At 41.8% G+C, this 144,179-nt stretch overlaps 1 pseudogene; it reads left to right on the top strand.

Annotated features, from left to right (window-relative positions):
* The first annotated feature begins 45,893 nt into the window (after positions 1-45,893).
* LOC134361602 (protein FAM91A1-like) lies at positions 45,894-139,717 on the top strand (annotated as a pseudogene).
* Positions 139,718-144,179: the final 4,462 nt, after the last annotated feature.

Here is a 144,179-nt window from a genome sequence, read left to right as displayed (position 1 = left end):
ATACTTGCAGACCTGAACACTCCTCTCTCAGCATTGGACAGATCATCCAGGCAACAAATGAGCAGAAACACAGGATTTAAACTACATTTTAGACCAATTTAGAACACTTTAGACTTGGCAGGTATCTAGAGAACACTGCATCCAACAGCCACAGAATACACACTCTTCTTATCAGTACATGCAGCATTCTCAAGGAGAGAACATCTTAGGTCACAAATCAAGTCTCAACAAAGTTTTTTATATTGAAATCATTTCAAGTATCTTTCCAGACAACAATGGATTAAAATGATAAATCAATAACAAGCAAAACTCTGGAAACTATACAAACACATGAAAATTAAACAACATGCTCCTGAATGACATACTGGTCCAATAAGAAATTAAACGGGAAATCACAAAATGCCTTGAAACCAATCAAAATAAAGAGAAATCATATGAAACCTGTGGGATACTGCAAAAGCAGTGCAAAGAGGGAAGTTTATGGCAATAAACCCTTATATCAAAAGAATAGAAGGATTTCAAATAAAGCACCTAAAGCTACACCTCACAGAACTAGAGAAACAAGAACAGTCCAATCCCAAAATTAGTAGACAGAAAGAAATAATTAAAATCAGAGCAGAACTAAATGAAATAGAGACCCCAAAAAATGATACAAAAGATCAATGAAACAAAAAGTCATTTTTTAAGAAGATAAACAAAATAGATAAACCATTAGCAAGGCTAACTAAAAAATTAAGAGAGAAGAACCAATAACAAAAATCAGAAGTGAAAAAGGAGACATTACAAACAATACCATAAAAATACAAAGAATCATTACAGACTATTATAACCAGCTATACACCAATAAATTTGAAAACCTAAAGGAAATGGATAAGTTTCTGGACACATACAAACTACCAAGACTGAACCAAGAAGAGATAGAAAATCTGAACAGACTAGTAACAAGCAACAAGATGGGAGCAATATTCAGCAGTCTCCCAACAAAGAAAAGCCCAAGACTGGATGGCTATATTTCTAAATTCTACCAAACTTTTAAAAAGGAATTAATACCAATTCTCTTCAAACTATCGAAAAAAAATTCAAACAGAGCCCATTCTCCCAAACTCATTCTATGAGGCCAGCATCAGCCTGATGCTAAAATCAGACAAAGATACAACAACAAAGAAGAAAACTATAGGCAAATATCTTTAATGAACATAGATGCAAAAGTCCTCAATAAAATGTTAGCAAATAGAACACAGCAACACATCAAAAAAAATTATACACTATGATCAAGTGGGATTCATCCCAGGGATGTGAGGATGATTCAATATATGCAAGTCAATAAATGTGATACACCACATCAACAAAATCACAGACAAAAATCATATGATTATCTCATTAGAACCAGAAAAACCATTTGACAAAATTCAACATCTCTTCATGATAAAGACTCTCAGCAAATTAGGTATAGAAGGAAAGTTTCTCAACATAATAAAAGCCATATATGATACACCCACTGCCTATATCATCCTGAATGAATAGGAACAAGACAAGGGTGCCCACTCTCACCCCTCCTATTTAGCATAATATTGGAGGTACTAGCCAGACCAATCAGGCAAGAGAAAGAAACAAAGGGCATCCAGATTGGAAAAGATGAAAACAAATTGTATCTATTTGCAGTTAGCATGAGCCCATATATACAGAAAAGCCTAAAGACTCTATTAAAAACAAAAAACAAAACAAAACAAAAAACCTCAAGTTGATAAATGATTTCAGTAAAGTTGTAGGATACAAAATCAACATGCAAAAATCAGTAGCATTTCTATACTCCAACAATGAACTAGCAGAAAAAGAAATTGAGAAAGCTAGCCCATTTACAATAGTCACACAAAAAAATAAAATACCTAGGAATAAATTTAACCAAGAAGGTGAAAGATCTCTACAACAAGAACTACAAATCAGGGTTGAAAGAAATTAAAGAGGACACAAAAAAATGGAAAGACATTCCATGCACTTGGTTTGGAAGAATTAACATTGTGAAAATATCCATAGTACCCAAAGCAATCTGCAGATGTAACACAATCCCCATAAAAATGCCAATGACATTCTTCACAGAAATAGAAAATACAATCCTAACATTCATACAGACCAATGACCAAATAGCCAAAGCAATTCTGAGCAAAAAAAAAATAAAGCTGGAGGCATACCCTACCTGACTTCAAACTATACTACAAAGTTATAGTAACCAAAACAGCATGGTACTGGCATAAAAACAGACACTCAGAACAATGGAACAGAATAGAGAACCCGGAAATCAACCCATATAGTTATAGCCAACTGATCTTTGACAAAAGGACCAAGAACACACATTGGGGAAAAGACTGCCTCTTCAGTAAATGGTGTTGGACATCCATATGTAGAAGAATGAAACCAGACCCATACATCTTGCCATATACCAAAATCAATTTGAAATGGATTACAGACTTAGACGTAAGACCTGAAACTATAAAACCCCTCAAAGAAAACTTAGGGGAAACACTTCAGGAAGTAGGACTGGGCAAAGATTTTATGAATATGACCTCAAAAGCACAGGCAAAAAAAGGAAAAAGAAACAAATGAGATTATACCAAACTAAAAAACCTCTGCACAACACAAGTAACAATTAACAGAGCTTAAAAAAAAAAAAAAAACCTACAGAATGGGAGAAAATATTTGTAAATTATACATCTGACAAAGTATTCATATCCAGAATATACAAGGAACTCAAACAACTTAGTAAAAAAACAAATAACCCAATTAAAAAATGGGCAAAGGAGCTGAGTAGACATTTCTCAAAGGAAAGTACACAATTTGCCAGCAGACACATGAAAAAATACTCAACATCACTCAGCATCAGGGCAATGTTGATGGTGAAAAACCACACTGAGATATCATTTCACCTCAGCTATACTGGCTATTATCAAAAAGTCAGAGAATAACAAATGCTGGTGAGTACCCGGAGAAAGGGGAACACTCCTACACTGTTGGTGGGACTGTAAATTAGTACAGCCATTATGGAAAATGGTATGGAGGTTCCTCAAGCAACTACAGATAGAACTGCTACATGATCCAGCAACTCAACTGCTGGGTGTATACCCAAAGGAATGGAAATCAAGTCGAAGTGATACCTGCACTCCCGTGTTTATCACGGCTCTATTTACAATAGCCAACATTTGGAACCAACCTAGATGTCCATTGTCAGATAACTGGATAATGTGGAATGTTTACACAATGGCATACTCTTCTGCCATAAAAAAAGAATGGAATACTGCCATTCACAGCAACATGGATGCACCTAGAGAAAATTATATTAAGTGAAATAGGCCAGGCACAGAAAGAGAAACACCACATGTCCACATTCATAAGTAGGAGCTAAAAAAATAAACAAATAAATAAAAAAGAAAGAAAGATACAACAATCACAATAATATGTTGAACTTTCAAAAGGAGAAAACAGAACCGAGGTTACCAGAGATGGGAAAGGGGGTGGAGGGGTAAGGGAAAAATTGGCAAAAGGCCACGAAAAATGATTACATTGTATAATACTGAATATACTAATTGTCCTGATATGAGCATCACATATTTCACACAGGTATTAATATTCAATTTAATTCATTACTTTTTTTAAAAAAAGAAAGACAAGTTTCCTGGCTGCAGTTTCTCCCACCCCCACATCATGTGCTAAGGCAGCAGTGGCTAAACAGAAAAAGAAAACATTGACCTCCTAGGCCCCCAGAACAAGATGACAAAGGATCCAAATAACTGCTAGGTAAAGAGCAGAGTAGAACTCCACAGAAACTGTTTAGAACGAATAATCTCTAGGGTTGCAATGTCCCTATTCAAAGATGACCAACATGGTACCTAACCAATAATTCTGCAACTACAACTAAAAGAAAGAATGGAAAATAGCAGGTAATTAACTAAGAACAGTTTAGATGATTATTTTAGTCTAGGAAAGAAGTCTTGGAAAGAAGTTTTTTTTAGACAACAGCCGTTTTGCAGTTTCAAGATAATCAAAGAAATGAAATGAAAAAATGGTAGAATAAAATGTCATGAAAAGGGAATAAGAACAGTTAAGAATATTTGAGACAAATAATAGCATAGAATTTAAGTTGGCATAAGAAGCAGAATTAAATGTATAGAATTATGATGATGGTACAGAGCATAGGTTTGCAAAAATCACCCAGAATGAAAAGGAAAAGAATTTAAAAGATGCAATTGCATGTATAGCTGATGTGGTAGACCAATTATGGAGGTGTAATATATAAATAACTGCTATGCCTGAAGGAAATTTAAAAGTGTAGAGCTAGGGCTGGGTCTGAAGCTCACAGACCCCTCAAGCCCATTGTCTAGACTGGGTCACAAACCCTTCACACACAGGTCTACAAGCTAGGTAACCAGAAAAAAAGGTCCTTGGAGCCTTGGTTGAAGAAAGAATAGTCTTTATTCAGTACACACATGTCTATGAGTTAGGCAGTCCAAAGAGAAACTCAGAAATTCAACTGCTACCAGCAAAGTCCAAAGAAAAACTGAGCAGCTGCCAGCAAAGTAAACATTTCTATTTTTAGATGCAAGCTCTCTGCTGACCAGCAGTCCAGGCTGCTGCTCCAGGAACTCTGAAGAACACACAATAGCAACAAACTAAAAAGATAAATTGGTGCACATGCTCACTAACTCCACCCACACACAACTTGTTTACAAAGAATGTGCTGCACCACACCCAACCGGACCTGAGGCAAGGGGGCCTGACTAAACTACTCTATTTTCCTCACAAAAAGTAACAAACAATATTAAAATTTATGATAGAAGAAACATTCGTTATTTAGAGCTCAGAGGGCTCTTCTCATTCTATACCAGCAAAAATCACCATCATCATCATCATCATCATTTCACAGCAAACAAGATTCTGGCAAGTTGTTGAATTTCAAATATGAAGAAAGTATCCGTCAGGCATTCAGGCAGAAGTAATTAAGTTATTGACATAGGAAAGAAATTAGATGAATCTCAGATTTTTCCCTTGAGAAACATGGGATGGCCAAAAGTGGTGGGGCAAGGTCAACGGTGTGCAAGAAGAGGTGACCTGAACAAGTACATTAGCCAACCCAAGTGACTATACATAGGAGATCACAGAAAAAAAGAGTAGGCATTGCAAAACATGCAAGGATCAAGAAATGCTATCGCCTAAGCACCTTTCCTAAAATCTACCAGAAGTAAGTCACCAATTTAGAGAAATTGAAATAATACTAAAATCACTTCAACACATTGCTAAATCTAAGAAACTGGAGTTATTATGGCTCCAAAACAATGTAAATATTGTGATTCTTGAAAAACCTACATAATGCAGGACAAAAATCTTGGCACATCTTCCAAGGCGTGGAAGGGGAAGGAAGTAGAAAGAAGGGTAAGTGTACTAATTTCCCTACTATAGCTTCCAAAGTGTGTCAGTACTGCTTTGATTTTTAAGTGATAAATAGAGAAATATAAGTTCAAATATATTCTTTGAAAAAAGAAAAAAATTATAATAAAGTATATATACCTTTGAAATTACCAGGGAGAACAAAAATCAAGGAAGCTGAAAAAGAAGAAAACCTGAAATAAAATAGACATGTAATTACTCAACTTTTTTTTTTTTAACTTTGAATGAGTTTCTAATTTACAGAAAAGTTGAAATAATATAGGGAATTCTTATATACTCTTTTCCCAGACATCCCGTGGAAGCTTCGCAATTGTCTCAATAATGTCCTTTACAGCAAAAGATCAAATCCAGTACGACAAGGGAATAGAAAGGACGTTGTTGGGAGAGAGGGGGGACAGGGAAGAGGGAGGGAGGTTTCGGTAATTGGCCATAATAATCAACCACATTGTATATTGACAAAATAAAATAAAATTTGGAAGAAAAAAAATGTTAGCTAGTCTGGTGGATGTGTAAGAAAAAAAAAAGATCAAATCCAGGACCACATGTACCCATCCCCTGTCACCTTGAGTCCCTAGTTTCTTTCAATCTGGAAAAATTACTGTGTATTCTTAACTTTTGTGATCTTGACATTTTCTTTTAAGATTAAAGCCCAAGTTATTTTGTAGAATGTTTCTTACTTTGGATTTGTTCAATATTTCCTCACGTTTAGAGCCAGGTTTTGCATTTTGTCTGGAATATCACAGATAACATGTTATTTTTATTGCACCCTAGTGGGCGGCAAACAATATGCACTCGTGCTGTTACTAGCAGTGTTAACTCCAACGACTTCATTAAGGTGCTATATGCCATGTTTCTCCACTGCAAAGGCACTTTTCTCTTTTGTGATTAATAAATATTTTTCAAGGGTACTTTTAAACCCTGTAAAATTTTCTTCCTCCATACACTGTCGTGCAGTCGTTTTAGCACCCATTGGTGCTTCTTGCCTGAATTAATTATTACTATGAAAAATGCCAAATAGTGATTATCAGTTATCATTCTTTCTACTTTAAGGAAGAGCTATCTCTTCACCAATTAATTAATTAATGTACATCAGTGCAGACATAAAGATTCCTATTTTATTCACTGGATAACATCAGTTACTATCATTATTTAACTGGGACAGATTCTCAACTGTCCCAGAGGTGGCCCATGGGAGTCATTTTAAGCTGGCTTCTGTGTTCCCCATCATTCCTTGAGCATTTCCTTACATGCTGGCACAAGATGCTCCAGACTCATCTTATCCTTTCCCTGCCCCAGCCCTGGAGTCCTGGTAAAGGCACCAGCCCTGGTAGAGGAATAAGGGCTCCTGAGAGTATTTGGAAACCAAGATCTGGACACTAAATGTGCTCATAGCTACTAGTGTGTCATTGTCACCAAGCTCTTTGAGTAAACAGAGCTAGAAAACATATGTATGTATGCATCACACACACATGCACACACACACATCCCACACTTACATCTATATTTATTTCTATATTTACACATATATTAAAATCTATGAGTTCATGCAGGTACGTCCAATTGCAATCCAACACTACAGGGCTTATTTTATCTAAGGTTATCAGATAAAATACAGGATGCCCAGTTAAGTAAGAATTTCAGATAAACAAATGTTTTAGTATAAATCTGTCCCAAATGGTGACCTGTGTATTTATTTGCTAAACCTGCCACCCACAATTCTAGCTGTGGAATTCCATTTCCTTCTTTTCAATAGTAAGATACCTGACTCCCATTATCCTCACCATATTTCTCAGTCCTCCAGTACACTGCAAATTTCTTAGCCCTACTCAGCCCTTGTCCCCACCTTGCACACAGACCCTGATCCCCACTTGGCTTGCCTACTTCATTCTTGCCTGCTAGTGGCCTTTTCATGATGAATGAATGAAGGGAAAGAAGGAAGAAAATAGTTTAAAGAATGAATGGGGAAAGGGAAGGGAAACAGGGTAACCACGTGTTTTAGTCCGCTTTGTGTTGCTAGAACAGAAATACGTGAGACTGGATGATTTATAAAGAAGATAGGTTTATTTGGCTTACGATTCTGGGACAGTTGCATCTGGAGTGGGCCTCAGGCTGTTTCTACTCGTGGCAGAAAAGTGGCAGGCAGCCGGCAGGTACAAGCAGATCACATGGCGAGAGGAAGCAAGAGAGAAAGAGAGGAGGTGCCAGGGTCCTTTAAACAATCGTCTCTCGTGGGAACTAATAGAGCAAAAACTCACTCACCACCCCTCCTCCCTCAGGGAGAGCATTAATCCATTCATGAGGGATCCACCCCCATGACTCAATAAGTTTCCAACACTGCCACATTGGAGATCAGATTTCCACATGAGTTGGAGGGGACAACACATCCTAACTCCATCACCACAGTAATAAGCCACCACAAACGTCAATGGCTTACCACAACTAACGCTTGCTCTTGCTAACTGGTCTCCAGGTGGGCTGCAGCTCTGCTGGGCTTCTTGTCTCTTCTCACTCAATGTCCCAAGCTGAAGGGGCAGTCACTGTCTAGGGCTTCTAATGCCAAGGACAGAAGCTTAAGGGACAAGCCAAACTCATGGTGATTCTTAAAGCCTCATTCATAACTGGCCACTGTCCCTTCCATCTACACTGCATGGATCAAAGCAATTCCATGACAAAGCCTAAAGTCAAGAGGACAGGAAAGAAATGCACACTGTGCCCACTATAAAGTACAGCTAAGTAGGGGAGTGAATGAATAATTGAGAACAAATTATATCATCTGCCATTAATGCAAATGAAGCAGAACCAATATACCAATGATACATAAAGGATAAAGCCATCAATGGAAAAAAAAAAACTCTCAAATAAAAAAGCTAAACTTGCCCAAATGTCCATCATCAGATGAGTGGATACGGAAAATGTGGTACATCTACACAATGGAATACTACTCAGCTATAAAAACGAATGAAATACTGCCATTTGCAACAACATGGATGGACCTCGAGAGAATTATATTAAGTGAAACAGGTCAGGCACAGAAAGAGAAATACCACATGTTCTCACTTATTGGTGGGAGCTAAAAATTAATATATAAATTCACACACACACACACACACACACACACAAACCGGGGTGGGCGGGGAGAAGATATAACAACCACAACTACTTGAAGTTGATACGACAAGCAAACAGAAAGGACATTGTTGGGGGGGAGGGGAGGAGGGAGGGAGGTTTTGGTGATGGGGAGCAATAATCAGCCACAATGTATATCGACAAAATAAAACTTAAAATAAAAAAAAAAAGTTAAACTTAACCTTATTCTGTACAAAAGAGATATACCTAGGGGGAAAGCAGAAAAGCTTTTTCCTTAAGAACAGGAACAAGACGAGGATGCCCACTCTCACCACTCCTATTCAGTATAGTGTTGGAAACACTAGCCAGAGCAATTAGGGAAGAGAAGGAAATAAAGGGCATCCAGATTGAAAAAGATGAAGTCAAACTGTCCGTGTCTGCTGATGATCCTATATATAGAACAGCCTAAAGACTCTACAAAAAAACTCTTAGAGTTGATAAATGATTTCAGAAAAGTTTCAGGATACAAAATCAACACACAAAAATCAGTAGTATTTCTATACTCCAACAATGAACTAGCAGAAAAAGAAATCAAGAAAGCCCATTTATAATAGTCACCAAAAAAATAAAATACCTAGGAATAAAGTTAACCAAGGATGTGAAAAATCTCTATGATGAGAACTACAAACCACTGTTGAGAGAAATTAAAGAGGACACAAGAAAATGGAAAGATACCCCATGCTCTTGGACTGGGAGAATTAATGTTGTGAAAATGTCCATACTACCCAAAGTGATCTGCAGATTCAATGCAATCCCCATCAAAATTCCAATGACATTCTTTTCAGAAGATGAAAAAACAATCCTAACATTCATATGGAATAACAAAAGACCACTAATAGCCAAAGCAATCCTGCACCAAAAAAATAAAGCTGGAGGTATAACACTACCTGGCTTTAAACTATACTATAAAGCTGCAGTAACCAAAACAGCATGGTACTGGCATAAAAACAGACACACAGACCAATGGAACAGAATAGATAATCCAGAAATCAACCCATACACCTACAGCCATCTGATCCTCAACAAAGGCACCAAGTCTACACACTGAGGAAGAGACTGCCTCTTCAGTAAATGGTGCTGGGAAAATTGGACATTCATATGTAGGAGAATAAAAGTAGACCCATACCTCCCACCGTATACCAAAATCAACTCAAAATGGATTAAAGACTTAAATATACATCCTGAAACAATAAAACTCCTTAAAGAAAACATAGGGGAAACACTCCAGGAAGTAGGATTGGGTACAGATTTTATGAATATGACCCCAAACAGGCAACCAAAGAAAAATAAATAAATGGGATTGTATCAAACTAAAAAGCTTCTGCACAGCAAAAGAAACAATTAACAGAGCAAAAAAGCAACCAACAGAGTGAGAGAAAATATTTGCAAATTATACATCTGACAAAGGATTAATAGCTAGAATATACAAGGAATTCAAATAACTTAACAGCAAAAGAACAAGTAGCCCAATTAAAAAATGGGCAAAGGAACTGAATAGGCATTTATCAAAGTAAGATATATGAACGGCCAAAGAACACATGAAAAATTGCTCAACATTGCTCAGCATTCAGGAAATGCAAATCAAAACCACTTTGAGATACTATCTCACTCCAGTTAGGATGGCTAATATCCAAAAGACTGAGAATGATAAATGCTGACGAGGATGCAGAGAAAAAGGAACACTCCTACACTGCTGGTGGGACTGCAATATGGGGCAGCCCTTATGGAAAATGGTATGGAGGTTCCTCAAACAATTACAGATCGATCTACCATATGACCCAGCTATTCCATTGCTGGGTATCCAGAGGAATGGAAATCATCATGTTGAAGGGATACCTGTTCTCCAATGTTTATTGCAGCACTATTTACAATAGCAAAAAGTTGGAACCAGCCTAAATGCCCATCATCAGATGAGTGGATATGGAAAATGTGGCATATCTACACAATGGAATATTACTCTGCTATTAAAAAAAATGAAATACTACCATTCGCAGCAACATGGATGGACTTAGAGAAAATTATATTAAGTGAAATAAACCAAACAAATAAGCGGGTGGGGGAAGAAGACACAACAATCACAACAATTCCTTGATTTTGTTAAGACAAATGAATAGCTATGATGTTGATGCAGGGAAAGTGGGGAGAGGGGGTGGGGGAAAGGAGGAATTGGGAAAGGAACACGAAAATCAACTACATTGTATGTTGGTAAATTAAAATAAAAAGTACAATTAAATAAATAAATAAAAATAAAACAGATACACTTAAAATAAAATAACTCTGGATGCTTGAAAGGAAAAGAATAATTCTACAAAGAGCAAAGGAGCATGATATTATTATCTGAAAATATGACCCCAAAACCTTGTGCAGAACTCTCTAGTAAATTAAGCAATTACTTAACCAAAAAGTCAAAGGGGTCTCTTTCCGCAGTGAACTAAGTTCCAAACCTCAAATCCCTCTTTTTAAAAAGTTCGAAGCTACACTTATCAATAACAGAAATTACAGATAGGAGAGAGAGAAGACAGAATTCTGTACTATATAGAGATTGTATCTTCTTATCAACATTTACAAAATAGAACATTTACAAAACTTTAACCATATTACACTACAAAGAAAACTTCAAAAATTCCAAATAATAAATATTTTTTAGACCCTATTCACTGACTGCAGGGGGTGGAAAAAACAGATATAAATAAATTAATATCATAGAAATGAAATCCCACTCCTGAGGGATTAGACCATTCTAAATTTCACTGGTAAAAGTGAAAAAAAAAATCAAAACAGCAACTGTAGAATATTTTAGAGAATAATAGTAATGTGAACACTACATATTTATGCTAAAGCTGGCATTTCTCATTAAAGAGAAAAAGATGTTAAAACAATTAGCTAGCCTTCTGGGGGAAAAAAAAGTAAATTTGGATCCTTACTGTATAATTCCTTATACCAGATGAATTCCATATGGATTAAAAATTAAAATATAAAGAAGAGAATCCATACTGAGCGGTAGATTTTTTTTTATAGTTTAGCAGTGGCCGAGGCATTTCTTACATTAAAGCAAAGGCAGAAACTAAAAACATAATATTGGTATATTAGACTCCATTAAAATTTAAAGTTCCGAAGAGAAAAAAATTGGATAAAAGAAATTAAATTCTGAGAAAGATATTGCTAAAATTTTAAAACAAAATGTTTAATAGCCTTAATATGCTAAAATGATCGTATAAACTCATATGAAAAATTAAAACCCAACAAGAAAAAAATGTAAATTAAATGAACACTTCAGAAATGAAAAATTCAAATGGCCAGTAAGTATGTATAGAAGCTTCTCTAAAATATACTGCAACCATCTGCCAGGCCAGGTGGCTCAAGCGTGGCCTGGATCAGCCCCTAAGTACCTGCTATCAGCAAGCCATTGGATATGCTCCACTCTCCCGAAATAGACTCTGCCTTAGGGCTTCACGAAATCAGTTCTGTGGAACACCAGTCCCCAAAAAGAGATGCTGTGGCCATGAAAGGTTGGGCAAACCCAGTATGCTAGAGCCCACTGCCCTGGAGGGCCCTGGGAGCTCGCCTCTTGCCTGATATCCAGCAGCATTACTTGTCCTCATGGGAACTAGGTAGCAACAATACATTGTCACGGCTCTCTGATGGTTTTGATATGGGGGGCAATAAAAACCTGCATTCCTTTCCTGAAAACGTACTGTACCAGTCAGGGTCCAGCAAGAAATAGGATCTAACTCAGAAGGTTCCAGAAGTTTTGACAACTGGAAGGGACCATTTACATAGCTGTGGGCGGAGTGAAGAGAAAGCACAAGGAAAGGTTGGGGCACCCAGAGATGGGGAGCAGCAGGAGGAAGCTCTGGCTACTCCAGGTCTAAAGGGCAGGGGAGGAAAGAGTGTCACTGGAGGCCAGAGGGCTGGAGCCATGGGGAGAGGCTGCCCATGAGAGGTAGGGCGGTGGAGGGACTGGACTCTCCCAGAAACACAGCATCAAAGGGGGAGGAGAAGCAGAGAAAGGCCCCAACCTCTCCCCCACATGGGAAGTTACAGGAGAAGAGGGCAAAAGTGCAGCCATCTGTAGGCTGAGTCTCCTGGGGACAGAGCAAGGAGGAGCATGTCAGCGGGGCACTAGAAAGGCAAATGGAATAACCAGCACAGACACCAACAGCAAAGAACAAAACATGAAACACTTGCAATTTCCTTGTGAAAAGTCCCTCACTGTTTAGAAGTTACATTTGCTAGTGTCCTCAATGAGGTAAGAATGCTGTTGAGTTTTGCTGTCACCATTGGCCTGTGATTTCTGTCCTGGGGAAAGCGGTAAGAAGGATGAAGACCCCGTTTCCCTTTTTAGAATGGCTGCCCTTTCCTGCTGGCAGGGACACGGCAGCGGGCAGAAGGCACCTACTCTGTCATCTGCCTCTAGAGACAGAGGGAACTGAGTCAGCTTTCACCTTCAGGCAGAGGGCAAATAATACCCAGGTAGTATTTAGCGCCGCATTGTGTAGGAAATAAAAAGACAATCAAACCTCTTTTGGTCAGTCTCTACCTCTTGATGTCCTGAAATTTACACTTCATTGTCATAAAAAAGAAATCAAAGGAGGGCCTGACCCGGAGAGGAGAGCTATCCCTAACTCTGATGAACCAAAAAACACCCCTTCTTGGCGATCTGTAATGTGCATTATTAAAATCTCTAAGTAGTCCTCCAGAAAGGGGCCCACTTCACTCTGCTTAATCCAGGATTTCCCACTCTTACGTGAAAATAGAACCTTTTTTTTTTTTTTTAAATACAATCCCCTTTGGAAAATACAATGGTCTTCTGTAAGCCTCATTTCTTGGATGTGTGTTTAGCAGGAGACTCAGGTTAGCTGTGCAGTAATTCTTTCATGCAGCAGAAGAATGGAGCTAAAAGGGTTGTGCTCGATGGAGCAGGGAAAAGCCATCAGGAAGGGCTGGGAAAGGGGATAGTCCTCTCAAGCAAACCTAACAGAAGGGATAAGACTGGTCTCACAGCCTGCTGAAAAGAAAGGATATAGAACCTCCATTCAATCCACCACATATAAGGTGACAGAGACAAGTGCCACCCATGCTAGGAAGCAGCTTGCCTGATCCTAACAAGAAAGACCTCTACAAGAAAAGAAACTGAGGCACATGTGGGAAAAGGAAAGAGAAAGAGAAATGGCATTTTAGGAAGGAGTGGTGCTGGCAGCTTCTCAGATGAGGCCACCATCAGTCATGGGTGCAGCACGACAAGGCTGTTTACCAACAGGAGCAAAACCTGCATGGGCTGCAGCAGGTGACGAGGGCTTTTCAGGACAGCCTGAAAGTCCAGGGCTGGGACCTTTTTTTGATTTTTTATTTGATTCCAGGAGCAACTGGGAGCCATACAGATTGGAGGATCCTGAAAACAAAAATAGCATGCCCTGAAGTGCACAGGATAGCTGGGAAGAGAACCAGGTAAGAGTTCAGAGAGCCACTTACAAGGTCATCCTAGCCCTCATTAAAGAAGACAGGGACCAAGATGAGGACTGTGCCTCTGGAGCTATGGAGGCAGGGATGAGTCTGAGAAGTAACAAAGCTAGAAACTTTATGTCTTACTGGGAACTTGTCACAAGGGACTAAGGAGTCAAGGGGCTTGAAAATGGCCTAAGCTTATGAACCCAGGATGGAATTCTAGCCTTCAGACGACAATCCACCCCAGCTTGAATTTCTTGGTAATTCTTCATCTCCATCTTCCTGCTTCATCGCATTCTGGGGCAGCTGGCTTCCCTGCTTCTGCACCTTCTGTGCCCATCATCTCCAACGCCAGAAACAAAGGAAGCTGGATGAAGAAAATATAGCCAGAAATAATAGAAATCCAGTGAAAAAGAAAGGCTGCGATGCATTCTTTGGTGCTAAAAGAAAATTTAAAAAGGAGGCCTGAAGATAATCTTATAAAAACCAAACTGTAGATCAGTAATATCTCATGATCTGGGGCCCAGAATCCTTCCAGGACCTCAGAACAGAGCTTAACCCAACACTGTCTTCACCTTGGAAAAAGAAAACCTCAGCTGTTGTTCTAAATGACCCTGAAATACATTGGTGCCCAAATGGATGATGTCTAAATAATCTTCTGCACATGCCTGAAGAACATCTTATTCCATGCTAATGAGTCTTATCTTATGAGCACATTCTCATAGCTCCAAAACTCAATATTATCATAGGATCTAAGAAGCATTAACTAGAGTACAGCTTCATACTGAAAGAGATGGAGGCTGACCTCAGCTGGATGATGCGGGGGAAATACCTGTCCAGGTGCATCAATCATCATTGTACCAACACATCTTCATTTTTTTCCCAAAGCTCTTTCACCCACCGAAGGGTTGGCATTCATCTGGCCATCCTCCTGGTAACCCAAACTCAAAAGTTTGTGGTCATCTTTGACCTCTCCCTGTTCTTCATTCAAGATTTATCACTTCTGTCTCCACAATGTTACTGACAACTGTTCTTTCCTTTCTGTGTTCACAAAGCACAACCCGTAAGTTTAGCCCCCCCCTTCATTTTCATCATGTTCTATTGCTGCAGCACCCCAAAATGGTTTTTAAGACCTGCTTCTTGTTTCCCGAGTCACTATGCAGCCAGAGTAACTTCCTAAAGCACAGTTAAGGTCAAGCATGTCTGGCAGCTCGGTCATAATTGCCTGACTCAAAATGCCCCCAGCCGCCTTTGCACAAGACATATTTGCATGGCATTAAATGCTTCCATTTTACGTGCCAACACAGCACTCTCAATATATCACTGAGAGACATATATCCCCTTTATTTACTCTGACTACACTCCTCACCAAAATATGCCTCCATCATTGTTTATTTGCCTTGGTGACATTATGTACCATATAGCTTTATCTAGAATTTAAGAACTCACAAGTAAAAAATTATTTTTATGTTCACCTGTTCAAATCTTGCCAGTATGAAAATCAAAGCTCGTCTCAAATGCTACGTATTCTCAGACACCTCTGTTAAATCTCTTTTGCCAATAGTAATTCCTCCCTCTTTTGACCTCTTATTGAAGGTTTCAACACAATCTGCATTGTATGAGAGTTAATCACACTTGTATCTTAACTCCCCTATTTGAACATAAGCCCCCTGAGGACAAAAACAGCACCTTACTCCACCTCATAGCCTCACATCTCTCAGCTTAAGTGACCTGAACCACAAGTGTGTACTGTTTAGTTATCGGGTAAATAAACAGTCTTAGTTAGAACCCACATCCCCTTAGCAAACTGGAAATAAATGGAGAATATGGGGTATCAATGGGAGGCATTGCTCCAGCTGCTGCTGCAACACTGTTAATTACACAATACTTTTATTGAGCAATTCGGTGGTAATTCTTGCCACTATTCCTGCTTAATAAGATCCATTGTGCACCATAAAATAGTAACTGGGACGCAGTTTGTATTCCACATGCATCACATTTCTCTTTAGCAGGTTCTTCCATATCCATAATCTCATCATTATTACTATTACCCTCAGAAGGCAGTTGACTTGCATTAATCAGGCCTGCTGCCATTCCCTTGCCAGATTTTCTGCAGTTTTATTGTGCTTTTGGACATTTTAATTAACTTGAAAAATTAATTTTAAAATCTTACCTTATTAATGCTCTGCCCCCTTGGAAATCCCTTCTTCTTGTTTATTATCACTGACCATTTGAAGAGGAGGTCATTAGTGACTAAAGCTCCAGAGAACTTCGACTCCATCTTGCTACAGACTCTGTGCTATTTTTAAATGCGATGAGAATAACAACACAAAAATTTAAGTGGGGGTGGGGGGGTTCTGTTGCTTGGGGAGTAAAAAGACTTATAATTTCAACTATGCTATAACATTTACTCCTCTACGACCTGCTCTCTGCAGAAGCTCCACAGTGTTAGTTTATTAATGCCATATTCAGAGAGAAGCTTTGTTTTACCTACTTGACAAACTTAAATAAATAAGGTACCATATTTAGTGACTCAAGAACATTGACAAGTATGCAGGACACATCAGATAAAACTAACTTCTCCATCCTCAGTGCTCTATCCGGACCCTAGGAAATAGGACGGATGGCCGCTGAACGTGAGCTCTTCAGTTTTTAAACAAGAAATTGCACAGAACAGGTGAACTCCAGTTCTTTGGTAAGTGGCTTCTTGTTCATTATGAGACTGTGAGGCTGTATCAGAAACTTCCAGAAAGAGTGTCCTTATCAGTGAGAGCTGCCTCACTGTTGGCTTTGTGTCAATCAATGTTCCTGAGTAACCAAATCTAGTACCTTATTCATTTCAGCTTGTCAAGTGGGTAAAACAATCAATGTGTATAGGATAAATGAAAAACAGCATATCCGCCTTCTCCATTGTAAAGACTCAGCACTTTCTTGGTATAATTTCCAATAGTGACTCTCAACTTTTGGTTATGAGGATCTACTTTTTTTTTTTTTTTAATTTTATTTTGTCGATATACATTGTGGCTGATTATTGCTCCCCATCACCAAAACCTCCCTCCCTCCTCCCTGCCCCCCTCCCCCCCAACAATGTCCTTTCTGTTTGCTTGTCGTATCAACTTCAAGGAACTGTGCTTGTTATGACTTCTTCCCCTCCCCCGTTTTGTGTGTGTGTGTGTGTGTGTGTGTGTATGTGTGTGTGTGTGAATTTATATATTAATTTTTAGCTCCCTCCAATAAGTGAGAACATGTGGTATTTCTCTTTCTGTGCCTGACTTGTTTCACTTAATATAATTCTCTCAAGGTCCATCCATGTTGTTGCAAATGGCAGTATTTCATTCGTTTTTATAGCTGAGTAGTATTCCATTGTGTAGATGTACCACATTTTCCGTATCCACTCATCCGATGATGGGCATTTGGGCTGGTTCCAACTCTTGGCTATTGTAAAGAGTGCTGCGATGAACATTGGGGAACAGGTATACCTTCGACTTGATGATTTCCATTCCTCTGGGTATATTCCCAACAGTGGGATAGCTGGGTCGTATGGTAGATCTATCTGCAATTGTTTGAGGAACCTCCATACCATTTTCCATAGAGGCTGCACCATTTTGCAGTCCCACCAACAATGTATGAGAGTTCCTTTTTCTCCGCAACCTCGCCAGCATTTATCATTCAGGGTCTTTTGGATTTTAGCCATCCTAACTGGGGTTAGACGGTATCTCAGTGTGGTTTTGATTTGCATTTCCCGGATGCTGAGTGATGTTGAGCATTTTTTCATATGTCTGTTGGCCATTTGTATATCTTCCTTAGAGAAATGCCTACTTAGCTCTTTTGCCCATTTTTTAATTGGGTTGCTTAGGATCTACTTTTAATTTCACAAAAAGGGCAGACTCACATAATCTCGTAGGGTCTGTTGCTATAGAAAATTTATGACAAAAAGCTAGTATAAATTCAGTAACTACTTGATAGGAATCTGTATTTGATATTAACTACCTGTACATTTAGAATACATGATCCGTATGTTTGTCGTATATATTATGTACTCAATTTACAGACAATGCTCCATGAACGTATGTATTTGTGCACTCCTCATATTAACTCTGTCACCAGCTCCACCCCGCTCCTACTTCTCTGGCCAGGGCTCAGATCCTCACAAAGTGGGAACCATTCATTTTAGTCGTGCAACTCATGAAATGAATATTCAAACCAAAACAATTTTAAAACAACATGGATGTTTAACTTTGAACATTTTCAAGCAGGGGCTTACTTTGCTATGATTCTATTTTAAATGACTGCATTTTTATAGAATAATAGAAAGGCAGAGAACTACTCTACCCAGCTGCCTCTGGTCCGAGCTACATTAAGAAGCTATCTAAGGTATATGCAGATTGTAAGGAACAGACACCCAACAAAGCTAGTTTATCGCAAGGATGTTTTAAAGATGTAGAATGATATGATGGGACCCATTTGCATAGAGTACAGCCTAATTCAAGTTCCCGTTATGTTATTTACTAGCAGGTGTTCTTAAGTTACTCACCTACCATCTCACATTTCTTCACTTATAAAGTGAAGATAAAGTCAGTGTCTGGATCATAAGGTTACTGAGACTATTAAATGCACATCAAGACATTAGCCGAATGCTGGGAACATAGTAAATATAATTGTCCCTCGGTATCCATGGGGGATTGGTTCCTGGGCACCAGCAGATACCAAAATCTGCAGATGCTCAAGTCTCCTATAAAAAATGGCCTAGTATTTGCATATAACCAACATATATCCTTCTGTATACTTTAAATTGTCTCTAGATTACTTATAATACCTAACACAATGTAAATGCTACATAATTAGTTGTTATACTGTATTTTTTTATTTGATTAATTTTTATTGTTGTATTGTTATTTTTTATTGTTTTTTCTTTTCAAATATTTTTTTTATATATATATTTTTTTTATAATTTTATTTTGTCGATATACATTGTGGCTGATTATTGCTCCCCATCACCAAAACCTCCCTCCCTTCTCCCTCTCCCCCTCCCCCCCAACAATGTCCTTTCTGTTTGCTTGTCGTATCAACTTCAAATAATTGTGGTTGTTATATCTTCTCCCCCCCCCCCCGGTTTGTGTGTGTGTGTGTGTGTGTGTGTGTCTGTGTGTGTGTGTGTGTGTGTGTGTGAATTTATATATTAATTTTTAGCTCCCAACAATAAGTGAGAACATGTGGTATTTCTCTTTCTGTGCCTGACTTGTTTCACTTAATATAATTCTCTCATTTTGATCCATGGTTGGTTGGCTCCATGGATGCAGAACCCGTGTACTTAATAACTGTTAGCCAGTAATGGCAGCAACACAGCAATAGAGATAGCAACAGAAGAATAGCTGAGCCCTGTGGAAACTGTAGGAGCTCAGATCTCCAGATCTCCAAGTCTGTCTTTTCAGTGGCTGCATGGTCCCTTGCTGATCTGCTCAATTCTCTTTACTGTGGATTGTCTTTCTCTCAGCTTCCTAATTTCTACTCTTCTGTAATTCTGCCAGAATAAGGCTAAAGTAAGGATCCACGAGAGCAGGCATTTTGCTTGACTGTGTTTCCTATGGCCTCATAAAATGATGGGCCCATACTCATATTAAGCCGTCAAAATTTGCAGGATGTATGGGTTGTCATGGCACCCACTCTGGACACAACTCTACATGATCTTATTAGCACCCTCTGAATGACTTGGTCTCTGTTTTCAATTACATACATCAGGAAAGAGGATACGATTGGCCTGAACATGGGTCAGGTGTCCATTGTTGTCAACTCAGCAGGGCCAAAGAAGCAAAGTCACATATGGCTGCCCATTCTAGAAGGGAGTGAAAATGTGTGGAGCATTAGAGCATCTTTTGTTTATATAGGATAGACCTTCAAAGAAGAGACAGGACTGGCAAGAGGGATTAAGGATGGCTTCACGGACTAAGCAGCATTTCAGGTGGGTTTTGAAGGATGAGTAAGGGTTTGAAAGGAGATTGTTTTTGTATCTATAATGTTCATTAAATAAATTTTACTTAATATTTTACAGGTTGCAAAGGCACACTCTATCATTCCAGCACAATTTGCTTAATTTCCACTATGTGTGAAGCTCTGTAGTAAACGCTGTTAGATATGCATATAAGCAGGTCCTGCCTTCAGGATCTTTCTGTTGGTTGAGGACAGCAGATCTAGACATACGAAAACAAGCGCTCTGTAAGTTCAGAGGGTGAAGAGGGCCTTTCAGGCTGGAGCAGAAGTCGAGCTTGGGTCCTGGAGGAGGAGACACTTGTGCTAAGCATGGAGCTCAGCATGAGCAGGCAGAGAACGAGGAGGAGAGCATGGCTGGTACTCTTCATGGCTTACAGAAACCCCATCCCCAATCCCCTCTTCCTTCCCACCTCTATTATAGAGACTGGAAGAGCTGCACATTCACTTTCCAGCCTCCCTTGGAGCTCAGGGGGACACAGGACTTCTGGCCAATGAGATGTAAGTGGAAGGTGATGTGGATCTTGCTCTACTAATAAAGAGGCAGGCAGCACTGGCACCCTCCCAACCCAAACAAGGATGTGATTCCTAAGACAGCGATGATGTTCCTGCAGCCACAAGGGACTTAGTGTGAGAGAAGAGAGCTCCCTTAAACAGGCCCAGGCACACAAATTTGAACACCCCCCTGCCTACAGCTTTCTTTTGATATTTGTTCCAAACTTTCCATATGATCCTAAGTGTTTAGTTGTTTCATTTCCAAATTTAGATCCAGGTTTTTCTCTGTTTTCCTAAATAAATTGATACAATCCTTCAACAGTCACTTGGTATTTCATTCATCATTTACTAGAAATAGATTCAGTCCCTGACCATCAATGCACCTTCCCTAATTAGACTTAGTCTCAAGAGCTCTTTGGGGATGAGCTCTCAGCTCATGACTCATTACCTTTTTTTCTAAGTATGAAAGATTTTTAAGGAAGAAATGAATAGGCGGAAATGCCTTATTAACTTTGAGGAGAAGAGACAAGAATGTCTAAATCTGGCTCAATATATGCAAAATCAGCCATGGGTTCAGTATTCGATGACTACACATCACCTCGTCTGCAGATTCAATGAACTGAGGAAAGTGGGGATTTTAATTGAAACTGAAAGTAATCTCCACAGCTAGCAGCCCTACAGTTTTTGAGGGTCCTGACAGTATCTGTCTTTAGATGTTAAGTGTGCCAGAGCTGGTTTTCATGGGATAAGAATAAAGGGGGTGAGGGGTGGCCTTAGAAAATAAATGAACCTCATCTGGAAATTTTCACCAAGTCACTGCTACTTTCCAGTCAAATCAATTACCTACAATAGATTGAATGTTTGTATCCCCCCCAAATCCACATGTTGAAACCTAATTCCCAATGTGATTGGATTTGGAAGTGGGGCCTTTGGGAGGTGATTAGGTCATGAGGGTGGCGCTCTCATGAATGGGATTAGTGCCCTTGTAAAAGAGATTCCAAAGAGCTCCCTCACCCTTCCCCCATGTGAGGACGCAATGAGAAGTCAGCCATCTATGAACCAGGAAGCGAGACCTCAATAGACTCCAAGTTTGCCATGCCTTGATCTTGGACTTCTTAACCCCCAGGACCATGAGAAATAAATTTTTGTTGTTTATAAACCACTCGGCCTATGATATTCTGTTATAGCAGCTGCCTAAATGAGCTAAGACATCAACAAATATTTTTAAGTACATAATCAGGACTAGGACCCAGAGTCTGATGACCTCCCTAACTCAGAGCAGGCAGGAAGAGGAAAACAAAAGAATGCCTCGGGGTGCACACTTCCCCCCGGAACTTCACAGGCACTGGAGGAAGTGACTGCTGCTGAGGCTATGGCTGAGACCCAGCCAGGTGGGCCAGGCTCCACATCGAAAGGTCTTGGGCTTGTTTCGGGCAGTGAGTTGGTTCTATTCTTGTGTGTATACTGGTGTTGGACACCAACCCTTCCATGTCCTACTGTCTGACCTTGAGTCACATTGCTTAACCTCTGTGCATGTAATGAGGCTTCCCTGTATGTAACATGGAGTTATGAGGATAAATTGCTACAATGCATCTAAAATGGTTAGTGCAATGCCCAGCACATAATAAGAAGTCAACAAATGTTGGCTCATATATTGCTGTTATTGTTATTTTTATTATTATTACCACCAGTGGGTCCAGAATGTATCTCTAATGCCCAGAAGGCACTTGATAGATAATGAACGAATGAATGAATGAACAAAGGAACATACAATAGGAGAACTGTCACAAGGCAGTACATGATTAACTGTGGACTCACTGGGGTCTGGAGTAAATTGTTTTCCTTCAGCTTCATCTCTCTTTGAAAATATGTGTTCTTTCTCAAATCAGCCTCAATATTACAATTTGCAGATTTTTCTAATATACTTCTGGAATAAAACTCCTTTTAGTAGCCAAAATATTACCAATGTTCATGTTTAACAAATAAACAGTTACTTAGAAGTGGGAAGCAGCACTTATTAGTCCTCATTGTGAAGAAATCTATTTAAAATTCTAATTTGATTTGTTGCAGGCTGAGAACTCAGGTTGTCACAGTCACCAGAGAGGATACCTCTTATGGAGGAGGTTAGAAATTGGGTACACAGCTTCAGAGGGACTGTGTGTCCCTTTTAAATGTCTGTTGAGCCCTACTCAAATAAAAGAAGAAAGGGAAGGCTGCAGAGCTTGGCCATCTCCCAGCAGCTCGGTGTGGGAGGAGCTAATGGGAAGGGAGTCTACTAAGAACCATCAGGGAAGCCCAGAGTGAGTAAACAGGTATGAGGAAAAGGTAATTAACACCAGCGTTCTAAGTGGAAGTGAAGTCAAGCTGGTGGAAAGGATAGACAGTGACAAAAATGACCTGGGACAACCAACAGACAGGAGAACCATAGATATCCCAATGTCGGCCCATGAGAGCAAAGATTAAACAGGTGGCAAGGACTTAACTGTTCTCGTGTATTTTTTTAAACACATCACCCATGTATCACGCAGATTTTATGTTGAAAATGAAGCAACTAGATGTATGTGCTGTATCTAAGTAAAAGTACCTTAAGTTTCAATGGGGCACGCTTGTGGTTTTAGCCTGACATTATTTCTTGGGACCCAGATTTCCTTATTCAGCTAATCACTCCTGTATCCCAGTGAGCCCACCCTTAGGGGTTGGCTTTTAGCTTTTGACTCAAACCAATTCAGAGTGTATTTTCCAATAACTACAGACGTGGACTTCATTTTTGCCAAGACCATCTTTGAGGACGAAATGCATGGCGTCTTCAAGAAACGGCAGGTACGACAGGGAGAGTTGAGTGCAGAGTGCTCAGAAAGGGGGGCAGGTAGTGAGGCTGGAAGGGGAGGTTTGGTCCAGGTGGTGGAAGCTCGTGAAGCCATGCTAAGGAGCTCAACCATAGGCCATAGGCATGGCCGAGGTCTGGTCTCTGGAGCACTGGATGAACCCTGTACTAGATATTCCTTTCTAGAATTAACTTTGTGAAGCTATTGTTGGCATGCAAGACAATTTAAAGTTTGTGCTGTTTTGTTTTTAATAAATAAAATAATTATAATAATAAGTAAAATTTAATAAAATAGCCAAATGTCATTTTTACCTTGTATTATTAAATATTTTATAATAATGGTGTCCTTATACACATGCTTGTCTCCCAAGAAGGGCGCATTTTTAGTTTATACTATATTTGCTCACATAATTGACTCTTGATTTTACTGCCTTCCCTATTTCGACGAGAAACATTTTTTTTCTGTAAAATTCCACACTTCTCCCCTCTCACCCACACAGATCCTCCTCTGCTTCATTGCTAGCACTCTCCCTGGATCTCTACTGCCTGTTAACGAGCTCTCTCTTGTTCTGGTGAGTGAAGTATCATGGCTGTCCAGGTCCCTGAACCCCAAGACCTTCCTTTGCAGGGATCACCACTGACTGGGATATTTCTGAGTGTCATAGTTCAGTATTTTGAGAGAAAGAATCTGATTGGTTCAGCGTGAGTCAGGTGTCTACCCACCGTCCAATCAGGTTAGGAGAACTGGGCCACCTGGCACAACAGGCCACAAAGCCCACTCTTCCAGCCGGGACTGAGGGGTCACTTCTAAAGAACCAAGCACAGGCCAGTCACAAACCACAAATGTGCCTACTTTATATTCCTTTTTCAAATACAAATACTTCAGGCAGCATTTACTTGTGGGGGCAGTTTTGTGGGAGCTAAAGAACTAATAAAGAAAAAGAAACCCATTAGCACAATTTGATTCTAACTACATTGCTGTTGATTGCAGTTTAATTCTGAATGGGTTGTTATTCTTTAGTTAACGAGGAAGATGAGACATCATAATTTCAAGGGTAAATGAGAAGATGGACCATAATTCAGCTTATTGTCTGATTAAAGTCTCTAGGCCTGAATTAAAGTGACGATACCATGAAAAAAGAGTGTATTTTGAAAAGAAATTTTGTGTATTATATATGTAATCAAGAAATTGCTGACATTTCCATACTTTTTAAGATCTAGATGGGATGGCCTCAACTCCCATTTCACACTTGTACAAAATCCAGCGTCTTCCCCAAGATTTCTGCAGGTTCCTAGTCACCTATGTCCCCAAGCTCCTGCTTCCATCAATTAGTTCACTTTATGGATCAACCAACCACCTACATCAGTTGTTCATATCTCTGCCTTTCACGCAGCATTAAACTCAGATATGGGCTCTGCCTCTGTCTTTCGTCCAAATCAAACACAACTCGTGCAAGGAATGGTAGACTTCCATGAAGATGTGGCGTGACAGGGACTGGCATCCCACAGTGGGCCACTCCCAAGGCTGCCCCAGCAGGCAATCAGTCCAGAGAGTGTGGGCTCTATTTTGAGCTCATCAGCACCACCCAGAGAAGAAGAAGCTGGAAATGGAGAAGTAAAGGCTGGGAAATGGCCAGGCCTGGCGATGCCACACAGGAGAGGCCAGGAAGACAGGAAGTCTGATGGAGGGACCCCCAAAGTTGTTGGTATCATAAGTCTGGAAGGCAGAAGTGGAGCACAGCAACAGGAAACCCAGGCTAGGGTCAGACATGGTCGAAGCTATGACCATCCCACCTGGCTGACTTCTTCTCTAAGCGTTCTGACTGATACCCATGGTGTACTGAAGTCCAGGGGCCAAGAGGCTACATTCTAGAAGCTGAACGCCTAGCAAGAGTTAGTGTGTTTGTTCCTAAACCTGTTTATATCACGCAGATGTGCACCACGTGACTTATGCATGGGAAAAGAAGTACAATTGTTGTTTCTGTGAAGACTAAATTGAACACTTTGGAAAGACTTGGTAATACAAATAACTAAAACCTTGCTATCAAATTAGCATTAGAAAAGACATGTAAAAGACTTAGGGAAGATTATAAAAATTCAAAAGGATGTTGAGCTCAAAGTTCTTCTAAAGTCTTAAATTCTCTTTCCACTTAAAAACAAACAAAATAAAACAAAAAAACGTGGAATGTGCATATAAACTGCATTATAGTTGTGATTTATACACATAAACCTATGAAAAACTCAAAGAGCAGAACCGTAAAGAAGAAATTCATAAGAAATCTACATCAAAAGAATGTAGATTTATTGTGTTTGCTTTAAATTTTTTTTATTCCTTATTTTAACTGTATCTTTTACTTAATCCAACTACTTAATCATGTTAAACAAGAGGGTTTATGCTGAGCTTGGGAAAGCTGATGCTTTGTGCATCATGGAGAGTTCTCTATAGTCTACAGATTCTCCATCAGCAATTGCAAAATACAGGATCCAAGCCCACGAAGGAAACCAGAAAGGACTTAGGCAGAGAATTAAGGTCTATGTCAAGGGGACTAGGGCTCAGGATGGGGCTTTACTCTTCAAAAGGTATTTCAGCAGCAGACACAATGGACAGGAACTGGACAGAAGCTGAGACCTGCAGCTGGTATGGGAAGCAGAGATTAGTGCAACTGGGTGTCCCAGGCTTGCTTTAAAATCCAAATCTTGAGTTGGCAGCAAAGAGACGAGGGGCTAGGGCAGGAGTGATGATGGGGGGTAGAGGCTAGTGGAAGTGCACATGGAGGGGTCCGGCAGGTCTGGCTGAGCCAATAGGCACCGGAAGGTAACCTTTGTTCAAACCCCACTGGACAAGAATGGAGATGGTTGGGTCATAATGGTTATTGATTTATGTCTTGTCCTAGTTGGGAATGCCTTAGAAACTGGAGTGGAGAAATGATGAATTCAACTTTGAGAAGGTAGAAGAAGAGAAAGAGGAGACTCTATCTAGGGCTGCAGAACCCAGTTGTTGGGGCTTAGCTTGGAGAAATCCATCCCCTGCCACCAGCCTCAGGAGTCTCGGGACTCAGAAGACCTCTGTTGCTCAGAAAGGCTCTAGGACTCAGTTTTCACAAGAGCTCGGGATGACTTCGGGATTAAGGTGATGGACCCAGATTCAAAGCTCAGTGGCCTCAAGGTCCAGAGATGCTCAGTAGAGTCCACAGCTTTGTGAGCTTAGAGCAATTAGCCCTGTTTAGGGTGCATTTTAGCTATATAGACATCTGTGACCAGCCTAAGTTCCTTAGCATCATTTATGAAGATATTTCTATGAGAAAACTGTGTCTCCAAGTGAAAATGTCCCTCTCCCCCATGCACACACCCCCATGCACACACCCCCATGCATGCACCCCCATGCATGCACCCCCATGCACACCTTTTTTTTTTTAAACTCCTGAGGAGGAGAAAATAAATTATATTGAGCCTGGTTTGGCTCAACATGGATGTTTCACATATGGCATCATTTCACACTGAATAATCCAAGTCTGGGAAAATTGGTATCAGATTATCATGTGGTTGTCCTATTAGTGCTGTGGGACCAGACAATATCCCTGTGGCTGGCCATGTGACTCTACATAAGCAAAATGACCATTCATGTGAACAATTGCTTTAGGAAGGGGTCAATGTGAAGCTAAAAAATATGGAGAAACCAGGAAGTAAACCTATATAAGAAAGAAGGAAACATTCATTTCTCTGAATCTGGGGATCCATTTGGATTAATAATAATGTGTGGAGAGGTGGAAACATTCAGGGAGATGAAGACACACTTCTTTAGCTATGCAGGAGGCAGGCAGAGAGCTGACCCAGTACAGCACCCTACGATGGGTCTGGGTGTGGGTATCTGTTGTAAACAATTCTCTCTGTTGTGCATCCTTTTAGTGATAGTCAGAACTGTAGGTTGCTCAGAAAAGAACTCTAATCAAACTAGCTTAAAGCAAAAATATAATTTATTGGCTTATAGGATTCCAGGAAGGGCTGATAGGAATGGAGTGGAGACTAGGAATATCTGAACCCAGGGACCCAAATGTCTCCAAAACTCTTGTCTCTTGTTCCCATTTTTATGTGCAGATAACTTCATTTTCTCTCACCACTTATTTCTGCAGGTGGTGGTAAACATGGCCACCACCAGGTTTTGAATTTTACATTTGACAACCACCACTCTCAAAGAGACTGCCAGGATTTCTCTGTTAGCCCAAGGAAGGATTCTTACTGGCCCCGTTTAGATCACAGACATGTCTGTCCCTGGACCAGTCAGCTGAGGACAAGGGTGGTGGGTATATCTACTGTCACCCACCCCAGTCCATATAGTCACTCCTACTATTTTGTGGTCCCCATAGCATTCGTTATGTGCTGAATTAATTTTACTTACTATGTCTATTTTATCCTTATTAATTGACAAATAAATAAAGATGTATATATTTATGATGTACAACATGATGTGTTGACACATGTATACCTTGTGCAATGGCTATACCCAGCTAATTAGCATCTATATTACCTCACATGCTTTTTCTGTGGTTAGAGTATTTAAAACTTAGCATGTCTTTTATCTATCATTCTGAAAGGCATGTAAATCTACGATAGCAGGCACATTTCTGACTTGTTCACCACTGTATCCCTGGAACCAAAACAATACTTTTGGCATGTAAGAGCTACTCAGTAAGTACTTCTAAATCAACACGTAAGAAATCCAGTCAAAAACCAAGCCATACATAGTTCATTAGCCGTTAAAAATCATGTTTTGGAAAAAGTGACTATACTAAGTGAAAAAGAAGTGATATAAAACTCTATTTCCAATATAATCCTAATTTATAAAAAAGTGTAGCTTTTAAATGCTAATTTCGTAGGGGAGGGGTAAAATCAGCAGAAATGCTTCAGACTATAGAGCCCACCTACAGACCTTCATTCCATCCAAAGGTAATGAGGAGAGAAACCAAAAGCAGAGAGAAATGGTGTCCACTGTCCATTTGCCAAATAAAATACAGGATTCCTAGTTAAATTTTATTTTCTGATAAACAACAAATAATTTTTAGTATAAGTGTATCTGAAATATTAGATACCAAATAATACCAAAAAAAAAATTGTTGTTCATCTGAAATTCTAATTTAACTGGGCATCCTGTATTAGATGTCCCAGTGCCCCCCAAGGGAGTCATAGCAGTACTGAAATAGCAGTGTGGCATGTAGAGCAAGGGCAGGAGATAGGGCCTTATGTCTTCCTGGGCTTCAGGTTGGCAAGGAAGGAATGCTCCAGATGTTCCTGCATGTTTCCAGGGCAGGATGCAGATGGTGGCCAGCATACCCACCATGAGGAGCTGCAAGGTGACCCCAGAGTGGAGGTCGGGAATCAGAGGATCTGTAGCATGGCAGAGCTGAGGTGGGGCTGAGCCAGCAGGATATGACCACCTGACCCTGACCAAGCCCAAAGAGGCACCCCTGAGTTACGCCCGCTGGGACCCCATAGAGACCTCTAACAGCATGCCAGAAAAGACAACAGACATCTTTGAAGAAGCCAAAAGAGTTCCCAAGGAGATCACAAGGACCGACCCATGGATCCTTTCCAATCACCAAGAAGATTTAGACAGCATATTGTGGAGGACATAGAAGGGCAAATCTCTGAGAAGAGAGAAAGCCCTGGTTAGAAATTTAAAGCTCAATTTTCATGTATCCAAAACAGTGTTGCAGGCCAAGTTTGTTATCTTTCTGCCATAAGTGAAAATGCAAACATCAGAGAAAAATAAAAACCAATTTAAAAAATGAGGAATATCGCCTTATTTTTCATTCAGAGCTTCTATACACACATGTAAGGGAGTAGAGAAGCCTTCTTAGGGAAAGAACTGACCTTTTAAGATAACATTTTCCTGGGCCTTTCTTTGGATGTGAAAAATAAGGTACCCTGGACATGATCTGAAAAGATAAGATTAAGAGAATTAAAACGTTCCATATAACAAAGCAACCAGAATTTTAGAACTTTCTCCTAAGGAGCTAGAGGAGAAATGGCCTGAGGATAGGAATAAGGAATTGGCTTACACAGTCATAGAGATTGGCAAGTCCAAAATCTGCACGGTGAGCTGGCAGGCTGGAGACCCAGGAAAAAGCCAACGCTGCAGTTCAAGTCCAAAGGCTTTCTACTGGCAGAATTCCCTCTTGCTCAGGGAGATCAGTCTTTTGTTCTTTCAGGCCTTCAGCTGATTGGATGAAGCCATCCACATTACAGAGGGCAGTCTTGTTTACTCAAAGTTCACTGATTTAAATGTTCATCTCATCCCCAAACACCCTCACACAAATATCCAGAATGATGTTTGATCACACATCTGGGCACCATGGCCCAGCCAAGTTGACAAAAAAAATCAGAGGTAGAAATGGAATCGAAACTCAAACCACCTGATTTTTTTCAAAGCTCAGTCCACTTGATCATGTGGCCCAAATAAGAATCACATTTTTGAGACAGCTACATTCTGAAGTCTTAAAGTTTTCAAAGCAAGAAGCTGGGGGTAGTGAAATGTTACACTTAACAAATGTATTCCTTTATATGCTTTAAGTGATTCTTCCTAGCAATATGCCTACCTGGACACATTTCAAACCGAGAAAGAAACAAAACACAATTTAAAAAAACCAAATCTAACATCCCCAGTTCTATGAACCCCCACAGCATCCCAACCCCACCATAAAATAACATTAATGAAATACTTGGGAGGTTCTTTGAGAGCCACGGATATGAGATGCAGAATATTGCAAAATATAAAACATGAAGAGGTACGTGCACAAAATGTGAGCTCACTTCAGGTTCCTCAACCAGTTCTCATCATTAATCCTGAACGTTGGATGTGATTTCCTATTAGAAAAGGAGCACGCTAATATCCACAGTTTCCACTTCTCCTATATTTCAATTCCATCACTTTGAATTTTACCTCCTGCAGTCTTTTTCTCTTCATTAAAGGAAAAATGAAGAATGTAAGCTTTGAACTTAACACCTCATTGAGAAGACTATATTAGAGGAAGAGACATTCCCACCTTTACAGCTAATCTTCTGGAAGAATATTTTATTAGCTGAAGAAGTAAAACTATAACTATTTAAGACTCCCACCATACTTCTGCAATATCATCAACACCACAGCAAACTATGAATTTCTATTTCAGTCTCACCTTTTTCAGGACTTAGGTAGTTTCATCCGTTTGAAAACCCTACATGCATTGGGAAACATCTGGAGACTGCAGCTTTCAGTTAGAATCTAAACAGTTATCATAACGAGCAAGCCATTGTACTGTGTTCACCTGACGAAAGTCATCAGGTAGAGAGCAATTGCTGAGACAGACAGCCCAACAGCTGCACCGTGAATTGTATTACCGAAGTTCTATCTTCACAACAGCCAAAATAACAAGACCTCAGATTGAAACATCAATCCACCCTGTCCTTAGGACAAGGATTTGGTTAGGCAATGTATTAGTCAGCTGGGGCTGCCATAACAAGATACCACAGACTGGGGTGCTTAAACAACAGGTATTTATTTTCTCCAGTTCTAGAGGCTGCAAGTCCAAGATCAAGGAGCCAGCAGAGTTGGTTTCTGGTGAGGCCTCTCTTTCTTGCAGACATCCACCTTCTCACTGTGTCCTCACACAGACTTTTCCTCTGTGCACCTGCAGGGAGGGAGGGAGACAGAGAGAGAGAGAGAGAGAGCACGGACGTACATGCACGCTTCAGGGTCTCTTCCTCCCCCTATATTAGGACACCAGTCCTATCAGATTAGGGCCTCACCCTTACGATCTTACTTAACCTTTATTATCTCCTTAAAGGCCATAGCTCCAAATGCAGTCGTATTGGGGGTTAGGGCTTCAACATATGAACTGGCGCAGGGGGAGGAAACGACGCAATTCAGTTTGCAACAGGCAACATTAACCTACCTAAAACATATTTCTCCATTGTGTAAACTTTACATGGAGGGTTTTCTCTCTTCCTTCTCCTCCTCTTCCTCCTCTCCCTTCTTCTTTTTATTTTGTCTCCCTATTGCATACAGATTCTTTTTCATTCCAAATAAGTCTTCTGGTAAGTTAGAAAATGTTTTGTCCTGTTACTTTTCTTTTAATATATTACATGTCTGGGATCCTTTTTTTAATAAAAAGGGAATGATTCACAATTAACTGAAAAAAAATCTGAGACATGTTTTTTTAAATAGTCCCAGTAATTCACATTTGCCTTGACTGGATCCAACCCTACATGGCAATAAAAACACAGGTGGGAACACATCTGGCCTGACTTCAGAGGAGTAACTTCATACATGTATTTAACTTACGCAAACTCAACTACATACTCTTGGAAGTAGGGGAAACATACCCTTTGTACAATTTAAATCCTCAACACAAGCCATTCAGTGTATCTGGTATTCAGCCGAAGAAATAGCAAAGTGTTCTGACAAGTGAGAAAGATTTCACCACGAAGGGACTTACTGACAGAGACCATAAGATATGCTAATTCATCTGCGCCATATTTGATGGGCAACTTTTAATTTCCAAGGGAATTTTTGACTCTGTGGTTTTTGCCTAATGACTTTTCTTCAAAAACTAACTCCAAACTAAGGCTCAATTATAAAAGGTATCATGTTTTGAGGAAGAAAGTGAGAGTCCAGACGGACTTGTCTCAAAAAGATGAATAAAACTTGCCTAAGTGAAGGCAAGAAGGGACGTCATTCCAGGGGGAAGGAACAGCATAAATCAAAGGCTTAGAGACAAGAAAGAGGCCAGAAAGCACTGGGCAGGGCTTCTCCAACTAACACAAAATAACCTGGGAACTGGTAACAATGCAGATTTTCCTTCTACACCCGGACTGGGTGACTCCAAACATTCTGTATGTTAGCAAGCTCCCAGGTGGTACTGGTGCTGCTATCTGGAAACCTCACTTTGATTACAAAGCACCTAGAAGAAGAGAAAGGGGATAAACTGAAAAGATGTTTGTAGGAAGACAGCAAGAAAAAAAGCAGGGTCCTTTGTTGAGGTCAAGTTAAATAGAGCCTTGAAAACCAGACTCAGGAGTTGAACTCGTGATAAGTTATCACTCCTGAAATGATCCGCCAGCAGGAAAGTGTCAGGAATACTGTCTGGCAGAACAATGCAGGATCCAAGCTTGGGGAAAGAACATTTTGTGTTAATTAATATAGAACGTTGGAAGAATTTGCCTCTCAAGGAAAAAAATTCCACTACAGAGGGCAAATATTTAGAGAGTTAAGAACAGTAAAAGCATCCCAGTTAATGAGATTTCATTTGTTCAGAGGCCCTAAAATAAGTGGTAATCTGTGTCTTAATAAATGTATATGAATGAACAATTATAATAGTCTCTCTCCTAAATTTGAAAAAACATAGTATTTATATACTATAAAAATATTGAATTGCTATTCCAAAAAGCACTTCAAAGAACCTCCATAATGGGCCAATATTTATACACCAGTATAATATTAAGACCTAAAATCTCTCCTAAGGAAAAGACAACATTTACAAAATTAACCATAACGGCAGAGAAAATCCATGCCAAAGATAGACCTTTTGTCCTATGTTCTATAGCAAGAACAACATGGGTCAAAAGAAAACGTACAAAACTGAGATGCAGATCTTTGTCCTGATTTTGCTACCCATTGCTTGGCAAAACTGTTTTTTTTTTTTTTAAAAGCTGATCGGTATTTCAAAAGATGCGTTGTTTGGGCCCAGCCACAGATAAAGATAAACATTCAGGCTTCCAGGGACTAGAATCACAAGAGTGACTGGCAAAGTTCATAGAAACTGCAAGACCCTGGTGCCAATTAAAAACCATACATCCCATCACAGCAAGGAGGAAAGCTATTGAATAATTGAATAATCTCAAGCCATTCCAAAGGAGAAGAAACAGATGATGGCCCGATCCCGTGGAGACTGGCTGGAGCTGTGTGCATTAGAGTGCTCTACATTCTCTTAGTACTTTGATTAATTATCCAGCTGTGCAACTGTCATTAACAAGGATATCTCTGAATCATGTGGCTCCCACAGTAACCAAATCTGGCTGTTCCTTTCATTTTTTTTTTTTTTTTTTTTTCCACATGGGTAAGCTCCTTGAGGTTTGGAAGAGAGTTGCCTAGTGTGTCACTTGAAACAAGCAAACACTCCATTCACCATAGACAATGGGTCAGTCTTTAGATTGTTTTCCACAGCACCGATGATGGGCTTGTCACAGGAGTACACCTGGCAGATGAGACAAATGTGCCTTCCCACAGGTTGATCTTCCACTGGGAAAGGTTGGGAAACACCAGGCTTGAAATGAGAATGGCTGTCATTTTTTAATCTTATTTGCTTGCTTATTTATTTATTTATGCTAGAACGTACTACCCCCATCCCATCATTCTAAAAGGCGATTGAACCTGTGGTTCAGGCTTAATACAGTATTTCTCTAAAGACTCTTAATTTGGAAAACATCTAGTGCTTAAGCCAAAAGAAACCATTTGAAATTGTAGAATTTTCATCTCTTTCAACCAATCACGGGAAGAAATAAGGACATGGGGGTTGGGAGGAGGAGCTCTTGAAATAAGGTCATGTCGAAAGCTGTCTATTCCACCTGTACTTGGTAGCTATGACCAAGGTAACCATGTAATCTTGAGTCACTTAATCTTTCTGTACCAAAGTCTATCCACTGATTAAATCTGGAAAATAATGTATGTTTTCTCTACTTCCAGGGAGGCAGCACAATAGTAGAGAAGAGACAGCATGTTCACTAACATTCCATCTGTTCCCTGCACTTCCCGGCAGTCTTGCTGTTAATCAGGAACGTGTGACTAGTTCTGGCCAATGAAATGTGAGCAGAGGGATGAGCGTCACTTCCAGGCGAATCGTTCTCTCATGTTCCTGAGTGCACACCTATAAGACAGTGGCCCTTCAGCCTGGGCCCCTGAGTCAGTGTATGGAACCAGGAACCCCTGCCAGTTGATCTTCTAAACATATTATGAGCAAGAACTAAACCTATGTTTGTTTGGGGCTCCCTTTTCATTCCTTTTTATGAAATTTTACTCATCCTTCAAAGCAAATCTCAAATGCCATTTCCTTCATTTCCCCCTCAATATGAATTCCCCCTTCAAACCTCTATTTTTAACATTTACCTCATTTTGCCTAATATTACTGAAAGTCTGTAAAACATAGCTCAGGCTCTGTGGCCAAATGTACCAGGATCCAAATCTCAGTCCCAACATACACATGCTATTCAACTTCAGGCAAATTATTGGACCTCCCTAAACCTCAGTTTTCCCACCTGTAAAATGGGGTTAACAACAGATGTCATGAGATAAAATGTGAAAAGCTTGGCACAGAGTCTGATGTGCAGTGAAGATTCATTTCATTTATTTTGTAAATTAGTCCTACAATCTTACAAGACTGTAAGAGCCTTACATATGCAGATGATATGCTCATCTACTTTCTGTCTTCTAAAATGTCTGAAACAAAGTCTCACATGTAACAGGTATGCAGGAAATGTTTGAGAAATGAATGAACTAAAAAAAGAACAAACTAAATCACTGAAATGATAGAAGAAACAATAAAAATTCTCTGAGAAGTAAAAAAGGAAATAAGAGAGAAAGAAAAGAAAAATGAGATAAAAAGTAAAAACGAAAATGGACAATGGGCAAATTTTAAGGAAATCATGTTGATTTGAGCAATGTAGATGGTGTAATCTATATTTACAGGTGGCTATTTTTAGAGAGGGCCTCAGGTGCAGAAAGCAGAGGTAAATGCTGATCCTCTCTTCACAACACATGTCATGCTTGTTTCCCTGTATTTTATAATGTTTCAATGAAACATTTACATTTTAAAACTCTCTGAGGACACGTAAGACAATCCGACATAATGGTACTCTGAATTCTTCAGAAGATATCTCTAGGTAACACTAAGATATGTTTGATATTGTTGAGTAAAGATTTGATATTGCTGAGTAAAGTGAATTAAAAATAAAAATAAAAACAGTGGCCTTGAGGTATAGGCCACTTTTTGTTATGTTTAGAAATGTCATCTAAGTGTATAAAGGTGTACTTATTGGATGAACAGCTCTCCACTTTCCTGAAACTCCTTTCATAAACCAGTCCTCACAAAACCCAGGGGTTTGTTCCTCTACATTTTTAAGCAACAGTGACATCATGTGGCCACTCTGGTAGCTAACTAGTCTTCTCTCCCAAATACGAATTTCCCCAGGGAGATATCAATAATATCAAGTGCCACCTTCCCTTCACAATAAACTCATTCAAAAAACATTCAGTGAATCAAGTGTGGATTCCATGCTTAGGACAGTCTACACAATCTTATGCAGAGGATCGTCCCATCACCACTAAGCTCTTAAGTAACCAGACACAGCTTATTAGGATACTACACTCCTCACAGCAACCAAATCTACCTTGTATTTGACGAAACCTCATTCAGACTTTACTGAGGATGGACACTTCCGTAACTCTGATTCAGTAATGAAGACACAGTGTGTGCACAGATCTTTCCTACTATCGTCCAAGCCAAGACCCCTGTTTTGCACTCGGGTGGCCCCTGTCATGCCTTTCATAGGACTGATCACAAAAGTGTCGTTACCAATGTAAGGATCCCCTCTGCCTCTTGCCAGCAGATGCACATTTGTTTATCTCATAGTTATTTACTGAGCACCTGCTGTGTAGCAGGTCCTGTTGCAGATGCTGAAGATTTTGCAGTGAACAAAACAGAGTCCTTTCTCTCGTGAAGCTTACACTGCAGTTGGAGGAGTTGGGCAGTAAATATGTAAAATGGGAGATGGGAGAAGGTGACATGGAGAATGGGAATTCCTAAGAGTGAAGAATGCTAGTTTATGTTGGGTGCTCAGGGAAAGCAGAGACCTGAAGACAGGGAGGGAGCCAGTCATGTGGGTAGCAGGAGAAGCTCTCTGGAAATGTGTCCTGAACTTGGAGGAAGGAAGAACTCGTGTGCTACTAGACAAGGGGTGAGAAAAGTTCTTACCCTGACTCTTTCACTAACTAGTTGTGCAAACTCAGGCTTTCCTTCCCCTCTCTGAACCTCAGTTTTCTCCTCTGTAAAGTGAAAGATTTAGATTAGATCATCGCTAAAGTCCTAGACAATTTTAAGACTCTCTATTATGGAAATTCAGAGACTGTAACCTTTGATGGCATTGTGTGTGTGTGTGTGTGTGTGTGTGTGTGTGTGTGTGTGTGTGTGTGTGTGTGATTAATTTCCCAAAGCATTTGTGTTTCCTTCCAAAGTGTTTACTCAAAAAAACACTATCTGCTCATTGAAAAGAAATTGATCTGGAGGCTATTAGTTTAGAGACTGTTTGGTCTCACACTGAGATGCACACTTCTGGAGATTTCTCATTATGTGCCCAAACACAGCAATGCTAGAAGATCATGCACTGCAGTTTAGCCACAATCACCACTCAGGTGGAGGTAAAGGGAACAGTTATCTACAAGATGTCAGCAACTGGTAAGCATGTGACATTTTACCAAGAAATGAGCTCCCAGCTTGGTAATTCCCTTGTGTGATAGTGTCAGTTGTATTAATGAGGCTTAGGTCTAAGGATCTCCGGTAATACAGTGACAGGTAAATACACTACACACATACATACAATACAATAAATACAATGACAGAGAGAGTATAAAATCAGACTAAATCGGCTCCAGGCTTAAAATGGTTCCTTGGTAATACGTTTCTCCAAATTTCATCAACATTCTCACGCGTGGGTCCATGCACAGAAGACAGAACAGATCATAAGTTGGGGAAGCACCAATGAGCTCATCGTGAAGATTTCAGTAAACATCTGTTTTCCCACAAATATCTTCTTTACTGGACCATCATTTTGCCTTAAATGTTATCAGCAGGGATTCATTCTTTGAGCTGTTATTCTTTCTAGAAAATTCCTGTTAAAATGCAAAGATATTCCAAGAGGGAGCTACCCATTCCACTTTTAATTATCACAAATGCCTTAGGAGGAATAACCAAGATCAGGGGAGAGGCATGAGGACCAAGCCTTGGACAGAAATGCTAATGTGGAAAGAGATGGTCAAGGTCATGAAGCAACGTAGCAGGCAGGTCAAGGTCCAAAGTAAGTCTCACTGGATGAGTTTCCGCTGTGTATGCTGGGATCTATGGCTAGACTATACTTCCCATGCGTGGTAGCCCCCCTGGATTCTGTTTTGACAGATGAGGAGACTGAAGCTTGCCTGAAATGTCCTGGTTGGTTACAGAGCTGTGGTTCCATCCCAAACCCACAGACACCCCATTGTTTCAGGCTGTTTCTTTGCACGGGGGCACTGGACACCTCAAAGAGGAGGAAATATTAAGAACAAGGAGGGCAGTAAAAGGGGCAATAAGAAAATTTAAAATGACCAATTTGCCATTCTTTCCTGAACTAGCCCTGCTCCCCGCCCCGTGCCTAAGCAGTAGAGAATTACAGGTACCAGGGGACAACAGGTGCCTCTGTGGCAGCCAGAGGATGTGTTGAACAGGACGACTTGTTGCAGCACATTCTGCAAAGTGCTGTCCAGGGTGGTCAACCTGTAAATAAGAGGTTGAACAGTGTGGTAAACAATCAGCCCCATCACTTCTGGACTGCAAAACCTTTGGCAAGTCACTTACTCTCTCAGAGCCTCAGTTTCCTCCTCTGTAAAATGAGGATAAGAATATCTACGTAGGAGGCTTTTGTGAAGATGAAATTATATCAAGCCTAGCTCAGTGCCTGGCACACAGCGCCCATATCGATGCATGGGATCCAATCTTTTTTTCCCAGAGAGGAACAGTAAACCGGGGAAAGCCGAGCTCATTCTACCCACCCCGCTTCTGCTCTCCTTGGCCCCTGAGCTGGACCTGCCCCCACCCCCAGTTCACACACTGGCAGAAGATCTGCCTGTCACCTTATTTCCCAAAATTGTCATTCCATAAATGGATAGTTGTTCATGCAATTCCCCAGCCAGGCTCAGCTGAAGGTGAAGCTCGTCGTCAACCGCAGCATCTGTGCCTAGAACACACCCTGGCGCTGTGCGGGTTAAGATCCTAAGGACCCGTTTGAGTTTATACTAGACTGAGAGTGGAATTGGGTTGACAGCTGAAGATCTGAGAATCTAGGAAGACAAACTGTCCCTAATTAGTTAGAGCCAAGAAATGACAGGGCTGGCCTTGTAATATGTCACCTGGGACAAAGGTCATCATTTCTCATGTCACTGAAAAAAAGGTCAAGGATGCTTGACTTGGGGGAAGGAAGCAGGCTAGAAGATAGCTATGCTCCCAGATCTTTGCCCCATCTTCATCCCACTCCTTGGGTCTGTTTATTGAGTGTCTAGTACATAGCAGGCATGTAATAAATATTTGATGAATTAATGAATTACAAATAATGAAGGGAGGGAGGGAGGCAGGGATAGATGGATGGATCTTAATTTACATACTTACACTCTCAGCAACTTTGCCACAGATTGTTCTCAGTTGCGCTGCACACACTAACGGAGGGATTTGCGGCAGTGCTATGCCCTATCTGCTCATATTTGCTACACCAGTGGGAGGACATATCCCAACACCCAAGTTAATGCTCCTCATACCCTAATATCCTCTGAGCCTCATAGCTTGGCTGGATAACAGCCATGTTGAAAGATAGTATCCAATAGAGAAATAAGGTTAATTCAATATCCCTGAAAGAAGAAAGAATTAATTTCTTGTAGAGATGGGTACATGGGTGTTGGCTGTTTTATTGCTCTTTAAATTGTCCATATATGATTTATGTACTCTTATGTATGTATATTTCCAAACAATATTAATAAAAAAATTTTTTTTGTAATGATAGCAAGGCAAGGAGAGGGTTAACAACTGCCTTAAGCCTCTGCAGAAAAGAGTACATCTTTAACCTAAGCCTCACGCCTTCACTGTGGTGGGCAGCTCTGTGGTTGTAGGCAGAAGCACCGTGTGGCGCCCAGACGAACAAGCAGACAATGAAAGAAAGAGATCCTGTGATCTTTACATCCTTGGATAGTCTTGAATTCCACACAGCTGTTTCTGGACAAAGGGACATTCTGGAACTGGAGTCTTCTCCCTCGGGATTGATCTTCATGTCCTTTATTACCCGAGAGTGGCAGTCCTTTGGCTCCCATGATAAAAGCCCATTCACAGGCTGCGGGGACACAAAAGCTTTTGTGCTTTCTGAGCATGCAAGGAGGCAGGCAGGAGCAGGCGCCTGCACTGGCACTCCCCCACTCGGATCTCGGGGATGCTGTGGAGCTCCACTCCTCCCCACTGACCTGAGAAGGCCCCGACAAGCCACTTCAAGGAGATTACCTCTTTTCTATTTTGCAGCTTTTTCTGGGTTTCCACAAGGTGGTTGTCTGGACATAACACACACTGGCAGTTCATCTTAACAGAAAGCAGAATGAAAACAGCCTGATCAAATCCCCACCTAAAGGAATTCACAGTGGCTGCCTCCAGAGGCCCAGGGCTCCCTCCAGCCAGACATCCTGGGAAAGAATGCAGGGCTGGGTGCATTCGCTGGTGGGGAGGGAAAACCAAATACATGCAAAGCCCACCAAGAGGATGCCAGTTTATCCCCTTGGCATCTCTGCCCATGCTTTGTAAACTGCAATATTCTATCTGAATTTTTTTTTTTAAAGAATAAAACTAACCTCAATTCAGATTTAAGTTTGAGCTGATAATTGATATTTTTATATATGTGAAATAAACTGGACCCTCACTCCAATGACCTCATGCAGGACATGTCACCACTTATCCTACTCTACGCCCAAGCTGAGCCACTATCATATCCACATGAGATAATCTAACTCTCTCCAACTAATTTCTTTCTCCCTTTCTCCACCTTCCACCCTCTTACCTGGCACATATATGTCTTTCTGAATGGTGTATATTAGTTTCCAAGGGCTGCCCTAACAAAGTACCATAGACTGGGTGGCTTAAACAAAAGAATCTTAGTGCCTCTCAGCTCTAGAGGCTGGAAACTCAACGTCAAGGTGTCAGCAGGGTTGTGTCCTCCTAAGGCTGTGAAGGGAGGCCTCATGGTTAGAAAGCCAAGCCTCTCTCCTCAGCTTGCAGATGGCTATCCTCTCCCTGTGTCTCTTCATGTCATCTCCCCTCTATGCATGTCTGCATCCAAATTTTCTCTTCTTATAAGGACACCAGTCATAATGCATTGAGGCCCAACCTAAATGAATTCATTTTAACTTCATACCTCTGTAAAGACTCTTATCTCCAAATAAGGTCACGTTCTGAGGTCCTGAGGGTTAGGATTTCAACATCCGAATGGTGGGGGGTAGGGGGGCACACAATTCAACCTATAACATGCAGCTTTGCCAAAAATCCCCTTTGTAGGTGGTGACTCATGCATACAGGATACCTGGATGCTGTAGCAAATACAAAGAGTTCTGCAGTCAAAGCAGTCACACGCTCAAGTGAAGGTGTTCCATGAAACACCAAAAATAGATGTGAATTTGGTTGAAACCCCAAGAGAAATGGGAAAGGTCCTTTTCAAACAAGATATGAATTTGTTTTATACTGAGTGCAGTGGATTGAATGGCCCCCAAAGTCATGGAAGCTTGATCCCCAATGTAACTGCTGAGGGTGGGAAATCCTATTATGATCATTGAAACGTGGGGCCTTGAAGAGGTGATTAGATTGCAGGACCATGCCCTAGTTCGTGGGTGTGGTTCTAAGGGCTTTAAAAGCAGAGCATGTGAGATCTTCTCTCTGCTCCGCCATCTGCCATGTGAGACCCCTGCATCACCGTCACCACCAATAAGGCCTTCGCCAGATGTATTCCCTGGACTTAGAACTTCCCAATCTCCAAAAATGTAAGTAATAAATTTAGTTTTCTTATAAATTACCCAGTTCCAGGTATTTTATTACAAGCAGCAGAAACAGACTAATACACTGAGTATCAAACCACAGAGAGAGTGTACGTGCGCACACGTGTGTGTATGTGCATGTGTACGTGTGACAGCACATTCATTTCCTCACTGCATGCCCTTGAAACATGCTATTTTTCTTCTTTTCAATTATCTTTGTGTTTTATATTTTTCTTATTTATTCACAAATTCACACCTAGCAAAACCTACATTTAGTCCACACCATGATTATTTTGCAGTGCAAATGGCATATTCCATATGCATGAGATGTCCAGGGACTAATTGGTTACAACTCCCCATCTCATACCATCAAGAAGGGGGGGAATCAGGCACGGGGAATTTGATCACTTTAGGTCCTCTCTCAGTTTATCCTCCTTTTCCTACATATCTTCTTTAAATGGTGTAATAAATGTCTGGCTAATAAACAACCACAGAGAAGCAAGTGATAGAAGACTCTATGGTTTCAGGTCTACTGAGCATCCAAACAGCTCACGGGCACAATGCAGCCCCTGCCCCCAGAGGGATTTCCATGCAGCATAATGGACAAGGGGCTGCCCACACCTCCAGGTTGTCGCCTGTCCTGGCAGCACCAAGAGAAAGCAGGTGGACTTGTTTCCTTTTTTGGATACTCTTCTCACTTTTGGTTCCTTGCCACCTAAGAAAATCTAAAGTTGACCTGAACAAGGATAACCAGGGTGATTAAAAGTGAATACTGCATCATATGAGAAGGAGTTGAAGGATGAAGACTAAAGAGGAAATTTTCAAAACTATCAGAGACGAGGGATTGCTCTATAGCACCAGTAGAAGTTACAAAGAGCCCAAAGGTCAATATAAGGTCGCTGTTATAAACTTGTCTGTGTAGCCTACGCTATAAGGAGTGAACTTCCAGCACTGAAGTGTGGAAAGAAATGCCATTACACCCAAATATAGTGTCACTTCTAAGAGCACGTGGCTCACCTCTTTCAAACCATGGGGCCTCAGATAAATTCCTTAACCTCTCTGAGCCACAGCTGACTCATGTATAAAAAGGCAGCTACAAACTCTAGCAATAAATATTAACACACCCCCACAAGCTCCCCATGTTCCCTTAATCCTTTCCTTAGAGAGACAGGTACCAGAAACTCTAACCTCCATTCCTCTCATTGAACGAACCGGGAGAACCCAACATCTCAGCATGGTTGTTTGGCGTTGGGTATAGGGACACCACTCCACCCTAAAGTCTCTGGGTGACTGAGTGATAAACACAGGGCATGGGTTTACCACCACTGTTCCCACCAGCCTCGTTGAAGGGAACCAGGATTTGAGCACCAGTTATCACATAAAACATTCAACTCCATATTGCTAGCAGTTTTAACCATGTTTAAATATTTCATAGAGAACATTTTTCTTTGAAACACTCTCTTATCTCATTTTTTAAAAGAGAGTGACCTGAATTAATGCAGAGAGGCCAGAGTAAAGAGCAGAAATATAGGTGAATACAGGGAAAGCTCTAGTGCTGAAATAATTGAGCACTATCCAGGGTTTTTTGGTTGCTCGTCCATATGTGTCACGTGTGTGAGCTCTGAAGTCTCTCAGTGCTCCAGAGATTACTGACTGAGGGCTGTTAATGTGTTTAAAGAGGCAGGATATATACGCACACATATACAGCTTGCCCTCTGAGGTAGATTACACTGCTGGGCAAAAATATTTATTCCCTGCCTTCCTCCTCCAAACCGTAATACTTCCCCACCTCTGTGCCTGGAGTGTGGTCACGTGACTTGCTTCATCCAATGAAAGGGGGGCAGACAGGACAGGTACCAGTCCCAAGCCCAGCCCTGGAGGCAGCCTGTTTCCACGTGCTCTCTTGTCCCACTGGCATTGCCCTGAGAAGAGTGACTCCCATCAGCTCACTGCTACCTCCTCTACTGGAGCCCCAGAATGTATACTCATGAAGTAAACTTGAGCCCAGCTTGCATCCAAGAGCCAAGCCCAGCCAGACTCCGACTTCAAGTGGAAGCACCCAACAGAGCACATCCCGGATCAACTGGCCTGCAGACACATGAACAGAAAAATTATGCCTCCTCCCTGCTGAAGCAAGTCTTGTATTCTTTTAATAATTACTTGTACCACATGATGTAGATTTAACTGCATGACAGAATAACCTGTGTGGATGTCATTACTCCTGATCAGTATAATGTATACACATATGCATATGTGCGTGTGTTTGTAAATATGTCTGTCTGTCTATAAATATAATGAAGAAACCATCAAGCGGAGAACAATAGCCTAGAATAACAGCCACAGAAAAAAGCCAGCTTCCTGGGTCTTGGGTGACAGTGCCCCCAACATAGTACAGCAGGTATTCTGGCCCCTTCTTATTTCTCCTAGAAGAGTAGCATGTCGCTCTGAGAGCCCAGGACTGAGCCATGTGCAAAGCAGCCCTTGAACCAACCAACTTCTAAAATCCAACTTTTTTAGTGACCTTAGTGGTCCTATTGATTGGATCACTGTGCATCCATCTTAATACATGGTTTTTAAGTTTCACCCATACTGGGATTCACAGTTTTGGGGAGTCAAATCCTCGACCTGTCATCATCATAACACGAACTGAATGTCCACTGGGACTGGCATAGAAATCAGAGGCTGAGTCCTTGGGATTACATTGAGCAGTCACTTAACCCCAGTGCCTCAGGGCCGTGGGGTCCCCAATCTGAGCAAATGCTTTGATTTGATAACTCCCTCAAGCTGCCAGGCCCCTGGGTCTCTCTCACGCCCTTGGACTAAGCAGAAAATCAAACCTCTGCAGCTCTACTGCAGGGTCAAGAGGCCATTTAGTGAGATTGGGAACATGCAGGAACCACCTGGGGGCCCTAATGGGATAGAAAGCACAACTCTCACCTGTGCGGGAAGGGACAGTGCTCTGACTCAGGGGAGACGTGGTGAGCTGGTGGAATGGATGGCTCCACATCCAGGGGAGGGGGCTGCAGCGAGAAGCAGTGCGATGTTTGGAACCAGAGCAAGATACTGAGAAAAGGGCAATAATGGGCTGGCTGGTGAGCTCAGTTGGGTCAAGTGTGGTGCTGATAACACCAAAGGTTCAGAGTTTGATCCCTGCACTGGCCAGCTGCCAAAAAAGTGTGGCATCAATAGTGGAAGCTTAAAAATGTGCTAGTTAGTGCTACATCTGGCCTTTGTTCTAATATGCAGGAGTGCTGGAATCCCTATGGTACACAAACTAAGAGGAAAAGATCACCCCAGTCATATTTTATGACGTCAGAGCCTGTATGCACTGTTGGGGACAGGGGAAGGGGGAAAATGATGCCCCCACAACTCTGTTTCCTCAGCCCCAACATGTAAGGAACTTTTCTAATTAGCCGTCCTCTGACCTGTCTCATAAGGAGGAAAGTAATTCAATAGCAATCTGCACATCCAGAGAAACTGAGACATTTGTAGAATGTATTCATTTTCTAGTGCTGCATAACACATTACCACACATTTAGTGGCTTAAACACCTGCTCATTAGCTTGCAGTTCCATGGGTCAGGAGTCCTGCATGGCATGGCTGTATTCTCCATCCAGGGTCTCACAAGGCTGCAGTCGGCCTGGCTGAGTCCTTGTCTCAAAACTCTGGGGGAAAATCTACTTTCGAACTCCTCATTCTTGGTAGAATTCAGTTCCTTGTGGTTGAAGGATTGAGGTCCCCGTTTTCTCACTGGCTGTCAGCCAGGTTTCAGCTCTCAGCACTTACAGGCCTCCCACGTACCTTGCCAGGTGGCCCCTCCATGGTCAAGCCAGCTGGGTACATCAAATCTTCCCATGCTCTGAATTCCCATGCCTTACCCCATCTCTGACTTCATCTCTCATCTTCCCTCATCTCTGATCTCTAGACCCAAATATAAAGGGATCGTGTGATCAGGTCAGACCCAGCCAAATGATCTCCCTCTTAAGAGGTCAACTGATTCAGAAGCTTAATTACATCTGCAAAATCCCTTCTACCACGTAACATAGTCAAGGGAATGAAATCTCACCTTTCCACAGTATCCACACACACTCAAGGGGAGGAGATGGGTCATTGGGGTCAACTTAGAATTCTGCCTCCCACACAGACGCTGCCTTGAGCTTGCCAGGGCCCTCAGACTACACCCCATTTGGGTCCACTCAAACGCAACTCACTCCTTGTCCCACTCCAGTAGGCCTTCCCTACATTGCCAGTCAGCTCACCTGGTAAATAAACTAACAACTAAGTGTTACCATGTTCATGTGTCTCCCCCCCAGCCCCCAACCCTCACATCTGCCTTTTTAATAAGAGCACAGCCACCAGGTTGTTGAAAGGATGACAGGCAGGAGAGAGGGTGGACCCCATCCTGGATCTAAGACACCTATTGGTGGAAATTTTAAGCACTTGGCAAGCTGTTAAGGAATATATATTAGGTCTGAGAGGCTTTTTGGCATCCAGATTACATAGCCAAATCACATCTCAACCAGATTACATAGCCTCCCCACCACAATTCTGGGTGATACATGCCCTGCCTATATCAGAGTATCATCAGTAAGTAATGTATATAAAGACTTGAGTCTCCTTTACATCACCTACCCAGCCTGGGCAGCAGAGAGGCCACAGGTGTCTTTTAGGCAATATTGTTCCCCCCTCTGCTTCCCTCATTCAAATCCACACAAAGGTGAGAATGTTCTGGCCACTCCTCAAGTTTGCAGTATGACTGATCAGAAACTGGGGTAGGTGTTCTACCAGCAGATGATTTCATGTGCAACTCGGCCTGAGGAATCTGTTGTCAGGGACAAAATCTTCAGCTAGTGAACACACAGTTCTCAAGCACCTGCTTCCTGTGAAGTTCTGTGTGGCAGGTTTGAGAGAGCAGTACTTGGTATCCACGATCCAGCCACAGGCCAGGCCTACCCACTATGTCCAATAGAAGACAACCCCTAAAGGAAGGTGATCTCCTGGTTTCATAGTGAAAAGACCCAAAAGAAAAGGTTTGGGGCCAACTTAAATGTAGAGACTTTTAGGGATGTAGTTCATATAGAAAATGTGTACTTTTAATATCACATGTTCTCACTTATTGGTGGGAGCTAAAAATTAATATATAATTCACACACACACACACACACACACACACACAAAAAAAAGGGGGGGGGAGAAGATATAACAACCACAATTACTTGAAGTTGATACAACAAGCAAACAGAAAGGACATTGTTGGGGGGGAGGGGGGAAGGAGGAGGGAGGGAGGTTTTGGTGATGGGGAGCAATAATCAGCCACAATGGATATCGACATAATAAAATAAAATAAAATAAAAAAGAAAATGTGTACTTTTAATGTATAACTTATTGATTTATGTTCCCACACAGTCTTAAAAGTCCCATTATATGAAATAGATTGATTGGGGACCATGTCTTGCTTACACTCACACACCATAAAACGATTTTCTTCAGGCTCTTCACAGGTAGCTCCTATGTCAATGTCATCTCCATCAGAGTCATCTAACCTGGCTGAGCATTTTTAGTCCATGCTTCATGCAATCTCAGGAAATTTTAAGTTAAGTCACAAGTGTCCCTTGGGATAAAAATAGGCATAACACTTGGTAGGAATTTTCATGCATGTTGTAGATATTTGTGATCTCCACAACATAGCCATTGACAGTGTGGTCTTTTAAAGACTTGTACAAAATCATCCAAAACTTGCAATTGTGAAATCACATTATTCCTGTTTCTGCTCAAGTATCTTTTCTCAGTGTGACCTCCCTTGAGCGCTCTTTCTGCATAACGCCTTCTGCCATCAGCCACCCCTTATCTGCTTTATTTTTCTCTGTATTGCTTATCTTCAGAGACCTGTCTTCCCTAGGGGGACAGAAGTCTTGTGACTGTTGTCACCATTCTGTTCCCTTCTTAGAACAGTGTCTGGCATGTAGAGGAGTTGATTCTTATTTTTAAAAAAAAGAGTACTTCTAGGAAAGATCACTAAATTACATTATATTATATTAAATTTTTATATGTATTAAATCTTATTATCTTATATATAAACTTTATATTATACATTTTCTATATAAAATCATATAAATAAGAAATACATATCAATTACACATGTATATAGAATTCTATTAAATAATATCTACAAGCATGTAAAACTATATTAAGTTCATTTCAGGCTAAATAATGCCTTCTAAATAATGCTTTAGAAAGTATTATTAAAGCATTATTAAAACTATTATTAAAAGTACTTTAAGAGTACTTTAAAAATATTATTAAAGTATTAAACATGTTTTCCAAATAGCACTTTCTTGAAAAAAATATAGTTTTTAAAAGTAGGAAGAAACTTGGAGCTGCTGAGGTGTCCCAGCCACCGATCTCTGCTCCTGTGCCTGTGGCCAGGGCCACAATGAGCTGATGTTATGTTATGTTATGTTATATTATATTACTACATTTATATTATATTCTATAATATTATATCATATCACATCACATCACATCACATCACATCACATCACATATAATACATCATATTTGTAGAGCTCCAACTGTGGTGCAGCCCAGGACTTCCGCAGTGTGAAGCCTCCCGCTGGCTCCCCTGACAAGCCAAAGACAGGCGGGCGGGAGATGTTGTTTCAGTCACAGCTGCCACCACCGGCCCTGGCATCATAAACATAGACACAGAGTTCCACATCTGGAGCAAGTTGCCAGCCAATGTGACATAGTTAAACATTTCAAGAAAGATGGAAACAAACACTACGAGGAACTACTAAGGTACAGTCAGGATCATCTCATGCTGTACTCTTACCATTTATCAGATATCATAGTGAAGGGCCTGAGGATAACACCATTTTCATATCATACTGGGATTATGGAGGACACTATGAACTGTGAGAAAAGTTGTGATTCATTGGCTAATTTTACTGTTGCTGACTATCTAAGCCTTCTTGGCATAAGAAGAAACCAGTACATTCATCTTACGAATCAAAAATCTTTTTCAGAAGGAAAAAGGACCTTGTTCTCCACCAATAAAGCAGTGGAAATTGCCATAGAGGTGTGGTGGGTGGGCAGGCTGGATATATTACAGAAGATGACATCAAGGTATGCTCTTTACCTGAGAAATGCGTTATTGATAAGAGCATCGATTCAGGCCCTCAGCTCTTTGGATCACCAGATTACAATGTACTACATAGTTTATATAACAAAGGATTTATTTATCTGGATGTACTAATATCTGATGACAGTTGTATAGCAGTTCTTCCTCTTGAAGGTCTTGTAATGAATCGAGTGCAGGATGATTATTGTGAAACTCTATATTTGTTTCAATAGATGAGCACACTAATGTTGCAGGGCTTACAAATGTCCTTGAGATAGACTTACCTCTGGTTAAGAGTGCTGTTGCAATGTATCGTTGATTGGGCTTTGCCCATGAGAAGGGATAAGTAATAAATCTGGATCAACTTGATTCATCATGGAAGAATGTTCCATCTGTAAACAGATTAAAGAGTAATTTAGATCCACAAAAGCTCTTATCTGGGGATAGCAGAGAAAGTAGGAGTCCTGTGCAGGAAGCTTCGTTGGCCACTGACAATGATACAAATAATCAAGAAGATCCAGCTGACACAGCCAGTATGAGCAGTTTGACTCTGTCTACAGGATATACAAAGCGTATTGCATTCCTATTTGACTCGACTCTTACTGCGTTTTAATGATGGGAAATCTTTCACCAAACTTGAAAAGTCATGCAGTCACCATGTTTGAATTAGGCACACTCTCAGATGAGCCTCTGGACAAATTTCCTAGAGAACTAGAAAACATTCAGAGCACTGGTGAAGAAGAAGCATGGAGATACTTTGCTCCTGCACTTACTCTGAGAAACACAAGGCTGTTTCTGAGTCATAATAAAGATCTTGTTGCACAAACCACACAGCCAGACCAATCACGTTATGGTTTTCCTCTGGATCTCTTACACTGTGAAAGCCTTCTTGGTTTGGACCTTGCAACTTGCAGCTGAGTTCTAAACAAGCATTGCATGCTGATTGTTTCCATGGCTCCTCTCACCAATGAAATCCAGCTGGTCAGCAGCTGTACCCCTCATCATATTGGACCAGCTACCCCAGAAGTCACTTCCATCTGGTTTAAACTGTACATTTACCATATCACTGGGCAAAGACCACCATCTCTCTTACTGTCCAAAGGTACAACACTTTGAAAACTGACAGATACATTCCAGGGTTATGATCGATTACTAATAACATCTTGGGGTCATGATCCTGGGGTAGTTCCTAAGTCAAATGTGCATACAATGTTGAATGATGCTTTAACAAATTCTGTGGTTTTAATTCGGGGACATGGTTTGCATGGAATAGGAGAAAGCGTTCACATACCATTTCCATTTGATGTAACATAATTACAAGGAGAGTTTACTCGTGTCACTACGGGTGTTCATAAAACATTGCAAATACTAAGCAACAAGTGGACTTGTAGCATTTCTGTAGATATGTCACCATGCCAAATGCTTCCAGCCAACTTGCAAATAGAAAATTCAGTGATGCTTCTGAGAAGAGAGGAGAACCTGATTTAGCTTCTGGGTCAGATGTAAATGGGAGTACAGTCATTTGAAATGGTCATTAAGGAAGCAACCATAGATTTAATAGCAAAGCACAACTCTGGTGCCACCACAGAAGCAGACTGGGCTCCCCTCAAGGGGTGCTTTGGAATTCCGCTGGTTAGTTCCAACCTAAACTGGAAAGTCCGCAGGAAAATTGCTACGCATGGCTCTTGCAGAAAAGAGATCTTTCAAAATCTCTTACCTTCCAGCAGAAAACTCTCTCTGCAAGTCCTTAACTTTGGTCACTCGTTCCAGGAAGGTGCTTCAACACTGGATAGTCCACTCAGAGCCCAGTTTTTCATGTTTGCTTTCACAGGCATCCTACGCCAATATGGGAATTCCACTTCCTGCAAAAAACTTAACATTTAAAGATGGCATCTTGTCAGAATGGAGTGGGCGGTCACCCTCCTCACCTCTTACTGCTAATCTCCATCTGCAAGAATGCAGCTGCACCATTCGTTGCTCGCACTTTCTGCCTTTTCTTTCTTAATGTTAATAGTGTCAGCCACTAAAAAGCATCCTGCTGCTACAGTGCAATTCTTGCTTAATTGATATGAAAAGTTTGGGGAACATGTTCAAAAAAGTAAAATAAAATAAAAAGTAATCAAGAGAGCACCCTGTATATGAAAGATGAGTAAGAAGTCCATTTTTTGAAGTGCGGGGTCTCTTATTATTCGGGGACCCATATGCAGGTACGAAGAGGTCATTTGTACAAAATGGAAAACCCATTACCCAGTCCTGTCTCTTATCCAAAATTTCCGTTCCCTCAGCTTCCATAACAATATCTGCTTTCTTCTATTTCTATGAACATTCCTTTTATGATTTTTTTTCTACATTTGTTCCCTAACTATCAAAGCCTTCTGTTGACCTTTATCCAGTCTTGTGCTATTTTTAGTTTATGGCAGTCATTGCTCCTCCTTGGCCAGCCTTCCTAACCTCCTCCCAAAGACAGACTCCTGGTTTCCGTGCTACTACCAGCTACTTTCCTATCCTCCTGCCCACATGGGAACACCATCCTCGGCCTCCTAAGCTTATTCCATCACCGATCCCATCCCACGCCCACCGCCGGGTAACAGTATTATTTAGATGCATTGCCTGGTGCCACCAACTTGCATGAATTCAGATCCTTTAATCGACTAAACACAGTGATGTGCTGACACAAGGAAAAGGTGGGAGAGACAGACATGCAGAGATGGGCTGCTAACTGTCACACAACACATGGGTCATGTTGCAAAGGAGAAATCTTAAAGAACCAGCAGGAGGGGTGACAGCTATCAGCACAGATCACCACCAACAACAGCTCCCGGATGCCAGAAAGTGCCCACATGGCCTTCAGGGTTACTTCTCAGACTCCCAGGAAGAACCTGAGAAGAACGTGTAGAGCACAGTGAAATAACATCGGGTCAGTCCACTGTTGAGGGGTCAGTCCACTGTTGAGTGGCATGTTCACACAGGGGTGGGACAGGGGCGTCAGCAGCCCTTTTGGGTACCAGCAAGAGAACAAGGGGTCCTGGACTTTGTGGAGGTTGAGACTAAGAGGCAAAGGGAGAATTAAGCAACACACTCCCCTAGAAGCCATGGCCTCTAATTATTCACTTCCCCGCCGTTCTGCAGTTTGTCACAGACACCCCGTAAAGTTAATCCAACCGACCCGCGTAGAGAATAAAAATTCTTCTCTGGACCTTCAAATAATTCCTGGGAGACGTAGGAGAAATAGCTGTCACTCGCCTGCACCCTGAGGAAAGCGAAGAATCGAGCAGGGCTTGTGAGAGGGAGGAAAGGACGCTTCCTCTGAGAAAGTTTCATTTTATTTCCTGACTTGTGATTACATGAAAAAACAGGCTGAAACACTTGCATGGTTCAGTTTTTGTTCTGTGCTGCGACAAGGCAGCTGTGCTTACAGGGGATGAAAATATTCTTCGTCATTTTTTTCTCCATCTCAAGGGTTTTGTGATGAATTGCCTGTGTTATTTGTTTGCAAGGATTTTTTTTCTCTTGAAAAATGAGAAAATTTCCATTAGGAAACTTCAATCGCACTTAAAATAGCAAATATGCTTATTCAGAAACTAAAGCTGTTTCCATTAAAAAATACAATAGCATTTTTAGACATTTTTACAAATGTGTACAAATACCAAGCTCTTCATTCTCTTGTTTCTGTTCTCTTTCTTTTTGAAAATCGTTTAAGAAAGAAACCTATTCAGAGAATAGTTTCCCTTACACAGGCATACTTACGAATCGGTGATGAAACCAGTACCATGAATTATATGTGGAGTTAGAAACCTGCTATAAGAAATGATTCACAGCCTGATGACAATATAATTTATACAAGGATAGATGCTAATTTCCATGCATCCTGATTTATTTCATTAATAATTCTTATAGGCAGTATATTCTGTTATTACTGAACTTATTTTGGATCAGTAAGTTTTCAAATTGGCTTATGATCAATTCATAAAAATACTGGAAGTAATCAGATACATAATAAACTGTTCCATAGAGTCAGATATAACTACTATGCAACAGTATATTGAGATGATATTGGTTTTAATCAGCTACCCAAGAAAAGGGAAAATTTATACCATTCTCTGTTTAATTTAGATTATAAAATTCACTAGGGAAATCAAGGAATCGGATAGCTGATAGGAGTTCTTAATAGCAATTGCAGTAAAACACATTTCACTGCTTGAAATTTGTGAGCCTCAATTAATCATGGGCTCAAATAGTTTTTAAAAGTGTTTTATAATCCAAATATTACTATCTCAGTAAGACACTCCAGTGTGTTTATTAATCCATATCTACTTGCATACTCTCCTTGACCTTCAGTCACATGCCTTACAGCTCAGCAGGCTTCAAGCAAGATGCCAAAACTCCTGCTTCATCTAATTGCATGATTTTCAGTGACTCCACACTGTTTCTTCTCCAAGAAGCTTTAAAGAATAAAATAAAATCCCTCGCCAGTTTAGTCTCCCTCCTTAATGACAATAGAATATGCATGTATTACATTCTTGGAATTCTAGAGCCTTTTCTTTTAAACTTCTACTTCAAAAAATTGCCTCCCCACTCCCTACTCCTTTTCTATCTCTTAAAATAAGACCACCTTATCATTAAACTCTTCAAGAGATGAGAGAGTCCGTCCTCCAGACAGGGGGATGCTGAGTTCTCTCCCATGAGCTATTCCATTAGCTAGTCACTGTTTTCCTGGTGTCTCTAGAATCTTTGCTCTAAGAGGACAGGTCTGTGTCTTGTTTAGCACACAATTGCCCCAGCACCTAGGATCATGTATGGTACTTAGGAGTTGAGTGAATATCTTACCTAAGGCACTTACACTGCCATTTTGGACCATTTTCTCTTGTTCATTTTTAACAGAAAGGGAGAAAAATTCTTCAGAGAGTCAATAAATACAAAGTAGGATATGATATGACCTATTTGTTAAAACATGATGGGATGCTAATTTTCCTTATGTGATCATTGCACATTGCGCACATGTAACAAAAATATCACTCTGTACCCCATAAATATGTACAATTATTATGTGTCAATTAAAAATAATAATAAAGGCCAAAAAATCAGTACAAATGGAAGAAATTCCTCATCCTGGCATTTCAGGCACTACACTCCAGCCACCCAGCACACAGCCTTTTCTTCCATCTGATGGGTTTACCTAATTAACTGATTTCAAAACACACGTAGCACTTTTCCTGCCCACCCCCCCCCCAAACCCCAGCTCTTTCCTTATGCTGTTCTCTTAACCTGGAATGCCCTCTCCCAAAACCCCACCTACAGATGTTCCCTGCTGGACTCAGAGCTAAGCAGGGGAGTGTTGTGTGGCTACTGTTTTCATGAGGACCTGACCATGGAGCTTCACAGTGGGGCAAAGGTGAGCCCTGAAGGCAACAGGGAAGTACTTCTGGCTGGAAGCCAGATAGCAAAACAGAGGGAAATTTTGTCTTTCCAACTGTGGAGGGAGTTAACATTTCTGACCATCAGCATCATTCACAGAAACAAAATAATTGGTTTTTTATTAGGTGTATTCTGAACTACAACAGGAAGTCACCTTCCCAACCCAGTACCCAAAACCTCTTCTGTGAACCAGGGATTACAGGGCTGACAATTCTAGCATTAAACTGCATTTTCTGAATGTAGAGTTAAGCACCGTCCTCCCCTAGCATCCTTTCTCAACTTGCAAAGATAAAGCATTGCATCATTGACACTGTCATAAGTCAAGAAATCAGTGACATCTTTACCAGAAGAATCTGAGAGTGGCGAGAGCAGATGGATGCCAGGATCGAGGTCAGGAAAGAAGGAAGGAAGAGCACTGAAAGGTGGGAAGAAACATTAGAAAGCCCCCTCTCCATTCTCATCCACTCTCGCAACTGCTACCTCTAGGCAGGTGACGCCCACAACTTGTCCCTGCCGTGACTTCTCACAGAAATGCTAGGGCCACATGGTCCCTCCACTTGGATGTCCCACAGGCACTTCTAACTCAGTAAGTCCAGAACTGATCTCACCATGTCCCTTCCTGCCACATCCTACCCCACCTCCATGTAGAAATCCACCTTTCCAGCCCTGGCTTAAATACCACCTTTCAATGAGGCTCTTACTTTGGACATAATTCTCTCTTATGAAATACCACAGCCTTTCAGTGGTGCTTTTGCAGTACCTTTCACTCTTCAGCATGCACTATAGAGTTTCTTCCTTTCCTTTCGGAATGGAAGATCTTTTAGACATTTATGAATTCTCTGACAAAGTCTATGCAGTGTTTTCCACATGGAAATGTGAGTTGCGTTAATCAATTGGTCAGAGAGAGAGAGAGAAACGGTGGACAAGGACAGCCTGCCTCACAGTCATGATTAAGATTTACAAACAAAATTTCTCAGACCTATTTTTAAAACCTAGTGTCTATATAAGATCCCCTAGAATTTTGCTGAACTCAGAGAATTATCAGATTATTGACCTGAAATCTATTTTTAGAAATCACCTAGTCCAGAGTTTTTGCAAAAACTTTTAAAGTCCTAAGACATTTATACTAAACTTTAAATTGCACAAACTAGCTGAAGAGATAAAGTTTTAAATATAAACATTTAAGCACATAATACACACATAATCAACAATAAGAAATTGATACCAGCTTAAAGGCAATAATTTGTGTTAAAGGGATTAGAAGTTTTATATTCATTTATTTATTTAATAAGGACCTCTAAGTATTTAATACATGCTAGGCATTCTTCTAAATATGTTAGAATATTAACTTATTTTCCTCACAACCATGTAAAGAGGTAAGTACTATCATTCTCCCAGTTTTGTAGCTGAGAAAACTGAGACACAGAGAGTTCAGGTCACATGACTAGCAAATCATAAGATTAGGAGTCAAACTCAGACAATCTGGCTCCAGGGTCCACACTCATAACCAACAAAAAAACTGCCTCCTTTACTGTTATTATTGTTATTGTTATCTTCAGAACAGTAAAAAAAGAAAAATACTATGGGGATTGAATTGTGAATGTTATGAAACATTCTTTCCTTTTTTCCCTTGGATGATAGAAAAGAGTTGAATTAAAAATATATCACTATAGATGAGCACATTTATACTCAATTTCCTGCTGTGATCCTCAGTCATTCTTGATTGAGGTTTCATGAGCAAGAAGAGTATAAAGAAATTAGGTGAAGAAATCACTTATTTACCACCCTTATAATTTAGAAAAACATTGGCCAGTTCATAAACATATTTAATGTTTTAACTTCACTTGCAGAGTAGCCCACGAATCCTTGTCAAGTTTCTCCGGAAATCGAGGCCTCCATAAAACACTTTGGGAAATGTTTCTGGTCAATTCTGCTGTCTCAAGACAGACTCTCTCTAAACTATTACGGAAAGACTCATGAGCAACTAAGTGCAGGGACTATGTCTCGTTTGTCTCTGTTTCTCCCTATAACTAGAAGGGTGCCCAGCGTGGTATGAGTTCATTACATGATTCTTGAATTCATCAACCTGTGTTCGCTTCTATATGTTCTTTTTCCACAAAAATCCCAATTCTGCACTATTCAATCTCTGTTTGAAAAAGGATCTCCAAAAATAGGGAAAAAAAGAGAATCTGAAGCCACTGAAAGCCTGGAGCCTAGAGCAAGGGAAACTTTACTGCTAAACCCAGGGGATTCTCCTTCCCTGTGGGGGGCACACCTTGGCGGATCACAGTGTTAGGACCCTCTTATTTTTGACCAGCAAAAGAAAACTGGTGACTCACCTCCCCAGAGAAAGAGAATAAAAACAGAGCCCAGGATTTCTCTGTAACCAACCTTGGGAGAAGAATATAGACCCTATCTTGTCAGCAATTATAATAACTGTCCTAGGAGCACTACCTGTTTGGTATCACATTGGTGGTGGGCTTGGGCAGGGAGGAGTGGGCTTGGGTATGTGGTTTCATGGGCATCAATTCACCACAAATGCAAAGCCCACCTCACATGTGTCTGTGTGTGAGAGAAAGAAAGAGAGAGAGACAGAGAGACAGAGACAGAGCATGACCCACCTAGAGGAGAGACTTCTGGGGTTCTGGGATGCCCACACGCTATCCAAAAATGTCCTGCCCTATGAGTTGAGGATGAAGCTACACAATGAGAAAGCCACAGAAATTTTAACAATGGAAGGGGCCTCAGCATTCATCCAATACCTCCCTTTTAAATCATGCTACGAGAAGAAATTCTGATCAACCTGAAGTTACAATTAGGTTAGCAGCAGACCCAGAACACACAGGCCAGGGAAGATCTTGGAGAAGGCTGGGCCCACGTTGCTTGATCCACTCCCAACCTCCTTTCTGGTACACTTAACTCAATCTTGTGTTTTGTTGACAGAAGGAGGACCTTGAGCTTTATCCGTCATTCACGCGCAGTTTCCCCACCTCCTTTACAATTTTGCTTCATCCCATCTGTGAACAATTTGCACTGTTTGTTACCTATTCGTTTTCTCTAGATTCATGTTCAACCTTTTAATCTGTGGCAGAGATTGCCAAATGTCTCCTAGTTTTCATTCTGCCCTACTTCCTTAGGACAATAGAGCACCCCCACACCACTGAGTTCTGGCTGGGGACAAAGTATCTTTTTCAGCAAGTAACGCACATGTAACAACAGAACATAAACAAAAGTAACATATGCTACTTCTACTCATTGAAAGGAAGCCCTTGCCATGAAGTTCCTCTCTTTCTCCCTTCTGACAAGTTAGCAATAGCAAGGTCATGAGGCAGCTTCAATCTCCCAGAGGAGGACAATGCCAGAGAGAGGATGACAAAATGCCACCATGGGCAGAATCAGAGTTCCTAAACAAGTCCGTGAACTCGAGCTCCAGACATCTACATTGGAGACAAACTCTCTTACAGAAGATACTGTATCTTGGGGATCTCTGTCATAGCAGCTTAGCACTTACTATACCCAAAACAACATCCTATGCAATAATATCCATCAAAAATATGGATTTTATTTAATCTTTTCATTTTGGTAAATACATTAAATTATATAACTATTCAAATAAACAATCATTGTTCAAAAGCCTGCTGAAAATCATTCCTCTTCCACAGAAGCATGAACATCCAATTTGGGGAAAGACCGATCTAAGAGAAGCAAAAGCAGGTTTTGATAAGAATAAGCAGTAAGGGCATGTAAGCACTGAGAAAAGAGAAAGAAATATGAGAGAAATACAGTGCAGGTGCACTGAAAGTAACCTTGGCCTTCACCATTTGGCCTTGGGTGAGCCTGCATTCTATCACACAGTCCAGGAAGGAGGCCAGGGACTTCCAGGGCCACACCAGCCTCAGCTCTGTCTGTAAGAAGGATTGTGGCACTGGCAGGGGGCAGACCTCCCTCACCATCACCTCCCACCAACCACACCAGGTGGATGGGGCTTGACAGCCAGTAGGCACCATGTTCAGAGGCGGTAGTTGCACAAGAGAGTCTAGCCAGCCTCAGCTTCTCGTCCTGCCCTGAGTCCTCTTCCCCATGCAAACAAGGGAAAAGAGGCACAGGATTCAAGGAACCAAAGGGGAGAGGCAATGCTGTCTCTATTTTCCGAGAAAGGCAACTCTTTTATATATTTTCATGTTGAACCTTCCCGCACTGCCCTGCTCCCTGGGTAGCCCGCCCCACAGGTGATGTGCATGAGGGAACACGGATTGGAAACACATGTGCTCAAACCCACTTCCCCTCTGACCCACCCTTTCCCACCGCCGCCAAGCACATGGCCTTGCCTCCAACTTCAGCATGTCTCTGGAAACATAAAAATGCTGTTTTGCCTGGGGCCAACTTGGATGCAGAAGAAAATAGGTTTTTAAACTAATTTTCAGAAAATGATATTCATGATTTTAGCTTTCCATCTGGAATTATTTTTCAAACACACACACACAGAGAATGGCAGGTTTTACCGTCATCTGTATCTCTACATTTGACCCCTGCACTGAGGCAGAACGGAATGAAGTCAAATCAGTCTGTGTCCTTTTCCTTAAATGGCAGTTGGTGCAAGACTTTCTTTTCCCCCAAGGAGCCCTTCTTTGAAGTACCCTTGAAGTCACTGTCAGTACAGAGATCCCAGATTCTCCTCCTCAGGCCAAACTCACCCATCAGAGCAAACATATCAAAGCACAATTTTTGAGTAACTACTTTCATATGTATGGAAAGGAAGACCTATTTCAGTGCCCAAGCTAAGCATAGTAGACTCGAGAACAACCGCTGCAATTAGTGAAAAGAACCTAGACTTTAAAGTTGGGCAGACCAGGCTCTGCACTGAGTAGCTGGTTCAAGCCGAGGAAGTTAATTCAGGTCTCTGAGCTTCAAACTGTACACTCTGGAAAATGCAGGTGGTAACACTTTATCACATAAGGTTGTTAGGCAAATTAAATGAGATGACACATATAAATATGAATAACACGATGCCTGAAAGGCACTCCATAAATGCAGGCTATCTTTTTCCCTCTTTCTTCTTTCCCCTAAAAAAAGCTGGTATGTTTGACAGCTTAAATAGAACGATCACTGAGCAATTTTCATTCGTTCCTTATGCTTTTCTGTATTTTAAAAAAATTCTTCAGTAAGCATGGATTGCTTTCCTGAATGTGAAAAAAATTATTTACAAGATAGCAATATGTAATCTCTCTAAAGAAACCTGCTTGTCTTCACAGCCTAAATTCATACACTTCATGTTTATTTCTTTCTCCCAAAAACAAACTTTAAGAAATCACATTATTTAGGTAAATTATTTTTTCAATTGATAGTAAAGACAAACAAAATCATCATAACTGTTGGAGTGAGCAGGATTGAGGCCATGTTGGGACCTAAAAGTGCACGGGCTATAGGAAAATTTTTTAAAAACATAGTTTCTTTCTCAGCGTGCATTTCTATGAGTTCCCCCTTTTCCCATGGTTACTCGATATTTTGAACCTTGGTTACAAGGCAGAATGACATTACTTACATAAATGTAAAGTGGTTTTCCAGCCAGCCTGGAGCTACAGACTTGCCATGAGGCATCTACTATCCAGACCCTGAGACACCAAGGAAGACTTAAATAAAGCTATGCTGATGCCATCAAGAAGCAAATCAAAGTCCTGCAGGACCCAAAGAGAATGTCAAGGACGAGAACAGAAACCAGATGGAGCCTTGGCAAGAATTTGCACCTGGCGCCTTACCTCCCTCCTGCTTTTCACTTCCCATGTTCCATTCCCTCACTCTTCTTAAAAACCCCTCAGTAAATATGAGTCTTTGAGATGGTTTTAGTCTGGCCATTTCCTTCAGGTTTACCAGGGAGAGGGGATAGCCGGCCATCTCCCTCCAGTCACTGGTATTCCTGAATAAAGCTTACTTCCTATTCCACCAACATGTGACTTTTGAGTCATTTGTTTTTGTTTGGCAGCAGGCAGCCAGACTCGGGTTTGGTTACACAAAGATTAAAGCAAGATCTTGTGTTTGTCTTTTAAACTTTATCCCATTAAAAAATAAATATAAGCAACAGCTAAGCTGTTACAACTGAGAACTATATATGCAATATCAGTTTCATTAGATGAGATGAGGGTTCTATGTATGGAATGGAGCAAATACTGTGGAAATTTTGATTATTCAATTATGTGTACATTTGTTATGGTATTTAAACATTTTACCATCTTAAAATGATCTTTAAATATTCTGGTATCTATAAATTATGAGTGGGTTCAGAATTATTCTTTCCTGGAAATCCAACAAACTTAATACATATAGGCTAACCTCCAGGCACTTAAAGTATGATTTCAGTACAGCACTGCTGCTAGGGGACAAAAGGTGACATTTCCGGGCGTCAGTCTCCGGGGGTTCATTATATTAAAATGGGAGTGAGAATGAATTTGGACAAAGAGCCTGGTTCTGTTCAGCTATCACCTGCAGAACCTGTATTCAACTAGACACTATGTCACAACTACTGATTGCAAACAATCTATATGCTGTCACAATTATTGGTTATAAAATATAATAAAGTTCATTAGCTCATTTGTACCTATATAAGAAACATTTCATGTTTCCTTCACCAGTGCCTCCTCACTGCTTAAAGAAAACAAGTCTGGGAGATACAAACAGACCACAAAAGGAGTGCTAGATACCTAAGCTGGTACATCCTTCTAGAGCCAGGTGGGCTACAACAGGTCAGTTCTCAATTGGTGGGTGCCCCAAAGCCTGGAGATTAATTCTGGGACACTCCAGCCCAAAACTTGGATATGCAGAAAAATTCACCTGGGGAAATTCTTTAAACTAAAGTTGTTCCCTAAGCTTGGGATGTGGCTTAGGAATCCAAAGATTTAAAAGTGTCCCCAGGTAATTCTGAACTAGGTGCCAGAAAACCACACTTTACACTCTTCTCACTCCAAGTAAGAGGCAAACTCTTCTTTAATTAGCTTGATAAAGATAAAGCTTACAGAATATTTATTTGCTATGGAGCACTGCTTTTTAAAGCAGGAAAAAGAGGTGATTATTTATGAGGAAAAAATATACTTTTTAAAATGTTTTTATTCAACAAATAATTACTAGGTGTCAACTGGGTGCCAGACTGTGTGCTATAGGAAAAATTGACAAACAGCTTCATGCTAATCTCTCATCCTCCTTAGAAAGCTAATTTCTTCTCAAAACAATAGGAAAAACCTAGGCAAGAAAAAACTGAATAAATTAGGAGCCAGAAGCATCACAAAAGGCAAGAACAGCAACAATCATAAAGTTCTGAGGGCCTTGTCACAATGAGATGGTTAAACTAGTGCTGATTAAACTTTTCCACTGACTTGAGGCTGATTACATTTTTCTTATGTAATAAAGGGAATTACCAAGACCACTGTAAGTCACAGGTCACTAGGCAAAAATTGGCTTTTGGAGTTATTTGTGAGTCCTTGGTTAGGGTAAGAATGTAATATAAAAAAGGGGGAGATAGATGACTAAAATTTTGTTGATCATTTTTGTAATTTTAAGTTAAAAAAAAAAAAAAACCTCACTTTTCCAGAGCTTTAGATTTGTAATATTGGAGGCAGTTTGTTCTGTTATTCAAAACATAACAGGGACCAAGAAGACTTCTCACTAGCAGCTAACAGACCTCCGCTGGATAGAAAAGTAATCACTTGCTTGATTTTCACATGGGGAAGTTCTTGCTTCCAGAATGCTCATCAGCAGAAGATGAAAACCTGTACTGGCTTCACTTCCTCACTCCGCTTGCTGTCCCTCACACTGCTGCAAATACCGCTAGATCAGACAAGATCCCCCATGGTGCATTTCTGAATATTACTTTAATGGAATAAAATAATTTTGTTACATATGTTACACCTTTGTTGTCTTATATTTTGAGGTAGCTTTGTTAGATTTCAATTGAATTCCTTTTAAATATGGCTTTAGGAAGTTAAAATAAAAATGCACCAAAGCCAAATGAAATTTATACTGGTAATGCAAGGATGGTTTAATATTAGGAAATCTATTAATATAATAACCATCTTAATGGAACAAAAGAGAAAATGATACAATCATATCATGAATTCTGAAAATATATTTGGATAACATTCAGCATTCACGAATGATAAAATCTCCTAATAAGAATAGGATTATTAGATCACTTTCTTAATGTGGCTTTTAATATATGCTGTGTGTTCATCACCCTTGTCCTTGTGCCCCATGCTTTAGAGCCCACCCTTACTGCTGGGCCATTGTCAGGGTACCCAGAACAATGGAATTCCCTGCCCAAATGTCCCCAAGCCCACTTCTGGGGCAGCACATTCTCTTCCCTCATTCATCCTCCAGGGCATAGGCCATACACCTCCATAATGTGCACACCCCAGGCCCTGGCAGAGACCAGAGTGGCTGTTGACAGGGGATGCAGACAGAGCTGGGGAGTTTGGCTGGGGTATCCTAGCACAGGACCTGGGCATCAGCCCTCTCCATCTTGGACAGAGCTGGGAGGGACATGGGAAAGGGAGCAGGCTAAAGGGCTTGATTTCCCTGTGCTGTACATTCCAGCACAAGCTCTGAGTCCTGAAATTCTACACTTGAACCTGGGCTCCAGATCTTGATGAAGGATATTTTTCATGATAAACAGGCATTTTACTCAACCATTTTTACTTGATTAACAACTTAAAAATATTTACAGATTTCTTATGAAGGCCTCCATTTGGACTCCTGTACCAGTTGTCATCAATGTCCAGGGCAGGCCAGCATAGCATAAGGTAGTGCAGTATAATAGGTAATAGTTTTATCTTGAGCCAAAACTGGTAGTATGCATAATGGGGGAAAAAATTAATCTTTGTAAAGCAGAAACAAAATGAAAATGCCCTTATCACTACTATTAATTAACACTGTTCTGCAGGCATTATCCAAAATAATTAAATAAGAGGAAGAAATTGCAGACATAAACAATTAATAAGGAAGAAGCAAAGAACTATTATTTGTAGATGATTTAAGTGTCTGACTAGAATACCTAAAAAAAAATTTTTTTAATTTAAAATCATTTTTAAGGTTTATTAAGTTGACTTGTAGCAAAGTTAATGTACAAAAAACAATATCTTCAGACAATTATCAAATAAAATATGAGAAAAATTCTATTAATAATTGCAACATAAAATATATACACATAAGGGTAATTGAAAAATTTGCAACATATAAAAATTTTGCTTTTAGGTAGATAAATAAGCCTACAAGAATGACCACGACAATTCTGAAAAAGAATAAATTTTAAAACTGGCTGGACTAGATATTAAAGTCTATTATAAAGCTATAAAAAATTAAAACAGCATGATGCTTTCTCTACAAAGAGAGGGGACAGAGGAACAAAAGAGCATCCAGAAATGGACCAAAATGGCTAAGGAAATTTAATACGTAATAAAGGAATAATTTCAAATCAGTGTAGAAATAACGATTTTTTTTAAAAAATGATATTGGGGGCCAAACCCGTGGCTCACTCGGGAGAGTGCCACGCTGAGAGCGCAGCGGCGCCAGGAGCGCCGAGGCTGCAGGTTCGGATCCTATATAGGGACGGCCAGTGCGCTCACTGGCTGAGCGCGGTGCGGGCGACACCAAGCCAAGGGTTCCGATCCCCTTACCGGTCACAAAAAAAAAAAAAAAAAAAGATATTGGAATATTTCATTGCAGTAACTATTTGGTACGAAGTGGGAGTAGAGAATGTAATGTCTCAATAGTCTCCTAACTTCAAAGTAAGTCCCAGAGGGGGCTGGCTGATTAGCTCACTTGGTTAGAGCTTGGTGCTATAATAACAAGGTCAAAGGTTCAGATCCCCATACTGGCCACCCACCAAAAAAGACAAAGTAAATCCCAGAGACATGAAAGATGCTGATGTCTAAAGTTAAATCATAATAATAAAGCATACTAGATGAAAGATGGGGATTTTTGTAACAACTTGGAGTGGGGAGGCCTTTCCAAGCAGAACACAAAGCCTAGAATCATGAAAGGAAAGAATGAAAATTCTGACGACATAAAAATTTAAATTTAGCACAGGAAAAAATAATGAAGTCATGCACACACATATAATTAATTTGGTTATAAAAAGAAGAAAATGAAAAAACGGTTGCAACACAAATGACAAGGGACTGATTCTAATCTCTTTAATATGTGAATGTAATAGGTAATTAACAATTAATAAAAAAGCAACAATTCAATAAAAAATGAGAAAGGGAGAAAGAACACACAAAAAACATTCACAGAAGAGATATGAAAAGGTACTCAACTCATGATGAAATAAATAAAACTATAATAAAATACAAGTTTATAATAAAATACGTTTTATGCTAGCCAGGATCAAAAATTCAATAATAAACTATTGATGCATATAGAGTGTAAATTGGTGCTATCTCTCATTGACTCACAAATCCAGCTCTAGAAATTCATCCTAAAGATATTTTTGGCACATGAGTGCCAAAGCCTACATAGAAGATTATTCAGTGGAGTGTTATTATCAGTAGCAAAAGATGAAAACAGCCAAAATATCCATCACCAGAGAGTGATTAAAAAAAATATTGGTACCTGTATCCAGCTGAACACAATGGAGCCATTGTTTAGAATGGTAAGCCTAAATGTATGAATATAGAACTAAATGCCTCAAAGATCCATTAAATAAAAAAAAAAACAAGATGAAGAGCAGTTTGAGCAGTATAGATTGAATGCTTTCAACTGTATGTGTGTGCATTTGTGGGTTTAAGTTTTTTTAGATACTCACGTGTGTTTATAGATACAGCAATATGCCTCGTTCATAAGAAACTAACAGTTATTGCCTTGGGTGAAGACTGAGGGACTAGAAGTCAAGGGATGAAAAGAGGTTCTTTTCTTCTGTTTCTCTTACATATCATTGCTCTTATTATGCATACATGTGTACTTTTCAAAACAATTAAAATATTGAGAACTTTAAAAACATTTTTACAGCAAAAGCAATAAAAGAAAAAATAGGTAAGTCGGACTTCATTAAAATTAAAAATGTTTGTGCTGCAAATAATACCATCAAGAAATCAAACAGACACCCACAGAATGGGAGAAAATTTTGCAGGTCATACACATGATAAGACTTATATCCAGAATATTCGAAGAATTCTTACTATCCAAAAATGCAAAGATAAATAACTCAATAAAAACAATGGGCAAAGATTTTGAATAGTAATTTCTCCAAAGAAGTTAGACAAATGACCGACAAGCAATGAAAAGATACTCAACTCAACATCATTAGCCGTCTGAGAAAGGAAAATCGAAGCCACAATGAGACACCACTTCACACCCACTGGGATGGCTATGATCAAAGTGACAGATAGTAACAAGCGTTGGAGAATGTCGTAGTCCACTTGTGCTGCTAAAAGAAAACACCTGAGAGTGGGTAATGTATAAAAAACAGAATGCATTTCTCATAGTTCTGGAAGCCAGAGTCAATGTGCCCGTGGTTTCAGAATCAGATGAGAGCCTGTTCCACGATGGGTGCCTTCTGGTGGCAGCGTCCTCACAGGGCAAAAAGCAGAAGGACAAAAGAGGTGAGCACTGTGTGAAGTCTCTTTTACAAAGCATTGATCCAGTCCACCAGGTGGAGCCCTCATGGCCTAATCACCTCCTGAAGGCTTCACCTTCTAATACTGTTGCCCTGAGGATTAAGTTTCAACGTGAAGAACTGTGATTACTAGAGGCTGGGAAGGGGAGTGGAAAGGGGGACAGTGAGAGGTTGGTCAGTGGACATAAAATCACAGCTGGATAGGAAAAATAAGTTCTAGTGGTGAACCGTAGTACTAGGAATCTATAACTAACAATAATTTATTGTATGTTCTCAAATGGCTTAAAAAACACGAGCTCAAGTGTTCTCATCACAAAGAAAAGATAAATTTGGGGGATGATGAATTTGCTGACCTCCCTGATTTGATCATTACACATTGTATACCTGTATCAAAATATAACTCTGCACTCCCCCCCCCCCCAAAAAAAAGTTATAGCTAGATTAAGGTGCTTTAAATAAAATAACAAATTGCTTTCCCAAAGCATGAGAACTATTTTAACTACTACCCTCCCTGTATGAGAATGTCAATTTCACTACCCCTCATTTTTTATGTATTTTCTAATTGTATATATTTTCTAATTGTTTTTCCACTTAAAACTCTTTACATTTCTAATGAGATAATAGTAACAGTACTCATGTATCACTTAAATAGTGTATGTGCCAAGGATAGTCCAATGACTTTACATTTATAAACTCACTTGTTACTGAAAACGATCACGTAAATTAGCTGCTATCATTATATTATCCCCATTTCACAGATGAAGAAACTGAGCTATAGAGAGGTGAGTTAGCTTGCCCAGAGATACACAAGGAACAAGAGGAGGAGCATTTTTAATCCAGCAGCCTGCCTCCAAAGTCCTTGCCTGAGCTTATGCTTGCTGAGTACACCTGTTTTCTTTGCCAATTCATGTCTGTTGCTCCTTTGTCTTTTGTAGTTTGATGTTCTTCTTATTGAGTTTTATCAAATATCTGTATAATAAAGATATTAGCCCTTTAAAAAAAAGTTTCAACATGAATTTTGGAGGGGACACATTCAAACCATAACAGCGAGGATGTGGAGAAGTTGGAACCCTGATAAATTGCTCCTGAGCATGTAAAATGGAGCCATCACTCTGGAAACAGTTTGGCAGTTCCTCAAAATGTTAAACATGGAGTTACCATAGGACCCAGCAATTCCATTCCTTGGTTCATTTCCAAAAGAAATGAAAGTATACACCCACACAAAAACCTGTACATGAACTATGTTCCTAGCAGTATTATTGATGATAGGCAATAAGAGGAAACAACTCAAATGTCCATCAACTGAAGAATGGGTAAGTAAATTGTGATACAATACAATGGAATATTATTCAGCAATAAGAAGAATGAATTACTGATAACATGCTACAACATAGATGAATCCTGAACACATTATGCTAAGTGAAAAAAGCCAGTCACAAAAGCCCACCTATCGTATGATTCCATTTATATGAAATGTCTCAAACAGGCAAATTTATAGAGACAGAAAGTAGATTCGTGGTTGCCCGGGGCTGGGGGAAGGAGGCGGTTGGTGAAGGAACAGGATGCAACTGCTAATGGGTGTGGAGTTTATTTTCTGGGTGATGAAAATGTTCTAAAATTAGATTACAGTAATGGTTGCACAACTCTGTGAATATGCTAAAAACCATTAAATTGTACACTTTAAATGGGTGAAGTTTACAGTATGTGAATTATGTCTGAATAAAACTGCTTTCATAAAAAGGAATAAAGAAGTGTCAGGCTGGAAGGGTCCTTGGAGGTCAACTGCTCTGACCCCTCGTTTTGCTCATGTGAAAGCTGCAGTCCAGAGAGGACACCAGCTGGCCTTGTAAGGAAGCACGCATGTTCAGCGGCAGGTCAAACACTAGAGGCCAGCCTCCCGCCTTCTGGAATGGGAGCTTGTCCTGGACAGGGAGCACAGCCTTAGCATGCCTGCTGATGCTAGGGTTCTTTCTGTGCTCTCTCACTTGTAGAAGAAAATCTATCCTGCTGTGACAAGGGGACCGTGATTGCACCTGAGCCAAACATTGCCAAAAAGGGCCGCTCATTCATCCAACAGATATTCACTGGGAGCCCTCCATGTGCCAGGCAGGTTAAAGGACTGGGGAGGCCACCGTGAATGAGACAACCATGTCATTCTCACAACAACCCTACCAGGACGGTGCACTTAGGGTGCCTATTTTACTGATGTGACCACTGAGACCCAAAGAGGTTAAGTAGCCCAAAGTCACAGAGCTGACAGACAATGCAGTCAGACTTCCACCTAACACTATGACCCCAGAACTCCACTTTTAACCCCTACATTGGTGTATTAGGCAATGCAGAAAATAAATCAACAACACCAAAACCAGTTAGTCATTACAATTGGTGATCAGCAAGTTTCTAAGGGACACATCAGGAGGAATGCTTAGACAGCATTTAGATGAAGCGATCCGTCTCTATGAGGAGGTGCCATTGAGGCTGAGTCCTGAAGCAGGAGGAGCCAGCCAGGGAAGAGGGAAGAGAAAGCTGGTGCTGGGTGTGCTGCTGGCTGCGAGGCCACAGTGAAACAGAGTAAGGCTAGGCCTGTGAACCAAACTGACTCCATTTTCCCTGCAGAGGACACTTTGTTACTTTTCCACTCCTCAGTCATGAGACCTGTCAGGGCAAATGATTACCCCATGGGCTGCCCTGACAGACTGAGATAAGAGAGGAAACAGACATTTACTGAGTTGCAAAATCCCTCCCCAAGGCTTGTTTACTATAATTGTAAAAGTTACAGACTAACCTTAAGACCCCATTAGGAATTCCCACCTGCACACAAAGCATCAAGGTGACTGCTACAATGACCCTCCTGGGGTGACAATGAGGAACACCACTGCCTACTGAGCATGCACCCATGACGCAACCAGGAAGAACAGAATGGACCACCTCCACTGACTCTGGCCCATACCTCTTAACTCCTTTCCCTATAAAAGACCCTAAAGAGCTCCCCTCGGGGGCTAGCTTTACTGTCGCTACCCTACTTATGCTTAAGTCTATCTCCTCTTTTAATAAAGCGTTGCTTGCTTTACTGTTGGGTACATTGTTTATTTCTATGACTTTGGAATCCGAGAGCCTAATTTAATCACTGGCAAAAATTGGAAAGCTTTGGACACCAGAAAAGACTAGTTGCATGAGGCAAGTGGCCACTGGGACTATTTCGCTCCCATGTCTCTGCTGCTGGTAGATCTATCTCCTGGAGTCCCTGGCCTAAATTCTGACAAGGTGAAAGACTCCCGCAGTGGGTAGTCAGTCAGTTCAGGGAGACCCTCCCAAGGAACAGCGAAACCACGGCTTCGGATGCAAAAACAAGAGGTTTATTGAACACACAGGTACCCGGGCGACTCAGTCTTTCGAAAGACTGGCGCGCCGAGTAGAGCTCCTGGGTCCTTTTTATAGCAAAAAGCGCGGGTACAGAAGCGAGAAGCAAGGTAATTGGTTAGTTTAAATCAAGCCAGGGGTGAACTTCGGTCAAGTGGGAGTCCTTGAAACAGCTGAGGGGCACTCTTGAAACTTTAACTGACTTGTCTATTTCTGGGAACTATCCGCCCTTTGCCTCGGGCCGGGGCCCAGGTGCATAACCACAGATATCCTGTTTGACTCTGTTCCCCTTGTTTCTTAACTTGACTTTTTGGCTGTATTTTCCCTATACCCTTGTAAAAAGCACTTCCTTCATTCCCCCATTTCTCTTGTGGATCGCTCTAATCTTAGAGCGGAATTAAAAGTTATCTTCGCCATTTAAGGTTTGGTATTTTTGCCTAAGGACCAGAATCTTAACTGCACTTACCCTATCATTGATGAATTGGACTAGTCTATTGATGACGTAGGGCCCAAGGGTGAACAACAGAAGGAGGAGTAATAGGGGCCCGGCGATGGTTGACAGTAGGGTGGTCAACCAAGGGGAGTTATTTGATCTGGTTATAAGCATTTTCATAGTTTGAGTCAGGAGGCCTGACTCTTTTAGAGGCCGGTGCATCAATTTCTGGAATATCCCAAGCCTCGAGACCCGCCGCCAGGGCACATATATCAGGGGTAAGGGAGGGCCACCAAGTCCAAAGGGGGTGGACTTCTGTCTTGAACCAGACAACCTTTCCAGTTTGGGACAGTACCTGCCAGGTGAGGGTGTTGGGCTGGTTAGGGTTATTACTTGGTAGGCTTGCTCCGCCGCCGCCGAATGCGCAACTTAAGAGGATTATCAGTCCTCTCCAGCTCCCAGGATTCATCTGGTACGGAGGGTGGCGCAGGCTTGAGGTGAGAAGCATGTACCCAGGCTGCAATGCCATCAACTTTTACTGCGGTCGGGGTGGTCAGCAATACCAGATACGGGCCTTTCCACCGAGGCTCAAGGTTGCTGGGTCGATGGCGTCTGACCAGCACTTGGTCTCCGACCTGGAACGGATGAGGGATGGCCACGGCACCTGGCTCGTATACCTCCTTGATCTGGTCCCAGATCTGGGTTTTTACAACTTCTAAAGCCTTTAAGTGAGTAAATAAGACAGGAAGAAAGTTATCATCGGGACCCAGTGTTTCTCCCAACTCAAGTATGGGGGGGGGTCCCCCGTAGAGGATTTCATAAGGGGTCAGACCAAGCTGGCCAGGGGTATTCCTGGCTCTGAACAGCGCTAAGGGAAGGAGGGCCACCCAGTCTTTTCCACCGGTCTCTAAGGCCAATTTAGTTAAGGTCTCTTTGATGGTTCTATTCATTCTCTCTACTTGACCTGAGCTCTGGGGCCTATACGCACAATGTAACTTCCAATTTATCCCCAGTTGTGTGGCCAGTCCCTGGCTTACCTGAGCAACAAAGGCTGGGCCATTATCTGACCCGATCACCTTAGGGATCCCGAAACGGGGCAGGATTTCTTCTAGTATCTTTTTACATACAGTCAGGGCCGTTTCAGTTTTGGTAGGGAAAGCTTCTACCCATCCAGAGAAAGTATCTACAAATACTAGCAGATACCTGTTCCCATACCGGCCAGGCTTTACCTCTGTAAAGTCTACTTCCCAGTATACGCCGGGTCGATCTCCCCGTTGTCTTTTTCCGGTCTCTCGGTAGGTGGTAGTCGCATTAGTCATGGCACAAGCCGGACACCGATTGGCGACTTCTTGAACGGTGGACCGGAGATTCGGGATGGAGAGGCTGGTGCGGCTCGTTAGTTGAAGGAGCTTTTCTGGTCCTAAGTGTGTTAGCTGATGTAACCGCTAAATGAATTCTTTTCCCTGGTCAGGAGTGAGCTCTCTTGGCTTGGTCCTAGCTTGAGCAGGCTCGATTGGCTCTTGAAGCTTTATAGTTTCTGCTAGCACCCTGACCGACAGGGCGGCTTGTTTTGCAGCCTCGTCGGCCCTCCGGTTCCCGGCCGCCACAGGGTTATTTCCTCTCTGGTGGCCCGGGCAGTGGATAATGGCGACCTGCTGTCCGTGTAGATGTTGATGTTTTTTCCTTCGGCTAGGCGTAATGCCTGCGTCAAGGCGATTAGCTCGGCCTTCTGGGCTGATGTCCCTTCTGGCAGGCTGCTTGCCCATACCGTCCGTTTGCCATCTACGATGGCGGCCCCTGCTCTCCGCTTACCTTCCACAATGAAGCTGCTACCGTCTGTATACCAGGCAGGCACTCCGGGCAATGGCTGGTCCTTCAGGTCCCGTCGAGTCCCAGCTTCTTCAGCAAGGATTTCTGAGCATTGGTGTACTGGGGTGGATTCTGACTCGACTGGTAGTAGGGTAGCTGGGTTCAGGACAGCAGGGGGCGCGAAAGATATCCTTTCGTTTAGCAGCAAACTCTGGTAATGAGTCATTCTGGCATTGGTCATCCACCGATTGGGGGGCTGCCGCACAATACTTTCGAGGCTGTGGGAAGCAATCACAGTCACATTTTGCCCCAAGGTTAACTTATCAGCGTCTTTGAGGAGGAGTGCCACTGCAGCAACCGCTTTTAGGCAGGTTGGCCACCCACTGGCCACTGGATCCAGTTTTTTTGATAGATAAGCTACTGGCCGTCGCCATGGTCCTAGGGTCTGAGTAAGCACTCCTCGGGCTACACCGGCTCTTTCATCTACGTATAGAGTAAATGGTTTGGTGAGGTCTGGGAGAGCCAAGGCGGGGGCAGACAGCAAGGCTTTTTTTATGTGGTCAAAAGCCTTTTGATGCTCCTCAGTCCAGGTAAAAGGAATGTTTTCCCTTGTCAGGGGGTACAAGGGTGCAGCCAGGGAAGCAAACCCAGGAATCCAGAGCCTGCAGAATCCGGCAGTACCCAGAAATTCGCGGACCTGCCTGGGGGTTGTGGGAGTAGGGATCTTCATAACTGTAGCTTTCCGGGCCGGGGTCAGCCATCTTTTTCCCTCTTTGAGCAGGTACCCCAAATAGGTGACCTCCTTCTGGCATAACTGGGCCTTTTTAGCTGATACCCGGTACCCCAACTTACTCAGTTCCTGCAAGAGCTTCTGTGTCCCTTTTTTGCAGCCTTCATATGTGGGAGCCGCCACCAGGAGGTCGTCCACATATTGGAGTAATGTGACCTGGGGGTTGAGAGCCCTAAAAGGAGTTAAATCCCGGTGGAGGGCCTCGTCGAAGAGAGTGGGTGAGTTCTTGAACCCCTGTGGCAGCCGTGTCCAGGTCAGCTGACCAGCGTTACCTTTTTCTGGGTCTCTCCACTCGAACGCGAACAGTGGCTGGCTGTTGGGGTGTAGTTTGAGGCAAAAAAAGGCATCCTTGAGATCCAAGACTGAGTACCAAGTGTGACTAGGCGGAAGGGAACTCAGGAGGCTGTATGGGTTTGGGACTGAGGGATGAATGTCTTGCACCCTTTTGTTAATTTCTCTCAAGTCTTGGACTGGCCGATAGTCATTGGTCCCTGGCTTTTTTACTGGTAGCAGAGGGGTGTTCCAGGGCGACTGGCAGGGCACTAAGACCCCTAGGTCTAAGAACCTTTGGATGTGGGGTCTGATGCCTTCCCGGGCTTCTTTAGTCATTGGATACTGTCGGACGGCCACCGGTGAGGCACCCGATTTCAGCTCTACTACTACTGGTGGGACGTTATTGGCCAGTCCCATACCTGTCTTTTCTGCCCATACGGTGGGAAAAAGTTGGAGCCAGGATGGGTCGATGGAGGGAGAGGCCGGCTTTTCATACAGCCGGTATTCTTCTTCTAGGTTTAGGACCAGGCACATGGTAGAGTGATCTCCCCATGTTACTTGTGGGCCCTCTTGTAGAAAACTGGATTTGAGCTTTTAGTTTGGTCAGGATGTCCCGGCCCAACAGAGGAGTAGGGCACTCAGGTATGACCAAAAAGGAATGGGTCACTTGCTTATGTCCGACCCTTAAAAGTCTCTGTGTGGTCCAGGGGTAGACTTTGCTGCCGGTCGCTCCTACTACGACTGTCCGCCTGGACCCTACCTTCCCCATGGGTTGGGTCAGTACCGAATGTTCAGCCCCGGTATCGACCAGAAACTCGATGGGGGTCCCCTCCACTGTCAATGTTACCCTAGGTTCGGGGAGGGGGTCCGAACCTTGACTCCCCTAGTCGTCTAGGGATAGAACCCTAGCTTTTTTGTCGTTTTTCTTTTTTCGGGGGCATTCCCTTGCCCAGTGGCCTTTCTCTTTGCAGTAGGCGCACTGGTCCCTGTCGAGAGGAGGCCTTTTGTCCCTAGGTGTCGGTCTTGCCCGGTTGCTCAGGGTCCCTTTCTGCTTATCTGTAAACCCTTTATCACTTACTACTGTGGCCAAAATCCTAGTTAAATTTTTTTCTTGGCGTTTATCACGCCGTCTCTCTCTCTCTTCTGTCTCTTTTTTTTCTCTTTCCTGTCTTTCTTCTTCTGTTTCTCTCTTGTGGTACACCTTTTCTGCCTCCTTTACTAAGTCTTGTAAGGAAAAGTCTTGGAGCCCCTCTAGTCTTTGTAACTTTTTCTTGATATCTGGGGCTGACTGGCCGATAAAGGCCATGGCAACTGCCGCCTGCTGTCCCTCAGAAGAGGGGTCAAACGGAGTGTATCTCCTATATGCCTCCATCAGGCGTTCCAAGAAAACCGAGGGGGGTTCTACCGGTCCCTGCAAGACCTCTCTTACCTTAGCCAAATTGGTGGGGCGCCGGGCTGCCCCTTTGAGACCTGCCACTAGAGTCCGGCGGTAGACCAGAAGACGCTCCCTACCTTCGGCCGTGTTGTAATCCCATTGAGGTCGATTGAGGGGGAAGGCCTCATTAATGAGGTTCTCGAGTTGTGTAGGGGCCCCGTTGTCCCCGAGAACGTTCTTGCGGGCCTCCAGAAGAATCCTTTCTCGCTCTTCAGTGGTGAAGAGGATCTGGAGTAGCTGTTGGCAATCGTCCCAAGTGGGCTGGTGAGAGAACATAAGGGACTCAAGAAGTCCCGTGAGTCCTGCTGGTTTTTCAGAAAAAGAAGGATGGTTAGATTTCCAATTATAAAGATCTGCTGAGGAAAAAGGCCAATACTGTAGAGGGACCAAGCCATTAGGCTCAGCTGGGGGCCCTATGGCTCGGAGGGGCAAAGCTACGGTGGAGTCAGGACCGGAGCCGTCTCTCGGACTGCGAGGTTGGCGGCTCCTAGTCCCCGCAGCCGGTCCCTCAGGGCTAGGATCACCGGGCGCTCGGCCTGGTGCCGATCTGTTTCCCTGAGGGGCCAGAGGGGGCAGCGGAGCCGCCGGGTAAGGTGGGGTTTCAGAGAGAGAAAATAGGTCATCTGGTGTCGGGAGGACGGGGGGTTGGGGAGGGGCGGAAGGCTTCCTTGTAGGTGGCCTTTGAGTATTTTCTGATCCCGAAACAACAGCGACTTTGCTGGAGGGTGGCACCCAGGGAGGGGGATTCTGGGCGAGGTCTTGCCATACCACGACACAGGCAACCTGGTCCGGGTGTCCTCCGGTCTCCTGAAAAACAATCTTTTTAACTGCAAAAATGACAGTAAGATCAAAGGTTCCCTCTGGCGGCCAACCTACGCCGAATGTGGGCCACTCAGACGAACAGAAAGTCTGCCATTTTCCTTTTTTGATCTCCATGGACAGATTGTGAGCCCTGGCTTTGACATCTTTCCAATGATCTAGAGTAAGGGAGAGGGGCGTAAGGGCACTTTGCCCCATCTCGAAAATTTCCAATAGGGGAACGACGACGCAAAGACCTATCACAACTAAGACAAAAAGAAACCAGAAACGGCGACGAGACCGAGTGCCGTAGAAATAGAAGAAAGAGTCCGATGGCAGAGCGCGCCTCCCGAGACGCGGTGAGACCAAAACACAATAATCCTCTGCCAAGGGGTCCACCAGGCGTCCCTGGTCCTCCCCTGATCCTGGGACGTCTCCCAGGATTGCCGGGTGGCGAGCCCCCGAACACGTCTGTTCGCTACCCGCACTTCGCTCCCAGAGCGACTAACCCGGAACAAACTGAAACCAAAATGCGCGCGCTCAGAAAAGACAGTCGAAATCACTGAGTCAGACACAGAGACGAGACACAGAAACGAGACACAGAACGACTGCTGGCCAGCTTACCTCCCGTTGGTGGGTCGGTGGTCCCTGGGTGGGGGTCTCCTATCCCGGACGAGCCCCCAAATGAAAGACTCCCGCAGTGGGTAGTCAGTCAGTTCAGGGAGACCCTCCCAAGGAACAGCGAAACCACGGCTTCGGATGCAAAAACAAGAGGTTTATTGAACACACAGGTACCCGGGCGACTCAGTCTTTCGAAAGACTGGCGCGCCGAGTAGAGCTCCTGGGTCCTTTTTATAGCAAAAAGCGCGGGTACAGAAGCGAGAAGCAAGGTAATTGGTTAGTTTAAATCAAGCCAGGGGTGAACTTCGGTCAAGTGGGAGTCCTTGAAACAGCTGAGGGGCACTCTTGAAACTTTAACTGACTTGTCTATTTCTGGGAACTATCCGCCCTTTGCCTCGGGCCGGGGCCCAGGTGCATAACCACAGATATCCTGTTTGACTCTGTTCCCCTTGTTTCTTAACTTGACTTTTTGGCTGTATTTTCCCTATACCCTTGTAAAAAGCACTTCCTTCAAAGGCAGTGCTTTATTCTCTTTACCTTTCTCTGATTTTCTGAGCCCTCGCACCCTGGAGGGCTCCTGGCTATGCTTTGTTTTTCTGATTTAAATCTAGTCGATACTTTTCTTCTTTATGCTGAAAACATTGGGGAGAACTGCTTTTATCAATTACCGTTAATGGAATTGGTTGGCCCCGCCAGTTAGGACTAGGCTAAACTGGACCCCACTGCTTCTCTTTTCTCTTTGTTTGTTTGCTTGGTTAGACATTTAGTTGAGTACCGGTAATCTGAATAAACCTTCCAGTCCTTGAATCAACTTTTGGACTTTGAGGTCATTTGTTTAAGACGAGAGGGCAAGCCGAGCCTGACCTATCGGTAACAACAGCACAGCGGGGAGGCGGGAGAGGCAGGTGTGGGGTCAGAGCAAGCAGGGCCTAGTAGGCCATGGAAATGAATTTAGATTTCATTCTGAGTGCAAGAGGATGGTTTTAAGCAAGGACATGTATGAAGGAATAAGATCTGATTCATAAAATCCCTCTGGGGTGAGAGTAGGAGCAGAGAGACCCGTATGGAAGGTTTTGCTGTAGCCCAGATGAGAAAGGCTGGTGACTTGGATCAGGTGGGAGCAGTGGACATGGAGAGAAGGGACCAGTTCAAAGGTGTACTTGAAGTAGAGTCAACAGTCCTTGATAATGGGTTGAGCATGGGAAGGAAAGGAAAGGGAAGATGGGTGAGTCCTCAGACCCTGGGCTGGTATCAGGCCATGGTGTCCCCATGTATTAACCATGTCTTTCATTTTCTGAATTCTGATGCTTTGACAGCTGGGGTCTTGCTGACCCTGGAGGGACTGCCCCTCCTGGGGTTAGCCAGTTCATAGAGGTAGCAGACAGCTCACCTGTGGCTCTTCAAATGCAAACCAACCAATCCAGAGCCCGCACCCCAATCACCTTGTCTGTCAGCTCACACTCTCCAGGCCACCATCCACCTGCCCTAATCACCCAGGCCAGGCGCCAGACAACTAGAGACAGGCCCTGTGCCCCGGACTCCACTGAAGTCACTCGAACTGGCCAATGCTGAGCCTGCTTCCCCTGCCTCGCCCACTCCTTTCTGCGGAACCCACAGGAAGGCTCTTGTCTGCGGCTCCTCCGTTTCCCTCTGCCTCCTGACCCACCCTGATTCATTCCCCTACCCCCCACCCCCCATGGCATGCCCATCCTCTTAGGAACTGCGAGTAACCAACTGTCTTTCCAATGGCAGTCATCTTCTCCTGATCTGTCAGCCTTACTAGACCTTGAATCCTCTATTCATACACTATACTGTAAACACCGCAGTCAGTCAGAGCCGCCCTCCTGGGAGGTGGAAAGTGGGGACACCCCGCGAAGCAGACAGAAGCGTTCGTGCAGCTGAGCGGGAGGGCAGAGTTCTTGTTGCAGCTACAAGTACCTCCTCTGGCTCAAGACCAAGTGGCCAAGTCTCTTTTGTTCCCCCTGAGAATAAGGGTGCACAAGGCATGTCCCCTTCTCTTCCCCCACCCAGCCCCCTGCCCCCTCATTGTCACCAATACCCCTTAAGCCGAGAAGCAGAGCCAGGCTCTCACTCCACTATCTCCCCCACACGGGGGAAGGAAGCCCTTCTGCTCCGGGCAGGGAGCGAGGCTCTGAATTACCTGTTCTCACCACCGGTCGCCCCACAAGCCACACTTGGACACCTAATGCTATTGATATGGCAGATATTATTTTAACAATAGCTTCCAAGATAATTAAGTCAGTGAACATCTGTGCCTGGGGAACTATAGGCAGGGTCTGTGAGAGGGTGGGACAGGGGTGACTGAACACTATTAAAAGAGGTGAGAATTAGCAGAGGCACTTAGAGGGATTTCTAAGAGTTGTTAAAGGTGATCAAAGCCTTTTCTCCCTCAATAAGACCTTAATTGTGCCGAGAGTTACCACAATTAAGCAGTGGGTAGCAAACAAAATGCTGTGGCTCTTTGCAAAGTGAAGCAAGAAAATTGTCAAACTGGGTTTCAACAAGCAAGATTTTCAAACTGTGGCCAGAAAAGTTACCAGAATATGAGATTCCCAGGCAGGATCAGTACAGAAACAAACACCCTCCACCACGTCCCCTCTAAATCATTCACACTGAGGTGGGAAAGGCCGGGGCAGGGCATCTGAGCCAAGGCCTGTGATGTACAGACTGGCACAGTGGGGCCCAGGCAGTGACGGGAGGTGGCTGAGGTCTCCTGGCTGGGGAGAGGCAGAGCCATGACCAACACACATAGGTCAGCGGTTTCCAGGTCGGTGGGAGTGTTTGTGTGGGGCACATTGGACCTTGGTGCTCCTTCCTCTGCCCACCCACCCCTGGTGCCCCCCGTCCCCAGAGATGGCCATTCCCAGGCCAGGCACCTCGTATTCGGCCTTCGTGATGTGAACAGCAGCTGCTCCCAGGAAGACCAGGTGAGAAGTCCAGTTCCTCCAGCCTCCACAGCAGCCGCTCACAGCCTGGTCGTCCTCTCTTTACTGGTCCCCTCGGGCCTCGACTGAGGCTGCGCAGAGGGCCCAGACTTTGACTCAGTTATCTTTGCATTCCCAGTGCCCATCATCACGCCTGGCACATATCATAAATGTCGGATGAAGGCGTGGCTGGAGGAAGGGGAGAGAGAAAGAGAAGGAGGAAGGAGGAAGGAAGGGAGGAAGAGATCCCCCTGGGAACAGTCTTCCCAAGCACTGTCCCCAGTTTCTAGCCATTCTCTCTCATCTTCCCCCATCTAAGCTCACCGTCCTGTGCCCTTAGACCCCCCTCTCTCTGCTTTACAACATATCATCTGAATATTCTGACAAGCCAATTTCTGATAAGGAATTAGTGAATTAGAAAGACAAATTAATTCTTCAGCCAACTTTAAACAGAATATATATAATATATATGCATATACATATAGATATATACATAGAATCCAAAGCAGAAACTTGTCACATGCTTCTCTGACCTTACAGAACTGAGCTTGTTATCATAATTTAAAAGAGGCAGGGCTTTCTTTTACATAGCTCAAAATATTAATCTCATCATGATAATGTCAATCCAGTTAAAACATTTAGGGAAAAAACACTATCAGATTTGACTATTGATCCAACATTAGCATATCACTAAATTGCTTCATGAATCCTGGATTATTCTCTGGCTGTCTTTTTCTACATTAAAAAGTAATTTTTAAATAATTTATCACTGAAAAAGGTTATCATACTGATTCTGCCAAGAAATTAAACACTTAATCATTGGTAGACAGGTTTCAAAGAATCTCAATGTTTTATTATGTCACAATAATTTATCATTTCATCTCTGAATGGAGAGCTCTTCTTCTACATCTTATTCTTGGACTCTATTCTATCAGAAAAACATTAGCACAAAAACTACAAAGAACTGAAAACTTGAAAGGAGCTTTAGCACTAGGGACGATAGTTGCTTTTGTTTCAAATCACTTTTGTATATTTGCTTGAAAGGAAAATGGTGACAATAATTCTTTGTAAAGCATGGAATATTGAGAAGTTTCTTTTCTCATTTTTGTTTTATTTCTAGAACATTTAAGCAAGACCTAGAAACTTCCATAGGAGAATACACAAAAAAACTGTAAACCGTCACCCCCGTGCAGAAAGCCCCAGAGTACGGGAACTGGAGGAAACCCCAGACATCAGCCGCATCATCCCCACACTACAGTGGAACACCCTTCAGGGGCTTCCCATCCCCCTCAGGATGAGGTCACATCATGTGCAGCCCTCCTCCTGGCCCACATTTTCACTCCCTCCTTCATGTCCCATAGCCAGTCCCAGCTCTGTCCTCCTGCAGAGCCTTCACTCATGCTATTTGTCTGTCTCCTCTACATCATGCCAATCCCATCTTTTCCTGGGATAAGGCCAGCTCCTCCTTATCCTTCAGGCTCAACCTAAACAACTTTCCTCAAGAAGCCTTCTCTGACTGCTCAAACTTGGTCACATCGTCTCAGAACACAGTATGCTTCCCACTTCTTAAAATGCATCACCTTAAAATTATTTTTTAATATAATAATCATGCTAAACTATAAAATCTAAAAGGACACAACCTTATACTCATACATTTTATTCCCATAGTCTCCCTATTGCTTAGCACAAATCTTGACACAACCTGAACATTCAACAAACAATTGCTGAATTGGATTGAACCATCTGGTCTACCTCCCTTGTGTTATAGAAGAAACTGAAGAAAACTCAGAGAGGTGAAGAAACTCCACCCAAAGCCACCATGCAGCTTCGGTTGCAGCCAAGAACTAGAATGCCTCTCTTTTGACGACCAGTCCTAGTGTCCATCTCATGCCACCCTCCCCTTTCTGGCAGTACTTAATTCGCATTTGTCACGAGCTCTGCACTTAAACAAGACTGATTCCAGGTGTGATTAATTTTAGATTGTCTGACTCCGCATTCCCCGTCCTGTATGAGGATGAACTGGGAAGAATGCTGTTTCTCAATCCCCTCTGGACATGCTGGGATTCTTATTCAGACATCAGACAGCTAAGCATACAGTTAGCATATAGGAGTACTAACTCTCCCCACTGCTTTCTTCCGTGCCTTAGAAAAGTAAAAGCCACATGACTCTATCCCTTTGGTGTAACTGCTGAAATGGCCTTCTTCCCCCAGTGAGGAAACATCCCAAATGAGTGCAAGCTTCCCTCCAGTGGTGTCATTTTCAATAAAGCTTGCCTGTGTCATTTGCAGTTAGAGGTTCATTGGTCAGAAGTGTTTTCTAGGGATGAGCACAATGGAAATCATTAGAGAGATACTCAGAGCTGCCAGCTAGCCCCAAAGTTTAATCCACTATATCAGCTGTAATGATGGTAGCAGCTGCTAAAAGAAAGGAAAGACAAGGACACGAGAGTGCCAGGCTCGTCCCAAACTCTCACGTGAGGTTTCAACAAGACCACCCATGCTGGTCTTAAGATAATTACAGCATTCATCATGTCCTCCAAATTACTAAAAACACCTTTAAAATGCTTTAGATAATAAAAGGATCTGAAAAGGCTATTCAAGAAATCTGTATGCCTCCACGGTATGTTTCTATAGTGGAATTCTATTATCCCTTTTCTTTTGTTCGAGGTGGGGTGGAGAAGTCATTTCCTTGGGGATAACGTTCAGGATCATTTCTCAGCTGCAGAGTTTCATACATGAATCCCAGAGAATGGTGACATCCTTCTTCAGAAGGCATCGGGTAGGGTAGAAATTCTTATCTCTGCAACCCAGAGTCATCAAAAACAAATTAGGACTAAAAAAAATTTAAAAAGAGTTTCTCAGGATCATTATAAAGGACCCCAGATTCTCACTTCTCCACCTGAGGAGTTACAGTGGGTCACCTGTGCCAGTAAGCCTGCATCAGAAAGCAGGCAATGCGATACCTGCAGTACAAATTATAGACTTTGATCCCAACTTGCCTGTTGCAACAGAAAAGTGAGTTTGCTCTTTATATTCTACATTTCCAAACGTTTCTGGGTGAAGCGATGAGAAAGTGTACTGAATCTTTTGCTTCCCTCTTTATCCATCTCTAAATGGGATCTTAGGAATTTCTGTGCTTACCTCGCCTCTTATCCAGCCTGCAGTGTGACTGATCTGCAAGCACAAATTACCTCACTAAAGTATTCTTAGGAGAAATAATTAGCGACATGCCCCTCCTCCGCACACTCTCCTGCATTCCTCAGGAGGCCGGGAGGCCTGACATAAATCATTTAGTCCTGAGCCCTTGCACACACCTTTCTCACTGGATTCCGTAATTGGCAAAGTAGTTGCCAACTGGGTTTAAAGTGATTTGAAATTGTTTTCCATCCAGTCTTGCTGATAGCAAAAGGTTTCCCCTTTACCTCAAGCATGAGTTACAGTAACATGATTGAATGTAACCAGTTATTCAGTTCAAGCTGTGATTCTGATACAGTATAGACAATATGAATTCCCCTGAGCTCGGTCAGGCCATCTCAATGGTCCGTTTAAGTCCAATTCAATTAGACTCACTATGGTTCTTAGACTTTCTTAGGTATGTTTGCAGCCGCCCTCGGGGTTGAATGTGAGACTGGTATTCATCTAGGACTTTTAAATTAGGTCTCAGGTGTCATCATTCTAAATGAATTATTACAGTGGTGTGTTCACACTGCTGTAGTTGAAGTTATGTTAGCATCTTCTCTCAACCATTTTAATCCACTGTGGAACAGAACTTGTCATGTAAGGTTTCTGCCAGAGAGTGACTTTTTCCTTGAAACCCAGTTTTTAAAATAATTGGTCTACCAAGTAAACATTGTGATATGCATTTTTTTTGATGGAAGGGAAGAAAAGACCACATTAATTTACTTTTGTTTTTTTGTTTATATGTATGTTTATTTTATTTTGCAAATGTGGACAATGAAAGGATAGCTCTCTTAATATTAAATTTTTTCACATTTAATAGTTTGCTTCTCAAATGCATCTCTATTAATGGGGAGATGGGAAGAGTCAGACGTGAAAGGAAAGTGCATAGATTGGTGGGCTTCCTTTTCTCAAAATTCCTGTTGTATGCCTCTGTAATATCTCCTTCTAGAGCCTCACCTAACATTTTCTCCTTTCTTTTAATTTCATGAGCTTTCTATGAGCCTCAGTCATGACATCAGCAAACATGTGGGAACATCTGTCTGTGTGTAGCTATTTCAGACACACTAAAAAGTCCATGTTCATTTCCCCGTGCTAGAGTTGCCTATCAAACTATAGCTTCGAGCACAGTGACAGTGACATTAATGACATAGTAGAGGGATCAGCCAGCCTAATGAAGAAAGTACCCTATGCATGTGTCATCGATAACAAATCACATGCTGGGGAGAAAATAAAATAATTACAGAACCTGCTTTCCTTTATTCAAGCAATTCAGACACTGTGGCAGTGTTCCAACTTTCCCAAAATCAAGGGGTTGCAGTAATCAATTTCACTCTGAAAACGTGTGCAAGAGAGGGTTTGAAAAAACAGAGCCATGAAATTCAGAACAAAGCAACAACGGGTGAGCAGATTAAGTGGGGCACTAATTGGGTAGTATATAAATCAGAAACACAGAATGTGAACATATTCAAAGTTTATCATTGTTTCTGATGAAAGAAAAGCTGAACTCGCAAATTCACTGATACTTCTGTCAGCTATCTCTATTACTATACCTGTGACTGTTGTCTGTAAAGCATACAAAGGAGGTGGTATTTTGCAGTGATATGGAAAATTTGATTGATATACCCAAACTGGGAAGTTCAAGCCCTCCAACTACCCAAGAAACCTGAATTATGCAGAGCCTATAATGCTCTATCCATATACAAAGATATGTGTATTTTTAGTCATCACTATAAAGTTCTAAGCAAAACTATTACACCCCGTATAGTTTACCTGTTAAATATGTACACAATAGAGCAGCTAGTGGAAGAAGTATTCTCCAATTGTTGGAAGTGACTGAAATGGGGGGAGGGGAGGATGCCACCTGACTTCAGCATTGAAAAGTAGTTGCTGCTGATTTAAATGGATAATCTGGCAATTTTTATTTCATAAATTCATTTTTTAAGAAGTCACATACATTAAAGGATAATATTCAACAAGCTAATCTTCACCCACTTGGATTTTAGTTTTCTCTGATGGGATTTAGGTCATTAACAAATTAATCCTATCTCAGGTTCTTTGCCCTTGATATTCCTCCTTCATGAAAAGCTCTTCCCTCAGATAGTTTCAGCTTTCCCATCATCAACATCAGGTCTCACCCCAGATGTCATCCCCAGAGACTCCTTTCCTGACCACCCTAGCCCCTTCTCACTGTTTCAATCCTGTTTCATATTCTCTGTAGACTGATTATCTGAAACTATCTTGGGGCCGATCCCGTGGCACACTCGGGAGAGTGCAGTGCTGGGAGCGCAGCGACGCTCCCGCCGCAGGATATATATAGGAATGGCCGGTGCACTCACTGGCTAAGTGCTGGTCACGAAAAAGACAAAAATAAATAAATAAATGAAATAAAAAATAAAATGAAACTATCTTGTTTACTTATACTGTCTCTTCCCCCACTAGAATTTGGGCAGGAAATTTGACTTATTCACCTCTGTGTGCCCAATGCTTAGATAATGTCTTGCACATAAAAAGTATTTGAGGAATGAATGAATGATTGAATGAATGAATGAATGAAGCACCTACACACACAAAATGTGATAAGAATTCAGGTCAAATTATTCTGACACCTAAATTGATCCATGTTCTTCTGATGTGTAATATGGATCTATTCTTCAAAGAAAGATTTGGAGTGTTGTACTATCAAAGATTATAATGGAACATATAAATAATGTGATATAGAATAAATAACTAATCTTGGATGGTCAAAGAAGAAAAGGAATAATATTGATCTCTCAGTGATGCAGGACATTGAATTCCTAGGTTGTCATCTTGTTTTCCACAGTGTGAGAATCTGGCCAGGTAGCTAAAGTTGAGTGCCCAGTAAACACCATGAATCCAAAAGAAAAGTCAATCCCATGGGGATTTCTAATTCCAGCATTATGGAGGACTAGATGTTTCAGAACAAGACACTGAAAATGCTGAATAAAATATAACAACCATTTTTTAAACTGTAGTAAAATACACATAGAATAAAATGCACCATTTAATCCATCTCTAGAACTTTTCTCATCTTCTGGAATTGAAACTCTGTATCCATTAAACAATACATCCTCATTCTCTGCTCCCCCAATCGCCTGGTAACCACCATTCTACTTTCTGTTTTTGTGAATTCGACTACTCTAGGTACCTCATAAAAATGGAACCATAAAATATTTCTCTTTTGTGACTGGCTTATTTCACTTAGTGTAATGTCCTCTAGGTTCATCCATATTGTAGCACATGTCAGAATTGCCTTCCTTGTTAAGGCTAAATAATGTTCCATTGTGTGTATCTACGACACTTTGTTTATCCACCCATCTATGGATAACACTGGGGTTGCTTCATCTTCTGGCTATTGTGAACAATGCTGCTATGAACCTGGTTGTACAAATATGTGCACAAGTCCCTGCTTTCAATGCTTTTGGGAAAATACCCAGAAGTGGAATTGCTGGATCATAAGGTAATTCTATTTTTATTTTTTTGAAGAACTGCCATATGGTTTTCTATAGCAGCTCCTCCATTTTACATTCCCAGTGCAGTGCACAAGGATGCCAACTTCTCCACATGCTCTCCAACGTTTGTTATTTGCTTTCATATTTTTTTCCACATCTCAATGGATGTGAAGTGGTATCTCATCACCGTTTGGATTTTCCTAATGACTGGTAACATTGGGCATCTTTTCATGTGCTTTCTTTGAAGAAATACCTATTCAAGTCCTTTGTCCATTTTTGAATCAGGTTGTTTGGGGTTTTTTGTTGCTCAGTTGTAGGAGTTCTTTATATATTCTGAATATTAATTCCTTATCAGATGCATAAATTGCAAATATTTTCTACCAGTCTGTGGAATGAGGGTCTTCCGACCTAATTTAGCAGAAGGTCAAAGAATTCTTTTATGACCTGCTTCAGGGAAGAATGCTGGGAGAAGGTCAGAGAGACCTTGCTGCTTCTGCTGTTTTCTGAAATGCCCAGGTACCCTATTTGGGGGGAATGTGTCCTGAACCCTGTCACTTCCAAACCAATAGAGGGGGGAAATGGAATAAAAAATGAAAAAAACAAAGCTAGTCACAAGAAAGACTTAAAGAGGAAAAAACAACAGCAACAATTCTTTTAATGAACAAAAGATTAGAACAGTAACAATGGTAAGAGCAGAAACATTGATTATGCTTCCAAAACAGTTCACAAAAAAAATGCCACATCACAAAGACATGATAATTTATGATGATGAACATGCTAATTACCCTGATTTGATCATCACATATTATATACAAGTATTGAAATATAACTCTGTACTCCTTAAGTATGTACAATCAGTACATGTCAATTAAAAAATAAATTCCTTTAAAAAAGAAAAAGAAGCCAATATAACAAAGTACACTTACCAATAAAGTCATATTCTGTAAATCACAGCACCTACATGCATCTGAATAAGCATATAGCTTAAGATACTCTTATCAGGGTTTAAAATTTTTTAAATAAAAATCTACACAAAAAGGCACACCACCTACCTAGATCCAAAGTAGAAATATAATAAGACATATCAGTAAATAAAAAAGCAAGTTGTAGAATTGTATGTTTGATCCTTTCTTTGTTAAAAAAAAAATTGTGTGTATGTATGTCATTAGATTCACATAAAAACATTCATATATAAAATGCATTAGAAAATCTGAATGCATAAGAGGCCCTTTATAACTTTATGCACTTTGCATTGTTTGGAATTGTTTATACAATAAACATGCATTCATTTTATAATACATATGTAGAAAATACCACAAAATGCATCTAAAGAGTTGGAGGGCCCATAGATAGGTAAGAGAAACAAAAAAGAGCAAAATGAAGGTCATGGAAGAAAATCAAGCATAAGATGGTAGAGGGATACCAAAAAAACTCAATTTGAGGGGGAAACATAAGCAAAGAAATTATGTAAAATGAAAATGTTAAAAGAAAAAAACTAAGAGATTGGAAAACAGGAACACCAAAAGGTTGTACAAATGTTGCTCCTATTTAACTTTTTTGACCATAAATGGCTCTTTCATTAACTGGTTGTTTTGTTTTTTTGATGTCTGCTGGTTTGTTGCCAAAGCTCTAGATTTCTCGGCAGCTAATTAAGACCCTTGTCTGGATTTGGACCCTGGAGATAAGGTCAGAACTGCTGGTGGGTCTCTCGGTGTTTTTAACTCTTGTTCTTTGGGCTCCTAAAAACTTAACTCCTCAATTATCAACCTGAAAAAATGGTGTTGCTATTTCCCAGACAAAATCCCCTGTTTAAATCTTTGCCCATTTAACCCCTCATTAACTCACTGAACCCCTTTGACTGAATTTACATGTTTATTTTCTTGCAGCTTCATTATTTTCCAGAAATAACACTGCCTGGGAACATTGTTTCTGTCTCTCCTACAGCTTGTTGACATCAGGACCCTGATCTTCCAAACTGCCGCAGCTTTTTCAGGATTAAAAGCCCTGAGAGGAAGGTGTTAATCAGAGCAACACCTAAAACAATTGGACTCTAGGTACTGTCTCAGATCCTGAGGTAAAGGCAGACTGAAAATATCCAGTGGCTCCCAGGCATCAAAAAAAAGTTATGAAAACGGAGCAAGGAAACTGGCCGGAAAGGACCAGGCAGGAAATAAGGTAATAACTCGTATAAATCCTAATGTCTACCAACGTGTGTGTTAAGAAGGAAATGAAAGAAAATAAAGGTGCCCTCTCTACTGTTTAATTTATAGCAGAATACGAAACATTCTGCTAATGCAGTTTTCAAGAGATTCGGTTGCACAATTAGTGATGAAGTTCTCAAAAGAAATGTGAACTAATTGTATGGCTAATTAAAATTTTAGCCTAAAAATATTATAGCCAAGATCACTTTATTCTTAGCTAATGAAAAATAATCTGATTCCCTATTGAGGGCCTCCTCAAAGGCTGCTTGGGCTTATTTATAATTCTCTTGATTATCTTAGTCTCAAAGCTATTTGGCTCTTCTGTTCCAAAACAATAGCCCCAATATATCAGACTATCTCTATTTCCTTCAAGCTTCATGGAGTATTCGCTCCTCCTGCACTAGGTGAATTTCCATCTTCGTGAATGGCTTTACACAAAAGCAAAACAAGCAGGGACCTAATATTGTGATTACAGGGGTTCCCTGAGTCCCCTAAGAATGTCTTCTGCACCCAGGTTTCAAAATACCTGAAATGCCTCCATTGGAAAGATAAACTGCTTAAAACAGGATTTTAAGTTACAAAGCTTCCTTTACTTCAGGTTTCCTTTAAAATGCAAATATTACAAGAGGAACAATATACAAGTCACTAACATTACAGCTTGAATTAATGCATCAGAGATACCAATTACCTTCACCATCCTGGGCTTCAGTACAAGATGAGGTGGTTGGGCTAGATTCAAGTGTCTTCATCAGGAACAGGGATTTGGGTGAGAGGAGGCTAGAAGGGTCTCCTAGAGAGGACCTTTGTCATGACACCCACCACCCATGGACCTGCTGCACATCTTACTGCATCCTCGCCCACTGCCACCCAAGCTGGCATGCCCCAGACTCTAGCTAAGCAAGCTCAAGATTACTTCCAGCAATAACATTCTACAAGTTCTATGCTTCTAGAATGTGATTCAATAGTTCCTAATCTTCTGCAGTCATGGCTTATTTGGTTATCTAATGAAAGCCATGAACCCTGTACTTGTTAGGGTAACTTTAGTGGCTGTAAAAAATACCCATCCAAGATGTACAGAGGCTCAAACATGATGGAAGTTTATTTGCCACTCATGTAAAGTCCAAAAGGGTGCTCCTGCTCAGCAGATGGCTCTGAAATCAGGCTAAACCAGTGTGAACTGCTATGTCTCTTTGTTTTAACTTATATGAGTAAAACATTTTACAGAGCCCATGCATCACTGCCTGCACGGCTGCCTCGATGACCTCCCAGGAAAACTTACCCTGCAGGTGGAACAAAAAGCCTCTGACAGATGGAACCAAAGAGAGGAACTGGGAACTGCGGGCCACAATCAGAAGTGAAGATTTCCCTACACAGTTGCAGGACAGACCCAAAAGGAAGGGAGACAGGAGTCTCCCCAAGCTCGACCAATCGGGATTTGCCAACCCCACATTTTATGATATTTTATGACCCTGCTCCTTGACTTCCAACTGTAAAGAACTGCCTTGCTTTTCAGTCGGGGAGACAGATTTGAGCTTCCCTCCTGTCTCCTTCCTGGTTGGCCACGCAATAATGCTCTTTCTTCTCACAAAAGCCATTGTCACAGAGTTTGGCTTTCTGTGTGCATGGGGCAGCGAGTCCATTGCTCAGTAACACCTCAACTCTAAGTGGTATTCAGGAACCCAGGCTCTTTGCCATCTATGGCTCTTCCATCTTCAACAATTCCAAGGTCGCCATGCTTTTAGGCTGTGAGCCAGTAGAAGTGAGGGCAGCGGGGTAAAGACCAGGCCTAGAGGTTGCATACAGAGCTACCCTGAAGCTCTTCCAGGGATGTCAGCGTTTGGGTGCATGAAGTTAAAAATTCCCTGGATTAGATCCTTTCCTTCCTGAATAACAAAGGCCTAGGAGACCTGAGCACCTGATGCATATGTAGCACTGAAATGGGGCAAGGGATTCAGAAAAGGGAGACGCAGGGGTCAGGGCCAGACTCTACCCCTCAGGATTTGACCTACAGTCGACTCTCCTTACATCAGGTCATGGGATAAATAATGACTTCTCCTCCCTTTCCAAGGAAGTTTTTAGGCCATGTGTGTTTGTGTGTGTGTGTGTGTGTGTGTGTGTGTGTGTGTGTGTGTACACCTTGTTGGAAGTTCTAAGATTTATAGTGTATATAATATGTACAGTAGTAGTGCATATTAGTCATATATTTATCAGATATATAAATATAGTTGTTATATATTTATTATATATTTATAATACATACTGATATTTCTATATGTAATAAATATATATGCATCTAATTTATGTTTAACATCGTATGTTTTAACACTTTATGCTTTACATCTTGTGCTTAAACAGTTCTATTTGGTAATGGCAATGATAATCCGATTTCATGAACTTATTTGCTGCCTACTTTAGGAAATACCCCTTTCCAGAGGGACGAACCCCATATGTACATTCAAACTTACTCCAGTAAACAATATGTCAGAAAACATTTAGTAAATTGAGAAGAGTCATACAAAAGGTTGTTAAAATGACAGCTCTACTTAGAATTTCCTGTTTATGTGTGTAATTTTTTAAAAAGTACATTTTGGCAAATAGCTAGGGCTATGTCCACATGAATGCTGTATCTGCATACTCAGGCTGCTATTCGAACAACGGAAGTCGAGTTTTAAAGAGATTTGCAGTTATGCTGAAATGATTCTCTATGTTACATGTGAATATAGAATAAAATAAAATATGTAAGCAGAATACAAAAATAACTATTGAGACATTAGTTCTAACTGTGGAATTTTTAAAAAGAAGAAAGGGAAAAAAAAAAAAACCCAGGAACGACTGAGCAAAAGTTCCACCTGCTCTGCCCTTGTGTCACTTCTCAAACTCTCTCATTCTTTTCTGATGCCACCCCTTTCCCAAATACAAAGAGAAAGAGAAAAGGAAGAGAGTCCAAAATATCTTCTTCAGAAGCTATGGGGCCTTCAAAAGTCGATAGGACAGTTGCAACCAACCCTCAAAGGAAAAACATGGGGAAAATGGCATTCCCACTCTGCCGTGGGGTCGAGCCCCTGCCATCTGCCATGGTGAATGGCACAGGGCACCTGGTTCCAGAAGACCAACACCTGCCTCCTGTTTGTCATCACATCCTATCTGTGGTGGGAAAATAAGAATAGGTGGTTTGAAAAGTGGACATGCCAGATGTTTGGGGAGAGGTGTGCACACACACACGTGTATGTGTATATTATAGGTCAAGCTAGAAATCATTTCTCTTCGTAGGAAAGAAGAACGGTTAAGTGTAGATATATTACTCTTGAAAATATGTTACTTGAACATTTTAGCTTCTTTTTCAAGACTTATAGAAAATGCACCACTTTTATCATGTGTACTTTCATATAAAACAGAATCTAAAAACTTGCTTATTAGATATTACAGCTGATGCTGAGGTGCTTTTTTTTCTATTTTAAATTCTCTATCCATTCAAAAATGAATCTTATAATTCCTAGTGTAGGGTCTTAACTAATACTTGTAGAATATCAGGTTGTTCAGTGTTATCAGACTATAGCATATACCATTTTCAATAAAGAAAAACAATTTAGGTGCTTTGATATTTTTAGTAATAATGTCTTGCCTCATTTCCCACCTTTAACCCTGACATAAATATGACCCTTAATGAGATATTTTATAGATGAGAGTTTAATGAGACAAAGTACTATGTAATTATTTAAATATTTAAAGTTTATGTTTTAGAAAGATTCATAACAAAGAGAGAATATTTTACAATGGATAATTTAGCATAAAATTGATTCTATCCCATTTCATTCATTTTTGCTTAATCACTTTTATTTTTTCAAGCTTCCATAAAAGTAGAAGCCACGGGCATTGATGTTTAGGAAACAGAAGTGTTTTATCAGTCAGTTCCTACACCAACATGTGATTTCTCTATACTATTGTGATGAGTGGTTGCTATCACCCACTGCATCTAAATGGGTAAGCCATTATGGAGGAGTACAGTAATGGTTGATTTTATGTGCCAACGTGACTGGGCCATGAGGTGCCCAGATGTTTGGTTACACATTATTCTGCGTGTGTCTGCCAGGGTGTTTCTGGATGAAGGTAATACTTGAGTTGGTAGACAGAGTAAAGCAGGTTGTCCTCCCCAGCATGGGCTGGCCTCATCCAACCCACTGAGGGCCTGAATAGAACAAAAAGGGTAGAGTAAGAGAGAATTCACTGTTTCTGCCTGACTCTCTTTGAACTGAGACTTTGGTCTTCTCCTGCCTTTGGACTCGGATTCAGACTGAGATTTACACCCTTAGCTCTCCGGGTTCTTAGGCGATCAGACTGAGACTGGAACTTACTTTCAGCTCTTCTGGGTCTCCAGCTTGCTGACTGCAAATTGGGGGTCTTCTCAGCCTCCATAACCACCTGACCCAATTCCTTATAAGAAATAAATGTATCTCATATATGTATATCATATATCATATCTACATATGTCATAGAGAAACAGAACCAGTAGGATTTTATATCCTTGTCCTCTCAAGACATAGGATTATAAACCTCAACTCCGTCTCCCTATTTTCTCTCTTGTCCCTCCTCCTCTGTCCTCCCTATGCTTCCTCCCCGCTCGGGGTAATTTAAAAACCACACCATTCTCAATCTGTGATGCAGAGAAATTCAGCTCACCCTCTCTAGCCACTAGCCCAGATTCATCTTTGCCTTGTCTTTGAGACTCATCTACATGCTCACGAAAGGGCCTTTCATGAGATAAAATCCATTTTCCTCAAAAAGTCATGTGGACTGTGCATAGCAATTATTCCTTCTTCATTACATGTACTTGTTGAGAGTTCAGAAATTTTTCCCCACTATTATTTTTTTTGATAGGATCTTTCTGGCACGTATAATTAGAACATGGATCATTTCAATGGTTTTTGTGTTGTAAAACTTATGAGTTTCCACAACTGTTCGTCGAGGAAACTCGCACTGAAGGCCCTTGTCTCTGTGCAGATTGTGTTCTACATCATGTTAAGCAAACAAGTTGACTGAAACAATATGATGTTGACCTTTGCTAAGTGACAAAAGGGATTCCATTTGTGATTTCGTGTCTGATGTACTATGTACATTGTAGGTACTCAATAATGCTGGTTAAATGAATAGTGGTAAAAAATAGGCTGCTGGTAAATAAAGTCTGAAGACTTGGCTGCAATTAACATTTTAGATGTGGTAGATAAAAATGATAGCTCAACATTCAACATTTGTCAAGAAGGATACAGCCTGAGGCATAATGTTGCCAGTGTGCAATCTAAATAGCACCACCACAATAATCAGTTGAGTAAAAGAAAATTGGATCTGCATATTTTTTAAAAATCTACACAGTATGGACTCATATAAAGCTTAAACTGGTTTAAACATTGAGGTGGTTTGTGCAAAAGCCCGGCAAGAATGACAGGAAGTACATTCAGATGGGAAAGGTACTGTCAACTGGAAATATGAATGTGCTCGTGGTGTCTTTCTGGCTATTTTAATTTTATTGCTCTGAACAGAAACATTTACGTATATGGTGAAGGAACACAAAAGTCTCATTTGTTCAAAGCATCTCTCAGGTATGTTGTTACATAATAACTTCACATCCTGGAATGGCACAGTAGACTATATATGAGACCATGTTGATGCCATAGTTCAAATTCCCCGATTTTGCAATAAGAGAATCCAGCAAACAAAAAAATAATGTGTTTTTACACTAAATTTGCATCCATGGTAATTTGAGTCTCGAGACTTGGTGCTGTCTAAACTGTGGCCATATTTCTACTGTTGCATCCGTCACGTGTATTATAATTATCTGTTGGTGTATCTAAGCCACTCGACTGCCAGTTCTCTGAAAGGGACTGGGTCTTCCTCCTGTATCATGCCCGACAAATAAAAATGCTTTTCAAAAATGCTTATTACATAAGTGATTGCCGCAATCTGATTATTTGCTCTTTTGGTCCTCTCTTTATGATGACAATATCAAGTTCCTCTGTCCTTTCTTGAGCCAACGTATCCACCTCCATAATAGCAGCTAGCACTTGGGAGTACGTACACTACAGGCACTGTGTTACACGCCCTAAGTGCATCCTCGTTTAACCCTCAGCGCAACCCTAGAGGGCTGGTATTATGATTATCATTGTCTTCATTCTGCAAAAGAGAAAACTGAAGTTTAAAGAAGCTGAGTGATTTATCTGAAGTTACATGCAAGGAAGAGGCTCAGCCAAGTTAAGACTATATCTGTTGGATTCCAGAGCTAACAGCTGATCTTAATCATTTCACAAAAATTCTGAACCGAAAATGAGCCAAAGAAAAAGCTGAGTGCCCCTTAGTAGTGGATAAAAAGCATCTTGTCTCTGAGGGCCACAGGCCTTGTAAAAATGCAGGGACTTTTTCCCCTCTTCCATCTTCAGTGACTCCAGACAGGAGCCCCGAGCTCCCCTGCCTGGGTTTCTAAATGAGGGAGTGAGAGGAGCAGGAGAGATGCTCCCGACGGTAGGTGGGCCCCCGTCTGCGCTAAAAAATTGGAAGTGGCCGAGGGAGCAGAAACAGGTAATGCCTTCTCCTGCCTTTAAAATGCAAAGTCTTTCTGTAGCAGCAGCCCTGTGGTTATATACCAGAAGCCAGTACAAAACCAAGATTCAATTATGAGATTTCACCTTATACATAGCTCTAGGGTAAGAGAACTATATTAATTAAATTTAATCACTGCTGAATTCGATGAACTCCTCCTATGCTTACCAGGAGCATCTACATAAAGAGCACGATGTCTGCACGCACCCATGGCCTCCCACGGGCCCTACTTAGCCTGCTCCAGGAACTCACCTTCCAAGATTACTCCTTCCCACACCTCCTGGGCTGGGCCGATTCCCTAATTCTAAACTCCCATGGCATCCTTTGCAAACGAGTATATATAACATCAATATAACAGCCATGAAAAGAACAGCAAAGATGTGAGTTGCAGAAAGCCCTTCCTATGTCTTCCAGTTCAGTTCCAGCACTCCAGTGATGAAATAGGCTGCCTCATGAATCTGTGAGCTTGGCCTCTGAGATGTTCAACAGAGGCAGGCAGCCATTCAAGTCCTGGGGGTGCGGTGGGTGGGGTGGTGTTGGATTCCTGCATGGGGCAGAATGTCAGAAGAAGTAATCTCTAATATGTGACTCTTCAGTTCCATGAGTACTGGGCTAAGTCTTTGTGTGGCACAGACTCTTGACAACCTAGACATCTAGACAAAAGAAAAAATGATGGCTTTCACTCAGGCTGTTCAGAAGATGATTTGCAAGTGCCAAGCATCCCTTTGTCATCTAAATCAGATCATCAACCATTGTTGCTCCTTGGTAAGATGAATTTTATTTTTTTGTTGAGTTGCTTATTTATAATCCAACCTCGTTTCACAGAAGCTCTGGGATGACTGTAATGCAAATTGGACAAAGCAAAAATGTTAAAAATGCAGAGAGACCTGCAAATGCTCCCAAATCCTGGAGCCTAGCAGCCATGCCCACAGTATTTATATGGAACAATAGTGACATCCAGTGGGCAGCCAAATTACAGCTTACAAGGTTTGTAACTTTTCCCCCATCTAGAAATAATTACACTAGAAAAATTATTTTTTGAGCGACTCAGTTTGGGGCTCTTCTGAACTTCAAAAAAAGCCCTAATTTTGTGTCCTCAAATGCAGGGAAATGCTTTCCTCTGTCCTCCAGCTTGTGGCTTTAGTGTCTGCAGTCAGGCTTCACCAAGCATAGCAGAAAGAGCTCTCTACTGGCTCATCTATAAAAGGGAGCAGGTAATAAACTACCTGCCAAACTGGAGCCAGCAATGAGTTGCCACGGGAAGCACAGTGAGTGAGGACAGCCACAAATGCGTGCCAGAGGAAAACACGACAGAAGGCATTCAATAAGTCAAGCCAAGAACAAAGAAAGGAAAGCTGGAAGAACGGGCTCAGAGTAACAACACTCTTGGGCAGAGAACTGCACCGAGGGGAAGGCCTGTGGCTCAGCTCCTGTTTGAACCCCAGCACTGAGCGCAATGTCCTGCACACAGGAAGGGCTCAGATATTTTTTGACTCTATGAATAAACAAATGAATGAATGAATGGAGGCTTTTCTAGGCATGAAATCCCAAAGGATCTGCAAGTTATGGATTTGGTGGATCTGCCCAGCCCAGGTTTGATCCTGAGGTTGCATCTTGAGGTTACACCTGGAGCCTAGCAAGAAGGACAATGACTCAAGATGATCTTACTGTCTCAGAGTAAAATGTGCTAGAATAATAAAAGATGGTCGCGTGGGTTAAACAGTGTTAGGGACTAAATTGGCATAAATCCCACCTCTGTGTAGTTTTTACACTGAAACTCTACATGTTTGATTATCTATTTTACTAACTGGGCTTGTAGTGCTCATGGCTGACTCACTACTTATGGCCCGGGAGAGTGGAACAGGACCCTGTGGCAAGTGGCAGTCCCCAAGCTCAGGGTTTGACAGCTCCCCCCTTATTCCTTTGAGTCCTTACAACCAGTCTCATCAGAGGCCAATCTAAAGAGCCCTCTGCTTAAACATGCTCTAGATGGTTTTCCATAAGCTGTAGCTTAGATCACTTGTCTTTTCAATAAGATAGCCATAACAATAAAATTGTACTCAACATAAATATTTTTCTTTACTATCACTGTAGGAGTCAGTTACATAGAAAAATAACTATCGTTAGAGGCTTTTACTACTAAATATGTTGATTATATTGATATGGTGCTAGCAAACGAAGCAAAATACTCAAAGGCATTGTTCAAATGATCCTTTACCACTGTTCTCTGGACCCACCTTGGGGAAAAAGAGGTTAAAAGAGTCTTAAACCACATCAAATCACATTTTCACATATCCTTAAAAAATGTCCAGAAATGATTGCTTCCAATTTATCATTCTATAACCTCACAAAAAATGCAATAAAACATGATATTCTTGGCAAAAGGAATATGTCTGAGATCCTAATTATATGAAAATACAGAGAAATCCAAGTCAATTTCTTCTTAAAACTGTAATTAATACAAAAGAACAGAAAGTCTTGCTATGACAGTAACACATTTGTATTAAGAAGATAATTCTTAGCCATCACTAGAAAATTTTTAATTCTTGAAAAGGCACATGTAAATAATTAGCACAATTATTATACTCTTCTCCCTACATGAAAAATGATAATGTCAACATTACAACCAATAATAAATGAAAGAGTGTGTGTGTGTGAATTCATTTAACGATTTTACGACATATTCCGCACAGAGGGGCTGCAGTCTAGATTAGAATAAAAATTTGAAAGAGTCAAGAACTGCTGAAATGATTGATTAGGAACACAATACAATCTACCTGCCCCATGGGCCGTCCTGTTAGCAAAGTGTCATTTGCCCTCTGATGTGTGGCATAATCCCCACCACTCTCCAAGAGTGAGCTCAGCATCCTAGAACCAAGTCAGCCCTTGGTTCTCACAAGTAATCCCTTTCAAGATCCAAAAGCTCAAGCTTCAGAGAAAAGGAAAAGGTGCAATCTGAGGCAAAAGAAAGGGGCCTTCTGCATCCATAGTTATGGATTCCAGCCATGCCCTGTTATTTGATTTTATTTCACTCATTCATATAAGACATAAAAGGCGCTGTATGTAAATATAGATGTTTTAAGTGAAAATCAATTTTAATTAATTTTCTCTGTGTTTTTTCCCTAAGGATTTCAAGACAACTTTTAAAATAATTAGACATATCAATGCCATTTAACAAGACACCATTTCTCAGCTAAAACCTCTGCAGTAGTCTCCCACTGCCTGTCACATATTTTCTATCTGCCTTATATTACAGAACACAAGCCTTAGCATTCTGGCCACTATATATTCCCTCCTGCTATCCTCCCCATACTCCTTCACACCCCACACCTCCCCTGAAGAACCTTCAACATTCCAAACTGTTACAGAACGGACTTAGACAGAGAAGCGGTCGGCACTCAGAGGGTTGGAGAGTCAGGTATTTTATTACATCAGTGGGCCCAGATGAGCTAGTGCTTCAAAATCTGAGCCTCAAGTTTAGGTCTTACAGGGATTATATAGGCAGACTCTTCTAGGTTCTTTTAAGTTTTGTTCTCTCAGCATTCATATAGCCAGTACAGTAGTCATTGCAATAAGCAAGCACGTTTACAAAAGCAAGAGTAGAGCAGTTGATTATCAGTAAAGCTGATACAATAAGCAAGCTCTGTTCTAAAGGCAAAACAAAAGAATTAATTTTGTATTTTTCCAACAAAACAAGACTCAAATAAAGGACTCACTTATTTACATTTCTCAGATATCATCGTTCATTTAGCAAACATCTATTAACACCTTCTCCACAGCTGACTCTGAGGATAAAACAATAGACAACACATTGTTCCTGTCCAAAAAGCTCATAATCTGGTAAATTGCTGTCAAATGTCATAGGGTTACCTCTACCTCTTATGAAGACAATACGATACACACCATCTTTCCAATCACCAAGGACAAAGAGGCTAAGGCCTTCACGACAGCAAAGGGTAATACTGGCAGCCAAAGCTTCCAATTAGGGAAGCAACTTCAAATTATCAATCACATCCAAACATGGGCCAACCAGACCAGTTACCCAGAGAAGATGAAGAATCGGAGAGAAGCCTGGCCTTGGAAGGGCAGAGTGAAACGCAAGGGAAAATCAGGTGTCAGCCAGATCTTTCCAGATCACCAGATTCCTGGTAATGCCAGAAAGAAAAAAGACCCATGACCTGACCATAATGAGAAAGATGGGCAGGTCCTGGGAGTGCCCTGGTATGAGTAGAGTAGGCAGAAAGGAAATCTGGGCACCCACAAGGCTGGGCAGAAAAGAGTGGTTGATTTAAGCTCATCAAGAAACCATTTGGGTCCTGGGGTAATTGAGGTATGAAGAAAGACCAGCACTTTGGCACTTAGAAGGACCTGGGATTTCTGCTCTTTGGCAAAGAGCAGCCATAAAGAATTTGCAGATCACACAGACTGGTGGAACAAGAGTAAGGCGATAAATTCCTTGATGGATACAGGGAAGGGATGACCAGGCTGTGAGAGACTTGGTACCCAGCTCTCACTGCTAACCAAGATTTCTCATCTATATAAGGAGGGAGCGTGATGGAGGAAAGGTCTCCAATGAACAACGTGGCATCTCTCATTTTCTCCAAGCTACCATTTGTCGAGCCCTTAGTACACAGTATTATGATCTCCATTCTATAAATGAAGAGACAGGCTCAGATAAACTAAATAACTTGCTCAATATTCACACAATTAACAATGTGTTGGAGCCCCAATTCTAAAACTAGTACTTTTAATCACTATGCTATGCTGCCTCCTTGTTTGAGTTGCTTCATTGGCCCCAAGTCTCATGGAAATCGGAGCTCCACTGCACATCACCAGGATAAAGGCAAATGCGGTTAGACTCTTCTTCATGTAAGATGTTAAGGAACATTGGCCATCCCAGAGATTTCCAGGTCGACTTCACACTAGTTTAGACTTTAGGGCTAAAATAAGCCAGCAAGTGCTAGAGTACTGAAAAAAAAGAAAATCCAAAAAGTATCATCACTGTCTGATCAAAGAACAAAGCCAACTGTCACGTGAATGCATATCTAGTTTATACTACAGAGTAGTCATTGCTAAACAGAAATAATTCCTCTTAAAACCAAAATTCAGGTTCAAAAATAAAAATAAAAAAGCTACCTGTTTTGGAAGTCAGCTACATAAGCTGGTTACAAAGGAAGACTAATTTCTCTATAATTATGACTACAAGGTGTTAGTGGTTAAGTCTTTGTCATGCTATACAGAGATTGTTTATACGGCAAGCAGTTTCTACAGAGGCAGGGCCTGGAGAATGTGCATGCCTCAGCAGAGGCAAAGGAGTATAGGGACCTGTCAACTGAAACTTGGTGTACTGAATAAAAATATTTACAGCACTACTTTATGAAATGATCCATTTCCAAGGCATTAACTGCTATATGCAATATCCCATCACACTAGAAACGTTCCCTTCTGTGTCTACATCTCGAGGAAGTTGAATTATGGTCTTATGAATATTGACATGATTGGGACAGATATTTGTAACTACACCTCAAATGTATTTTAAGGAGAATATGATTAAGGGTGCTGCAAATTGAAATTTTGGATATGTCTATTTCACATTGTAAACAGGACCTCCGTACACTTTTCTCTTTTGTTTCTTTCATGCCATTAGAATGATGTGTATGTTCTGCAATTTCAGGATGATATTTTTGCTTTGCTTCTTAGTGCCATAATGGAAAGAGTGCACAGCTGAAAATTGTCTCTGCAGTGCATCTAGAATGTTAATATCTGGTTATCGTATAAATTGCATTTATTGAGAAAAATGAGATGGGTCTATTTTTTTTCCTTTTTTTTCCATTCATTTAGTTCCGTAAATGCTATATGTAAGAAAAAGGAATATAAATGTCCCACTAGACCAAGTTTTCTCAACCTTGGCACTGTTGACATGTTAGGCCAGATAAAATTTGTGGTGGGGGCTATCCTGTGCATTGCAGGATGTTTACCAGCATCACTGGCCTCTATTCACTAGATGCAGTGATACCAAACCCCCAATATGACAATCAAAAATATCTCCAGATATTGTCTCTCTGTAACACATAAGAACACAGTGAGAAAGCAGTTGACTACAATCCAGGAAGAGGGCCCTCACCAGAACCCAGCCATGCTAGCACCCTGATCTCAAACTTCCAGCATCCAGAACTGTGAGAAATAAATTTCTGTTGTTTAAAAAAAAAAAAAAAAAAAACCTCCAGATATTGCCAAATATCCCCTGGGGGCAAAGATGGCCCTATTAAGAACAATGCCTTCAACTATTCTTTCAAGATGCACTCTGCAAGCCCAATGGGCACATTTAATTGAGCCCTGATTTTCCTGAGATATGCTAAACACTTATTTTCTTTACCAGGGGTCCCTGTGTTTCTGGATGAGATCTCCTTATCTAAGTATCTCAAATGCACTATCCTGGAAGTTTAGCTCTAACATGGCTGAGAATAAACACCAGGGCCAGGTGTACACAAACAAAAATTTCTCCTCTAATATCTAAGCTTTGTTTTTGTTTTTTAATTAAACTCTGCTCCATGACCTTTAACACATCTAGTAATGTTGTTAAGGAGACAATCCCCAACTAGTAGATAATGGCTAGACCAAGGTAATCGGCCCTTGGTTCCTTTCTGCTGTTCCTTTGCACACACTGTGGACCTTACCGCCTCCTTAAATCAGGACTGGCTGCATAGTTATCCTATCCAAATGAGAAACACCCAGATTCTAGTCTCTTTCTTTTACCTGGTTCAGAACCGAAGAGACACATTTAATTTGTTTCACCAGATCAAATAGAGAGGAAGTCTGGCAATAGTGATAAACCCCAGAGATCAGCTAAATTATGTCTCAGCTTGACATTTATATGAGCACACGCCTCTCAATCTCCAGAGGTGATTAGATTAAGTGTATTTCAGCTTGCACTTCATGCATGCACATCCCTAAAGACTCAGAGAAAGGGGTGGTTGACAACTAATACCATCAGTAATTTTATTCAAATGTTTTGTATTACCAATATGCCACCTACAATGTAACTTAGGATGAAGCACTGCATTTCAACAAGGTGCATACAAAGGCTTTTACTTTTCAGGATGAAGCTTTTTACACCAGCTCTCACTCATAACCTGAACAAATATTTCTGTTATTGGGATATATGATCATCGTTTCCTATCTGGGCATCATCCCACATGGCATTCTGTACCTCCAGAGACTGAAATCATTTTGCTCAGAGATTTTGATTTACTTCATTAACTCCAGAAACCTCAGGAGAAGCCTGAGACAGTGCACTGGAATGCAGTCTGACTGCACTGAGTCTCCTGTGTGTACGGTAAGGTAGTGAAAAGAGCTTTCTTACCTCTTCTCTATATTAAAAAACAAAAACAAAAACAAAATACTTATGCTTCATAAAATTCAGAATTTATTCAGAATTCAGAGCTGAAATGCTGTGTCACCAACAGCCAAATGAACACCAATCCAAAACCAGCCTCTTTGTCCTGATATGAGTTAAAATCCCACTGATAGCATCCGGGGTTGTTGCATTTATCACAGAACAATCTTTTCTGGGGGCAGGGGATGGCTGGTTGGTACAGGGACCCGGACCCTTGACCTTGGTGTTATCGGCACCATGCTCTCCCAGTGGAGGAACAATCTATTCTTAAAAGGAGAATGAGCAGTCACAGATTGAGCAGGATTGCAGAGTTCATATCTGATAGTTTGGGGAATAGATATCGAATACATTTCAAAATGCACTATTTATTGGCATGAAAAAAGAGAGAAAGTATAATAGTTTTAATTTTTTAATAAATTATTAAATTCCTCCAATCCAAAAGATATATTTCAGTCTTGGTTTAAAAAAATGCTAGGTAGCAGTTTAATTTATGAATTTTAAAATTACTTTATCTATAGCTGGTCAAATAAAAGAAACTCTTTCTAATTGTAAAAATTTATGATGTTTCTCTTGCTTCCCTGCCTTCTCCTTTCCTCTTTGGATATTACTTTATCTATAAATATTATGACCATTCATCTTTTATCTAGCAGGCTTATTCCAAATATTCTATCCTGTTGCTATTGTGTCACACCCTATATCAGAATATGCATTCCAATTTTAAGGTCCAAAAATACCTATAAGTGTCTAATAAGCACAAAACACAAAATACCTGGGAAAGAGAAGTCCCTAGTCATGCCCAAACCCCCAATATCCTATTACACAGAACTGTCAGGCACAATGGAAACTCCATAATTCATTTTCTTTCTTTACCTATATTTACCCTCACTTCAATCCACAAAGGATTTCAGGAAACTTACAAAAGTATATACATCACAAAGGAATAAAATAGTTGATGGAATCATGGCAAAGGCAAATGAGGATAGGAAGTTTGTAAAATCCAGAGGTAAAATCAGACTGCAGACATGCAAAGAAAGGGGCCCTGTCTAGTTGCAAGAAATGAGCCCAGAGTGTGACCGACCATAAGTTGCCTAGTGGCCAAAGAGATGACAGAAAAATGAGATTGAAAGCAAACTGGTCAAGAGCAGCTCAGCTGGAGGTCAAGTCCTGAGATTCATCCCTCTGGGATGCCTCCCTGCTATATCAGACAGGGACCTCCACAGCATCTGAACTCATTTTCTTCATCTTCCTAAACTTTGTCAAGGCAACGCCTAAGCCCTCCCAAGTAGGACATGCATGGTTCATTGTTAAAAATAATCACTAGGGAGGAAAACTTGGAGACACCATCTAGTGACTCACAGCCCTGCAAATATTTTTCCTTCTTACTCCTGTGTCTTTCAGTTTTATTACATGCTTTCTTGTCCTCTTTCTGCAGCATGCTCCCTAACTCTCCCTTCATATAGACAAAGACTTACCCATCCCACAAACCCACTCTTTGAAAGTTGCATATAATCTTGGAGCTCAAGCCCCAAAATTAATTAATCAGAGCCAGCAGTGCTGTAAAAACACATTTTGCTCTAAAATACACCCTATCATATCCACGGAAAATTGTGGAAATATTGGATGTTTTTACTCGTAACTTCCTATAGTACATATGTCCCACCTGAAAGAATTTGCTTTCAGTAAAACCTTTTTGAGGGGGCAGAGATATACCATGGAAAAAAGCAGGCAATGGAGAGTAATAATGAATATTACATGCTCTTGTAAAGAATGTCTTCAAAGCAGAGGAGGCTTGCCAGCATTACTGAGTAATGATCTTAGAGCACAGCATTAAAGTCATAGCATGAAGGAAGGGAGATAAAATATTTAATGACATCTTAATAGTCCCAGCTCTTGCAAAAAGCCAGGAACTGGTCACAGCTTATCAGCGCCCGTACATTTTAATATCATCAGACAACAATTTTTTTCAATGAGCGTAATAGAGTTACCAAAATCATGAGGTTATACCAAGGAAGGGAAATAAAGTAGACTATAAACTGCTTGGAAATCCCATCTTTTCCAACTGACTTTCAACATGAATGTGGAAACTGGGCTCAACAATCAACTGGCTCACTTGGTAACAGCTTGACCAGAGCCTCAATAAATGTTGAGGATGTTTCCAAGAAACAATATTTGATTAACCATATTCAGGACAAGTCCTCTAAAACCCTACTCACCTCCTGACACAAGTGTGATCAGAAGTCATCTGAGGTTCTAGTATGTCATTGCCCCCAAATCCTCCAATCTTTCCCATATGAATCAGTTCAAAGAGAATCATATATCTAGAATTTTGCAAGAAGCAAATGGGTGCTTAACAAGGATGGGGTGAAGGAGTAGATAAGGCAAGGAAAGCTGTTCTGTCACAGGGAGAAAACCAGGCATGAGTGGGGAAAAAGTGGGAAAAACAGAAACCAGCCTCTGGAAGGACAGTTCACTGAGATACAGATCTGCCTGGGTGCTCACTGCACATCGCTCTCCTCTGCAGTTCTGCTCCCTTCCAAATATGGGCAAAGTCCTTGCTGTTTTCTTGCCACAGAAAGTTGAGAAAATAGAAGCTGAAGTCAATGGCTCTTTCTCCTTTTGTAAAACCCGAAGCTGATCAAAAAAAGGATACAGAGCATATTAGTTTCCTAGGGCTACCCTAACAAAGTATCACAGACTGAATGGCTTAAAATAAATTTATTTAGAGTTCAGTTTTAGAGACTGGAAGTCTGAGGTCAAGGTGTCAGCAGGTTTAGTTTCTTCTGAGAGCTCTCTCCTTGGCTTGCAGATGACCGTCTTCTCGCTGCGTGTCTTCATGGTGGTCTCTCTGCACCTGCACCTGTCTGGTGGTTCTCTCTGCATTGAAATCTCCCCTTCTTATAAGGACATCAGGCAAATGGGATTAGGGTCCACTCTAATGACCTCATTCTAATTTAATTATCTCTTTAAAGGCCCTGTCTCCAAATACAGTCACATTCTGATGTGCTGGGGGGTTAGGACTTCAATGTATGAATTGAGGGGGATGGAACTCAACCCATCACACAGAAAATATATTTTGGGGAACTGTGAGAGAGGTGTGTAAAGCTGCAGATAGCCCAGACTCACACCCACTCCAGGGAGTACACAGGAAGGTGATAAGACTTAGAAGGAGTTACTCCGGGGGACACCTAGAGAGGACAGACTTAAGCACAGTGACCCTCATCCTCCTTCTGGGCCCAAAACATGGCATATGACTAATGGAGCTTCCAACTCTGAAGGCCAGGGTATTAAGAGTTTCTGTGGTCAGAGGAACAGGTTGGTTGCCAACGACCAGATGGTCTTCCTGATGCTCCGACTATAAGACCCAAATCCCTGGCGCAATTCAGGGGTGGGAGCCCAAAGAAAGCCTAAGCAATGACCGGTATTGAATTTCCAGACAGTGCTGTGGAACAGGGGCTCAACAACAGATTTACATTTTTTTTTTTTTTTCAGCTAGTTGGTATGGGGATCCAAACCTTTGACCTTGGTGTTAACAGCACAGCACCAGTCTCTAACTAGCTGAGCTAGCCAGCCAGCCCTAGACTTACATTAATTTAAAGAAAACATAGAGTGTGATCTTGTCCTTTATGGACTGAGTTTATACCTGCTGGAATTAGGTCAGAATGTATATAAAGTTTGGGAAAGAATAAAACAAAACAAAAACGAGGTCCATATTTATACAGTAAGCCAACCAATTATCTAAAACTGCACAGAAGCAGAGCAGAGCTCAAATGGAGAGATCTTGAAGTTCAAAGCAATCTATTTGGACATAAGAGGCAAGAGTAAGCCGGGTCTCCTGACCGCCAGCAATACACTGATCTTCTCCATGAATGATAATCGTAGTAGTTAATAGGTGCTGGAAGCTAATGCCTGTTCAGCCGCCCTCCCCATTCAATGATTCCAGCACTCTCATTTCAGTTTGAAACTGTTCTTGTAGCTGTCCCATTTATCTTGGCAGTTTAGCATTACTTGTAATTTTATGTATCTCTTATTTACATAATCCTCCTACTTGAGTGATAAAATTCACAGAGCAGGATCTCTGTTTTCTACTTCTTTTGGACTGCCTCACAGCACCTAGAGAAACTTTTCCCAGTTAATCACGGACCACAGCCATGACTGAGGAGTGTTTCTTTCCTTCCCTCCATAAGCATTAAAAAAATCCATGTGTCCCTTTGTACTCTTGAGAAAGAATGGGCAAACTGGAGTAGTGAAATCTCCCTATTTTTCCATTAACACAGGTTAAGGGTGTTTTCAGAACATATTTCTTGCAGGTAGCCAAGTTTCAGAAAGATCACTGGGAGAAAAAAAAAAAAAGAGGTCTGGAATTGAGAAAGAGAAACCAGAGGAGAGGCAAATTCTGGAGGAAAAAAACATGAGAATGAGATGAATTCAGTTTAGGACAGTATTAGCACTCAAAAGTCCTGCCTACCCCCCAGCCAAATATGTGCCTTTTCCAAGCCTGGTGTTCTGAACCACTTAACAGTGAAGCAAATATAATATCAAAATGTCCCCATTGTTTCCAACAAGGTCGATATTACAGAACATAGTGTACACCTGCAGGTGAGTGGACTTGCTCATCCTGAGCCCCTGAATTAGACTCTCGATGGACCTCCCCACCCTGGGAGCACTGGGTGCCTTTGGACTTCCTGGTAGGTACCAGGCCTTCACCACTAAGCTTCCTGCAGGTCAAGAGCGATCGAGAACACAAGCTCTCTAAGAGCAGCTCAGCAATCAGGGAGCTTTCTCCTCTCCAAAGTGGAGATGGGGGACAGAGAGGCTAGATCTAGTGTTTTACTAATGGACGAAAACATCAGGAGTGAAAACTAAGCGTTCTCCCCTAGCGGGTATGTTGAATGTAAGGTCCCAAAGACGACAGTGGAGCCACCCATAGAGGAAGATTTGGGGGTGCTCAGGAGACAGGTCTGGGCTGGACAGGCATTTGGATACCATCAGTGTACGCGTAGTGGTAGAAACCATGAAGAGAAATGAGCTTCCTCAGAAAGAGGATGCAAAAGGCGGACGGGGAATAGAGCCCTTAGAAAGATGAGCATTCAAGGGTAGAGAAGACAAATAGAAGCCAGGAAAGAAATGAAGAAAGAAGGGTCCAAGAGCTGGCAGAATGAGGGGAGAATGGTGTCATGAAAGCCACAGGAAGAGAGTGGCAGTGGTGACCAGTGCTGCTGGGCAGTCATGTGGACAGGGTGGGTCGGGTGGGAGGCTGGCAGTTGGGTGGCTTTGGGGGCACTCTGCCCTTCTGAAGAGTAGCTTTGAGGAGAGGATGGTAAAAAGCACATTGTAGCAGGCTGGGAAACGTGTAGGAGTTGAGAAAAACCTACTCCCTGCCCTCAGGGAGAGGAGAGACAGGTGGCAGCTACTGATATTTAAACAGGCAATTACAAAAGGCACAGTCATTATCTTGGATTCATGACTGTGCTCCCAAAAAGTCCAAGAAAATCATGTACAAGCTATGTGTGTCTTGTACGTGTGTGCATTTTTCTGGGGAGATTTACAGCTTTCATAAAATCCAATTGCCTGGTGTGAGGAAGGAGACAAGAAAAGAGACTACTGCATGCAGACGGGTCAGGATTCTACGGCCTCAGAAAGGTCAAGTTTATAGCTAAAGTCCTAGGCCATGGCATCCAAGAGGGGTAGGAAAAGAACTAAACCCAAGAAAGGAACTCTTGTGGAGGTGTTCAACCAGTCGATACCTGGGAGACACTTGTAGGGTCAGGTGAAGAGGTCCTGGTAAAAGAACAGAAGGATGAAGACCAGCATGATAGAGCCCCAGGCCTGCACTGCCATCCACCCCTCGTTTCACAAATAGTCAAGTGCCTGCCATGTCCCAGCCCTGAGCTACGTCTTGCGATACATCCTTCACGGAGCTCACGTTCTAAGAAAATTTGTCTTTAGAAAGTGAGATGCTGAAACTTGAGATTTCGTAGGTGAAAACAGCTCTTTCACTACCTCGACTTAGGTTTGCTCATTTGTTTCATTCTTAAGTCACAGTGCTCGTATCTGGAGAACAGAAAAGAAAAAAGAAAGAAAGGAAAACCATGTATGGTGATTGAAGCCACCAAGCTGCCAAGTTTGATCTCCTATTCACTCATCTGAGTCATGGGGAAAGAAGGAAAAATCAGGATGACAATAAAAAGAGAGAGAAAATTAATATGTTACAACTTTGCATTGCAACTTTGAGCTGACATTGCAGCGAGGCTCCTTCCAGCTGCTTTGTCTGGCCATGTCAAGAAGTGACCATGATTTATTGTGCCACCTCCATAATTTCAATGCTCTTGATCTCCCACCGGAAGCAGTGACAAGCAAGGTTAACTGCTGTGTGAAGAGACAGTATGAGTAATGCTTCGTGCACAGAGCTGGCACTGATCTACAGCGTGGGGGGGCGCAGGGCTGTCAGCCTTTGGTTAAATCCCTTTCGACTGGCCCCCTCCCAAATGCCCTAACACCTTTTGGAACAGTCAGTATTTGTGTGGAAATCTACCCTGAGTTATATTAGAAACTGCTTTCTTGTCCTTACCCCCTCACAAACGTGCAACTTTACTCACATTTGCATTTTGTGTTGTTGGTAACAGCTAACAGTAAGTGCCCATGCCAGGCCAGGCACTGTCTAAAGCTTTCTGTTCATTATTTCGGTTCATTCTCACCTTGTCACTCCCTGTGGTCATCCCCACTTAGAGATGAGAAGAATGTGACCCAGAATTTTAAATGACTTATCCAGGAGTACGAAGCAAAACTAGAACCTAAGCCCAGGGAGTCTGACTGCAGGACCCTGCTGTGTTATCCTTCTATTAGTCCATTCATATTTATTTAATCCAATCCATTTCTCCTAACTTGTACTTTTTCTTTAACCAGCTTGTATACATTTCTAAAGGATTACTTGCTCTGCTGCTAGTGAGTAACTTGGGGTGTGTATCACCATAGAAAAGAATCTGTTTAGTCTTCCAAAGCCACCGTTTGTCTTGGTAAACAGGGTCTACCTGAGAAGGTTTTGTGAGTCTCTGCAAATATTCCGTTAATGCTAATCACTTTTCATATGCTAATGTCTCATTTCCCCCAAATAAAAGAAAAGCAGAAAAGAGGAACAAACACTGATTGAACACCTACTTCATTCTAAACATTGAGCGGTAACGAGCGGGCTGAAAGGCCTCGGCCATCCACGTCACCAGGACTAGACACTACCTGTAGCAACTTCTGCTGCCTTCTACCCCATTTCACCTGCAGATGAGGGGAAATGGAAGGGAAAGGAGGAGGACAGGAAGAGAAGAAATTGAGGATAGAGTGAGAGTTGGCTTCAGAGCCTAGAGATCCCTGAAGCACTGCCATGTGGAGATGGCTTCTCCACTTTCCAAATTGCCTCCAGGTTTGTCCTAACTCTCATCGGAGACTTGAGATTCTAGTCGTCTGGACGACAACCTTGAGATGCTGCCCTCAATGTTTCTCCTCTGGCAAAAAGCCAAGCTCCCTCCATCTTCTGGCAAATGTTCAGCACCTGTGTGAAGTCTTCTGCCGTACAAAGCGCCTGAGAACAAGGTCAAGGGTGTGCGGCTCTTGGGATCAAGCCCCGCACAGCGACTCAGCTGCCCGAGACTGGGCTCCCAGAGAAGCAGGCAGGGGCCTGCCCTCCTCTGCTCACACAAATATCATCTTCATCTTAACTTCTCGACCCTTTTGCTTTGCAGAAGAGTTCTTGAAAGTCAATTCACATCTCACTTCAAACTCTTTCTCATTTAGAGGAAAGAAAATGCTGTTGTTTGCATCTAACAGAAGTACCATGGTGTGACTGGATTTGTAACAACAGTGTGTCAAAATGCCAAAAAGTGTGTCAAAAATAACATTTAAAAAAACTCAGGGGAGACATGTGATAGTCCTAAATGAGCATTTTTATTTCTCTGTGCTGAAATTGGTTAGTCTCCTCTCAAGGGTCTTAATAAACCTCAAAGAAACACACAACACTTAATGAACACAATTTAAGGGCCAATTCAGCCCTTGATACTCCCATCACTGTCAAACCATCTCTCACTTGCCTTTGTGAGTTCTCCTCCTCCAAGTCTTTCTATTCGGTTTCTTCAACGGATGTTTATTTTCCCAAAATCCTTAACCTCCAAAGTATATGCATATTGCCATGAAGTTAATCAACTAAAAACATTAATTTTCATTTATTTTCTTCGTATTGTTGAGAAAAACATCACAAAGTATTTCCTGACACATTACAGGTAATAGTTAAATTCATGGCAATCCCATGTTGCCAAGGGTTTGTATATTTAATTCCATGGGTTTTCAAATAATATTCGAGAGTCTGTAGGCAGTATGTCGGCCTCCCATGATCTGGCTGGCAGAAGATTAGAATATCTTCAGAGCCTATTGAACCAAATTCAAAGTATCGTAGTGTCTTTTTGCATAACTTGAAGAGGAAGTACTTACCTCCACCCAGACCCATGGGGAAGGTTTGATCTAACGCTAGGAAGCTCCTTGAACATCCTGACTCCAGCACCTCAGTGGTCACCTACTGCTGTTGTCTGCTTTGCTCCCCACTGCTGAGGCAACCATACCAACCAGGCAGAAAAATCAAAATTAGAATGTTTCCATTTCCTGGAAAAAAACGACTGGAAAATAGGTGGGCCTGTGGCATAGCAGGACCATAGCTATTTTTGCAAAAAATTATTCTGATAATGAGAACAGGAAGGGTGGTGTAAGCCTGGAATAGATGCTGACCATTTTTGCTGTGATGTGGAGAATGACTTTGTCAGCACAAAGTCAACCAAGACAGCCAAGAGCCACAAAATGAAGAATAGTCCTGATGAAAGAATTGGAATCGTTGGATCCAGCTGTATCTAAGGTCACATTCACCCTCTCAGATTCCAATTTACATGAGCCAATACATTTCATTTGTGCTTATGTTAGCTGGATTTTGCTTCTCTGCATTCCTGAATAAGTGATTCTTCCCATCGGTTCCCCAAAAGGTGTTTTGTAAGCTACAAAGAAGACACTGTGGTTCCACGGGGGTGGATTTTGTACTTTTCTGTTTGTTTATCTGTATGCTGCAAAGATGCAAGATGCTTATACCCAGATGGTTTTCCCCCAGAAACAGACTAAAGTTGGAGATCTGCCCACCCCTCATCTCTTTAGTGGTAACTTTTCACTGCGGAAGGACCACTGGTCACCTTTCGCCCACTATTTGCTGGGTGCTCTGATACATCTATGGTGGGATCACAAACAAGTACAATCTTTCTACGTGGCAGCACAGCAGTAGTGATCAAAGTCTTTGAAATATCCATGCCATTGGGACTATTCCCAAAACACTAAGAAATCCATTGATACTGATGAGTCAAAAGTGAAAACCCACACAATTATCTCCAGAGATGTTGAAAGGTCATTGAAATTTTCAATATCTACATTTAATTTTTTTATCTTAACAAAATAAGAAAAGATGGGTACTTCTTCAGCATGATAAAATGTCTATCTCAGCGCAAAAGCCCCCATCATACTTACTGGGGGAAAACTATACATAGTAAAATGAGAAAAAAGACAAAGATGTGCATTACAAAGATGTGCAACTACTATTTAACATTATTTTGGAGATAGCCAATATAACAAAATAAGAATAAGAAATGAAGCATAAAAATATGAAAAGAGGAGGTAAAATTATCATTATTTGAAGTGATCTGACAGTTTATCAAGAAAATCCAGCTGAATCGACTGTTTTAATAATGCAAAACTGTTATTAAAGCTAAGAACAAGTCATAGTATGATTAGAAACAAAATTATTACATAAAATCAATTGCAGTGACAAACAGCTGCACGTCATATTGTAAAACGGAAGAAAAGACCTTATTTATAATAGCAAAAGAAAAGGTTTTTAAAATATCTAGGGATAAACTTAGCAAGAAATGTGCAAAATCTACATGAAGCTATCTTTAAAATGCTACTAAAGGGCAGTAAGACAGAAGATACATAGAAAGACAACCATTTTCTGAAACAGGGAAAATCAAATTTTAAAGATGCCTTTTCTCCCCACAGTAATCAATGAATTTAAAACAACCCTAATGAAAACATGCATATATGATTAAGAAAAAATAATAATAATTTTTTCTGTGGAAAAAATAAATGGGAAGCCTGTCCAAAAAAGAAAGAAATCTGGAAAGTGTAATAGAGAGGAGACTAGAAATGCTCTAATTTCACAATATAGTACAGCTCATGAAAACAACAGAGACGAATAGAATGGAACAGAAAAACTGAGAAATGAGCCCAAATATATATGGGAATTTAACATATGATAATACTGGCATTTCAAAATCACAGGGAAAAGGTAGTCTATACAATAAATGGCATTGGTTAGCTACCTGAAAAAAAAAAAAAAAAAAATTAAGTTGAATCCCTATCTCAGACTTCACACAAAAATAAATTTTAGACTGAGAAAAAACTTTAAGTGTAAACTATAAGCCCATAAAAGTACCAAAGGAAAATAGAAAAATATATTTAAAAAATCCAAGTGAGAATAGCCTTTCTGTGCATGTGACAAAACTTAGGACCCTTAAAATGAAAAATATTGGTGGATAGAACCATACGTATAAAACATTTCTGAATGGCAAAAACAAATAAACAAACAACATAAACAACTGAAAGGATAATCTGGGCAAAAAATACTTACAAATGATATTACAGCAAAAAGGTAAAATTTCATCAATGTGTAAAGAATGCCTACAAATTAATAAGATAAAAACCAACAACCCTGAAGAAAATACCACCCCCCCAAAAAAAGGAAATAATAAGTGGCTACTAAAAAATATCCAACCTCACTCAAAATAAAAGAAATTAAAATTATAAAGAAATAACATTTTAACTTCCCAAACTGGCAAAGATCAAAAGACTTGATAATACATTGTGTAGATGGGGGTTTGAGAAAGCAGGCTCTTCCTGTTCATGTTACTCATAGAAATATAAATTGATATAACCTCTATGGAAATAAATTTTGTAATATCTATCAAATATTAGATGTTCCTACCTTTTAATTCAGCAATTTCTCTCCCAGGATCCGCAACTGTGGAAATGAGCTTCACACAGCATTATTCAGTACAGCATTGTTTATAATGAGGAAAGATTAGAAACAACGTTAGGTGTCCATCAACAGGATGCATACACCCAAATATTTACACAGCCATTAAAAAGAAAAATGCATCTCTTTATGTATTGACACAGAATGATCTGTGGGCTATGTGTGCTTGTATTACAAAGGATTTCTCTGAAAGGAGAAACAGGAAACTGAGGCTGGATTTGATGGCTGGAAAGGAGACTTGATTTCACTGTATAGTTATGTATCCTTTGAATTTGTATCTTATACATGTTTAAAATGTGTTACTTAAAATAGTTTAAAGAATTTTGAATTATTAAAGTGTTTCTGTTTTTTAAAGAAGGTGTCTCTGCTTTAATCATCATCAGTGTTTGGTTTTTTCTTATAGACTATTTTCTAGAGCAGATTTAGGTTTACAGCACATTACTTTTTTTTTGGCCGCTGGTTAGTATGGGGATCTTAACCCTTGACCTTGGTGTTATAACACTGCACTCTAACCAGCTGAGCTAACCGGACAGCCATAAAATGTTTCTAAATAATAAAAATAGGATATCCATATTTTAATACAATAACATTATTTCTTTTTTTTGAACGGCTGGCCTGTACCAGGATCCAAACCCTTGACCTTGGTGCTATAATACTACGGCTCTAACCAACTTAGCTAACCAGCTTTCTAAGACTCTATTTAAAGAAAATAGTCTGAAGTGCAGAGAGTACATGAACAAAGATATTCATCACAAGAGTTTGTTGTTGTGTTGTTGTGCTTTGTTTTAATAATTAGGAAATGGCAAAAACCTAAATACCCAATATTAAGGAAATAATATTATATTCATAAGATAAAATATTATGATGTCATTAAAAAGATGCTTATGAAGAGTTTTTAACAACATGAGAATGCATTTATATGTCAAGTTTTAGTAAAAAAAAATCAAGCCAGAGAATTTTATACACTATGATCTCAACTAAGCAAAAAACACATAGGAAACATGTTAATAATTCTCTCTGAGCAACAGAATTATGGAAAATCTTTTTTTCTTTGTGCTTTTTCATAGTTTCCAATTTTTCCAAGATGAGAATGTATTTTTACTACGGTTATTAAAAAAATGTTTAATAAAAATTAAAATCTGGGGGCCCTTATTCACCAACCCTGGTTTCTTACTAATGACTGACTCAGGGCAACATCCCCTCTGGGACTTCATCACACAGTGCATGTGAATTGTTTTCTGCTTCCACATGGGATCCTCCCAGAAGTGATTTCGTTCCATCTTGCACTCAGTGCTGAAAAGATCTGTGCCCACTTTTTCCTCATCATGTCCTCTGCGTGAGACTGCAGGTCCAGCAGTACGACATGTCAAGAGTCAGTCTGCTGGGATACACATCCCAATTCCATCATTTTGTACTTCATTTCTCTGCACCGCCAACAGGAGGGTGCAGGTCCCCCACGCAATGTCGCTGTCAGGATTAAATGATATAATTTGTGTAGCATGCACAGCTCACAGTGCCTGGCGCACAGTCAGTCCTTAATAAATATTAGATATTTTGCACACAAGAAATTTGCTTTTTGATACAAGACTGTGACTTCAAAACATGGAAATAAACTGTCCAAATAGCACCCAGTTCTGTGTCAGCTTCTCTGCTCTGTTGTTTCTCAACAGTTTGAGCTTCTGGCACGTGGCTTGAGGTGTTCTTTCCCACCCTTTTTGTGTTAATTCTACCTTTAGTCTGCCACTGGGATATTCTGCTGCCTTGGACACTCTTACCAGCAGGAAGCCTTAGGGACTTTATAAAGACTCCAGTTCTGAAGCTCTGGGAGGACTGTCTGTCCTAGGAAAGAGGGAATGAGTTGGTGGGAGGGGAAATCCAAGGGGAGCCCAGTTAGAGGGGTCCCTAACATGGGGGTGTCCTGCACAGAAGAGTCCAGGAAGGGACATCAGGTCATGGTGGTGATGGCAGTATCATGTGGTAGGGCAGCCACAGCCATCTCTTACAACTGCAAGCACAGCCCAGAGCTGTGGAGCCACAAGCAGTGGAAACAGGAGATAGTCACCAGAATGACCAGGTGACTAGAATGATGAGACTGTTTTGCTCGTTCGAAGATACTTCTGGGAGGGAAGGGTTGGTTTCTGGTGCTGAGGACATTGGAACCCTCCCGTATGTTCTGATCTTGTGTCACAACCCATTATAGGACACCAATTTGGCTTAGTTGCTGGTGCTGTTGCCGGGCCACTTGCTCGTCAGCTCCAGGCAGTGACGTGGGATTCCTCAGCACCCACGGCAATGGCAGGCTAGCCACCTCAGGGTGGAAAAGGACGGAGAAGGGCGAACTTTTTCCACATACTTACCAGTTCTCAAATGCTAACTTGTCTAGGAGTGGCAGTGCTAAAATTTTTATCAATGACTCACATCCCCATCAACCAACGGCCAGAGGAAATTTGGCCTACATTAGGGACACTCACATTTATCTTACTCTGGTTTGTGCCAAGGAAGGAAAACCCTAAAGGTGGTGTGGTATCCTGGTGGCATAAAGCAGAAAAATGTTTTGAACTCTATTTCTTAGGTGTCATAAAATTCTGTAGGGTCTCATCCAAAAGAATTTAAAATAGGGTCTCTAAAAGATGTTTGCATACCCATGTTCATAGCAGCATTATTCACAATACCAAAAGGTAGAAACAAAGTCAAGTGTCCACTGAAGGACAAATGGATAACACAATGTGGTATATATGTATATGCCTTGGATTGAGTGTCTCCCCAAAACTTGACCCCCACTGTGACAGTGCTAAGAGGGTGGGAAATCCTATTATGGTAATTGAAAGGTGGGGTCTTGAAGAGGTGATTAAACTGTAGGATCATGCCATAGTGAATGGATTAATAATGGTCATCAGGGGTGTGGCTCTGAGGGCCTTAAAAGGAGCATGCGTGAGGAACTATCTTGCTCTCTCTGCTCCCCCATCTCGCAATGTGATACCTGCCATCGCTTAAGTCACCATCAAAGACAGCCCTCACCAGATGTGTTCCGTGCACTTTGGACTTCCAACTTCTGAAACTGTAAGCAATAAATTTCATTTTCTTACAAATCACCCAGTTCTGTGTATTTCGTTATAAGCAACAGAAACAGACTAATAGAACATACAATGGAATATTACTCAGCCTTAATTTAAAAAAGAAGGAAATTTTGCCATTTGCAACAACATGGATGAACCTACAGAACATGATGCTAAGTGAAATAATCCAGTAACAAAAAGACCGATATGATCTCATTTATATGAGGTACTTAGAGTAGTCAAATTCACAGAATCAGAAAGTAAAATGGAATTGCTGGGGTTGGGGAGGGGAGAATGGGAAGTTGTTTAGTGGGTATAGAGTTTCAGTTTTACAAGATGAACAACGTTCTGGAGATTGGTTGTACAACGCTGTGAATATACTTAACACTGCTGAACTATGCACTTATAAATGGTTCAGAGGGTAAATTTTATGTTATGTGTATTTTACCACAATTAAGAATAATTTTTTTCAATTAAGTGATGTATTGATCAAAGATGAAAGAAGCAAAGCTAAGTGGTGAATTTTCCTTTTGAGGGGCTGGCAGGTACCTCTGGGCACCACAATGTCATCAAGTTTCAGATGGACTGAAGGCACATCTCACAGCAGGACATACTTATAGAATGATGACTCCTCAGCTTGCCTACCTAGTGTGCATTTTCTAGCATCTTCTTTTTGTGTCCACCAACAAAAGATAAAGCATCATATCATATATTATTTACCTCATCTAAAATACAAGTATAATAATAAAAGCAAGTGCCTGTGTACACTTCTTGTGTTCCAGACACTGTTTTAAAGCACGTATTAACACATTTATCCTCACAACAACTCTATGAGGCAGATACTATTATTATCATCCCTGTTTTATAGATGAGGAGGAGTTTTAGTAACCCATCCCAGGGCACAGGTTAAGAGAGCAGAGCTAGGACTGGATGTGAACAGGCTAACCCCGAGTCTGAGATCTTAATCATGACAATCTACTGTCTCTGGATTTACCATTACATACATATTCATATTTGTATATAAAAATATATTTATCTATAATTACCCAAGAGATCCCTCTTCCAAGACAACTTCAGCAGGTGGGAACAGTAAATAAATTGTTATTTATTTTTTACAGTCTGGTCAATACACATCAAGCCTTGGAGTATTCCCCAACACAGACTCATGGTTATGCCTGAATGCCCAGCACTGCTTTCACATTGGCTGGGATCTAAATCTTTGCCTCAGGAATGTTTCTACTGTGGAATTTCAGGCAGTCTCAAGTAGATAGGAGAATCCAAGGGGAAGAAAAGTGCCAGTCAAGGAAGCCTTCCTACCACTCCAGGTTGCTCTGGGTGGGCAACTGGATCTGCTCTGGCCCTGCCTGACGTCTCCCACCATCCCAAATCTCCCCTTCCAAAGCATTGGTGGTTCAGTGGTAGAATTCTTGCCTGCCAAATCTCCCCTTCCAGTCATTTTATTGGGCTTTTTCTCAATTCCACATTTGGCTCTCTATGCCTCAACTTCCTTATCTGTAAGATGGGGTTAATTAAAGTACCTACATTGTAGGATCACAGTGAGAATCACATAAAATAATATGTGTAAAGTTCCTAGAACAACAAGCACTTTGTAAGTGTCTGGAAAATGTTTGTTACTATTGATATTATCAAACTTACCAAAGATCCATTTTCACCCATTTTGCATTTTGTGTCATGGCGCCAAAGAGCTTCTCCCTCCCTGTGGACTGTTCTGCCCACATCACGACACCATCACAGAAGACTCCCATCACTGATGGTTGTAGGTCAAACAATGACCTCTAAAAAATACGTTGAAGTCCCACCCCTAGTGCCTGTGAATGTGAACTTATTTGGCAATAAGGTGTTTGCAGATGTAATCATATTGGATTAGGGTGGACCCTAATGTAGTATGACTAGTGTCCTTGTAAGAGAAAGAGAATACACATACACACACACAAGGAGAACGCCGTGTGACGACAGAAGCAGAGGTTGGAGTGATGTGTCTACAAGCAAGGAACCCCAAGGATCTCGAGCAAGGACCAGAAGATGGGAAGAGGCAAGGAAGGAACCTCCCCTAGAGCCTTCAGAGAGAGCGAGAACCCTGCTAACATCATTATTTCAGACTTCTGGCCTCCAGAACTGTGACAGAATATATTTCTGTTGTTTTGAGCCCCTCAGTCTGTGGTGCTTTGTTACGGCAACCCTAGGAAACTAATACATTGACCTTGCTTCTCACGTCCACTCTACAGATTTTCCTTCTGTATCTTCCCTCCCCAGTGTCTCTCCTAGGATTCACACATTTGTGCATGGACATCCCCTTATCTTATGAAATGTCAGAGTTAATGCTTAGTCACATGGTCTCTGTCAGAAATGGCCCTGTTCCCTAGGGTGTTTTTGTTTTTAATTTGGTGTACATTAATTCTTTTCCCACCACAAAATAGGTAGTGCAACAAAAGGAAATCCCAGGACACTGAATTTCTTCTTTTAACTCTGTCAGTGTTAGGGAATAGTCTGTTATCATTGGAATTAGAAGACAGCCTTGTCCGGCTGGGTTATCATACATCCTCATTTGGCTCTGGTCGTTGATAACCTTGATGTCCTAATATTCATTCAACTGGGAGATTGACAAAGAAACCACTGTCATTTCACCAGCTGATTATTCAATTCCATTTTCCTAAATCTCATTTTTTCCAGTTTCTCTGAGTTAAACATTATATTTTATTTCAGCTAAATCATCCCTGTAATAGGCTAAAACTTATTCTGTTAGAGATTTTGATGACTTCTCCGTCAGTGAAACATAAAACAGTGTCTAGCATATATACATTTTTACAGTTTAATTCTGGACTCCCAAAAGATAAATTGTGAACCAAATGGGGAAAGAGACATGAATAAATAATAGCAGGTGAACAGACTAAAATATGTAGGAAAAGTTAAGCCCTTCTCAGTAAATGTCAAGTATGAAATTGTTTTGTATAATTTTATTCATTGGACCTATCCTACTCCCACAAGATTTCATTTGATTTTCAGAGATTGATAACTTTATGTTCTGCATTCCGAGTACAAGATCCAAACATTTCCAGTACCAGACTAGGGTTTCTTGCACCATAATACAGAACTTGCTCTAACAACGGTGCATTCCCTGGAACAAAGTGAAGTCTATGGTTCAGCTAGACCCTACCCAACACTGTTCACTGTGGACTGGGCTGTGTGGGGAATCACTGTGTGAGCGAAGATTGAAAAGTGAGTCTCCACTACTACAGCTGATCAGAGCAAGGAAGCCTAGTTGCAGAGCAGAGGAACACTCCTAATTTTCAACAGCTATTGCCCTAAGCAGGGCTGTTGGAAAGAGCACAGAAGTCAAACAGACCACACATGCAGGCAAATGTGGCAGACTGTTCACCCAATCATCTGCCTTTTCCTCTAGACACACAGCTGGATTAAATATCCCAGCCTCCCTTGTGGCCAAGTGACAGTTTTGACCATTGGAGTGTGGGTGAAATTGGTACATTTGTTAAGGAAAAAGTTATTTATGATACTTGATAAAAGATGGTAAGAAAGACTTTATTCAAGGGGGACCATCATGATAGGTGTGGGGACCACTGCAATTGGGTCTTGCAGTGAGGGAGAAAAATCAGCCTTGACTCTGAACATAACATGTGCAAGTGGGCATTTATAGCCAAGGAGCAGGGTGGGAGTCAGTGGGATAGAAAATTACTAAGAAGAAACACTGAAAGGAAAGGGAATGTGTATTTGAATGACTCAGCAGAATTCCTACTGAAGGCAAGCCAGGGTGATAAGATATCAAAGGTGGTCAGGTATCAATGCTGGGGATTTTTGTTAAACTGACTCAGCAGGATTCTTCACCAACTGGATTTTACAAGGACAGAGAGGGAAGCCCAAAGTCAGGCCTAAGGCAAACAGAGTACACAGAGGAGCTTGACTCAAGTTTTGGTCTAATGAAAGAGTCTTTATCGTGCTCCACTTTCAGGAAAGGACTACAGAACCTCCCATGCAATCCTCTTGTCCTTTCTCTCTCTTCCTTCACCTGCCAGCCAGACACAGAGGATCCACGAAAAAACTCCAAGGCCCTGGGGCAAAAGCCAGCAATTTTTTTCTATAAAGGGCTAGATTGTGAATATTTTAGTACTTGGGGCCTCTACAGTCTCTACAGTATCTACTCAACTCTGCTATCATAGCAGGAAAGCAGCCATTGACAATATGTAAATGAATGAGTGTGGCTGTGTTCCAATAAAACTTTATTTACAAAAACAGGATAGATTTGGCCCACAGGCCACAGTTTTCCAAACCCTGATCTTTGTGTAACTTTGGGGATTAGACCTCCCCCTCCCATCTGTTGACCTTATTGGCTGGGACATGAGTGAGAAGTTGGCATGGAGCTCTGCTCACGGTGATCACTCAGGAATCCAGGCTGACGGAGGCATCATCTTAGCATGCACTTTCACAGTCACACCCAGTGTTGACAGAGAGTACTGCAAATAGTACCCTCTTCTTAAAGCTTCCTTCCAGAAGTGGCATGTGTAATCTCCATTCACATTTTATTGGCTAAAGCAAGACATATTACTATATGTAACTTCAAAAGCAGAACAAAAAAGGAAAAAAAGGAGAGATAACCAACTATGTGCCCAAGAGGAGAGGATAATCTGATTATTTGTGAATAGCACTAATGATACTAAGGCATATTAAACAAAGCTATCAGTCATTCACATCCTACATGCAAGAAAAGTTTCATCAGCTCACTATCCCCCTTCTGAGTCCAAAGATTGACCTCTTAAAAAGAGGTGAGAGGTGATGTTAGAACTCAGGCTTCTATGGGTAGAGTAGGCTTGGATTAGAGGATCACGTCAGGGCTTTCAGAAAATAGCATTATAGCAGGAGGGAAATTGGATCTGGGGAGAGCTATGGAATAGGGGAACAGAAGACTCAGGGACCTAAATGATCATTCTAGATCCAATTTCACTTCCAGTCTACCCTGTTCTCTTCTCTTACAGGAACGACAGAATTAAACTGGCTCACTTACAAATGATTCTCCCTTAGATTGAACCACATGAAATTGACAAGACTGGACCCTTTTTTACCTATAAGAACAATTTTACATAACCAAACCTAATATCTTATATTTTGAATATCACTAACATTTACTTTGAAAATAAATGGCATAATACAATTATGTTATGGTCCTAGAGTTACTGAGTTCTATCCAAAAATATGCTCAGAAATTTCAGAAAATAAAATATATCCCAGACTGCATAACTAGATCTAGTTCTCGAACATACTCCTAAGGGGAGCAAGACTGACTATATTTTTGTCTTGACACTGCCTCTTCTAAAGTTGCAATTCAACTCACTTCTAAACCTAAGGAAAAGATAATTAATATATATTGAGCTCCAACTATGTGAGAGGCTCGAGCTAGAGTCACAATTGAGCTGAAATGGGGATTAAGTATCTGGCTGTTTCTCATGCATCCCCTGAGGACCTTTTTGTCTGGAGAAATGGAGCCTGTGGCCAGGCAGAGATAGAGAGAAGGTGAAATGAACATGACAATATAGGGTTAGCTCTGAGCCCGGTCTATGGGACCAGGTCTGAGTCCTATACAATGAGACTATAAGTAGAAGATAAAGGTGCTGTTTTCTTGAGGGACTTTGTGAGATATAAGACTTAGGTGGTACATCCTTAAGGCCATTGGGATTTTGTGCCTTCTGGGTTGCAGGAACAGGGCAAGAGCACCTACAGAAGGGTCTTGGATTGCCACACAGCAACACATGGAGAACTGAGAGAAGACTTTTCATAGCACATGGGAGATAGCCCCCTTAAGAAGCTTGGAAATAATGGAGGAAGACTGGGGAAATTGGGGAGGGCTGATGTTGTAGACTTCTGCAGATGAAGGAAATTAGCCATAAAAATGTGGACATTTCTTACAAAGTGTATTGGTCAGGATTCTCCAGAGAAACAGAACCAATAGGAGATATATCTATATAAACAGGTTTATTATAAGGAATTGGCTCTGTAATTATAGAGGCTGGCAAGTCCTAAGATCTGCAGGGTGAGTCAGCAAGCTGGGGGACTCAGCAGAACCGATGGTGTAGTTTTAGTCTGAAGGCAGGAAAAAGTCAATCCCCCAGTTCAAAGGCCATCAGGCAGGACGCATTCCCTTTTACTCAAGAGAGGGTCAGCCTTTTTATTCTATTCAAGCTTTCAACTGATTGGATGAGGCCCACCCACACTGGGGAGAACAATCTGCTTCACCCAGTCTACCAACTTAAATGTCATTCTCATCCAAAAACACCCAGAGTGATATTTGACCAAATATCTGGGCACCCCATGACCCAGCCAACCTTACACGTAGGCAATCTTACACGTAAAATTAACCATCACACAAAGTAAACTCATTTACTTATGCAGACTGACAATTTTGGTCCACACACACCATTTCACAGAATGTTCCCAATGACTTTCTGAGTTCGATATTATTGAGGTAAGCACTAAAGTTAAGTGGATTGTCTGAGGTCACAGCTAGTAGAGGAGCCGGGATTTGAACCCATCAGTCAACAGTTTCTAGCTTAAAGATTTCTTTTTATTAGTGACAAAATGCCATAACTTTGTTTAGATCTTGTCTTAGTCCATTTGGGCTGCTATAACAAAATACCTCACACTGTAAAACAACAGAAATTTATTGCTAACAGTTCTGGAGACTGGGAAGTCCACGATCAAGCATCAGCAGATTTGGTGTCTGGTGAGGGCTCAGTCCTCATAGAAGGCACCTTCTCACTATGTTCTTATGTGGTGGAAGGGCAAACAAGCTCCCTCAGGCCTCTTTTATAAGGGCACTAATCCCATTCATGAGGGGTTGGCCCTCATGACCTAATTACCTCCCAGAAGACCTCACCTCGTAATACCATTACATTGGTTATTAACATATGGATTTTGCAGAGACACAAACATTCGGACTGTAGTAGATCATGATTCAAGCAAACTACTTTTAAACAATTTTTTAAACAACTGGAGAAAATTGAATTTGATTTGGGTTTTTGATGATATTAAGAAATCATTGTAAATATTTTTAGGAGTCATATAGCAAGGTAATGTAAAAATAAAAATTGCAGACAGATCATTACTTGATAGTATTTTTGTTTGAGATGATACATGATAAATATGGGGTCTTTTTTTAAGCTATAAGTTCCTCCAGGCAGAGTCCCAGTATGGCAGATCAGATTGTATCTGCTCTGATTGATATGTGCCCATGGCATACCCTTATTAAGTACTTTGATTATTGACCCCTGCCTTGGTGTGTTGACTTCATTCTGAGCCAGGCTCTCCCCACGTGATCACAAGAAAGCAGCAGTAGCTCCCTTCCTCACATTCTCTCAGCTTTATAGCCATCAGGGAAGAAAACATTCAGCTTCCCTAACAGTATCCACAAGTCCCTGGGCCTTGGTCTTATTGGGCCTAACCAGGTCACTTGCCATTATCTGAACCAATCAACTATGGCTAGAATCTAAAGAATGGAGCCAGCCCCATGCCATATTACATAAGCTGATACTGGGGAAGAAGTGTTTGCCCAAATAAATGTGGATGCTGTTAGGAAGTCACAATGGGTAATATATGGTCAAAACCAACCATTTTCCCTCCCACATTCTCCTAAATAAGACTGATTCTGGGTGTCCTAGTCCTGGGTCTTTAGGTAACAAGGAAAGAAGCCCTTCAAGGATAGAACATCTTCCAGTGACATGGGAATCTTATAGGAAATTGTCTCAGGGACTTATGGTCAAGAGGGCAGAATAAACAGACCCCAGCATCACTCTCTCCCACAAATCAACCAATTTACAACTATAAAAAAGTAATAACAGCCAAGATGGGGCTGCTAGAGCTCAGGGGAAGAGGAGGAGAGGTCGACGGAGTGCATGAAGGTGGGAGAAGCCATGATGAGAGAAAGAAAAATCCCTCTGACCATTTTGAATCCCAGCCGCTTCCAGGCTGGAGCTGCTGAGTGCACGGAGCAGGAGACAGCAAAAGCTGCAGCTGTGCCCTTCAGATGAAGTTGCTTAGAGGCAGCAGAGGAGAAGAAGGCCATGGTGGCCCCCAGGCCAGCAAGACCACTAACAGGGTTCCCATGGACCCACATAGGACTGAGGAGCCACAACAACTGAAAAAAAGGAGCCACTCAGAGGCCAGTGAGTCATCATAAGGGACCGGAGCACAGCCTGTTCCATGGCAAGTGTTTGGAGCATGGGCACTGGGGGAGACAGGCCCACCGGGGGAACACTGGGGCACAGCAAGGACAGCTCATCTGCCCCCCAATCAGCACTCTTCCCTCCACTCAGAGGAGACTGGTCAGGAATATAGAATTGCATGGGGTGCAGTTTAATGAAAAGACTCAGGCCCAGACCAGTGTTTCTACACAACCCAGGTGCACTGGATTTCACTAGAACTGGAAGTACCTATAAAGTCAACCATTAAAACCTGAGCTGCACAAAAATCCTTCCCTAGGAATCGGCAGCAAAGCAGCAATTAAGCTCAACCACAGAGCTCAAATACTGGTTCCCAGAAGAAGTTCTCCCATTTTAGAAATAAGCAAAGGACAGCAAATTAGTTCCAGCACAGAGTTTGACTGGTGGGAACAACAAACAATCCAACACAGAACTGAAAGAAAAAACAAAGTACCCACAACCAGAGACAAAGTTTGATATTAACTAGTAAAGGTCTCATTTCACCAAAGAACACCTATAACACCTAGAAGGACCGGAAGTCCCCTAGGCTACCAAACCAAAAAGGGGGGAGGGTTTGGGCCTCAGCCTTGCCCCCTAACACCCAAAACCAGTCCCAAGGGTAAGGGGCTAAGGGCCTTGGCCATGCCCTCCCCCACAGCCAGCCCAGTGATGACCACCAAGTCACTGCAGGAAGTTCCCCAGGCTCTCCTGAGCCAGGGTGGTGAGGGGCCTTGGGCCTCGGTCACACACCCCCCAACATGAGCAACCAGTCCAGCGACAGCCACCAAGCTGCAGCAAGAAGGGCCCCAGGTTCCCAAGCTGGGGAGGTGGGAGGTGAGGGCTTTCGCCACACTGTTAGGAAAAATAGGAAAATGTCAGGGCCCCTTGGATGTTCAGAACCTTGCTGAGCATTTGCTGTAAATATCCTGAGGTGTTCCTTGTTACTGCTTAGTGTAAGTTGTGTGTGGGCACCCAGGTGTCCAGGGTTGTGAACTTAAGTATAAAAGACTAACAGCTCTGATCCACAGTGCTGCTCAGAACTCTCAGAGAAGCCACTAGGACAGTTGCTCCTAGATCTGAATAAAACCCATTCATTTTTCTATACCTACAGCTCCTAGAACTTTTTTTTCTATTACCTAGCTCACAGACCTGCGTGTGGACGGTTTGTAACCCAATCCGTGCAACAGACTCGAGGGGTCTGTAAGCCCTAGCTTTACACACACCCCCTGACATCTGCACACAGCCTGGCAATGACCAAGCCACTGACGGAAGCCCCTTGGTCTCCCCGTGGCAATGTGGGGGGTACCACAGGCTTCAATCCCACCCTTTCCCCTTCTCCTTCCATCCCATTTCCTTCCCCTTTCCCCTCTCCCCCTCCCTCCCAACTGCTCTGCAACAACATCATAGAATGTAAAAAATAATATTAATAAAATAAGCCTGTTATTAAAAAAAAAAAAAAAAGGAATGAGGTCAGGACAGGTGCTGAATCATATTTCACTACTCTCTTATTCCAGACAAATTAATGTACTGTTTCCTTTACAGTCCTGAGACGTTATTGTCTTGGTTTAGGCTAAGTCCCTCTACCCAAAATGCCTTCCCTCCCTCTCTCAGCTTGTAAAGCTCCTGCTTGTCTTTGATGTCCATCTCAGATGCCACTTTATCCCGGAAGGTTTCTCTGAGCTCCTCCCCTCACAGCCTGCTATAGCCTCGATGTTGGTGTCCTTCCAAAATCCATATGTTGAAACCTAATCTCCAGTGCAATAGTATTAAGAAATGGAGCCTTTGGAGGTTATTAGGTCATGAGGGTTCTGCCTTCATGAATGGGATTAGTGCCCTTCTAAAAGGCTTGAGGGAGCCTGTTTATCTCTTTCACCCTTCTGTCACATGGAAATACAGTTAAAAGGTGCCAAGCAGAGAGCATGCCCCCACCAGACACCACATCTGCTGATACCTCAATCTCAGACTTCCCAGCCTCCAAAATGGTGAGCAATAAATTTCTGTTGTTTATAAATTACTCAGTATAAGGTATTTTGTTATAGCAGCCAGAATGGACTAAGACACAGCCCTCCACACCCAACCTGATCCAACCTCTTCCAAACCTCTGCAGCACTGCGTACCTCTCTTATGACACCTCTCCTCTTCCAGTAAATCCACAGGATGCAGAGCTATTTGTGCTGTCATCTTATTACCCCTTCCAGACTGTAAACTTTCTGAGGCAAGCCTATGTTTTATTCATCTTTACACGCCCCAGCACCAACTCATTGTCAACACTCAACATTTATGAAATTCCATTCAATTCAGCATCCAGAGGTATGTCAGTTCTCACAATTATTTCAACCACCATTAAAACAAATTATAATGTTCTACTCTTAACCTGGGTGATGGGTTCAGGAATGTTGCTTTATTATTATAATTACTATTATTATTCAGTCTTTAATACCTGTGTACAAATTTTTTAAAAAAGCAAACAGGAGAAACAGAGCCTGAGTTCTCATGGATTCTCCATCTTCTACGCATTGCTTTCACACATGAAGAACTGCTTAGAATGTAGAGGGCAGACTATTCCCTGAGATGAACTCCGCTCTGGATCCCTCCTATGCTCCTTAGAGCTGGGTCACTGCTACCTTAAGGAAGCACTAGTGGAAACTGCTGCCTATAATTCTTAATTACAATTGCTTTGCTGGCTTTATGTGCATCTCTGCTCATTTAAACTCAATGCTGACTGACAAATTGTGCTCATCTGCCTATTCGACAGTAATTTAGTCAGGCAACCTGCAGCTTGCACCAGATTGATGAGCAGCTGTTTGATGTGTTTGGGGGATGTATCATTTTCTTGGTGTAGGCTGCTTTGTGCTGCTGCTGAAAGGATGAATGGTCTTGTCTTCTCCAGTGACATTGTGGACACTCTAGATGGCCACTCCTGTAACTCCAAATGTGCATTTCAAAAAAAAACCCCACCACTCTCCATCCCAGACACAGCATCACTCGGAAGAGCGAGATGGGAGGGCTCATCAGATGCAGGTCAAACTCACATTGCTGTTTTTCAGGCCAGCGAGAGTTCAGGTTGATACCCAAAAGTGGCTATCCTTAAGGCTCAAACCCAAACCTACTTCATTTGTCACACATGATGACTTCTCTTTAAAGAGCATTAGGCTAGTAGACGTTGCCTTTCTGTAGGATAATCTACTCACACAATTCTGGGGCTCGTGCATTTCTGAAGCACTGGGGCTTCCTCCGCGGTATCCCAGAGCCGCCAGCCTCCTAAGTGTGGCACGATTCTGAGGCATTAAATACATTCACAATGTTATACAACCATCACCACTATTTCCAAAACATTTTCATCATCCAAACAGAGACTCTGTAACCATTAATCAACAGCACCCCATTCTCCTCCCTCCAGGCCCTGGTAACCTCTAATCTACTTTCTGTCTCTATGAATCTGCCTATTCTAGGTACTTCATGTAAGTGGACTCATATAATATATGTTCTTTTGTGACTGGCTGAATTTCACTTATAATGTTTCCAAGGTTCACCCATGTTGTAGCATGTATCAGAATTTCAGTTCTTTTTGAGGCTGAATAGTATTCCACTATATGTATACACCACATTTTGTTATCTGTTCATCTGTTGATGGACATTTGGGTTGTTTGCACCTTTTGGCTACTGTGAATAGTGCTGCAGTGAACATAGGTTCACAAGTGTCTGATCCTTGTTTGCAGTGCCTTTGGGTATATACCTAGGAGTGGAATTGCTGGGTCATGTGGACATTCTGTGTTCAGCTTTTTGAGGAACAGCCAAACTGTTCTCCACAGAGCCTGCCCATGTCACCTTCCCACCTGCAGTGCATAAGGGCTCTGCTTTCCTCACATCCTCCTCAGAACTTGTTCTTTCCCATTGGTTTGGTTTGGTTTGGTTTTTATAGCCATCCTAGCAAGTGTACTGAGCACATTTAATCCTTAGAGTCTGGAGTAGCAATTTTCACAAGGAGCAGTAGAAAGGAAGAGACTGGCCATTTTGGATTTGAAAATATACTGACACACCACACTTTAAGGACCTTAATGTAGATCAGCTTTAACTACAGGTGTTTTCTGCTGGCCTCATTTTATGTCCTGTGATATTCAGAGAGGGCACCAGTGAGGCTAAGGTCACACAGATCCTCCCCACTTGCAAATATGCTAATCGGTTCCTGTAAAGGGACAGCATCAAGTGAATGGGCGAGTCACCCATAAGTGGCAATACAGTACGAGCATATAACAGTTAATATATTTTATATCCCTGTGTGAGGAAGTTTCCAAAAGTTAAAGACAAATATCAGAGAGAAAAATTCATCCTTTGAAATGGAACTGGTGAGAATCAAATATGTGCACATTTTCAAACTCCCAACCTCCATACCCACCCCATACACAGACAATAAGTGATTCCCTCTTCCAAGAAAATAAATGCAGTTAATGTCGACTCCTCAAATCTCTCTCTTACCCAACAAAATGTGTCTTTATCTTCTCTTACTCTCCCCGCCTGTTTTCTGGAGGCATTGTTTATCCAAAATTCAAATTTATTCTGTTTCATTTTGTTTTGTTTTGTGATAACAGATCAATTTTAATGCTAGCACCTGAAGCTATACAAGGGCATGCTTTATAAATTTCATGGGATTGTTGTATGCATTCAATAAACTGACAACTGTGCAATGCCACTTAGTATCTCGAAATCAGAAACATGGTTCTGAAATGTTTAAACACAATCCACAGAATTAAACAAAATCAGAAGCCATCCACACTTATTCTAAATGTCAATTTAAAATTTTACTTGTAATACTTGATGTAACAGTCAATATCTAGGGGGGGATATTGAAACTGACTTCGGAGTCTGAAATTCAAATTTAACTGGACTCACTGTAATTCACCTGGCAACCCTAGTCATACTCCACCTCATTAAAGCATGCTGACCAACCCCTCCCCAAGCCTTCCTACTCATTTGACTTCCAGAACACTCTTCCTTCTCAGTGTCTGCCAGTGGCTTCTCTTCTTCAACTTGGTCCTTGAAAGTGGGGAATCTGCAGAGTCTGGGCTGCAGGCCAGGCCCTGCCTCACTCTGTGTCTCCTCCGCAGTTCATCTTCCTGCTCCTCTGTCTTCCTCATGCTCAACTCACAGCTGAGGCGTGTCTGGTCTCCCTGTCCAGCCCTCACTTCTCAGAATTTCAGAGCTGAACCACTTCCATCTCTCTTTAGACATCTTCACTTCATCTCTTATCTCAAAACTGACACATCTAAAACTGAACTCACCGTTCTACATCTAAAATCTGTCCCCAATTTCCTCATCTAGGCTAATGGACCAACGCCCTCTTGATCATCCATTCCAGAAATGTCAGAGCTAAATGTGATTCTTCCTATTTCACTGCTTACATCCAGGCACCAAATCCCTTCCATCCCACCTCAAGTATCTGTCATCTCTGCCACCGGGTCCTCACTACTGTTATGTCTTGCTTGAACAACTTTCCAACTTCCCCATCTTTCCAATTCTTTCTACAAACTCCTACCACACAATATCCAGAAATGCCCTCCAACTACATCATTTCCCTTCTCGAAGGTCTACATGGTTTCAACAGACTAAGAATAAACTCTTGTTTGGGCCTCACTTCTATGACTGAAGGAACCTTCTCTATTGTTCTGAATCAAGGTCTGTGGACATCAGGAGGTCAGACATCTACTTTCACCCAGTGACAATGTAAGCACACGTTCCATTTTTTCTGGTACTTGCAGAGAATTTGAAAATACAAAAGAGCTTAAGAATAAAACTAAACTATATTTTTAAGAAGCATGAGCTTTTAACCGCTTAGTGTGTTGTTGAAAGTTTCCATGTTCTGACTCAAACGAGGACTACAGGCCCATCTCCCAGGGTATCCCTCCAAATAACCAAACTGAGCCTCCAGGTTTGCTCTTTATTTCCCAAATATGCCACACCTTTTCCTGCCCAGGTGCCTTTTCCCAGCCTGGAATTCTCTTTTGCCCATTCTCCACCTACTCAGCTTTCAAAGCAGCTCTTCTGTGAGGCCATCCTTGATTTCTCTCCCTTCCCCCCCACCGAGTCGGAATTAATTACTCTTTCTTCTAAATTCTAAATTTTGCCCCTTGCTGTAGGACTTAATTATTCATCTCCCCACTAAGTGATCGAGCAAACCTAGATTAGTTGGGTCAGTTACCGTGACAGGCACTGGGAGAGGCGAGATCTGGGGGGGTACAGCACGACAGTGAGACTTGGGCGGGGGGCATGGGCTCAGAGTGCCTGGGCTCACCTTGGGCCCCCCCACTTGCTCAGTGCTCCGTCTAGAGCCCCTTGGAAAGGGCTGTCACCTGCAGCCTTCTCTGATGCTGGACCCTGGCCAACAGCAGCTTCTTGTCCTAAGAGCCTGAAAGGTGACACAGCCCTTCCCCCTTCGCTAATGACTGACTCATTCTGGGGTCCACAAGCCTGGCTCTCTTGCCTCAGTGGGACAGCTGTCCTGTCAGATTTAGGTTCCAGAGAAGGCTTCCCCATCCCTCCACCCTCAGCAGGCCAAAGCTGCACTTGACTGAGATCACCTTTGCTCGGCTCCTTACCCTCCCTCTCTGGACAGGCACCTGGAGCCCCAGCTCATCGACTGGCCTTGCACCGAGTAGGTATTCTCTCTGGGACCTCCTCTCCTTGTCTCTAAACTGGGGATAAAGTTATCTCCCAGCACTGTAGACAAGGACCTGTGGAATTAGCAGGCACCCGTGAAATGTTCCTGGGAGCTGAACCCTTAGCCCTTCAGGAACACAGTCCCCAGGGGCAGGCAGAAAACTACAAGTGTGACGATGCTGTGGTGGACATGAGGGTGAGGGGCCCTGTGTGGAAGTGGGGCAGGGCCTCACAGGATTGGGACTCAGACACCCTGATCCACGCTGTCTCGCACTGGTGAACCCTAACAATCATTCTGCCCTTATTGCTGACTGTGAACACATCATTCCTGAAATCATCTAGTGAGGGAAACACTGGCCTGGTTTCAACTTGTATACACGTGGCAAGATGATGTGTGGAGCACGATGAGACGATGCACTGCAGAAGAGATGGGGCGCTGTCCTGGGGGGAGAGGGACAGGGACGGCTCACACACAACAGGGCATCCAAAAGGTCATAGAGAGATTTGTATTATCTCTTAGTTCCATTTTTCCACAAAATTTTTGAAGTACCCTCGTACGTCCACAAAACACATTTTCCCTTTTGTTTCACAGTATCCTGACTACCATGCAGCTATGATTTATGGATTGGCTCAGTCTTTGGCTACTTTATATTTTGATCCTCAAGTACTGAGGATTCTGCTTGCTTGGCATTAAAGTCCTGTCCTTGAACGTTTTAATTTTCAAGTAGTAAAAGATCTTATTACAGATCAACCAAGAGCCTTTCATCTTTTCTTCCTGTGATTTCCATCCCAAAGCATACAACACAATTCAAGAAACAGACATTGTGACTGTAAAGTAGCACCTAACCAGATGGTTTTCCAGTTCTGGCTGTCTAAATACCGTGTCATCTGCGTTACGTAATTCTTATAGAAAGCACGCTGCATTGATTGTACAGCTCGGATCAGGACAGATTTCTCAGTTTTTGACACCATTTTCTTCAGTCTTTGCTCTGCTCTGAGCTCAGGGAAACTAATAACATCCAGGTGGGAACCTGGTTATGTGTGGTAACTCTAGAGGGCCTGCTTACGTAGGAAATGGTTTTGTTGGAGTGTTCTAGCTTTGAAAACTTGCTCTCTTGGCCCTTTTTAATAAGTGATTATTTCTCTCTAAATATTCTCCCAGCCCTGTGCTGACTAATGAGTCATTGAAGTCCTAAGGGAATGGGACCAGCTCTGAAAAGGAAGAGAAAGTTCTCAGGCTCTACTGCAGACTGTGGGCTGCCATTCTTCACAGTCTCTCAGGAAACCCATCTCTATAGCCCATGACTCATTCTTAAAATTATCATCATCGTGTATGATGCTGAGATGACTACACTTCAAGTTGAGAATAGAAAATTATACTTCTTAAGAAGAGATATTTCCTGTTATCAAAAGTAACTGGAGTTCTGAGTACGGATGGTGCTGATGGTTGCAGGGCAATGTGAAAGTACTTAATGCCACTGAGTTGTACACCTGAAAATGGTTAAGATAGTGAATTTTATGTTATGTATATTTCACTACAATAGCAGAAATGGAACTAATACTGTTTCTAACTTCAGGAGGTGGGTCAGTAGAAATTAGGCCAATATGCCAACTTCAGACCAGTAATATTTACAGAATCCTTCCATTCTGTTGGTTATTTCAGAGACTATCGGCTTACATTGGCGTAGAATTGCTTTATAGTTTGCAAAGCACTTTTATATCCCTTATCCCATTTGACCTTCTCTATGTATACGAGATAAGTAGGTTTGTCACCATATTACAAATGAGGACTGTTGCAGTTACCTTTGCTGTGTGACAAATACCTCCACAACCTAGGAGCTGAGGAAGAGCACCCACTTCCTTACTCACCAGTCTGCAATTGTGCACGGGGCTTGGCAGGGACAGCCTTCTGTGCTCCACGCAGCATTGTAGAGAGTTAGAAATCTTGATTCTCATTTGATTGGGCTCTTTAGCTAAAAAAAACTTATGGGACAAAAGTCCTTAGCTAGGAGGCAACAGCCTGCAGCTAGCAGGGCCAAAGCCCATCTAATCAATTCTAATCACTGTTCCGGGATGGGATTATGTACTTTGATTATTTAACACACTGATTGTTGTTAAAAGATGTTGAAAGAATTGCTGTAGGAAAAAATGTGAAAAAATGTTTGCTAAGGGCAAGCTGTTTGTTGGTGAAAACTTAAGAGATAATTATACTGAGATTTAATCATAAGAATGTAACTTTTGCTTAAATTATTTAAGGAGAGGTTATATTTTAAATTAGGTAATGATCACAGTTTGATCAACTTAACCTTTCACTAATTATACTTTGGAATATCACGCTGTTAGTTTTAATGATGTTACTATGTTCCATTGTTTAAGCTATACTTAGCTATGGATAACTTTTGCCACATTGCCCATGTCTTTGTGTCCTTTTGAAATGATTGAATCAACTGATTTTTCTTGTGAAACTTCCTTGTCTTTACAGTAAAAACAGAAGCTAACTTTGAATCAGGGCTATACTCAATTTCTCCTTCTGACAGAGGAGTTGCTGAGGGGCAGTCGCTTTGGGCTTCTCATTGCATTCATGTTGCTTTGAGTAATCTTTTTTGCATCTCTCTTACACTGCGAGAAGTGTTACAAGCATCACTTGGGTGGCTCAGCAAGGACTAGAGGATCCACTTCCCAGAATCGTTCATTCACAGGTGACAGGTGGATGCTGGCTGACAGGTGGATGCTGGCTGTCACCAGGACCTCAGTCAGCGATGTCAGCTGAGGGTCAGTTCTTCTCCACTTGGGTCCCTCCACAGGGCTGTGTGCACTTCCTATAGCATAGTGACTAGGTTTCAAAAGGGGGTGTTCCAAAAGACAGGAAGTAGAAGCTCCCAGTCTCTTAAGGCTTGGGTCCAGACACTGGCACATTATCACGCCAGCTGTGTGCCATTGGTCAAAGCAGTCACAGAGCCTACCGGTGTTCAAGGGAGACAGACATGGACCCAGTCTCTCAAAGGAAGGAATATCAACCAATATGTGTCCATCTGTAATTTTAGAGTGGGTTGGCCATGGCTACTCAGCTGGTAAGTGGGACTTGACCCTTGTCTTTCTCCATGAAACTATTCTGGACTGTCGTGATTATTACTGCACCCAATTTCATCTGAATCATTTGGAATGATTTTTTTTCCCCATGAAGTCAGTTGATAATCATGCTTAAACTACTTTTCTTGCTTTAAGTTAGAGTACAAAAGTGAGTTCTTAAGAGTAATTTTTATACTATAAAATGCTTTGAAACACATCTCCTCCGGGTCTGAGATCTAGGGATATATATGAAATCCTTAGTGTAGTTTCTGCCAATGATTTAAATACTGACTTCTAATAATATTTATCACCACCAGAATGCATGCAAATGCAATATAATGTGTCCTAAATCTAAACAGGTTTAATGTCATAAATGTCATGTTTATCAAATCTCAAGTAGGAAGCGAATCATTTTGTTACCTAAAAATCTGCAAGATACGAAATGTTCTATTGCAGTTAAGATGTGTTTTTATGGTATGAGGCTCCTACTTAAAGGGTGAAGCTCTGTAGGTGAAATAATTTTGCTTTGGAGAATTTTACCTTGCAGCCAAATTTGCTGGGAAGAAACTTCCATCAAGTAGGAGATACTGGCCTTTGAGTGCTTCGTGTTGACAAATGAGGTTGTTAAGCCATGGAGACTGGGGAAAGCATCCTTCACAGTGGAGAGAACTGGTGGTCACCACCTTAACCAAATGATCAAACTCCACATGCACATCACTAATAGTGTGACAACCTGACGTTAAATGCCTCCCAGCATGATGCAGTAGAAAGTATACAGTGCCACCTGTAAAACAGTCTTGCCAAAAATGACTTGACTCTAATTAAGGTTTAAGATCTAACTTTAAGCAAACCTTTCTCAACTGGAGTTCTTCAATTGAACCACAGATCCACAGAAAATGAGCTGAGTGGTGTTTTATTCAGTTCTCCCAAGAATGAAACATAACCAGTACCGTTTTAGATGCATGGAGTAGAAGTTAATTTATTACATAAAACAGGTGCCTTAGGACAATTATACCTCAATTCTCTCCTGGTTCCTCAATCATGAAGGATCAAGTTAAATGAGGAAGTGATCAGACAAATCTAGAGTATGAGACATTCTACAAAACAACTCACCTAGCTTCTTCAAAAAGAAAACGTCATGGGGGAATAAAAAGTGGTTATTGTTCATTAAAGGAGACTAAAGACTTCTCTTACAAAAGGTTTTTATTTGGGGGTGGGGTGCCTCTTTTTGACCTTCATCTAAAATGATTCATACACTATATAGTCTCTTAAATCAAGCTTGTTTCATTCAATATAACGTCTGAGATTCATCCATGTTACTGCATGATTCAGTACCTCTTTCCTTTTTATTGCTGTGCAGCGTTCCTTTGTATAAACATCCCACAATTTATCCATTTCATTGTTGATGGACATTTAGGACATTTTCAGTGTGGGGATATCATGAATAAAGCCACTGTAAGCATTCTTGCACAGGCTTTTTGGTGGCATATGCAACTTTTGGGTATGTACTGAAGAGGGAATTGCTGGGTCATAGAGTCAGTACATGTTGAAACTTATTAGATATCAATTTTCCTAAGTCGTAGAATCAACTTACACTCCCAGTCAAAAGATCTGAGAGATCCAGTTGTTTCACAGCCTCACCCCTCCTGGGGTGGTGGAAATATTCTACATATTGATCTGGTTGGTGGTCACATAGGGTTATACTTACGTGAAAATTCATCAAGGCATACATTTAGGGCTTTACACTCTTGTATGAAGGTTCTACCTCAATGAGAGAAGAGAGAACAAGAGATGAAAAAGACAACTACCAAATGTAATGGGGGAAATTTGGCTCCTGATTCAAAACGAAAACCAGTTAGAAAAGACAGTTTGGAGGTGGTTGGAGAAGTTTTAATATGGATTGGATATTAGATGTGATTAGGGAATTCTTTTTAATTTCCTTAGGTGTGATCATTGTATTGTGGTTGTGTAGGAGAATGTCCTTTTGAGGAAATGCAGGCTGGGGGATCTAGTTAGGAGTGAAGTGTCACGAAGCCCATGTGTGTATGAGAGAAAGATAAAGACAGAGACAAAGATAAAACAAAATGTAAAATTAACAAAATGTTAGCCATTGTTGAATTTAGCTGGTGGACATAAAAGTGTTTGTGACATTATTTTTTCAATTTTTCTGAATATTTTAAGTTTTTCGTAATTTTTTTTAAAAAAATGTGTTTGGGGGAAGATAGAGGGAACTGGAGAGTCCAGCTTAAAATGACAAAGTGACTAAGGAGAAGACCCTAGAACAAAATCCAGGAATCTCGACTCCTAACTCTGTGCCTCCCGTGCCTTACTGCTTCCTGATGTTCAACACTCATTGCTAAACCGGAAAGGCTTTTTAAAATATATTTCCTTCTGCTACGTACCCCCAACAGTCTAACCGGGCAGCACTTAGGCACCCCCGGATTTCTCGTATAAATGAATTACACTTGCGTTGTGCCTGGAGACTCGTACCTCCCTCCACAAACCTCGGTGTCTGTCTGTCGGTCTGTCTGTCTGTCTGTCTGTCTCCGTCTCCGTCTCTTTCCCCAGTTACGCAGCTTTCAAAATCACTCCACAACCACTTCTGATGCAAAGCTGAATTGAAAGCTAAATGGCTCTGGCAGCCCACAAAGCCGGGTGGCTTTTGCCCCGAGCGAGCGGGAGGGGACGCGGGGACCGCCGCCGGTGTTTGAGGTCCTCCGCGCGGCCGCGGCGCTCAGCACAGCTTCTCAGGTGGCCGGGCCGCTTTGAAGGTTTACTTTCAATTAAAAAAATATATAAGAAGAAGAAAGAAGCCAAATCGGCAGCTGTCAGGGACTCGGGGAAGATTTATTCAGGGTGGTCAAGGGGGAGCGTGGCCAGCAGGAAAGGCCCGAAGGTAGGAAGGGAATTCAAGGCGGGAGAGACAGTCCTCCTGGCAAGGTCGGCGGCGCCGGGCGAGCCCCTCTGGGGACAGCGGCGCTCCGAAGGGACAGGAGGCTGGGTGTGGGGGAGGCGGGCGGGTAGGGCCTTGAAAGCACCGCTTCTTGATCGGAGGAGACCAGGCCTGACGGATCAAAACGGCTCTGATTTTAAAATTGCCTCCTGACTCCGAGGCTGCTGTCGCCCGGCCCGCGCCGCGCACAGAGGCCGCGGGGACGTCGGCCGCCCGCGGGGACAGCAGAGGGGACAGCAGCGCGGACGCGCAGACCCGCCCGGCCCCGGCTGTGCCGTCACCGCCCTTCGCTTCCCGTCGCAGCTCTTCTGGCACGAACGAGCCGCGTCCCCCCGTGAACCCTGATCGACGTGAACAGCTGAACTGCAGGCGCGGGGTTCACAGCAGCCCCCTCGGCCCTCGCCCCCGGGACACGCCCGCGCGCCCCCGCCCTCGCGCGCCCCCGCCCTCGCGCGCCCCCGCCCTCGCGCGCCCCCGCCCTCGCGCGCCCCCGCCCTCGCGCGCCCCCGCGTGCAGCTGCAACGGGGAAGCCAGAGCGGGCTCCGCGCCCTGTCTGTCTCCTGCAGACGTGGTAATCGTCCACGTTCCCTTTGTGCCGTGGGTAACGAGGGGTGCCACTGAAGCTGCTGGTTACGCTGTAGATGTTGCCCAAATAGCCCAGACCTCATCAGCCTGTGGCCGCTTTAACATGTACACTTGCACATCCATGCAGAGGTTTAATTTTTAAAAATATCGTATGATAGAGTAAGCTCTTGTTTGTCTAGTTTCCAGACATTGGCCTTTTTGTGCCTGTCCTGTCATTTCTGATGGTCCCCAAAGAGATGCCCTTGCACATGCCACAAGCCAGTCTGTCAGCTGGAGTCAGCCTGACACAGCCACCCTCTTCATCTCCAGCTCTCCTCTCCTTTGTCCTCGTCCACCACGCAGGAAGCCCCCGGGTGGGGAAGCCCCAGCGCTGCCGATGTCCATCACGAGAATCCAGGGCCATGCAAGGCTCCAGGTGACATGCTGCTCCCACGGGAGACCAGCACACCCACAGGGTTGTCCAAACAATGTTGTGTTCCCTGCAGGATGGAAGAGAACGACTTCCTCCCTGGCTCTGTGTCACATTGTGCCATCTGGTCACCAAGGCAGCTCTGTTATGCCAAGATAATCACAAAGTCTCTCTTAACATGTTGTGTCAACCTCTGGGGTCACCCCTTGCCTGGATGGGAGTCCCTATGTAAAATCATTCCATAACGTCCGGTCTTCAGTCCCCTATCCAGAGGAGCTCAAATATAAGCCAGGAAAAAAATACATGGATTATCCACTCCTTTCTTTTTCTTCCTCTTCCTTCCCAGATTGTCTTCCCCCACATAAATTTCTTTCTCTTTTCCCAAGTTGCAGGACAAAACCTTACAGGATTTTAAAAAATAAAACAGATGTTGACAAAAATGGAATGAAGGTATTACCTGCACTAACAGTAGCTGGGACACTCCATAGTCAGTCAAAATTTTATGTAAATCTAAAAAACCTATCATAACTGATAGCTGGTAAGCACAGCTTTTTATAATAACAGTTGAAATCTTGAGAAATAGGTTTATCTTGTAAACCATAAATAATGCTCACACTATGAAATAGGTTTTTTTTTTTCCAAAAAACTGACAATAGAGCAATTTTCACCAAAATGTACATTATATCACCATTAACATTCATTACAGTATCAGAGACATAGTCTCATGAGAGCAAAAATTTAGGAGTAAGAGATACCCCAGTTTAACAATATGGAATATTTTTTCTTTGAAGGACTGGTGCAAATGAAAGACAAGTTTGGGTACAACTTACAAAAAAGGTAAAGGTAACCCCAACATCCACGCACTGCCTTGGTACATTGGGAAGTCACCCCCGTGCTAAAGATAAAGATTCAGAATGTGGCTAGACTCATGCCACATGATGGAATATAAAGTTATAAGTTCCTGTGTGATCAATGTGATTTCACTTTTTAAGTCCTGATCATGTACTGACAGAAAAAGCGCTGTTGCTTCTATGGGGTCTGAGCATTAACTAGAACTTAGCTGCAAAACCAAATATAGCCAGTAGATGGTGCTGTCTTAAACGGAGAAAATATTGAAGTCGAGAAACAGTGTTTGAAGTTAGAGGATCATGAGTTCACAGCGTCTCTGGCTGTTTGTTGAAGCTTTGGACACACTGGAAGACGGCTTTTACAATGAGAAGTAGACGGCTACTTTGAGGAATGAATGGGAAATGTGGATGGAAGAGCAGCTATAAGAGAAATGCTGATAAAATAATTATTTAGGAAAGATGGGCATAGGTATGTGTATGTGTAAGATAAGAAGAGAATTACTCCTTTTCAGTGAATTTTGTGGAAGAAAGATTTTTAAAAGGCTTTGGGAGGTCCTGTAATGCAGTCATTTGTTTAAAGCCCACCATTTGTGATATTGTTACAAAGGAAAGATTAGTGAATGACACTAATGAAATAGGTACAGAAAAACTTTTATAGTATCGGGGGATTTTAAGGGATTCCTTAAGAAGGGATTCCTCTTCCTGGAATGTGTGTGGGGATGGAGTATGTGAGTGTGAGGATTGTGTGTTTGTGGATGTGTGTGGTGGTAGCTGTGTGGGTAGACGTGCATGGGAGGGTGGATGTGGGGCTGGGGATGGATGTGAGTGAGTGTGTGGATGTGTGTGTCTGTACGTGTGTGGGGTGCATGTGTGTGTGTATGTGTGTGACTGTGTGGATGTGTGTGTGTGTGTGTGGATGTGTGGTATGTGGATGTGTGTGGATGTGTGGTGTGTGGATGTGTGTGGGTGGATTGTGTGTGGATGTGGATGTGCGTGGATGTGTGTGTGGATGTGTGTGGGGGTGGGTTGTGTGTGGGTGGATTGTGTGTGGATGTGTGTGTGTGTGGATGTAGGGAGGGAGTGGAGGCGTGTGGGAGGTGGTGTGGGCATGTGGATGTGTGTGGGGTGGACGTGCGTGGATGTGGAGGGTGGGTGTTCACGGGGGTAGACATGGGGAGTAGGTGTGTGTGGTGGACGTGTGTGCACACACATGCCCCGATGTGAGGATCTTGGGGCAGCCTTACCTTTTAGAGGGAGAAAAGAAGTCATTGTTTTGTTTTTTTAGAGAGTTTATGTAGCCTTAACTGCTTTTCTGAGTTTAATTCAATATACTGAGAAGGTAACGGGCTGTTATCAGATTTCCTTAAATTGTAACACAAAAGAGCCTTACCCATTTATTAATTCAGTGGCTGCTCAGACAGAAATAAAAGGGAGGAAAAACCGTGTGTAACTACTGCCATCTGGTGGAGAGCGTAGAGACTGCAGATGAGGAGGGGGAAGACGCTTAGGTTTGGGTGTTGTTGATTTGGGTTGTTTTGTTTTGATTTGACTTCATTCAGGTTTTGTTTAGTCCACTTACCATCCACCTCCTTCTAAAAGCTCCGACTCAATAACTTCCCGATGGGGTGAACAGAGCCTACTGAGCGTGCGAGACTGCGTGGGATGAGGCTTGCCCATCTGGACTCTAGTTTCAGACTCCCTGAGTTCAAATGCTGGCTTCTTTACATGCTGACTGCGGGAGAGTCATCTACCCTCTTTATTCTTTAGTTTCTACAAGTGAGACATTAATCCGGTGCTGGCAGAGTAAGCGTCATACAACGTTTCTGCATTATCGTTGTCCTGCTCTAGCCTTCTGCAGTCGAAGCCTGTCTGGGTTGCCGGAAAAGATAACAGGCCAAGCAGGGCAGCTCCACAGCAGGATGGCTGCAGGGGCACCGCCCGGTCCTGCGTCGCTACCAACATCACTGTAAAAGAAGCAATCGATCCAGCTATGTCGCTTCACTACAGTGCACACTCGTGTTCCTGTTCCTGTTGATTCTGTGCCAGATGGTGTACAGCTCCTTGAAGGCAAGGACTCTGTCCACCCTGTCCCCCAGTACCCTCTCCGTAGTATGAACCTTGTTGAGGGCTATTATCTTAAAGCAGCAGACATTTTCCTCGGTGTGGAGAACGATGCGGAAGAGGACGGCCTTCAGAACTTCAGATGTTCCACGTGGAGCCAGAGGAACAAAACGCAAAAATAAGAATTGAACTCAAACTAACTGGACTCCAGAAATGGGAGATCAGGAAAGGCAGAACCTCCAGCCAATCACCTAACTGTCCCCTGGGCTGGGACCTGGGTGCCCTAGACTGGGGTAAGGAAACAGGAAGGACGAGGTGATAATTTTAAAACCATTTGTTTCCCACTTTCTAAGAAGAAACTGAGTGCCTTTCTGTAGAGGAAAGAGCCGGTCTTGCATCTTTATCTTGACTACTGGAAATTTTAAGTGAGGTTGAACATCAGAAAAGTGCTTCAATTGTCATCCTAAACTTTTTCTTTAGGATATTTTCTTTTCTGGTCAACTCTTTACGGCCTTAAGTAAGAGAGCAGAGAGCAGGTAATATCGAAATCTGAAACGAGAGAGAAAGTTAACTTCTTCCACTAATCCTTCCACAAGCTACTAATCCTTAACCAAACTGGCTTGTTCTATTTCAGGCCCTCTCTCTGGTCCTCTTACTGTCTAGTAGAAGTCTAAGCATATAAAGAAATTATTGCAGGCATGAGCAAGGAGAAATGCATTTTTTTAAAAAGAGAGGGACTGTTTCATACAAAGTGCATAATCAGTGCAGTATCTGACTCAAGATGAAAACTTGAAGAGACTGAACAAGGCAATTAAGGGGAAGGGCGCACGTGGCTAAAAACAGGTTTTCTCACCATGATGTTCTTTCTCTTCCATCCCCATAGTACAACTTTACCCTATCGGGTGCATCTATCCTACTATTGTTGTGTTTTGTAGTTTGTGGTATTTCAAAATCATTTATTCTTACTGTTAAATCATTGTGCAATGAATACGTTCCTGTAGAGAAGTAGCCATAATCTTAAAAGAAAAAAGTCTGTTCTATTGCATAATAATGTTCATATTTTCTGTCTTGACTACCACACAAGAATAAATGGTGTAAATATCTACTTCTTTCTTCTACTCAACTTTTGGAAGCTAATTTTAATACCCAGTAGGGAAAGAGCTTGACATATCAGTTGGTGATGGCTGAATAACAAACACTCTCAAAATGTAGTCTGTCGTTGCTCAGGAGTTTCTGGGTCAGATGAGTGGTTCTTCTGGTCTGGGCCAAGCCAGGCTTCTTTCAGCTGGCCTTGTTTCACCTGGGTTTGCCCCTTTGTCTCCCGTCAGCTGCCGAGTCAGCTGGAGGCTGGCTGGTCTGAGATGGCCCCGGCTATGACAGCTTGATTCTGCTCTGTGTGGTCTCTCATCCTTCAGCAGCCTAGCCCGGGGTGTGTTCACCTGGCAGCAGGGCAGCCTTCCAAGAGATTGAGCAGATGCACACAGGCCTCTTGAGGTCTAGGCTTGCAATTTGCAAGATGTCACTTTCACTGCCCACTGGCAAGCAGTCAACTGGCCAGAGCAAGTCACTATCGATGGGAAGAGCTATAGAGTCACAGTGCAAAGGGCAGGGATTCAGGAAGGGGTAGACGATCGTGGCCATTTGGCATTCTTACACAGTGTATGAAGAAGACAATCAGATCTTCATGACATCTCCAATTTTTGGATACCCCTTAGAGCAGACGTTTATTATCTCTACCTCCTTCTTCTGGTAACCATACACCCCTTCATTTGAGGGAACTGTTCTTCCTTCTTCTGATCACATGGTTTGAAAACAGCAGACCCTATCTCCTAACACAAGGGACAGTACTGGCCTCTGTGCTCCCCTACAGGGACTGGTCCAGAGATATGCACAAGATACCAGCTGGGCACTCAGTTGATCTTTTTCAAGATTTTATTTTTCACTTTTACTAGGAGAGACCCATTTTCTATCTGATTAAGAATGTGAGCATCCATCCTCCGAGCCCTGTAAGAAAGCCAGTCTGGGAAAATAAAGCTGCCAGAGTATCTGGTTTTGGCCATCCCTGGGGTCAGCTCCCGCCACTGTCTTTATGCACTTTGGGCATGGGAGCTAATAAGGTCACTTTTGCCCAGGTGGTTCAAACTGTGTTTCTGTCACTTATAACCAAAGGAATCCTAACTGATGAACTCCCAGACCTAAAATTTCTAACGTAAGAGGCAATTTTTGTACTTTCTGGGGTACTCACCAAAGTAGCTTCATGAATCAATTTTTCTTTTTACATATAGAGCAGGGGTTGCCATTCAGATGCCTAAAGGGACAGTCAAACAAAAGTGACTAAATGAGGCAGAGTGGAATCATGGGGGCCTGAAGGGTATGAGGGCCCACTGCTCACATTATTTTCTTGAGAGAATGCAGGCCCAAGATTGCCAGATCTTCCAATTTTTCAGGAAAAAAAGCTGGAAATCCCAATTTTGAGGTTAAATGCCCCAATTTATAAATCACGACAACAAATTCAACTCATCATATAGACCACATACATGCACAAACCACTCGCTTGGAAGCTCTGTTATAAAATGTAGTGAGCTCACCAGTTATAGGGCTGACCCAGCACTGAGTTACACACTTTATTGGACTTTATCATTTCTCTCCCACTTCCATCACCGACACAAAAATGTTGAACACTTCATCAGCATTGCAGTCCATGTGACAAGAATAGAGAGCAAGAAAACTTCATTGGAGTGAGGGTGGTGGGTCTAGCAGCCAGGTCACTCAGCATACCAGCCTAATAATGTACAATTTAAATTTGTGCCTTAAGAAAACTACAAATTACAATATGTTATGGACTGGCAGGCTGCTTATGGTACCATTCGAACTGTAAATGTTAAATCCCTAAAGACCAAAGTTCTACTTTATTATGATTACATATATGATGCTTTTGCCAATTATTCACTTGGTGTCTATCAGCTCCAAGCCTACATTTTTATGCACTGCACCGTAAGGCTGGAATTAGAAGCCATGCATATTTCTCAGACACCCTTGCCACCTGGCTTTCAGTTAGTTTCCATCCATTTAAGGCACTGGCAAGAGATTGGAAGGTGGGAGGTACTGAGAAGGAAATCATTTAGAGCTTCTAGCTTGAGTTGGCACCCCTCCAGCAGTGGCTGTGGCTGCCCCGCTCCCACCCCCACGCCTGCCCCATGGGAGTCTGTGCACCAGCTGGTCCCATCTCTCTGGCTGTCCTAGCCTAACCGCAGGGCATCCTGTATCAATCAGCATCAGTCCTCCAGGGACTTCTCCATGATCCTATATTCTGAGAACACCCACCTTTTATTCTCTCTATCCTTAATGATGGTAGTTGCTTTCTTAAGTTACTAATCTCTGGTTTTGCTCTTTCGATCTTTCAATATCCCGTATTAATCAGTTCCCTGTATTAAATTCCTTCTGTTGGTAATAATTAACATGGGTTGTCTTTTCTTGACTCAGCCCTGACTGGTAGCAATTATTAGAATAAAAAATTTACTTTGTAGAGCATGATGCTGATAACACCAAGGTTCAGAGTTCAATCCCTGTACTGGCCAGCCACCAAAAAATTAAATTAAATTAAAAAGTTTACTTTGTGTGCTAGAATCTCTCTTTTTTTGAAATCATAATGTGAAAAAGAGTTTCTTCAAATGCTAAAAAACTTGCTATAGGAAAGTGGTTACCAAGAAGGCAGAACAAGTGTTATTTAATAACATAATAACATAGTTATTATGACTATTCTGTTACTTATGTCTGAAGTCTTTGTGACTCATAAAAACACTTGACCTGAAGGATCATTCATAATCTTCATTTATATTCCTATGTCCTCTCCTTGAGTCCATTTCTATACAGACAAACAGAAGCCAACACTTAGGAACCAACATTGTTAGGAACTTTCTGCCAATTATGCCAGTGGGTTTGGTCTGGAGTTAAGATGAGCAAATATCTACCTAAAAATCCAATTTTAACAGCCAGTTTTGTTTGGGGGAGAAAGGAAGTAATTACTCATTCTAGAATCGGAGGCTTCATTTTATGAAAGGATTCATCTGAAGATACGTTTAGAAGTTTAGATACACAAACATGTTTCCAGAAAATGGGATTTTATTATGGTTTTTTTCTCTAGTAAGATCTACACAAAACTAATAATTATGGCTGCTTCTTGGGTATAGGAATTGTTTTATTATTGTCTTCTTCTTACCATAAGTACATATTACTTTTACTATAATGAAAAACATAGTTTAAAGCTCCTCTGGTGCAAATTTAAAAGATTTGAATTTTTAACTAGGATTTACCTTCCATTTTCAGGAAAATGCTTAGTACATGCCTTTTTATATATCTACTAAGTATCTTTGGAGTGCCTACCAGTGTAGTAAGAGTTCCTCAAAGTAGAATTCCTGTTGTTCCTGAGGAATCTAAATCTTATTGGCAAGTTTCATAGGCATCTTTACAATAAGCAGCTAATACATGACAGACTCCCAGTAAATGTTTGTTCAATGAATACATGCACATACCATCAAAAGTATTTATTTTTCAAATTCTCATTTCACTTTTTTTTTAAATTTTATTTTGTCGATATACATTGTGGCTGGTTATTGCTCCCCATCACCAAAACCTCCCTCGCTC

This window comes from Cynocephalus volans, chromosome 13 (assembly GCF_027409185.1).
Source record: "Cynocephalus volans isolate mCynVol1 chromosome 13, mCynVol1.pri, whole genome shotgun sequence".
Taxonomy (NCBI): domain Eukaryota; kingdom Metazoa; phylum Chordata; class Mammalia; order Dermoptera; family Cynocephalidae; genus Cynocephalus; species Cynocephalus volans.
This window is presented reverse-complemented; position numbering and strand designations above follow the sequence as displayed.